This window comes from Ranitomeya imitator, chromosome 5 (genome assembly GCF_032444005.1).
Source record: "Ranitomeya imitator isolate aRanImi1 chromosome 5, aRanImi1.pri, whole genome shotgun sequence".
NCBI classification, from domain to species: domain Eukaryota; kingdom Metazoa; phylum Chordata; class Amphibia; order Anura; family Dendrobatidae; genus Ranitomeya; species Ranitomeya imitator.
The window spans coordinates 592,912,996-593,057,174 of NC_091286.1; the positions used below are offsets into that span (position 1 = coordinate 592,912,996).

Below are 144,179 nucleotides of genomic sequence, written 5' to 3' on the forward strand. Positions count from 1 at the left end.
CTCTGCCTGGAACCAGCAGACGTTACTTGAACCCAGGGGGACATATTCAACATTGACTTCCAAAGTACCAACTAATGGTACTGGAACTCAGATAGGCAGCAGAAGGTACACATAAAAAAAAAAGAGTTGCAAGGCCGCGTGCCGGCTGGAGTTACCGAAACCCACAGTCCTACAGGGGGAGCTTGTTCTATTGGCACAACAGAACCAGCCTTCATTGCCAGATCCCACAGTCCACATAGGAAGCACCTAAATAGCAGGCACCATAGAGTCGGCTAACCCGACGGCAATCTACCAGGACAACTTGTTGGATGCAAAGTGACATTGACACTACCTGGAAACAGCTGACGTGCTGGAACCAGGCTGGGCAGGAGGGAGTACCCATGCCAAAAACATTGCCGAGAACCAGCTGACGGTACTGGAGCCCGGATGGGTAGCAGAAAGTACAAGAGCCAAAGAAACTGCCAAGAACCAGCTGACGGTACTGGAACTCAAATGGGTAGCCGAAGGTACAAGAGCCAATGGAACTACTGAGGACCAGCTGACAGTACTGGAACCCGGTTACTTAGCAGGAGGTACCTGTGCCAGAAAGCACTGCCAAGGACCAGTAGACATTGACTTCCAAAGAACCAGCTAATGATACTAAAACTCAGATAGGCAGCAGAAGGTACACATGAAAAAAAAGTTACAAGACCGCGAGCTGGCCGGAGTTACCGAAACCCACAGTGCTACAGGGGGAGCTTGCCCTATTGGCACTACAGAACCAGCCTTCATTGCCAGATCCCACAGTCCACATAGGAAACACCTAAACTGCAGGCACCATAGAGTCAGCTAACCTGACCGCAACCCGACAGGTCAATGTATTGGAGGCAAAGTGAAGTTGACACTACCCGGAAACAGTTGGTGTGCTGGAACCAGGCAGAGCAGGAGGGAGTACCCGTGCCAAAGACACTTCTGAGCAGCAACTGTTGGTGTTGGTGCCCAGGGTAAATACTAGAAACACAGTGGAGGCAGAAGCGTAATTGAAGCAAGTTTAAAATCTCTAGTAGAAGTGTGAATGTGGACAGAGCAGGAGAAATTGCCGGACACGCAGCAGGGGATCAGCTGACGTTACTGAACCCCAATAACACAGGAGCAAATGTTGACTGTGCAGATGTCACTTCTGAGCAGCAACTGGCGGTGTTGGAGCCCAGGGTAAATACTAGAAAACAGAGGAGAGGCAGAGGCGTAATTGGAGCAAGTTTAAAATCTGTAGTAGAAGTGTGAATGTGGCCAGAGCAGGAGAAATTGCCGAACACACAGCTGGGGATCAGCTGATGTTACTGAACCCCAATAACACATGAGCAAGTGTTGACTTTGCAGACGGCACTTCTGAGCAGCAAGTGGTGGTGTTGGAGCCCAGGGAAAATACTTGAAACAGAGTGGAGGCAGAGGCGTAATTGGAGCAAGTTTAATACCTGTAGTAGAAGTGTGAATGTGGACGGAGCAGGAGAAATTGCCGAACACACAGCAGGGGATCAGCTGACATTACCGAACCCCTATAACACTGGAGCATGTGTCGACTGTGCAGATGGCACTTCTGAGCAGCAACTGGCGGTCTTGGAGCCCAGGGATTGCAGGAGAAACAGAGTGTAACCAGAGGCCTAATTGGAGTAAGTTTAATATCTGTAGTAGTGTGAATGTGGACGGAGCAGGAAAAATTGCCAGACACACAATAGGGGATCAGCTGACGTTACTGAACCCCAATAACACTGGAGCATGTGTTGACTGAGCAGACGGCACTTCTGAGCAGCAACTGGCGGTGTTGGAGCCCAGGGATTACAGGAGCAACAGAGTGTTGCCAGAGACCTAATTGGAGCAAGTTTAATATCTGTAGTAGTGTGAATGTGGATGGAGCAGGAGAAATAGCGGAACACACAGCATGGGATCAGCTGACGTTACTGAACCCTAATAACACTGGAGCATGTGTTGACTGTGCAGACGGCACTTCTGAGCAGCAACTGGTGGGGTTGGAGCCCAGGGATTACAGGAGAAACACAGTGTAGCCAGAGGCATAATTGGAGCAAGTTTTATATCTGTAGTAGTGTTAATGTGGACGGAGCAGGAGAAATTGCCAGACATACAGCAGGGGATCAGCTGATGTTACTGAAACCCAATAACACTGGACCATGTGTTGACTGTGCAGACTAAATATAGTTAAACTGACTGAACAGCAATCTAGTCTGAACTGAAATTCAGCGTCTTCCACTCACACACCACCTCCTCACCTCGCACTCTATCTGTCAGAGCCCCACAAGGTTCAGTTTTAGGGCCGCTGCTCTTCTCCATTTACACCATTGGCCTGGGACAGCTCATAGAATCTCATGGCTTTCAGTATCATCTCTATGCTGATGACACACAGATCTACATCTCTGGACCAGATATCATCTCCCTACTAACCAGAATCCCTCAATGGCTGTCCACTATTTCATCCTTCTTCTCGACTAGATTTTTGAAACTTAACATATTCAAAACAGAATTCATCATCTTTTCCCCATCTCACATGACCCCCCCAATGAATCTATCCACTACAGTAAATGGCTACCCACTCTCCTCAGTCCCACAAGCTCGCTGCCTCGGGGTAATCCTTGATGCTGATCTCTCCTTCAAACGTCATATCCAAGCCCTTTCCACTTCCTGCCGACTTCAACTCAAAAATATTTCACGAATCAGTTCATTCCTCAACCAAGAATCTGCAAAAACCCTAGTCCATGCCCTCATCATCTCTTGCCTTGACTACTGCAACCTCCTGCTATGTGGCCTCCCCACTAACACTCCTCTCCAATCTATTCTAAACTCTGCTGCTCGACTAATCCACATGTCCCCCCGCTATTCCCCAGCTTCACCCCTCTGTCAATCCCTTCACTGGCTCCCCATTGCCCAAGGACTCCAGAACAAAACCATAACCATGACGTACAAAGCCATCCACAACCTGTCTCCTCCATACATCTGTGACCTCGTCTCCCGGTACTTACCTACACGCAACCTTTGATACTCACAAGACCTCATTCTCTACTCCCCTCTTATCTTCTCTTCCCACAATTGTATACAAGATTTCTCTTGCGTATCACCCCTACTCTGGAACCCTCTACCACAACATATCCGACTCTCACCTACCGCAAAACCTTCAAAAAGAACCTGAAGACCTACCTCTTCCGGCAAGCCTATAACCTGCAGTAACCAATGATCGACCAAACCGCTGCATGACCAGCTCTACCCTCGCCTACTGTATTCTCACCCATCCCTTGTAGATTGTGAGCCTTCGCGGGCAGGGTCCTCTCTCCTCCTGTACCAGTTATGACTTGTATCGTTTAAAATTATTGTACTTGTTTTTATTATGTATACCCCTCTTTACATGTAAAGCGCCATGGAATAAATGGCGCTATAACAATAAATAATAATAATAATAATAACTGGTGCATAACCAAAAAAGACTTACATAGCAAATAGATCAATGGCTGCACTCAACTGTAATAAAGCAAGGAAATGTGTGATACATGAAATGTGAATAGTGTAATGGCTTGTGAAATCTATGAAAAAACACATGAGATGCTTAGCAAAGATGTGGCCAAAAAATGTGAGTCCATCCACCAAACGTCAAGGTAATCTCAGATCGGATGGGTACCCTGACCTGTCTACCTAGTGTGAACACTTACCTCTGGCTAATAACACGGTAAAGCCTGCAGGAGAAATTGCCGGACACACAGCAGGGAATCAGCTTACGTTACTGAAACCCAATAACACTGGGTCATGTGTTGACTGTGCAGACAGCACTTCTGAGCAGCAACTGGCGGGGTTCGAGCCCAGGGATTACAGTTTAGGTGGTAGAAACATGAACACAACAGGAGACCTGGATACTGTTGCCAACCAATTATTTAATCTGGAAGAAGACTGGCAAATTCCTGCGAGATCCAGGCCTTGTTCATTTTCAAAAAAGTAAGCCGGTCGACGTTATCGGAGGATAGTAGCATGCGACGGTCTGTTAGTACGCCACCTGCGGCACTAAAGACGCGTTCCGATAATACACTAGCAGCAGGGAAAGCCAGCACCTCCAATGCATACTGGCTAAGCTCTGGCCATGTATCCAGCTTAGAGACCCAAAACTTGAAGAGGGAAGAGCCGTGTGGGAGAACACTGAGAGGGCAAGACATGTAGTCTGCTACCATCAGATGGAAACGTTGCCTCCTGCTGACTGGAGCCATCTGTGATGGTGTAGACATTTGTGGTGGGGACTAGGGTTGAGCGAAACGGGTCGCCCACTTTCAGAAGTCGCCGACTTTTGGCAAAGTTGGGTTTCATGAAACCCGACCCGACCCCTGTGTGGGGTCGGCCATGAAGTCGGCGATCTTCTGAATGTGGTATCGGAATTCCGATCCCGATTTCCGATATGTTTGCAATATCGGAAATCGGTATTGGAATCCATATTTAAGTGTAAAATAAAGAATTAAAATAAAAAATATTGCTATACTTACCCTCTGACGCGCCCTGGTACTAACCGGGAACCTTCCTTCCTTCGAATCAGCGCTTCCAGGACCTTGCGGTGACGTCGCGGTGACGTCGCGGCTTGTGATTGGTCGCGCGGCCGCCCATGTGACCACTCGCGCGACCAATCACAAGCCGCGATGTCACCGCGACGTCACGCAAGGTCCTGCAAGCGCTGATTCTTAGGAAGGAAGGCTGCCGGAAAGAAGCAGGGCGCGTCCGAGGGTGAGTATATACCTAATTAGGTATATTAGGTGTTTTTTTTCACAAAAAGGCACTGGATGTGTTTTTGTAGCTATTACAATGCAGGAAGGTAACCTGAAATGCAATAAATGAGGCTCCAAAAATAGGCTAATACTAATCTGGCTGGGGCTGCAGGACACAAGCCAGCAGAAAGGCTCCTCTATCTACTCCTATATAGGGTTTTGAAGCAATCTAGCTGGATATGGATGGAACCACATGAATAGGAGAAATCAGGAAAAATGAGCGGCACTAATGCAAAAAAGGACAATGTAAGAAGCAGCGACACACGCTGAGCGGACTACAACCGGAGGTGGCTGCAGAACGCAACTACAGCGTGAGCTGCACTCACACACACAGACCTCGCAGACAGCCGTGAACAGTGCTGCAAGGCAAAAGAAAGCTTCTCAATTCTCACACAGCGGTTGATAAAGTAGCCCCGGTAAAGCACAATAAAGCAAATCGCTTGCTCAAACTGTCCCTCAGAGTCAGAACAGCAGCGTCCTGTCCCTAAGTAAATTCACAGCAGAGTGAACCCAAAATGGCGGCGGCTTTTATAGTGAATCATGACATCATTTCAGCAGCCAATCACAGCCATGCCATTAGTTAACATGCCTAACATGCATAACAGGATGTGCCCACACTTCTTAGGATTCCTCATTGGCTGAATAAATCAAACTGGCTCATTGCATTATTGCAACTTCCGATTCCGGTATTCGATATTGTAAAAGTATCGGAACTCAGTATCAGAACTCTGATACCGCAAATATCGGCCGATACCCGATATTGCAGTATTGCAATGCTCAACACTAGTGCTAAAGTGTATAGCAGACCTGTATGTGTAAGAGCTGAGTGTGTATACTCAGATAAGTGAGTTTGCGTGACAATAGTGTGTGTGACAGATTTGAGTGAGAGTGTGGCAGAGCTGAGTGAGTACATAGCAGTGTTGTGTGCGCTGTGACCTTACTCGCACATGCACAGAACCGTCCCTGGCTTCAGAGCTGGAGGTACTGCCTAGTGTGAAGAAGCAATGGATTTCAGTGCTCGCGGTGGTGAAAATATGCATCAAGGATCAGATGGGAGATGATGAGGAGCGGAAGGAACTCTAGGTTATTTTTTCGTAGAAACCACAGAACATGATACAGGACATGGAATAAATGGAGAATAACTTTGCATTTTGTCAGATCCAATTATCACCAGTTGTTAGGTATGCTTTTCTATATTTTTGCCAATATCAGGTGATCATGGTGGGAAAATAAAGGAAATTTATGTCTGTTTTTCAAACATTTACAATTTTCTTTTCTTTTCCTTAACAATTATTTTTATAAAGAAGACACATTTTTTCCAACTGGTGTGGGCCTAGTAACAGCAATTTTGACTGCAAGCAGATTAGTTCTGCTTTTGAATCAATTACATCTATTTAATTATTTTTAATTTATTTTTCATATTGTCACCCCCCACCCCTCAATAAAGTCATAACAGACCTTTATGGGGCATTTCAACATTTAAATACTTTCTTTAATTTGATTTCCTCTGTAACACAAGCTGGTATGTTAGCCCCAGTTACAGAAGAAATTAAGCCTCATGGCTTCATCACAGAACTTACTGGGTCTCCTAGGACTCAGCAGCTTCTGTCCCCTCCGTATTCCCAGTCATCATATAACTGCTGGGTTCAGAGGAGGTACTGTCTTTAGCACATTCCTAATCACATATGCAGCACCTGTTTAAAGCTGTGGATACAATGATTGGGAAGGCAAATATGGCAATAAACAGTCACTGCCTTCTTTATGAGGGGTCCGGCAGTGTCTGACAGCTGGCATCTGACTTTTGCAGATGCACAAAAGCTTCCATCTGTTGTACTATGCAGTGAGGTTTCAAAAATATAAATGATTACCATCAGTGCTGTATGAAAGTAGTTAAACATACAGATTTATGTGGGAATTGTATTGCTACATAAAATAAGCAATATGGTTATGCCATTACCCATTCTTCACATCCTTTTTTTCGATGTACTCAGGTTTTTTGATGTTGTAACTATAAAAGTTGATTAAAGTAATAAAAGTTAATGCTGTAGTAAAAAGTGTACAAGATTTGAAAAATGGTATTTGAAATAAGAATCAGAAAATTAAATATAAAAAACAAGACTAATATTTATTTAAATAAATGGAGTGATCATATTTTACCAATCAGTAATATCAGTATACCTTTTATTCAGACATACCGTAGTATTAATATAAAAAAGTGCATGCTGTTAACGTTCCTTTACTTTCATAAACATTTTTGTTTTACTTTTCTGTGTTTTTTGTTTTTTTTTCAAAGTACTTTTTATATGGCAGTCTCCCCCTCCCTAGGAGACAGTATTTCTTAAAACTCCTTCATATGTGGAAGGGCAATATTGTTTATAGAGATGTTCTACCAAGGTGTTGCTTCCAACCACCATGTATTTTCTTTCTTTATTCATAAAGTTCCAGAGATGAAGAGCATATGAATTATTAAAAGTTGGCAATTGTTTCCAAACTTCAAAGTACTTTCTCCAAGATGAATATAAAATGGGATAGAAACGTTCGGGATGAAAGTAGGAGACATTTGCACATTTAACATGATCTACAGACGTAAACTTTGGAACACCACAATGATTGTTCACAACACGCGTGAAAACTCCAGGTCCTTGGTGTCCCCATATTTCTCCTCTATAATTCTTTACAAAGTTTTCCATAAACTCCCATGATAATTTATGATATGGAGAGAGACCAAAAACACTACTGCTGGTAGTTGTGAAGGTTTCTGCAGCTAGAAAATTGTCTTCAGGAATGGGCCGAATGGAAATTACGTCAGTATCCATGTAGATGCCTCCATACTTCCACATCATGGCAAATCTGCAAGCATCTGATTTAACATGAGTCCAGTAAACTTCTCGTGTGGCGTCAATCTAAGAATGAAAAAAAAGATAGTAATAATAATAATGAAAAGAAAATAATATTGACATATATGATTTCAAATTAATAAATGAATTAAAGCACCAATTTTTTTTACGGAAGGTTCCCTTTATCTAACATTAAACTTGTTCTGTGATATAGATAAATCCATTCAGTAGTCTTTAAGAGTAATTTATCTCCATATCTCTGAGACACAAAGATATATATTTTCATCACAAAATATAATTTTATTGGTAGAAAACATAGAGTCTGGCAAGCTCAATATGAAGTGATAGTGTCAGAAGCTGTCCTAGTTAGCTCCTGAAATTCAAAATGATAGTGAAAGCAGCACAGTTGAGTTAACCTGTGTCACATTAGAAACTCTACTGTCAACTCTCCCCCCCTCATAGAATAGTTATGTATGCTATACTGCCTCTTCCTCCACACTGACTGTCCACAGATGTGCCAATTATCACAATTTTGTCTGTGGTGTTCAGGCAACTGGTACTCACTCTGTAGTGAGATCAGAGCAGGGTCTAATTACATCTCACACCAGAGTAGGCCATGACAGACTACTCCTACATGAGATGTAATGATGACAATGTAATCTCACAGCAGAGTGTTTGTAAAGGTACCGTCACATTAGGCGACGCTGCAGCGATATAGACAACGATGCTGATCGCTGCAGCGTCGCTGTTTAGTCGTTGTGTGGTCGCTGGAGAGCTGTCACACAGACAGCTCTCCAGCGACCAACGATGCCGAAGTCCCCGGGTAACCAGGGTAAACATCGGGTTACTAAGCGCAGGGCCGCGCTTAGTAACCCGATGTTTACCCTGGTTACCATTGTAAATGTATAAAAAAAAAAATACTACATACTTACATTCCGGTGTCTGTCGCGTCCCCCGGCGTCAGCTTCCCTGCACTGTGTAAGCGCCGGCCGTAAAGCAGAGCGGTGACGTCGCCACTGTGCTCTGCTTTACGGCCGGCCGGCACTGACACAATGCAGGGAAGCTGACGCCAGGGGACGTGACAGATACCAGAATGTAAGTATGTAGGGTTTTTTTTTTTTACATTTACAATGGTAACCAGGGTAAATATCGGGTTACTAAGCGCGGCCCTGCGCTTAGTAACCCGATGTTTACCTTGGTTACAAGTGAACACATCACTGGGTCGGCATCACACACGCCAATTTAGTGATGTCAGCGGGTGATCCAGTGACAAAATAAAGTTCTGGCCTTCTAGCTCCGACCAGCGATGTCACAGCAGGATCCTGATCGCTGCTGCGTGTCAAACACAACGATATCGCTATCCAGGATGCTGCAACGTCACGGATCGCTATCGTTATCGTTCTAAAGTTGCTCAGTGTGAAGGTACCTTAAGTTACATGAAAACAGAAGACATAAGGGGGCGTGGCCTGACTGCCGATGGAGTAGGTCGCACAGAGCGGGAGCTCCGCGGCCAGGAACCTTAAAGCGGCTCATATCTATCTCCTCGGCGTCCTTGTTCACCTACGCGATATCGGTACCGGTCCCCGGTTGTTGTGAATTCTGTGGCAGAGCTCCCTCCTGTGGTCACAAGTGGTACTTCGGCTGGTTCTCTCTGTGAGCTTCCGTTGGTGGAGGAAAGTGGTACTGCGGCTTCTGAGTTTCCTTCCTCAGGTGATGTGGTGAAGTCGTTAGGTGCTGCTCTATTTAACTCCACCTAGTGCTTTGATCCTGGCCTCCAGTCAATGTTCTAGTATTGGACCTGTTTCCTCCTGGATCGTTCCTGTGGCCTGCTGCTCTGCATAGCTAAGTTCCTCTTTGCTATTCGTTTGCTGTTTTTTTCTGTCCAGCTTGTCAATTTGTTTTTTACTGCTTGCTGGAAGCTCTGGGACGCAGAGGGTGTACCTCCGTGCCGTCAGTTCGGTACGGAGGGTCTTTTTGCCCCCTTTGCGTGGTTTTTGTAGGGTTTTGTGTTGACCGCAAAGTAACCTTTCCTATCCTCGCTCTGTTCAGAAGGTTGGGCCTCACTTTGCTAAATCTATTTCATCTCTACGTTTGTCTTTTCATCTTAACTCACAGTCATTATATGTGGGGGCTGCCTTTTCCTTTGGGGTATTTCTCTGAGGCAAGGTAGGCTTATTTTCTATCTTCAGGCTAGCTAGCTTCTCAGGCCGTGCCGAGTTGCATAGGGAGCGTTAGGCGCAATCCACGGCTGCCTTTAGTGTGGTTGGAGAAGATTAGGGATTGCGGTCAACAGAGTTCCCACGTCTCAGAGCTCGTTCTTGTTTTTTGGGTTATTGCCAGGTCACTGTATGTGCGCTGACCTCTATGTCCATTGTGGTACTGAATTACCTTTCATAACAGTACTGGAGGCCCAAAGTACTAATGATTCCCAATAGAGGGAAAAAAGAAGTTCTGAGACCATTTTTTTTTCTTTGCACTGTGTTTTGCCTTTTTTTTCCCCTAGACATTTGGGTTGTTCAGGACACAGGTGTAGCAATGGACATTAAATGTCTGTCTTCATGTGTGGATCAGCTCACGGCAAGAGTACAAAGTATTCAAGACTTTGTGGTTCAGAATTCTATGTTAGAACCGAGAATTCCTATTCCTGATTTGTTTTTTGGAGATAGAACTAAATTTCTGAGTTTCAAAAATAATTGTAAACTATTTCTGGCTTTGAAACCTCGCTCCTCTGGTGACCCAGTTCAACAAGTTAGGATCGTTATTTCTTTTTTGCGTGGCGACCCTCAGGACTGGGCATTTTCTCTTGCGTCAGGAGATCCTGCATTAAGTAATATCGATGCATTTTTCCTGGCGCTCGGATTGCTGTACGATGAGCCTAATTCTGTGGATCAGGCAGAGAAGAATTTGCTGGCTCTGTGTCAGGGTCGGGATGAAATAGAGGTATATTGTCAGAAATTTAGAAAGTGGTCCGTACTCACTCAGTGGAATGAAGGTGCGCTCGCAGCTATTTTCAGAAAAGGTCTCTCTGAAGCCCTTAAGGATGTCATGGTGGGATTTCCTATGGCTGCTGGTCTGAATGAGTCTATGTCCTTGGCCATTCAGATCGGTCGACGCTTGCGTGAGCGTAAATCTGTGCACCATTTGGCGGTATTACCTGAGCTTAAACCTGAGCCTATGCAGTGCGATAGGACTTTGACCAGAGTAGAACGGCAAGAACACAGACGTCTGAATGGGCTGTGTTTCTACTGTGGTGATTCCACTCATGCTATCTCTGATTGTCCTAAGCGCACTAAGCGGTTCGCTAGGTCTGCCACCATTGGTACGGTACAGTCAAAATTTCTTCTGTCTGTTACCTTGTCATGTTGTTACCTTGTCTGTTGCTCTTTGTCATCGTATTCTGTCATGGCATTTGTGGACTCAGGCGCTGCTCTGAATTTGATGGACTTGGAGTATGCTAGGCGTTGTGGGTTTTTCTTGGAGCCCTTGCAGTGTCCTATTCCATTGAGAGGAATTGATGCTACGCCTTTGGCCAAGAATAAGCCTCAGTACTGGACCCAGCTGACCATGTGCATGGCTCCTGCACATCAGGAGGTTATTCGCTTTCTGGTGTTGCATAATCTGCATGATGTGGTCGTGTTGGGGTTGCCATGGCTACAAGTCCATAATCCAGTATTAGATTGGAAATCCATGTCTGTGTCCAGCTGGGGTTGTCAGGGGGTACATGGTGATGTCCCATTTCTGACTATTTCGTCATCCACCCCTTCTGAGGTTCATGAGTTCTTGTCTGATTACCGGGATTTATTTGATGAGCCCAAGTCCGATACCCTACCTCCGCATAGGGATTGTGATTGTGCTATCGATTTGATTCCTGGTAGTAAATTCCCAAAAGGTCGACTGTTTAATTTATCTGTGCCTGAGCACGCCGCTATGCGGAGTTATGTGAAGGAGTCTTTGGAGAAGGGGCATATTCGCCCGTCATCGTCGCCATTAGGAGCAGGGTTCTTTTTTGTAGCCAAGAAGGATGGTTCACTGAGACCTTGTATAGATTACCGCCTTCTAAATAAGATCACGGTTAAATTTCAGTACCCCTTGCCATTGTTATCTGATTTGTTTGCTCGGATTAAGGGGGCTAGTTGGTTCACCAAGATAGATCTTCGTGGTGCGTATAATCTTGTGCATATTAAGCGAGGCGATGAGTGGAAAACTGCATTTAATACGCCCGAGGGCCATTTTGAGTATCTAGTAATGCCATTCAGACTTGCCAATGCTCCATCAGTGTTTCAGTCCTTTATGCATGACATCTTCCGAGAGTACCTGGATGAATTCCTGATTGTGTACTTAGATGACATTTTGATCTTCTCGGATGACTGGGAGTCCCATGTGAAGCAGGTCAGAACGGTGTTTCAGGTCCTGCGTGCTAATTCTTTGTTTGTGAAGGGATCAAAGTGTCTCTTTGGTGTTCAGAAGGTTTCATTTTTGGGGTTCATCTTTTCCCCTTCTACTATCGAGATGGACCCTGTTAAGGTCCAAGCCATCCATAATTGGACTCAGCCGACATCTCTGAAAAGTCTGCAAAAGTTCCTGGGCTTTGTTAATTTTTATCGTCGCTTCATCTGCAATTTTTCTAGTATTGCTAAACCATTGACCGATTTGACCAAGAAAGGTGCTGATTTGGTCAATTGGTCTTCTGCTGCGGTGGAAGCTTTTCAAGAGTTGAAGCGTCGTTTTTCTTCTGCCCCTGTGTTGTGTCAACCAGATGTTTCGCTTCCGTTCCAGGTCGAGGTTGATGATTCTGAGATTGGAGCAGGGGCTGTTTTGTCGCAGAGAAGTTCTGATTGCTCGGTGATGAAACCATGCGCCTTCTTTTCCAGGAAGTTTTCGCCTGCTGAGCGAAATTATGATGTGGGCAATCGAGAGTTGCTGGCCATGAAGTGGGCATTCGAGGAGTGGCGTCATTGGCTTGAAGGAGCTAAGCATCGCGTGGTGGTCTTGACTGACCATAAGAACTTGACTTATCTCGAGTCCGCCAAGCGGTTGAATCCTAGACATGATCGTTGGTCGTTGTTTTTTGCCCGTTTTGACTTTGTGATTTCATACCTTCCGGGCTCTAAAAATGTGAAGGCGGATGCTCTGTCTAGGAGTTTTGTGCCCGACTCTCCGGGTGTATCTGAGCCGGCGGGTATCCTCAAAGAGGGAGTAATTGTGTCTGCCATCTCCCCTGATTTGCGGCGGGTGCTGAAAAAATTTCAGGCTAATAAACCTGATCGTTGCCCAGCGGAGAAACTGTTTGTCCCTGATAGGTGGACGAATAAAGTTGTCTCTGAGGTTCATTGTTCGGTGTTGGCTGGTCATCCTGGAATCTTTGGTACCAGAGAGTTAGTGGCTAGATCCTTTTGGTGGCCATCTCTGTCGCGGGATGTGCGTACTTTTGTGCAGTCCTGTGGGATTTGTGCTCGGGCTAAGCCCTGCTGTTCTCGTGCCAGTGGGTTGCTTTTGCCCTTGCCGGTCCCGAAGAGGCCTTGGACACATATCTCTATGGATTTTATTTCAGATCTTCCCGTCTCTCAAAAGATGTCAGTCATTTGGGTGGTCTGTGATCGCTTCTCTAAGATGGTCCATTTGGTACCCTTGTCTAAATTGCCTTCCTCCTCTGATTTGATGCCATTGTTTTTCCAGCATGTGGTTCGTTTACATGGCATTCCAGAGAATATCATTTCTGACAGAGGTTCCCAGTTTGTTTCGAGGTTTTGGCGAGCCTTTTGTGGTAGGATGGGCTTGACTTGTCTTTTTCCTCGGCTTTCCATCCTCAGACTAATGGACAGACCGAACGAACCAATCAGACCTTGGAAACATATCTGAGATGCTTTGTTTCTGCTGATCAGGATGACTGGGTGTCCTTTTTGCCTTTGGCTGAGTTCGCCCTTAATAATCGGGTCAGCTCGGCTACCTTGGTTTCACCGTTTTTCTGCAACTCTGGGTTCCATCCTCGTTTCTCTTCAGGGCAGGTTGAGTCTTCGGACTGTCCTGGTGTGGATACTGTGGTGGACAGGTTGCAGCAGATTTGGACTCATGTAGTGGACAATTTGACTTTGTCCCAGGAGAAGGCTCAACGTTTCGCTAATCGCAGACACTGTGTGGGTCCCCGACTTCGGGTTGGGGACTTGGTTTGGTTATCTTCTCGTCATATTCCTATAAAGGTTTCCTCTCCTAAGTTTAAACCTCGTTTTATTGGTCCGTATAGGATTTCTGAGGTTCTTAATCCTGTGTCTTTTCGTCTGACCCTTCCAGATTCTTTTTCCATACATAACGTATTCCATAAGTCATTGTTGCGGAGATACGTGGCACCTATGGTTCCATCTGTTGATCCTCCTGCCCCGGTTTTGGTGGAGGGGGAGTTGGAGTATATTGTGGAGAAGATTTTGGATTCTCGTGTTTCAAGGCGGAAACTCCAGTATCTGGTTAAGTGGAAGGGTTATGCTCAGGAAGATAATTCCTGGGTCTTTGCCTCTGATGTCCATGCTCCCGATCTTGTTCGTGCCTTTCATATGGCTCATCCTGGTCGTCCTGGGAGCTCTGGTGAGGGTTCGGTGACCCCTCCTCAAGGGGGGGGTACTGTTGTGAATTCTGTGGCAGAGCTCCCTCCTGTGGTCACAAGTGGTACTTCGGCTGGTTCTCTCTGTGAGCTTCCGTTGGTGGAGGAAAGTGGTACTGCGGCTTCTGAGTTTCCTTCCTCAGGTGATGTGGTGAAGTCGTTAGGTGCTGCTCTATTTAACTCACCTAGTGCTTTGATCCTGGCCTCCAGTCAATGTTCTAGTATTGGACCTGTTTCCTCCTGGATCGTTCCTGTGGCCTGCTGCTCTGCATAGCTAAGTTCCTCTTTGCTATTCGTTTGCTGTTTTTTTCTGTCCAGCTTGTCAATTTGTTTTTTACTGCTTGCTGGAAGCTCTGGGACGCAGAGGGTGTACCTCCGTGCCGTTAGTTCGGTACGGAGGGTCTTTTTGCCCCCTTTGCGTGGTTTTTGTAGGGTTTTGTGTTGACCGCAAAGTTACCTTTCCTATCCTCGCTCTGTTCAGAAGGTTGGGCCTCACTTTGCTAAATCTATTTCATCTCTACGTTTGTCTTTTCATCTTAACTCACAGTCATTATATGTGGGGGCTGCCTTTTCCTTTGGGGTATTTCTCTGAGGCAAGGTAAGCTTATTTTCTATCTTCAGGCTAGCTAGTTTCTCAGGCCATGCCGAGTTGCATAGGGAGCGTTAGGCGCAATCCACGGCTGCCTTTAGTGTGGTTGGAGAGGATTAGGGATTGTGGTCAACAGAGTTCCCACGTCTCAGAGCTCGTTCTTGTTTTTTGGGTTATTGCCAGGCCACTGTATGTGCGCTGACCTCTATGTCCATTGTGGTACTGAATTACCTTTCATAACACCGGTGCGGTGGTGAGTGTATGGGGAAATCTAAAGCTGGCGCCCGTGATCCCTCCAGGAGAATTCCTGATTTCTTTGCGGCCACCCCACAGCCACCGCCGAAATCCAAGATGGCGCCGTCCTCCCCCAGGCCTTCCCGCTCTTCACAACGCAACGCTTAAGCGTCGCAATCAGGTGGTGCAGCGTTGCATTCAGGCGGAGCAGCGTTGCATTCAGGCGGAACAGCGTCGCATTCAGGCGCTACAGCATCGGATTCGGCTGACGGTCCGGTGACTGCTGCTCTCCTCAAGGGCTTACTTGGTGACCTCAGAATCTCCATTCAAGAGGATATGCACACTATGCTGGCTGAATTAAGAGGGGAGGTGGCGGAGCTGGGTAATCGCACTGACCGCTTGGAACGCAAGATGGCGGAGCTGGTCTCCTCTCATAACGAACTCTGGGACGCCCATGAGACCCTTCAAACCCTGGCCACTAAAACCCACTCTAAAGCCCTGGACCTGGAAGATAGGTCCAGGAGAAATAACCTTAAACTCAGAGGCATTGAGGAATCTGTCCTGGCTGGGGATTTGAAGCTATTTTTGCAGGATTTTATGGCTGCAGCTCTCCCTCAGTTTGCTCCAAAGGATATTATAATTGACCGTGTGCACAGGATCCCTAAACCGTCTGGCCTGGGGCCCTCCGTCCCAAGAGACGTGCTGGCATGCATACACTTCTACGAAATGAAGGAAGATTTTCTCCAGGCTCTAAGGAAGAATCCAGCTCTCCCTGAAAGATTTGCACGCATCTCTGTTTTTCCAGATCTCTCCCCAGGTACTTTGGCCCTTCGGAGGGCCTTTGCCCCCTATACTACTATCCTCAGAGAGAAAGGCATCCTGTACCGCTGGGGGTTTCCTACCAAGCTCCTCATCCGTAAAGATGGATCGATCACCACCTGCCTGACTCCGTCCCACGCAGCTACCGCTCTCTCCAAATGGGGATTCTCAACTCCTGACTCCCCGGTCTCTGTGACCCTTTCTAGGCCTGGAGGTGGCGGAGGCCTCAGGGCCCGCATTACACCGGACTGGGAGGTGGCCTCAGCCCACTGCATTTACGGTTCCTGGCTATTTTCCCGCACGGATTTACTTTGTTTTCCTTTTTTTCTTTTTTAAGCTGCGCTGGCCCCTCTTTCGAGAGTATCCGCAGCATTTGTTTTCCCCATAGGTGAACTGTTTTTCTGATTCTCACCTTTAGGACTCAGGGTATCCCTGAATGGACCTCGGTCCACTCGTTTATTTGTTGTGTGTCTTGTTCGTTCCCTCCCTTTTTTTTCCTTCCCTTCTTCCGGTCTCCCCCTACTTATGCTCTAGTTTACTGGCCACATGTCTTCTATTCTTATACACAGGTTATCGGTGTCCAGAAGATTGTAAAGCTGTTTACATGCCCTCATTATGAGTATTTCGTTGTATTCAATTAATGTTAATGTTCTCAACTCTCCGGGCAAGAGGTCTGTTGTATGGCGTCAGTTGGGCAAATCCCGACATGACATTTTGTGTCTCCAGGAAACACACTTGCTGGAATGTGATAATCCCAGAATGCACTCAGGTTTATACCCGCACCAATTTTTTGCCAATGGTCCGTCAAAAAAGGCGGGAGTAGCCATTTTCTTTAGCAGGGCCAACTTCTTCCAGCTGGTTCGCTCTATAGCGGATCCGCTGGGTAGGTTCATTGTGGTTCTATGCCTTATTAATAATGCCCCCTACACCATTGCCTCGATCTATGCCCCTAATGTAGGGCAGCCTAAATTTCTGGAGGGGGTTTTCAAAATTCTACACGACATCCAACACGGTCACAAACTGATTGCTGGTGATTTCAATGCTCCAATGTCTAGAGATCTGGACTGTTCTGCCTCCTCCCTGTCAAGATGCGAAGTAGGTCCCCTAACTAATTCTTTCAACCTACATGATATCTGGAGATATCTGCATTGCGGCGAGAGAGATTACACGTTCTTGTCTCCCAGGCACGGTTCCTACAGCAGGATTGATTTTGTGCTGGTGAATGACGTGGCTCTTTCTCACTGCATCTCAGCAGATATAGGCAGTATCACCTGGTCGGATCATGCCCCGGTGTCCCTTACTCTAAAAGACCCCTTGGCCATCAGGCCCCCCGCGCACTGGCATCTCAACGTCCATCTCCTTGCTGACCAATCCAACTCCCAGTGTGTAGAGGAGGCCTTGCGGGAATTTTTCGCCTCCAATGATACTCCTGACATACGTGACGACACCCTTTGGTTTGCCCACAAGGCGGTAATTAGGGGTTGTTTCATTAAGCTGGCGGCAACGGCAAAAAGGAAGTATAATGCAGCTCTCCAATCTGCCCTAGATGAATTAACTCATCTCGAGTCTGCTTACAAACTATCCCCTACTCCAGCGCTTCTCTCTGATCTTTCTAAAGCTCGCATGCATGTCCGCAACTTACTCCTCCATAAAGCTGAGAAGGCCCTGAGGAAAACTAGAGCTAAATTTTATACAATGGGGGATCGAGCGGGTGCTGTTCTGGCTAGACGTGTTAGGAAGAGAGAGGCTCAATCCAAGATCCCATTCTTGCTCAGGCCTGACGGTTCCCAGGTGTGCAACCCTATTCATATTGCTGAGGAGTTTGCATCTTATTATTCCTCTCTCTATGACCTCGGGTCTGACCCAGGGATTCCCCAGCCTTCGCGGGAGTCAATTTTGGCATTCTTGGAGAGGGCTAATCTCCCCTCGGTCACCCCGGAGCAGCTCTCTTTTCTAAACTCCCCCATTGTCGAGTCTGAACTCTCGCAGATTGTCAGAGAAGCCAATACGGGTTCCTCCCCTGGGGCAGATGGCTTTTCTTTTCTTTACTATGCCCAGTTCTTTTCTGTCCTCTCCCCTTATCTTCTGCGCCTTTTTAATAATTGGTTGTCGACAGGCAGTATTAGGGCTGAGGGGTTGGAGGCTTCCATAGCGACTCTCCCCAAACAAGGGAAACCCCCAACATCTCCGGGGAACTTCCGCCCGATAGCACTCTTAAACTGTGACGTTAAGATTTATGCAAAAATCTGGGCCAACAGATTATTCTCGGTTCTCCCTAGCCTCATTCACCCTGACCAAGTTGGGTTTGTTCCTGGCAGACAGACCAGGGATGGCACAGGCGCCTGATAGACCTTTTAGATGTGGTGGAGAGGGGAGGCCTCCCCAGTGTATTTCTGTCGCTTGATGCCGAAAAAGCCTTCGACAGGGTGCACTGGGGATATATTGAACTCACACTGGAGAAATTTGGGCTTACCGGGCAAATTGGTAAAGCGGTTATGGCATTATATTCCAACCCCTGTGCATCGGTTCGATCGGCGGGATTTGGGTCTCGGACATTTCCCATTCGGAACAGTACGCGTCAGGGCTGCCCCCTCTCCCCTATCATCTTTGCTCTGGTCATGGAGCCTTTGGCTGCCATGGTCAGGCAGAGTGTGGACATAAGGGGAATTGGGGTGGGGGGAATTGAACACAAAATTGGTCTCTATGCCGACGATGTGGTCCTGACCTGCACCTCACCTTTAACCTCGTTGAACTCGATCACCTCCATTTTAACTGAGTTCTCGGCAGTTTCATACTACAAACTTAATTTGACCAAATCCACAATTTTTCCCCTTTTTCTCCCAGCCCCCCTTCAAATCCAAATTCAATCTCAATACGCGTTCATTTGGGCTCCCCTGGGCTTCAGGTACCTAGGTATCAGGATAACTAGGTTAGACAATATAGTTCGTGCGAATTGTGAGGAAACCCTTGCGGAGGTCAGGAAGGGCATGGATCACTTATCGAATGCGTCGCTCTCATGGATGGCCCGCATACAAACTACTAAAACGCTATTCCTACCCAAAATTATGTATCTTTTCCATTGCCTCCCCCTTTTTATCCCCTCGAAGTTTATTTCAGCTTTTCAATCGCTTATAGATCGGTTTATTTGGAACAAGAAGCCTCACAGGGTCAGGCGTCGGATTATGTCCCTACCGTATTCTGTGGGTGGGCTCGGCGCTCCTGCGGTGCGGTCTTACTATAGGGCGGCGATCCTTGAGCCCCTTAAATTATGGTGGGAGGGGAACTCATGCTTGCCCTGGTTCCTTATTGAATCTCACTTTGCCCCCAAAAACTCGCTTAAATTACTCTTAGAACTTCAGCTGCTTCGGGTTCCTCTTGTGGGCCCTTGTCTCCGCTCTATCAGGAATGCTTCTAAACTCTGGGCGCTGCTTAGCTCCTCCCATCTGGTGTTTATGTATGATTATGTCTCTTTGCAGGCTTTGGAGTATGCTATTGGGCACATTTCTCTTTCCTCCTGGAGAAGTTGCGGGGTGCTCCGGGTGGCGGACCTATTCGGCTCAGATGGCCTTCTGTCGTTTGAGGACCTCTCAGGGAGATTCTCCCTAACTATTACTGACTTTTTCCAATACCTTCAGCTCCGTAGCTTTCTCAGGTCACGTCGGTTGTTTGGAGCACCCCCGCCTTTGACAGAAGACCCGGCTCATAGGTTCTTCAGACCGGCCACTATATTGCCCCATGGCATCTCCATTATCTACAAAGCCCTCATATCCTATGGTATTACTGACAAGTTTCCTTTTATGGCTTCCTGGGAGTCCTCGCTGGGCTTTGAGGCCTCCCTGGAGGATTGGCAGTTTGCAATGATACATCCCTCTAAATTCTCCTCATGTCTTGGCCACTTGGAACAGGTGAAAAAGATTCAGTTGCATTGGTACATTACCCCTGTCCGCTTGGCGAGGTTTTCCCCGTCTTCCTCTCCTCTTTGTTGGAAGGGGTGTGGCACCTTGGGGTCCTCCTCCCATGTCTGGTGGTTGTGCCCACAGATTCAGACTTTCTGGCGCGAGGTGGAGGCATTGATTGCCGATCTGACTCGTCTCCCCCTGGCGATGAGTGGTCAGCTCGCTGTCCTAGGCATCTCCCTCATTGATCTCCACTCCCCTCTCCAGCCCATAGTCTCTAATATCCTACTTGCCGCCAGACAATGTATTGCGAAGCATTGGAAGTCCTCGGATCTCCCTTCCAGAACCGAACTGATCTCCAAGATCGACTTACACTTCTGCTATGAGGTTATTATGGCTCAGGGTTTGTCGAGGAAAACTAAGGTCCTCTCATGGTGGGACCCCTGGGTGTCCTCCGCATTCATCTCTCAGTCTGCTCTTACCCTCATTTAAAACGTATGTTTCTTTAATTTTCTTTGCTGTATTTGACACCGTAATTGTGTATTTTGTACTGATTATGTTGTGGTCTTCATGTATTATGCACTGGATTTTTCCCCTCATCCCCCTTCCCTCCCCTCATCCCCCTTCCCTCCTCTTCCTGAAGTTTACTGATGTGTTGTTTAACACGCAATATCTCAATAAAAATGTATTGGTTAAAAAAAAAAAAACAGAAGACATAAGTGTGATTACATGCAGTCTTGCACTGGCCCACAGGAGAACAGGAGAATCATCCAGTGGGCCGCTGTGCAAGAGTGGGCCACTACCTTCCTATATGAGAAGTACTTTCACGTCCATCAAGATGCTTCCTCAGGGCATTATATATACAGTTGTGGCCAAAAGTATTGACACCCCTGCAATTCTGTCAGATAATACTCAGTTTCTTCCTGAAAATGATTGCAATCACAAATTCTTTGGTATTATTATCTTCATTTAATTTGTCTTAAATGAAAAGTCACAAAAATAATTGTCCTAAAGCCAAATTGGATATAATTCCACACCAAACATAAAAAAGGGGGTGAACAAAAGTATTTGCACTGTTCGAAAAATCATGTGATGCTTCTCTAATTTGTGTAATTAACAGCACCTGTAACTTACCTGTGGCACCTAACAGGTGTTGGCAATAACTAAATCACACTTGCAGCCAGTTGACATGGATTAAAGTTGACTCAACCTCTGTCCTGTGTCCTTGTGTGTACCACATTGAGCATGGAGAAAAGAAAGAAGACCAAAGAACTGTCTGAGGACTTGAGAAACCAAATTATGAGGAAGCATGAGCAATCTCAAGGCTACAAGTCCATCTCCAAAGACCTGAATGTTCCTGTGTCTACCGTGCGCAGTGTCATCAATAAGTTTAAAGCCCATGGCCCTGTGGCTAACCTCCCTAGATGTGGACAGAAAAGAAAAATTGACAAGAGATTTCAATGCAAGATTGTGTGGATGTTGGATAAAGAACCTAGACTAACATCCAAACAAGTTCAAGCTGCCCTGCAGTCCGAGGGTACAACAGTGTCAACCCGAATTATCCATCGGCGTCTGAATGAAAAGGGACTGTATGGTAGGAGACCGAGGAAGACCCCACTTCTTACCCCGAGACATTAAAAAGCCAGGCTGGAGTTTGCCAAAACTTACCTGAAAAAGCCTAAAAGTTTTGGAAGAATCTTCTCTGGTCAGATGAGACAAAAGTAGAGCTTTTTGGGCAAAGGCATCAACATAGAGTTTACAGGAGAAAAAAAGAGGCATTCAAAGAAAAAACACGGTCCCTACGGTCAAACATGTCGGAGGTTCCCTGATGTTTTGGGGTTGCTTTGCTGCCTCTGGCACTGGACTGCTTGACCGTGTGCATGGCATTATGAAGTCTGAAGACTACCAACAAATTTTGCAGCATAATGTAGGGCCCAGTGTGAGAATGCTGGGTCTCCCTCAGAGGTCATGGGTCTTCCAGCAGGACAATGACCCAAAACACACTTCAAAAAGCATAAATCATAAATACCAAACCAAAAACACCCTCACTAAGAGATCAGTAAAGTGGTGCCAGGATATAAACGATAAAGTTCAGTGCATACATATAGGAAAACCAAAAAGAAAAAAGAAAAAAAAGCACCAAGGGAACCGAAAACTATAAAAGTAACAATTTTATTGCAGCAAAGATAAAAATGACAACAAAAACCACAGGGAAACAACAGGGAACACACCAGAAAAGGTGGCAAAGTGGTAACCAACAGGCAAACAGTCATACATAGAGTAAATGGACAGCACAAATGAACTTATGTCTCTTGCCAAGAAAAAGCAAACATGCACATATGTATATGTGCACAGGTCACTACACAGTGTATAAGGCATTATAAGGCACCATACAAGCTTTAAGTAAAAGTGTCCATAGAGAATGTGAAAAGGTGCTAGCGCATTACCAGTTGAAATATAAAAGGGTTTACCTGTGGGACCACGATGCCACCCACCCACACTTCAAAAAGCACAAGAAAATGGTTTGAGAGAAAGCACTGGAGACTTCTAAGGTGGCCAGCATTGAGTCCAGACCTGAATCCCATAGAACACCTGTGGAGAGATCTAAAAATGGCAGTTTGGAGAAGGCACCATTCAAATATCAGGGACCTGGAGCAGTTTTTCAAAGAAGAATGGTCTAAAATTCCAGCAGAGCATTGTAAGAAACTCATTGATGGTTACCGGAAGCGGTTGGTCGCAGTTGTTTTGGCTAAAGGTTGTGCAACCAAGTATTAGGCTGAGGGTGCCAATACTTTTGTCTGGCCCATTTTTGGAGTTTTGTGTGAAATGATCAATGTTTTGCTTTTTGCTTAATTCTTTTTTGTGTTTTTTTTCATTTAAGACAAATTAAATGAAAAAAACTGCATGTGCCAGGAGAGTACTAAAAGCCCCTCCCAAGATGTGATAGGCCAAACACCTGCTCGGAAGCAAAGTAAATGAAAGACAAGAGCAGTTTCCACAGTTGGACAGAGATAAAACAGGCTGTGGTCCAACAGAGTGGGAAACCAACCACAAAACAAGAGGTCACCAGATCATGCACGGAGTTGAGCAATAAAAGACAAACTGTGCTTGCCTGACCATGTCAAGATACTTTATCTCCTGGCCACTTTTACACAGGTTCTGACTAGGGGAAGAAGCAGAAGTGAATATATTATACCAGGACTGGGCAAACTGCGGCTCACGGGCCATATCCAGCCTTTTAACCATTCCAGTCCAGCTGGGGTTGAAACAGTGGCCCACGGGCTGCATCATGTCCTCGCTTACCGCCCATGCAGATGGTGAATGCAATGATGAATGAGGGCATGAGCTCCCGACTCCTCCTTCCACCAATCAGCATGTGTGATTAAGCCAGCTGATGTGATGCAGTCACTTCATCGTGTCAGCTTTACGGAGACTCAGTGCACCAGAGTCCACAGCACAGTGCCAGCAGGTGACTTTTTTTTTTCATGTGTATACGTTGTTGAATGCATATAGGAAGCTATGTGATAGCTCATACTGTATATGGGAGGTTATGTGGAAGCTCATACTGTAAATAGGAAGCTATGTGGGGGTTCATATTGCATACAGAAAGATTATGTGGGGCTCATGCCGTATATAAAGAGTCTATGTTGGGCTCACACTGTATATAGAGAAGCTATGTGGGGATAATTCTGTATAAAGGGGCTATGTGGGGGCTCATACAGTATATAAGGGCTGTGTGCAAGCTCATGCGGTATATGGGGGATCTCAGCATACATAATTCTGCTCTATATTTAGTGATACAATTATTGTTTTTAGAAAATATTCTAATATGTTAATATTAATTTTGAGCAGAATTAATTGCAGCCTATTAGTCAAGCCCTCCACAAAAGTCACAGTCTCTCATGTGGCACCACAAGAAAAATAATTGCCCACCGCTGTACACTGGCAATCTTGCCGTGTGCAGGCGTGTACTATGGAGGACAGAGAATGAACTTCAATCCAATATTGCGGCCAGCATGCAGCCAGCGGGTAAGGAAAGGGTGAATCAAACACCTGAAAACTCTGCCCATATGACCAAAAACCGGTCCCGCCAAATTCAGGTGACAGGTTCCCTTTAAAAATCCATAGTAGGTAATCTATAAGTAGGATCAATCCCCCTTAGTTATCTATATTGGCATGCAGGTTACAGGAAATTAAATAAAATGATATCTTGATATCTGTGATCCGATGCCTTATTCCAGAGAAATCCATGTTTTTCTTTTATGTAAATTAACTGTTAGGACTTATGGGAAATACACAGATTTGCATGAGAATCTGCCTACAGAACTTATTTTTAATAAAAGGGGTGTTACAAGTGTGAAACGCAGAACAGTAGAGCTGAACTTTGTCTTCTTACAAACAAATTTGCGGTAGCTCTCACAGCTCTGCTGTATTACTACAATATTAGAACACTCGTTACATTGACATTATCCTGCAGATGTATCAGTTATATTACACACAGCTCTGCTGGGAGATCAAGAGACCAGCCATCACATATCACACTGGTAATGCTGCCTTTTATATCAAATAAGCTCTATAGGCAGATTCTCATGCAGATCAGAGTCCAGCAAATAGATCCTATAGAAAACATAAAGAAAAGTAGTACTCAGCTAACTGCTCAGCTGTACCGCTATCCACTTATAGTAGCTTCCCATACAATCCTTCACAATACTTCTGATATAGAAGGGTTAATAGTTTGCCTTTAAGTGCCTTTTGCCTTTAATTGCTAGAATTACTAGAATCTGTTGATGCAGTAGTCTGATGGTCTCCACTTCAAGGAGACTACACTTCTTATCATGTATGTTCTCAATAGTCAGCCACAACATGCTCTGGGTACATGAGAGAATAAAGGTCAGTATGACCCTGGGTGATGGTGGGGGCTACATGAATTACATTGAAAGTTACATTTGTTGTAAATGGTATAAAATATTGCCTTTTGCTGCATTACATCAGATAAAAGTGACTTGCTCACAGAATATGTTTGAGGTGTCCTTTGTCTCCAAGTGCGCTTGTAAAATGACGGGCGTAACCTCCTGATTTGGCCTCACTGGTGATCTGTCAAGTCTGACATTGGGTCAGAACGAACACACCTACGACACTTCTTTTCTCATTTCTCCATAAAGCTTGTCCTCTTTGGACTTTTCACATCACGTCAGAGCTTGTGGCTTGACTAGGCTTCATATGTCTTTTTGCACAGTCCATCACTCAGGTGTCTCACTTCAGAACATTGTGACATGCGCTATGACGGCACGGTGTGCAATAATGTCAGCTTTGGTCAAGCCTTAAATCATAACCTTGACTGAAGTGGCTGAAAAGGATTCACCCGATGGGATAAAGAGAAAACAAGATTCACATGGGTGATGGGACAAGTGAATGGTGATGTATTATTATTATTATTTTTTTTTTTTTGAAGGGGGGGCTTTTTTTGCCTGACCTTTTACAGCATTTTTGTAAATTCACTTGAATAAATTCGCTCACCACTAGTTGAGACCCAAATTATCATAAAGTGATTGCATAGATATGCTATTGTCTAAAGCTATTTCCTTATTTGTGCAGTACACTTGCTGTAACAAAAGCCACAATGCTCTACTAGGTCCATCTGCTATATGAGACCACCACACTATATGAATCCAATCAATACCTTCACAAAGGGGTCTGCCATAATTCATTTTCAGCTTTTCAAACTGAAAAAAATCACTCAAAAATGTTCTTCCTTTGAATTCAGTTCACAGAGAACCTAACCCAAATGCAAACTTATTTTAATGATTGTAATAAATGTAGAAACTTTGTAAAGATTTGTTTTCACTGTCTTCCAAATCTGGTGTATAATAAAATAAAAAAAATAAAACTAAGTTCTGCGTACTTGAATATTTTTTATAAATAATGAGCAAAATGTATCTAAATGCACGCAAGTCAAAAGAGAAAAATAAAAGTAAGAAATGTCACTGGAATATATAAGCATTTTTTTTTTACTTTTCCCATTTAAGGATTTTGTTAAACCTCTTCTTTCATTTTTAATATAAAAGTTCTTACCTTCTCATACCAAGCCAGGAATGGTGTCTCAGCAAATAATTTTTCTAACCTTAATGGGAAAATATAGATATTCTTATAAATAGAGAGGGTTGGGTAGTGTTTCTGAGCTTTCTCCTCATCATCTCCAGTGACTATGTCTTCAAGTCCTTTCATGAAGAAAACCACCGGTCTGTCCGGATACACTCGAGCTGCTGATTCAATAGAACACAAAACCAAGGATGGCTCATCCATTCTGTCTGTGGTTTCCACAAATAAGATACCATTTCCTTGCTGAAGAACATCCCTTGCTTGACTTATATTACAGCTAGTTGTATTCTCAGTTCTTGAAGAATAAAATGTCAAACCTTTGTGAATTAAAGAGTCTATGATAAACATTCCTTTTTGTTTGATGGTATTTCTGGTAAAAAAGCTGACAGTTGCTATAAAAAGCAAAAAAGTAAAAATTCTTAGTAGTTTCAACATAGCTGTGATGTCCTATGATATCTGTATGGGAAGAAAAAGTGACATAATTAGACACAATTGTAGTGGTCCAACAGTTTATAAAATTAACATTGACAACCAGGTTCTGAGATAATTATGTTCCGTAAAGGCCCACGAAAACCAACCCAAGTAGAGGTGACTTAGGAGCCCATAAGAGGGTCCATTTCTTGTTAATTCACAAATAACCTATTATGTGTCTCATGTATTCAAAGATACCAACTAAGAAACATTCTCAGAATCCGACCTTTTCTCACCTTTGAAACTGCTAAAACTCTTACTGTCGCCCTTATTCATCCTCGTTTGGACTATTGCAACTTTCTTCTAAACGCTCTCCCTCTAACCAAACTTTCTCCTCTCCAATCTGTCCTGATTGCCGCAGCCAGGGTCACATTTCTGTCCAGCCTTGTGCCAGTCATTACACTGGTTGCCTGCTACAGAATACAAAAACCTCATCTCTCTCAACTGCAAAACCTCATCTCTGTCTATTGCCCTATACGTGCCACCCATTTTGAAACTGACCTAAGACTAGCATCCTCCATAGTCCAAACTTTGTACATCACTTGCTGCGCCAGCCTGTGCTTTAAAAAACTTCTCTAACCCCTTTACCTGGAAGCCTGTTTTCACCTTCTGACCAGGCCAATTTTTTCAATTCTGACCACTGTCATTTTATGAGGTCATAACTCTGGAACGCTCCAATCGATCTCACTGATTCTGAGATTTATTTATTTTTTTGCATTTCAGGATAGTGGTAAAATTTCTTGGATATGACTTATGCTTATTTGTGAAAAAAAAAGAAATTTGGTGACATTTTTTAAAATGTTGCAATTTTCCAAATTTGTATTTTTATGCCCTTATATAAGTAGCTGCTGGTCGTGACACGGAGAGTTCAAGGGAGGCGGGCATGACACTGGCAGGGAGGAAGTGACAGATGGGTGGAATTGGGAAGAAAACGGAGGGGAGTGGAATGGGGGAGGTGGATGAGGGAGAGAGAGTTGAATAAGAAAAAGGATGCTGCGAGGGAGATTGCCTTATTTGAACAAAGGACGTCCGGACAGCAAGTCACTGCAGCCCCGCACGCTCCCTACTGGACAGCCCCCATCAGACTCCCCTTCACCCTCCCTTCTTACCCGCATAGACGTCTTCATCATCAGACTGCAGACAGCAGCCAGTGCCCCCCCTCCAGGATGGCTGCAGAACGAGTTAGAAGGTATCCTGGGGTGGCGGTGGTAGTCCAGGCGCGAGCCCTTCAGCCATTGCAGGGAGGTAAGGGTCCCCGAAGAGATGGGATGCAAGGTCCCATGGGAAGTGGTTGGAGGTATCCCTCTCGGGGAGTGGTGCCTTGCAGGGCTGGTGGCCTTCGGGCAGGCATCAGCTGGCAGATGCAGCATGCTCTGCCGCACAGCAGGTGGGGATGTCCCCCACAGGGGGTGGTGCCTAAAAAGGGCTGGGGGCCCTCGGGTGAGCGGCCGCTGGCAGATCCTGCATGCTCCGCCACACAATGATCAACCATCAGCGATGTGTGCATTTCTTGCCCAATGGCCAGAAGCAGTAGTTAAATGCCGCTGTCAGCATTTGACAGCGCCATTTAACTAGTTAACAGCAGTGGGTGGATCGCGATTCCACCCAACATTATTGCGGGCACATGTCAGTTGTACAAAACAGCTGACATGTTGCAGCTTTGATGTGGGCTCAGCACCGGAGCCCACATCAAAGGGGGAGACACGACATGCACCGTATTAGTACGACGCATGTTGTGATGGGGGTAAAAAGGAGAATGGACCAGATAGAGGGGCACGGGCCAGCACACTTATCAGCCTGAGTGGCTTCAGAGATGGTTTTCTTATCCCCTCCCCAGCGTTCCAAAGACCACTTAAATTAAAAAATCTAAGTTCGGCCTATCAGCACTCCGGAGTTGTAAAAGAGAAACTAAGAAAAAAGTGCTGATGGGTTGGATGGCGGGTCTATTTAAGCCCCCACCCATCCCATATTAGGTGGTTTCTCCTTTGGGTATCATTCCGAAGAAGGACCAAATAAGTACCGAATGATTCATCACTTGTCCTACAAACGAGGCAAGTCCGCCAATGACGACATTTTTCCCGGTTTATGTTCGGTCTTATACGCTTCATTAGATGAGGCAGTGAAGTGTGTGAGAAAATACGGGAGGGGGCGCTGATGGCAAAAACTGACATGGAATCAGCGTTTCGGTTATTGACGGTGCATTCGGTTAGTCAGCGTTTGCTTGGTTGCTATTGGGAAGGAGAGTATTTTGTTGATAGGTGCTTACCTTTGGGATGCTCCTTGTCGTGTTCATTGTTTGAGGACTTTAGCACCTTTTTGGAGTGGGTAGTAAAAGACATCACAGGGCTGGCGTCATTGATCAAACTACTTAGATGATTTTTGGTGTGCAGGCCCCCCCAATCGCATGTTGTGATACCATTTTAAAAAGATTGGAGTGGGTCGCAAAGGAGTTTGGGGTTCCATTAGCTCCTGAAAAAAACTGCCAGACCAACATCATGTATTTCCTTTCTGGGTATTGTGATCGATACAGTTCAATGGGATTGTCGGCTTCCGGAGGATTATTTGGCAGTACTAAAAGCAGAAATAGGCAGGACGTTGAGGCTTAAAAAACTGAGGCTGTGGGAGGTTCAGTCTTTGCTAGGCAGCTTAAAGTTTGCATGCCGGGTCAAGCCTATGGGCAGAGTTTTCTCAAGCAGGTTAGCGGGGCAATGGCGGGTGTGAAGTCACCTCATCATTATGTGTGGTTATCAATGGAAAATAAAGCGGACCTGGCGGTTTGGTATACATTCTTGGAAAAGTACAGTATAATGGGCGAGCCTTCATGATGGAGGGAGTGTATTGTAATTCAGACATTGACTTATACACAGATGCAGCTGGCAGTTCTGGTTTTGGAGACTTACTTTCAAGGACAATAGTGCTTGGCCAAATGGACAAATGAATGGGTGCAGTCGGGACTGCTCAATAACAAAGCATTACTGGAGATGTCCCCCATCTTAGTAGCATTGACACTATGGAAGGGATGGCTAAAAAAACAAAAAGGTTCAGTTCAAATGTGAATAATATCATTGCATCCTCCCCGTCAGTAGTTGAAGTGTTGCGTCAGTTGGTATTAGAATGCTAGTTCACTAATGTTAATTTTACCGCATCTCATTTCCCGAGCGAATTTAACTCAATAGTTGATGCACTTTTTCGTTTCCAGTGGGAGCGGTTTTGGGTGTTGGCCCCGGAGGCAGAAGAAGAGGGCTGACCCTGCCCTTGCGGACTCAAGAGTGTGGCATCAAGGCTGCCGAGCCACTGATCAAATCATCTTTAGCAAGTAGCTCTTGGGCAGCTTATCTACGAGCATGTGAGCTGTGGGAACAATGGTTACGACAGAGGAAAGAGCACTTGACAGAGGAACCATCAGTGTAAATATATATAATTGTAAATAAGCTCCTGCACTTTGTATCTCCTCCACCTCATTGTAGATTGTAAGCTCTCATGAGTAGGGTCATCTTATTGTACTTTAATTATTGTATTGTTAACGTTGTTACTTACTGTATGACTTATGTTTGAAACTGTTAAACTGTAAAGCGCTACAGAATATGTTGGTGCCATATAAATAAAGAGGATTACTATTATTATCATTATTAATGGAAGAGCAGATAAGGGTGTTACTGATGGGAATTAGGCAAGCTGCCGATGGTAAGTGGTCGATAGCGAAGATAAATTAACTAATTTCAGGGTTAGTGTTCAGGTTTAAATTTAGGAACAAACCTGATTTGACAAAGAATTTTTTAGTAAGACAGGCCCTTAAGGGTTTGCTGAGAGGGGAAAGCCGGAGGGATAACAGGCGGCCTGTGTGATTCGGGTTACTGGAGAACTTAGGATTACAATTAGAAGCGGTTTGCAGGTCACATTTCGAGATGAGTTTGTTTAGGTTGGCTTTCTCATTGGCATTTTTCGGAGAATAGGGGAATTGGTAGCGCCAGGCAGAGCTAAGGTTGGGGGCATTTTAGCTGGAGACATCATGGCTACTCAGAAGGGGGTAGAATTTTTGATCAGAAAGTCGAAAACAGATCAGGTGGGGAAAGGAAAAAGGGTACTATTGGAAAGAGTGAAAGATTCTATCATGAACCCTTTGAGATGTTTTGAAGGATTCATGGCCTCCAGGCCTCAGCAGAGTGGCCCGTTGTTATGTCATGAGGATGGGTCGCTCTTGTTTAGGTATAAGTTCATTGGAGTGTTCCAGAAGTGCTTAGGGAGGGCAGGCGTTGAACTGGCTAATTATGCTGGCTATTCCTTCCGCATTGGAGCTGTGACTGAGGCAGCGGTGGGAGGGCTGAGCTTGGAAATTGTTTGGAGGATTGGCCGGTGGGAGTCACAATGATGCAGGTCCTACATACAACCTCATGGATATGAGGGAGCTAATCCTTCTAGCGAATAGGATTTCTCACTAACTTATGTTGGTTTTGTTGCAGGACAAGTTCAAATCATAATCTGGATCTTAGGACATTCCTATGTTCACTAGGGAGCACGGCGGGCAGATAGACGGACAGATGGGAGACAGGTTACGCAAGTGAAGTGGCATTAATTAGATGGCTTGCATTGCAGGGATCCCCTTCATTGGATGGTTATGTGTGGTGGTGGTCTGATGATGGCGATGCCCGGTGATGGAGTGTTGGGGTCACACCATTATGAGATGTGGGGGCACCAGACGATGGAAGTCGGGTGCATGTATTGGTGTTTTGGGTATGTGACGATTTAAGTCGGATACACATTAATGTTTTGGGGTGTCCGACAATGGAAGTCGAGTGCACGTTAATGGTGGAGGCAACCACTTCCCTTGGTTCACGGTGCTTCCGAATCTGGGAAAAATGCGGCTGGAAGTAAGGCTGGGAGGGTAGGGACAATGCCAAAGATAAAATCACCAGACCATGGTAGCTTCGGGGACTCCACCAAGTGTCATTAATTATTAATAAAATTGGCTGCTATGGCCATTCTTAGCCAAAGACTAATGGTTGTGGCTTGTCCTCTTGTCCTTTATTCGGGAGATGGGGAGACCGCTGGGAGAAGGGGGAGGTGTGTTAGGGGGAGGAAGTCACGGGAAGTTGACCTTTCCAATGTCAAGAGAGTTATATTGCACAAAATAATTAATAAATAACATTTCCACATTTCCCACATGTCTACTTTACATCAGCACAATTTTTGAAACTTATTTTTTAGGAAAATATAAGTATTAAAATTTGACCAGCGATTTCTCACTTTTACAACAAAATTTATAATGTCATTTGAAGTGACTTTGCGGGGCCTTTAAGACAGAAAATACTGAAAAGTGACACCATTCCAAAAACTTCACCCCCTCAAGGTATTCAAAACCACATTCAAGAACTTTATTAACTATATTTTGGAAGGAAAAAATAAACATTTAACTTTTTTTCACCAAAATGTTTTTTAGACCCAATTTTTTTATTTTCAGAAGGGTAAATGGAGAAATTGTACCATACAGTTTGTTGTGAAATTTCTCTTGAGCATTCCCCCATATGTGGGGGAAAACCACTGTTTAGGTGCATGGCAAGGGAAGGAGTGTCACTTTTTGAATATAAAATTTGCTGGCATAATTATTGGACACCATGTCACGTTTGGAAAGCCCCTGATGTTCCTAAACAGTGGAAACCCCCACAAGTAACAACATTTTAGAAACTAGACCATTCAGGGACTTACTAAGATGGGTATTGAGCACCTTGAAACCCCAAGTTCTTCAGATAAGTTTATAACATTGATATTACTGCTACGGCCAGCTGTGCTGCCGCTCCTTGGTCCTCCTGTGCTGGTGGTATGGGACCATGCCAGGTGTTCAATAGGCTTGGGTACCTCCCGTGGCATCCGTGATCCGTGCCTATGCCATGTGTCTCCTTAGGCTGTGTGGGCGCGCTTGCTGGTTTCCTTTGTTCTGTTTCCAGGTGTCCTGACCCAGAAGTGCCCTCCTCCCTCTATGTGTCTGGCGTCAGTGTTTCTTGCGCTCTCTCCCTCACATCGGGCCTGGTGATTCACTCTGGTGCATGCTCTGTACAGGTGTGTCTCAGATCTCGCGCTCTCCATAGAGTGCATACTCTGCTTTGTCCCGGTCTCCCGCACACTACCCAGTGCGCTCCCTGCTTAGCCCCAGTCTCCTGCTCACTACCCGGTGTGCTCTGCTCTACCCTGGTCTCCTGCACACTACCCGGTGCGCGCTCTGCTTCTCTCTGGACCCCTGTGCATTTCCCAGAATGCAGTCTGCACCTCCTTGGTTTCTTTGCCTCCTATGAGCTGGTCCCTGGTACTAGACATTGCGGGATACCTTACCCCCGGGCCTGCTCCTAACGCTCCATGAATAGGGGTAGTTTCATATGGTCTGCTCACCCGGGATCGGTCAGCCCCATGATCCAGTGGTTCCACTCTAGGAACTTTGCCAGTTGAGCAGTGAAAATAAAATAAAAAAATATTTTTTAGCCCCAAATTCTGTATTTCCACAAGGGTGACAGAAGAAAATGGAATCCAAAATTTGTTGTGCAATTCCTCCTCAAATCATCGATACACCATCTGTGGTCGAAAACTACTTTTGAGGCACAGTGCATAGCTCAGAATGGAAGTAGCACCATATTACAGGGTAAATTTTGCTGCACTGGTTTGAAGATGCCATGTCACATTGGCCGAGCCTCTGTGTTGCCAAAACAGCAGAACCCCCATAAGTGACCCTATTTAACAAAGCTCCCTGGCTCGAGATCATAAGAGGGCGCCCTCTGCTGGTTGTCCTCATATGAACTCGAGCCAGGGAGCTTTCTAGGAAAGTTCCCACGATCTAGGAACAGCCAGCAGAGGGCGCCTCACCGCAAATGCAGGTAAATATAGGTCAATGACCTACTTTACCTTCATTCCCTGGGGTTTTGCAGCCATGAGCATCAATGCATTAGCACAGCTCGTGGCTGCAAAATATTTTAACCCCTTCAGATGGATTTACATCGTTGGACGTTACAGATCTGCGGAAGGTAAGGATATTGTTGTTTTTTGTTTTTTTTTTTGATACAGAACGAGGGTCTTCAGTGATTGGAATGGGCGTTCAATAAAATATTACAACAACCTTTGTTTTTATTTCATTAAAATAATTTTTAATAATGTATTTGTGTATTTTTTTAACCCTTTCGTAGTATTGGATTAATAATGGATAGGTGTCATAATTGACGCCTCTCCATTATTAATTTGGCTTAAAGTCACCTTACAATAGCAAGGTGGCATTAACCCTTCATTACCCCATATCCCACCGCTACACGGGAATGGGAAGAGAGTGGCCAAGTGCCAGTATAGGCGCATCTTCCAGATGTGCCTTTTCTGGGGTGGCTGGGGGCAGGTGTTTTCAGCCGGGGGGGGGGGGGGGCAATAACCGTGGACGCTCTCCAGGCTATTAATATCTGCCCTCAGTCACTGGCTTTACTACTCTGGCGGAGAAAATTTTTTCCGCCATTTAACCCTTTAATTTAGTAGATAGAACTGCCAAATTTTGCACATACACACTACTAACATTAGTAGTGTGGAATATGCAAAAAAAATGGGGATATGAGATGGTTTACTGTATGTAAACCATGTCTCAAATCATGTCGGGTTTAGGAAGGAGAAAGCAAAAGCCTGTAATTGAATTACCGGCTTTCTGCTATATCGCGCTGGATGAAATATTAATATATATACATATATGTGTCTACTGACATATATATATATATATATATATATATATATATATGTAGACAGTATATATATATATATATATACATATATATATATATTTTTTTTTTTAACACATGGATCCCTTGTATAGCCGTATGTCGGTTTTGCAAGCCTGCGATAAAAACACGCAGTACGGATGACATACGGATTACATACGGAGGATGCCATGCGCAAAAAATGCTGAAACACCCTGCCTACGGAGGAGCTACGGACTACTATTTTCGGGACTTTTCAGCGTATTACGGCCGTAATATACGGACCGTATTTTCATATGCTGTGTGTGACGCCGGCCTAAGTGTGAGCAAAGCCTTTCTGTGATCTTTGAGAGGCAAAATCAAAAAATCAACAGCAGGTGAAGAATTGGTTTTATTTATTTTTTACGCCTCCTCCTGCGGTACAAGTGATTAGGTGACTTTATTCTTCGATACGGTGCGGTTACAGCAATACCAGATTTATACCACATTTTTATGTTTGGCTGATATCACACACTAAAAGACTCGTTTTATTGCAAAAACTAATTTCAGCTGACAGTCATATGATGGCTCATTTTTTGCAGTACTAGTTGACATTTTTATTGGTACCATTTTTGGGCACATGACATTTTTTAACTGCTTTCTCACGATTTTTGGGAGGTAGAATGAATAAAAACTTCAGGATTATTTTTATACAGCTCTGCTTGCGGTAAAATTGATAAGACAACTTTATTCTTCAGGTCATTGTGATTACAGCAATACCCCATTTATATTTTCTTTTTATGTCTTGGGCTTTTACACAATAAAAACTATTTTAGAGAAAACAATAATTAATTTCTATCGCTTTATTCTGAGAGCTATTACTTTTTTATTTTTCTGCTGATGGAACTGTATGATTGTTTTTTGCGGGACAAAATGACATTTCAGCTCTACTATTTTTAGTTACATTTGTCTTTTTGATCAGGTTTTATTGCACTTTTTGTTTGGTGGTATGATGATAAAGCATTGTTTTTAGGCTCGCTTTTTTTTCCTCTTTTTACAGTATTCACGGAAGGGATTAACTAGTTGGACAGTTTAATAGAGTGGGTCGTTACGGATGCCGATACCAAGAGCCTGCACTTTATTGGTTTATTTTTCCTATACATACGAGTACATACCATGTATACACGAGTATAAACCGAGATTTTCAGCACATTTTTTTTAGGCTGAAAGTGCCCCTCTTGGCTTATACTCAAGTCACTCCTACCTGTCTGTCTCTCATTACCCCCACCGATCTGTCTCCCCTTGGTCTGTCTCTCTGTCCCATCATACTCACCTGCTCCCGGCACGGTCCCTGCTTCTCCGATTGTCTCCAGGCGCCGGCAGCTCTTCCTGTGTTCAGCGGTCACTGGTACCGCTCATTAAAGTAATGAGTATGGACGCAACTCGACTGACCACTGAACACAGGAACATACTGCCGGTGCCAGAAAGACCATCGCATTGGAGAAGCTGCTAGGGACCGCGCCGGGAGGGTGAGTGTGACGAGGGAGGTAAACATTGCAATATTCACCTGTCCCCGTTCCACCGTCTCGCACCACTCTGTCTTCCACGTTCTCTGGCTGTGACGTTAAGTCAGGCAGTGGAATGGGAACAGGTGAATATTGCAAGTGCCGGTGTCCCCGCCAGCTCAGGACAAGAGGTGAGTATGTCATTTTTTTTAATCGCAGCATATGGGGCAAATGCTTCTATGGAGCATCTTATGGGGCCATAATCAACCTTTATGAAGCATTGTAAGTGGCAAATATTTCTATGGAGCATCTTATGGGGCCATAATCATCCTTTATGCAGCATTGTATGGAGCAAATGTTTCTATGGAGCATCTTATGGGGCCATAATCAAACTTTGTGCAGCATTATATAGGGCATATTTTTGTATGGAGCATCTTATGGGGACTATCATAGACTTTATGGAGCATTATATGGGGCATATTTTGTCTGGAGCATCTTATGGAGCTCCTCATTCCATACAGATATTCAAAAACACTTAACCTACTAATGTCTCAATTAATTTTACTTTTATTGGTATCTATTTTTATTTTTGAAATATACCAGTAGCTGCTGCATTTCCCACCCTAGGCTTATTCTCGAGTAGTGTTGAGCATTCCGATACCGCAAGTATCGGGTATCGGCCGATATTTGCGGTATCGGAATTCCGATACTGAATTCCGATACTTCCCGCGTATCGGATACCGGAATCGGAAGTTCCCAGAATTCAAATTGAACGCAGCAGCCAATGAGGAATGAATGAAAGTGTGGGCACATCGTGTTTAGCATGGTGGGCATGTAAGTACTGGCAAGGCTGGGATTGGCTGCTGAAATGATGTCACTCTGCACTATAATAAAGCGCTGCCGCCATTTTGCGCTCACTCTGCTGTGATTTCAGTTAGGGACAGGACGCTGTGTTCTAACTGAGGGCCAGTTGAGCTAGCTAATTGCTTTATTTTCCTTTCCAAAGGCTAATTTAGCAAAACGCTGTGTGTTCTTCACTGTTCACCTTGCTCTTGCCTTGCAGCGCTGTTTTAACAGCGTTCTGCAAGGTCTCTGTGTGTGTGTGTGTGTGCAGCTCACTCTGTAGTCTGTGTGCAGCCATATACCCGGTTGTATTCAGCTCAGGGGGGGTTCACACTGCCTCACACAGTTGTTCTTTTTTGCTCTTAGTGCAGCCTGCTGCACATTTTTTCTCAAATTTCCTATTAGTGTTTTTCCACCAGTCTCCAGCTCTATTGTGGAGAAACACTACATAGGATAACCTAGAGGGGGGTTTTTGGGCCTTGCAGCGCCGTTTATGGCTGTCTGCACGGTCTCCGTGTGAGCCCAGCTCGCCCTGTAGTTTGTGTGCAGCCATAGCCGGTTGGATTCAGCTCAGGGTTCGTTACTGGCTCATACCTTGAGAAAAATTTTCCTTTTTTTCAAATAGTGCAGCCTGTTTAAAATTTGAAAAAAAAAATTCCTATTAGTGTCTTTCCACTCGTATCCAGCTAAATAGTGGAAAAACACTATATAGGATAACCTAGAGGAGGGTTTTTTGGCCTTGCAGCGCCGTTTACGGCTGTCTGCACGGTCTCCGTGTGAGCCCAGCTCGCCCTGTAGTCTGTGTGCAGCCATAGCCGGTTGGATTCAGCTCAGGGTTCGTTACTGGCTCATACCTTGAGAAAAATTTTCCTTTTTTTGAAATAGTGCAGCCTGTTTAAAATTTGAAAAAAAAAAAATTCCTATTAGTGTCTTTCCACCAGTCTCCAGCTCAATTGTGGAAAAACACTACATAGGATAACCTAGAGGGTTTTTTTGGGGCCTTGCAGCGCCGTTTACGGCTGTCTGCACGGTCTCTGTGTGAGCGCAGCTCGCCCTGTAGTCTGTGTGCAGCCATAGCCGGTTGGATTCAGCTCAGGGTGCGTTACTGCCTCATACCTTGAAAAACAATTTCCTTTTTTTCAAATAGTGCAGCCAGTTTAAAATTTGAAAAAAAAAATTCCTATTAGTGTCTTTCCACTTGTATCCAGCTAAATAGTGGAAAAACACTATATAGGATAACCTAGAGGAGGGTTTTTTGGCCTTGCAGCGCCGTTTACGGCTGTCTGCACGGTCTCCGTGTGATTTAAACTAGCTCTGTAGCCCGATCTGCACCAAAAAAAAAGTTAAGTTCACCAAACACAACTTAACACTTGTGTAGGCCACATTTGAAAAATAATAAAGTTTAGTCCACAATTTACAACATTATTGTTTCTTACACCTGTTAGGAGGAGCATTACAGGAATAAGCACACTAAGGCCTTAGTACTTTTCTGCTTATCTTTATCTGTCAACCAAGATGAAGAGGGCAGGGAGTAAGGCACGTGGGCGTGGGCGCGGAGCAGGGAGAGGAGCAGGGAGAGGACGTGGTGATTCTGTGCCTGCTGCGGGCGCCGGTGACTCGTCGTCACTCAGTTTCAGCAGGGAACAGTCCTTCATGCGCAGCTTTGTCGGAGAGCGCCGTGCACCGCTGCTGCGTGAAGACCAAATTGAAGCCGTTGTCGGGTGGATGGCAGCTAACGCCTCGCCATCGACTTCAGTTAGTGCCACATCCTCTCAGGCACAGAGCACTGGAGAGCAGCCATCTGTCTCTTCACCACCTGCCAAATTGGCCAGGCAGTCAGAGAGCCCAGGACAGGAGCCGTCTCTACTTCTGTTCTCTGAATCTCTTGGCTTGGAAACAGGGGGCCAGCCAAGCAGTATTGGAGAAATGGAAGAAGAGGCAGTGTGCAGTGATGCCCAACACCTTTTTCTCTCTGACTCTGAAGAGGCAGGTGGGCCAGTGCCTCCGGTGACCACAGCGCAGTACGCATCTGATGATGAAACTCAGGTGCCGCTTTCTCGTGCGTACTGTGCTGCTGAGACTACCCAGGAGGAGCAGTTGGTGGCAGAGGGTAGTGGAGATGATGAGGTCCTTGACCCATCGTGGCGTGAGGAACAGGAAGGTGGTGGGAGCAGCTCAGAGGAAGAGCTTCCTCTTACGGGCCAAAGAGGGAGAGGGAGGGGGAAGACTGCGGAGCCTGTAGCCTCCACTTTGGCACCCGTTAGGAGCCTGTCTCTTTCCAAAGCCAAAAAGGGCGCTCCCAAGACTTGCAGTGCCTGGTCCTTTTTTGACACAGTTGCAGATGACATTTGTTTTGTCAAATGCAAGCTGTGTCATCATAAAGTAAAAAGAGGGAAAAATGTCAGCAACCTCAATACCACAAATATGTGGAAACATGTGCGGACCAGGCACGCGGTGGAGTTACAGAAACACACTGAAGATGTAGGCCAACCAACAGCGGCAGCTACCACCTCTTCAGCTCGTGTTGCCTCTTCCTCCAGCTCACGCACAGCTGGTTTGGCTTCCTCCCAGAGACCTTGTGTAATTCCACCCACAGCACCACCTTCCCAGTCATCCTCACACTCCCAGTCTACTCTACAGCCATCGGTAGTACAGGCATGGGAGAAAAGGCGGGCATTCTCGGCCAACCACCCCCGAGCACAGGCTCTGAATGCAGGCATTGCCAAACTGTTGTCCCTGGAAATGCTCTCGTTCAGGCTGGTGGAGACTGACAGCTTCCGTGACTTGATGGCATTGGCAGTCCCACAGTACAAGGTGCCCAGCCGCTTTTACTTCAGCAGGCAGGCTGTCCCTGCCCTGCACAGGCATGTTGAGGCAAACATAAAACATGCGCTACTGAACGCCGTCAGTAGCAAGGTCCACCTCACCACCGATGCGTGGACCAGTCAGCATGGACAGGGGCGATATGTTTCCCTCACTGCCCATTGGGTTAATGTTGTTGAGCCAGGTACAGATCGTGCGAGTGGCGCAGGACGTGTCCTGCCCACTCCAAGGATTGCAGGAATCCAGTCTGTACGCATCGACTCCTCCTCTTACACCAGTTCCTCTGATTCCTCTCTGCAGGATCCGTCACAGTCCACCCCCACATGGACCCGTGAACGTTTACCTATGACCGACATGAGCACAGCCGTGGCCAAACGTCAGCAGGCCGTCTTGAAACTAGTTTCATTGGGGCATCGAAGCCACACAGCGCAGGAGCTCTGGAATGCCATAAAGCAGGAGAGCGATGTGTGGTTACTGCCAGCGAATCTCCAGCCAGGCATGGTAGTGTGTGACAATGGCCGAAATCTGGTGGCAGCTTTGGCCCTTGGCAACCTCACTCACATCCCATGTCTGGCACATGTGCTCAATTTGGTTGTGCAGAGTTTTCTGAGGGACTATCCGGATCCTGATGCCCTGCTGCACAAGGTCCGCCTAGAGTGTGCTCACTTGCGGCGTTCCAGCTTGGCCAGATCCCGCATTGCTGCTCTGCAGCGCCGATTCCGCCTTCCGGAACACCGCATCATATGTGACCTACCTACCCGGTGGAATTCCACGTTACATATGTTGGAGCGGTTGCGTGAGCAGCAGCAAGCAGTTATGGAGTACCAGCTGCATCAGGCGCAAAGAAGTCGCAGTCAGCGCCGATCAGACTTCACAACCACAGAGTGGGCCACTATGAAGGACGTCTGCCAGGTTTTGCGTCCTTTTGATTATTCCACGCGGATGGCAAGTGCAGATGATGCACTAGTCAGCATGACTGTCCCCCTTATCTGCCTGCTTCAGCAAACTTTGCAAGGGTTAAGGGATGATGTGGTGGAAGAGGTGGAGGATGAGGAGTCACCTTTTCCATCAGCTTCTGGAGAGTCAGCGCCACGTGGTTCCTCACAAAGGGGTACGCAGGGGCCAATTTGTGAGGAGGATGAGGAGGAGTCAATGGAGGAGGAAGAGCTCCGTCCAGAGGAGGGAGCGACACAATTGTCCAGTGGTCAGTGTGTACAGCGAGGGTGGGGTGATGACGAGCGGGCAGAGATCATGTCTCAAGCAGGGGACAGCGTTTCTGGGCCAGTTGGCACTCTGCAGCACATGGTGGATTTCATGCTGCAGTGCCTGAGAAACGACCGCCGCATCGACCACATTCTCAACATGCCTGATTATTGGGTGTTCACCCTCCTCGATCCTCGCTACCGGGACAACGTCCAAAACCTCATCCCTGCGTTGACCCGGGAGCGTAAATTGCGGGAGTACCACGACACACTGGTGAATTCCATCATCTTCTCCTGTCCAACTGAGAGGAGTGCTGCTAGTGCTTTACAAAGCAGCTCAGTGCGTCGAGGCAGTGGGGGAGGCTCTGCCCAAAGAGGGAGCAGAAGCAGTGACTCTGCCCAAGGCAAGCCCAGTATGGCACAACTCTGGCACACTTTTGTGTGCCCGCCCCAAATGTCTACACCATCACCGGCGGCTCCAGTCAGCAGGAGGCAACGGTTCCGTCAGATGGTGACAGACTACATGGCTTGCCCTCTTACTGTACTCCCAGACGGCTCTTCCCCGTTCAAGTTTTGGGTCTCTAAGCTGGATACATGGCCAGAGCTAAGCCAGTATGCATTGGAGGTGCTGGCTTGCCCTGCGGCTAGTGTCTTATCGGAACGTGTCTTTAGTGCCGCAGGTGGTGTACTAACAGACCGTCGCATGCGACTATCCTCCGATAACGTTGACCGGCTTACTTTCCTGAAAATGAACCAGGCCTGGATCTCGCAGGAATTTGCCACTCCTCTGCCTGATTAAGTAATTGGGTGTCATCCAGGTCTCCTGCTGTGTTCATCTTTCTACCACCTGAACTGCTATTCCTGGGCTCCAACACTGCCAGTTGCGGCTCAGAAGTGCAGGCTGCACAGTAAAAACATACGACCCAGTGTTATTGGGTTTCAGTAACGTCAGCTGATCCCCAGCTGTGTAGCCGGCAATGTGTCCTGCGACCGCCACGCTGGCACAACAACCTAAATGTAAGTGAACCCGCCCCCCCCCCCCCCCCCGTCGTTTGTTGCTGAAAGAGCCATCTTGTGCAGCAGTAATGCTGCACAAGGAAAAGGTAGCTCTTTCTTTTTAGCTCTTTGCACACGCAGAACTTAACACTTATAAAATGTGTTCACTGATACCGTTATACCGTCCCGGAGCTGGGACTTTCCTTCGTAATGTGACGCAGCACAGCCGTCATTCCTACCCCCTTGGTGCCATGCGCTGCCTCCTCAGCGTTGTTTTAAGCTGTCACGGAGCCTCCGCTGTTCTGTTATCCCTTGGGCATGCCCTATTTGCGCTGCCTGTCTTCTGACATAATTTGGTGTCAGGCTGGCTGCGCCTGTGCGGCCGCGGTGCCCGAAATCCCGCCTCGCAGTGTCTTCTGATTGAGTCACACTGCGGGCCTGGGATCCATGGGCATGCGCAGTGCATATCTTCCCCTCGGGCTCTCGCTCATTTCCCTCCGCCTTCTTTAGACTGTGCGCCGTCAGCTGATCCCTAGCATGCCACGGCCGTGACACCGCACAGTCTGAAGAAGAGGGAAGGAGGGGAGTGAGAGTCGAGGTTATGCACTGTGCATGCCCATGGTTCCAAGGCCCGCAGTGGGATTACGTTAGATGAGACTGCGAGGTGGGATCTGGAGCAGCGTGGACGCACAGGCACTGACAGCCTGACACCAAATTATGTCAGAAGACAGGCAGCGCTAATTGGGCATGGCCAAGGGCTAACAGAACAGCGCAGGCTCCGTGACAGCTTAAAACAACGCTGAGGAGGCAGCGCACGGCATCAAGGGGATAGGAATGACAGCTGTGCTGTGTCCCATTACGAAGGAAATTCGCACCTCCGGAACGGTTTAACGGTATAAAGGGACACATTTTTAGTGTTTACTTCGGTGTTTGCAAGGAGCATAATTAAAAGAGCAACCTTTTCCTTTTGCATCCTTAGTGCTGCACAAGATGGCTCTTTCAGCTACAAACGTCTTGGGGGGGGGGGTTAAAGGTTTCCTTTCAACTTGCTCCAATCAGGCTTCGGCCTACACTCTGTTCCTCTGCTCCTCCTGCTGTCCCTGGGCTCTAACACCGCCAGTTGGTGCCTGGAAGTGCTGTGTGCACAGTCAACAGTCGCTCCTCTGTTATTGGGGTTCAGTAACGTCAGCTGATCCCCAGCTGTGTGTGCGGCAATACCTCCAATCTGCTCCTCCTGCTGTCCCTGGGCTCTAACACCGCCAGTTGGTGCCTGGAAGTGTTGTGTGCACAGTCAACAGTCGCTCCTCTGTTATTGGGGTTCAGTAACGTCAGCTGATCCCCAGCTGTGTGTGCGGCAATACCTCCAATCTGCTCCTCCTGCTGTCCCTGGGCTCTAACACCGCCAGTTGGTGCCTGGAAGTGCTGTGTGCACAGTCAACAGTCGCTCCTCTGTTATTGGGGTTCAGTAACGTCAGCTGATCCCCAGCTGTGTGTGCGGCAATACCTCCAATCTGCTCCTCCTGCTGTCCCTGGGCTCTAACACCGCCAGTTGGTGCCTGGAAGTGCTGTGTGCACAGTCAACAGTCGCTCCTCTGTTATTGGGGTTCAGTAACGTCAGCTGATCCCCAGCTGTGTGTGTGGCAATACCTCCAATCTGCTCCTCCTGCTGTCCCTGGGCTCTAACACCGCCAGTTGGTGCCTGGAAGTGCTGTGTGCACAGTCAACAGTCGCTCCTCTGTTATTGGGGTTCAGTAACGTCAGCTGATCCCCAGCTGTGTATCCGGCAATGTGTCATGCGACCGCCACGCTGGCACAACTAAAATGTAAGGGGACCTGTCCCCCCCCCCCTAGGCGTTTGTTACTGAAAGAGCCACCATGTGCAGCACTAATACTGCACAAGGGAAAGGTCGCTCTTGAAATTATGCTCCTTGCAAACGCTGAACTACACACTCATGTAATGTGTCCCCTCACACCGTCCAACCGTCCCGGAGGTGGGACTTTCCTTTGTAATGTGACGCAGCACAGCCGTCATTGCTACCCCCTTGGCACCGTGCGCTGCCTCCTTAGCGTTGTTTGATTCCGTCATGGACCCTGCGCTGTTATGTTATCCCTTGGCCATGCACAGTTTGCGCTGCCCGTCCTTTGACATCATTTGTTGTCGTCCTGGCTGCGCCTGTGCGTCCACGCTGCCCGAAATCACACCTCGCAGTGTCGTCTAATGTGATCCCACAGTGGGCCTGGTATCCATGGCCATGCGCAGTGCATATACTAGCCTCTCACTCCCCTTCTTCACGCTTCTTCAGACTAGGCGGCGTCAGCTGATCCCTAATAGCATGCCACGGCCGTGACGCCGCACAGTCTGAAGAAGCAGGAAGGAGGTGAGTGAGAGGCGATGATATGCACTGCGCATGCCCATGGATCCCTGGCCCGCAGTGGGACTACATTAGATGACACTGCAAGGTTGGATCTCGGGCAGCTTGGACGCACAGGCACTGCCAGCCTGACACCTACATGATGTCAGAAGACGGGCACCGCTAACTGTGCATGGCCACGGGATAACATTACAGCGCGGGCTCCGTGACAGAACCAAACAACGTTGAGGAGGTGGCGCCCGGCACCAAGGGGGTTGGAATGACGGCTGTGCTGTGTCACATTACAAAGGAAAGTCCCACTTCCGGGATGGTTTGACGGTGTGAGGGGACACATTATATGAGTGTGTACTTCAGCGTTTGCAAGGAGCATAATTTTCGGAGCCACCATTTTCCATGTGCAGTATTACTGCTGTACAAGATGGCTCTTTCAGCAACAAATGCCTGGGGGGGGGGGTTAAAGGTTCCCTTTCAATTTGCTCCACTGCAGGCTTCGGCCTACACTCTGCTCCTCTTTGATTCCCTGGGTTTCAACACTGTCAGTTGCCACCTGGAAGTGTTGTCTACACAGAAAAAACACTAGGTGATGTGTCAGTGGGGTTCAGCACCGCCAGCTGTTCCCCTGCTGTGTAGTCGGCAACGTGTCCAGCACAAGCCACGCTGGCACAACAGAACAAAAGCTGCCACCAGTGCAGGCTTCGGCCTACACTCTGCTCCTCTCCTCCTCCTGCTGACCCTGGGCTCAAACACCGCTAGTTTTTGCCCGGAAGTGCTAGCTGCACAGAGAAAAACACCAGCCAATGTGTTAGTGGGGTTCAGCAACGCCAGCTGTTCCCCTGCTGTGTAGCCGGCAACGTGACCTGCAAACGCCATGCAGGCACAGGAACTGAAATTAAAGGGAACCTGGCCCCACCCCCCCAGGTGTTTCTATGTATAACAGCCACCTAGTACAGCAGTACTGCTGCATTTGTACAAGGTGGCTGACTTTTTCTCCTTGCCCACGTGGAACTCAACACGTACAAAATGTGTCTCATTGAGACCATTCCACTGTCCCTGAGGTGTGACTTTCCTTTCTAATGATACGCAGCACCCCCATTGTTAGCGCTGCCCGTCTTCTGACATCATTGGTTGGCTGCCTGTGCATCCGCCCTGCTAGAAACAACGCCCCTCGTTGTCATATTTATTTTGTCAGCGAGGGTGTGGTTTATGGGCACGAGCAGTGCATATGTTCGCCTGTCTTAACTCATCTCCTTCCGCCTTCTTCAGACTGTGCGGCCTCCTGGCCGTGGTAGGCGATAAGGGATCAGCTGAGGCCGCCCAGTCTGGAGCAGGTGTAAGGACATGTGTAACCGGCAAACCTATTTACTGCACAAGGCCACGAATCCCAGCCACGCAGTGTGATTTTTTGAAAACACACTGTGGGTCTGGGATTCATGTCCATCGCTAACCGCAACGGCCGACATGAAATGAGGTCAGAAGACAGGAAGCGCTCACAGCGCATGGCCAAGGGATCACAATAGCGCAGACTCCTGTACAGCAAATAACAACGCTCAGGAATCTGCGCCCAGTACCTAGGTGCAAATTTTGACACCTGTGCTGCGTCTCCTTAAAAAGACAAGTCACGCCTCCACAACTGTTTGACAGTATAATGGGCTAAATAGTGTACGTGTTTTAGTCAGCGTGTGCAAGGAGCAAAACAAATAGAGCAACCTTTTACTTGTGCAGCATTAATGCTGCACAAGGTGTGGCTCTTGTACCTTGCAACACCTGAGGGGGGTTAAAGGTAACCTTTGAAATTGGTTCAACTAGGCTTCAGCCTACACTCTGCTCCTCTCCTGCTGACCCTGGGCTCAAACACCGCCAGTTTCTGCCCGGACATGCTAGCTGCACAGAGAGAAACACCAGCCAATGTGTTAGTGGGGTTCAGCACCACCAGCTGTTCCCCTGCTGTGTAGTCGGCATCATGTCCAGCACAAGCCACGCTGGCACAACTGACCAAAAGCTGCCACCAGTGCAGGCTTCGGCCTACACTTTGCTCCTCTCCTCCTCCTGCTGACCCTGGGCTCAAACAACGCCAGTTTCTGCCCGGACATGCTAGCTGCACAGAGAAAAACACCAGCCAATGTGTTAGTGGGGTTCAGCACCGCCAGCTGTTCCCCTGCTGTGTAGCTGGCAACGTGTCCTGCAAACGCCACGCAGGCACATGAACTGAAATTGAAGGGAGCCTGCCCCTCACCCCCCCAGGTGTTTCTATGTATAACAGCCACCTTGTACAGCAGTACTGCTGTATTTGTACAAGGTGGCTGACTTTTTCTCCTTGCACACGTGGAACTCAACAAGTACAAAATGTGTCTCATTACAGACCATTACAATGTCCCTGAGGTGTGACTTTCCTTTTTAATGACACGCAGCACCCCCATTGTTAGCGCTGCCCGTCTCCTGACATCATTGGTTGGCTGGCTGTGCCTGTGCATCCCCCCTGCCCGACACAACGCCCCCCGTTGTCTCATATATTTTGACTGCGAGGGTGTGATTGATGGGCACGAGCAGTGCATATGTTCCCCTGTCTTCACTCCCCTCCTTCCGCCTTCTTCTGACTGTGCGGCCTCATGGCCGCGGCATGCGATAAGGGATCAGCTGAGGCCGCCCAGTCTGAAGCAGGTGTAAGGACATGTGTGAGCGGCGAACATATTTACTGCACAAGGCCACGAATCCCAGCACCGCAGTGTGACTTTAGGAAAAGCCACTGTGGGTCTGGGATTTATGGCCATCGTTAACCGCACCGGCCAACATGAAATGAGGTCATGAGATGGCCTGCACTAACAGGGTATTGCCAAGGGATAACACAAGAGCGCAGTTTCCTGTACTGCAAATAACAACGGTAAGGAATCTGCGCACAGCACCTAGGTGTAAATTTGTACACCTGTGCTGCGTCACCTTAAAAAGACTAGTAGTCACGCCTCCACTACTGTTTGACAGTATAATGGGCTAAATAGTGTACGTGTTTAATTCAGCGTGTGCAAGGAGCAAAATTAAATAGAGCAACCTTTGACTTGTGCATCATTAATGCTGTTCAAGGTGTGGCTCTTGTACCTTGCAACACCTGAGGGGGGGGTTAAAGGTAACCTTTGAAATTGGTTCAACTAGGCTTCGGCCTACACTCTGCTCCTCTACTCCTCCTGCTGACCCTGGGCTCAAACACCGCTAGTTTTTGCCCGGAAATGCTAGCTGCACAGAGAAAAACACCAGCCAATGTGTTAGTGGGGTTCAGCACCGCCAGCTGTTCCCCCGCTGTGTAGCCGGCATCGTGTCCAGCACAAGCCACGCTGGCACAACCGACCAAAAGCTGCCACCAGTGCAGGCTTCGGCCTACACTTTGCTCCTCTCCTCCTCCTCCTGCTGACCCTGGGCTCTAACACCGCTAGTTTTTGCCCGGACATGCAATCTGCACAGAGAAAAACACCAGTCAATGTGTCAGTGGGGTTCAGCAACGCCAGCTGTTCCCCTGCTGTGTAGCTTGCAACGTGACCTGCAAACGCCACGCAGGCACATGAACTGAAATTGAAGGGAGCCTGCCCCCCACCCCCAGGTGTTTCTATGTATAACAGCCACCTTGTACAGCAGTACTGCTGCATTTGTACAAGGTGGCTGATGTTTTCTCCTTGCCCACGTGGAACTCAACACGTACAAAATGTGTCTCATTAGAGACCAATGCTAATGTCCCTGAGGTGTGACTTTCCTTTTTAATGACACGCAGCACCCCCATTGTTAGCGCTGCCCGTCTTCTGACATCATTGGTTGGCTGCCTGTGCTTGTGCGTCCGCCCTGCCCGACACAACGCCCCTCGTTGTCTCATATTTTGGATGCGAGGGTGTTATTGATGGGCATGTGCAGTGCATATGTTCGCCTGTTTTAAGTCACCTCCTTCTGCCTTCTTCAGACTGGGTGTCCTCATGGCTGCGGCATGCGATAAGGGATCAGATGAGGCCGCCCAGTCTGAAGCAGGTGTAAGGACATGTGTGAGCGGCAAACATATTTAGTGCACCAGGGCACGAATCCCAGCACCGCAGTGTGATTTTTTAAAAACACACTGTGGGTCTGGGATTCATGTCCATCGCTAACCGCAACGGCCGACATGAAATGAGGTCAGAAGACAGGAAGCGCTCACAGCGCATGGCCAAGGGATCACAATAGCGCAGACTCCTGTACAGCAAATAACAACGCTCAGGAATCTGCGCCCAGTACCTAGGTGCAAATTTTGACACCTGTGCTGCGTCTCCTTAAAAAGACAAGTCACGCCTCCACAACTGTTTGACAGTATAATGGGCTAAATAGTGTACGTGTTTTAGTCAGCGTGTGCAAGGAGCAAAACAAATAGAGCAACCTTTTACTTGTGCAGCATTAATGCTGCACAAGGTGTGGCTCTTGTACCATGCAACACCTGAGGGGGGTTAAAGGTAACCTTTGAAATTGGTTCAACTAGGCTTCGGCCTACACTCTGCTCCTCTCCTGCTGACCCTGGGCTCAAACACCGCCAGTTTCTGCCCGGACATGCTAGCTGCACAGAGAGAAACACCAGCCAATGTGTTAGTGGGGTTCAGCACCACCAGCTGTTCCCCTGCTGTGTAGTCGGCATCATGTCCAGCACAAGCCACGCTGGCACAACTGACCAAAAGCTGCCACCAGTGCAGGCTTCGGCCTACACTTTGCTCCTCTCCTCCTCCTGCTGACCCTGGGCTCAAACAACGCCAGTTTCTGCCCGGACATGCTAGCTGCACAGAGAAAAACACCAGCCAATGTGTTAGTGGGGTTCAGCACCGCCAGCTGTTCCCCTGCTGTGTAGCTGGCAACGTGTCCTGCAAACGCCACGCAGGCACATGAACTGAAATTGAAGGGAGCCTGCCCCCCACCCCCCAGGTGTTTCTATGTATAACAGCCACCTTGTACAGCAGTACTGCTGTATTTGTACAAGGTGGCTGACTTTTTCTCCTTGCACACGTGGAACTCAACAAGTACAAAATGTGTCTCATTACAGACCATTACAATGTCCCTGAGGTGTGACTTTCCTTTTTAATGACACGCAGCACCCCCATTGTTAGCGCTGCCTGTCTCCTGACATCATTGGTTGGCTGGCTGTGCCTGTGCATCCCCCCTGCCCGACACAACGCCCCCCGTTGTCTCATATATTTTGACTGCGAGGGTGTGATTTATGGGCACGAGCAGTGCATATGTTCCCCTGTCTTCACTCCCCTCCTTCCGCCTTCTTCTGACTGTGCGGCCTCATGGCCGCGACATGCGATAAGGGATCAGCTGAGGCCGCCCAGTCTGAAGCAGGTGCAAGGACATGTGTGAGCGGCGAACATATTTACTGCACAAGGCCACGAATCCCAGCACCGCAGTGTGACTTTAGGAAAAGCCACTGTGGGTCTGGGATTTATGGCCATCGTTAACCACACCGGCCAACATGAAATGAGGTCATGAGACGGCCTGCACTAACAGGGTATTGCCAAGGGATAACACAAGAGCGCAGTTTCCTGTACTGCAAATAACAACGGTAAGGAATCTGCGCACAGCACCTAGGTGTAAATTTGTACACCTGTGCTGCGTCACCTTAAAAAGACTAGTAGTCACGCCTCCACTACTGTTTGACAGTATAATGGGCTAAATAGTGTACGTGTTTAATTCAGCGTGTGCAAGGAGCAAAATTAAATAGAGCAACCTTTGACTTGTGCATCATTAATGCTGTTCAAGGTGTGGCTCTTGTACCTTGCAACACCTGAGGGGGGGGTTAAAGGTAACCTTTGAAATTGGTTCAACTAGGCTTCGGCCTACACTCTGCTCCTCTACTCCTCCTGCTGACCCTGGGCTCAAACACCGCTAGTTTTTGCCCGGAAATGCTAGCTGCACAGAGAAAAACACCAGCCAATGTGTTAGTGGGGTTCAGCACCGCCAGCTGTTCCCCCGCTGTGTAGCCGGCATCGTGTCCAGCACAAGCCACGCTGGCACAACCGACCAAAAGCTGCCACCAGTGCAGGCTTCGGCCTACACTTTGCTCCTCTCCTCCTCCTCCTGCTGACCCTGGGCTCTAACACCGCTAGTTTTTGCCCGGACATGCAATCTGCACAGAGAAAAACACCAGTCAATGTGTCAGTGGGGTTCAGCAACGCCAGCTGTTCCCCTGCTTTGTAGCTTGCAACGTGACCTGCAAACGCCACGCAGGCACATGAACTGAAATTGAAGGGAGCCTGCCCCCCACCCCCAGGTGTTTCTATGTATAACAGCCACCTTGTACAGCAGTACTGCTGCATTTGTACAAGGTGGCTGATGTTTTCTCCTTGCCCACGTGGAACTCAACACGTACAAAATGTGTCTCATTAGAGACCAATGCTAATGTCCCTGAGGTGTGACTTTCCTTTTTAATGACACGCAGCACCCCCATTGTTAGCGCTGCCCGTCTTCTGACATCATTGGTTGGCTGCCTGTGCCTGTGCGTCCGCCCTGCCCGACACAACGCCCCTCGTTGTCTCATATTTTGGATGCGAGGGTGTTATTGATGGGCATGTGCAGTGCATATGTTCGCCTGTTTTAAGTCACCTCCTTCCGCCTTCTTCAGACTGGGTGTCCTCATGGCTGCGGCATGCGATAAGGGATCAGATGAGGCCGCCCAGTCTGAAGCAGGTGTAAGGACATGTGTGAGCGGCAAACATATTTAGTGCACCAGGGCACGAATCCCAGCACCGCAGTGTGATTTTTTAAAAACACACTGTGGGTCTGGGATTCATGTCCATCGCTAACCGCAACGGCCGACATGAAATGAGGTCAGAAGACAGGAAGCGCTCACAGCGCATGGCCAAGGGATCACAATAGCGCAGACTCCTGTACAGCAAATAACAACGCTCAGGAATCTGCGCCCAGTACCTAGGTGCAAATTTTGACACCTGTGCTGCGTCTCCTTAAAAAGACAAGTCACGCCTCCACAACTGTTTGACAGTATAATGGGCTAAATAGTGTACGTGTTTTAGTCAGCGTGTGCAAGGAGCAAAACAAATAGAGCAACCTTTTACTTGTGCAGCATTAATGCTGCACAAGGTGTGGCTCTTGTACCTTGCAACACCTGAGGGGGGTTAAAGGTAACCTTTGAAATTGGTTCAACTAGGCTTCGGCCTACACTCTGCTCCTCTCCTGCTGACCCTGGGCTCAAACACCGCCAGTTTCTGCCCGGACATGCTAGCTGCACAGAGAGAAACACCAGCCAATGTGTTAGTGGGGTTCAGCACCACCAGCTGTTCCCCTGCTGTGTAGTCGGCATCATGTCCAGCACAAGCCACGCTGGCACAACTGACCAAAAGCTGCCACCAGTGCAGGCTTCGGCCTACACTTTGCTCCTCTCCTCCTCCTGCTGACCCTGGGCTCAAACAACGCCAGTTTCTGCCCGGACATGCTAGCTGCACAGAGAAAAACACCAGCCAATGTGTTAGTGGGGTTCAGCACCGCCAGCTGTTCCCCTGCTGTGTAGCTGGCAACGTGTCCTGCAAACACCACGCAGGCACATGAACTGAAATTGAAGGGAGCCTGCCCCCCACCCCCCCAGGTGTTTCTATGTATAACAGCCACCTTGTACAGCAGTACTGCTGTATTTGTACAAGGTGGCTGACTTTTTCTCCTTGCACACGTGGAACTCAACAAGTACAAAATGTGTCTCATTACAGACCATTACAATGTCCCTGAGGTGTGACTTTCCTTTTTAATGACACGCAGCACCCCCATTGTTAGCGCTGCCCGTCTCCTGACATCATTGGTTGGCTGGCTGTGCCTGTGCATCCCCCCTGCCCGACACAACGCCCCCCGTTGTCTCATATATTTTGACTGCGAGGGTGTGATTGATGGGCACGAGCAGTGCATATGTTCCCCTGTCTTCACTCCCCTCCTTCCGCCTTCTTCTGACTGTGCGGCCTCATGGCCGCGGCATGCGATAAGGGATCAGCTGAGGCCGCCCAGTCTGAAGCAGGTGTAAGGACAGGTGTGAGCGGCGAACATATTTACTGCACAAGGCCACGAATCCCAGCACCGCAGTGTGACTTTAGGAAAAGCCACTGTGGGTCTGGGATTTATGGCCATCGTTAACCGCACCGGCCAACATGAAATGAGGTCATGAGACGGCCTGCACTAACAGGGTATTGCCAAGGGATAACACAAGAGCGCAGTTTCCTGTACTGCAAATAACAACGGTAAGGAATCTGCGCACAGCACCTAGGTGTAAATTTGTACACCTGTGCTGCGTCACCTTAAAAAGACTAGTAGTCACGCCTCCACTACTGTTTGACAGTATAATGGGCTAAATAGTGTACGTGTTTAATTCAGTGTGTGCAAGGAGCAAAATTAAATAGAGCAACCTTTGACTTGTGCATCATTAATGCTGTTCAAGGTGTGGCTCTTGTACCTTGCAACACCTGAGGGGGGGGTTAAAGGTAACCTTTGAAATTGGTTCAACTAGGCTTCGGCCTACACTCTGCTCCTCTACTCCTCCTGCTGACCCTGGGCTCAAACACCGCTAGTTTTTGCCCGGAAATGCTAGCTGCACAGAGAAAAACACCAGCCAATGTGTTAGTGGGGTTCAGCACCGCCAGCTGTTCCCCCGCTGTGTAGCCGGCATCGTGTCCAGCACAAGCCACGCTGGCACAACCGACCAAAAGCTGCCACCAGTGCAGGCTTTGGCCTACACTTTGCTCCTCTCCTCCTCCTCCTGCTGACCCTGGGCTCTAACACCGCTAGTTTTTGCCCGGACATGCAATCTGCACAGAGAAAAACACCAGTCAATGTGTCAGTGGGGTTCAGCAACGCCAGCTGTTCCCCTGCTGTGTAGCTTGCAACGTGACCTGCAAACGCCACGCAGGCACATGAACTGAAATTGAAGGGAGCCTGCCCCCCACCCACAGGTGTTTCTATGTATAACAGCCACCTTGTACAGCAGTACTGCTGCATTTGTACAAGGTGGCTGACTTTTTCTCCTTGCCCACGTGGAACTCAGCACGTACAAAATGTGTCTCATTAGAGACCATTACAATGTCCCTGAGGTGTGACTTTCCTTTGTAATGACACGCAGCACCACCCTTGTTAGCGCTGCCCGTCTTTTGACATCATTGGTTAGCTGGCTGCGCCTGTGCATCTCCCCTGCTCGAAACAACGCCCCTCGGTGTCTTATTTTTTTGGACAGCGAGGGTGTGATTGATGGGCATGTGCAGTGCATATGTTTGCCTGTGTTCACTCATCTCCTTCCGCCTTCTTCAGACTGGGTGTCCTCATGGCCGCGGCAGGCGATAAGGGATCAGATGAGGCCGCCCAGTCTGAAGCAGGTGTAAGGACATGTGTGAGCGTCAAAAATATTTACTGCACAAGGCCACGAATCCCAGCCACGCAGTGTGATTTTTTGAAAACACACTGTGGGTCTGGGATTCATGTCCACCGCTAACCGCAACGGCCAACATGAAATGAGGTCATAAGACAGGAAGCGCTCACAGCGCATGGCCAAAGGATCACAAGAGCGCAGACTCCTGTACAGCAACTAACAACGCTCAGGAAGCTGCGCCCATGCAAAAAGGTGTTGTTTTCGACACCTGTGCTGCTTTTCTTTAAAAAGACAAGTCACGCCTCCACTACTGTTTAACAGTATAATGGGCTAAATAGTGTACGTGTTGCATTCAGCTTGTGCAAGTAGACAAATTAATAGAGCAACCTTTTACTTGTGCAGCATTAATGCTGCAGAAGGAGTGGCTCTTGTACTTTGTAACACCTGAGGGGGGGTTAAAGGTAACCTTTGAAATTGGTTCAACTAGGCTTCGGCCTACACTCTGCTCCTCTCCTCCTCCTGCTGACCCTGGGCTCTAACAACGCTAGTTTTTGCCCGGAAATGCTAGCTGCACAGAGAAAAACACCAGCCAATGTGTTAGTGGGGTTCAGCACCGCCAGCTGTTCCCCCGCTGTGTAGCCGGCATCGTGTCCAGCACAAGCCACGCTGGCACAACCGACCAAAAGCTGCCACCAGTGCAGGCTTCGGCCTACACTTTGCTCCTCTCCTCCTCCTCCTGCTGACCCTGGGCTCAAACACCGCTAGTTTTTGCCCGGAAATGCTAGCTGCACAGAGAAAAACACCAGCCAATGTGTTAGTGGGGTTCAGCACCGCCAGCTGTTCCCCCGCTGTGTAGCCGGCATCGTGTCCAGCACAAGCCACGCTGGCACAACCGACCAAAAGCTGCCACCAGTGCAGGCTTCGGCCTACACTTTGCTCCTCTCCTCCTCCTGCTGACCCTGGGCTCAAACACCGCCAGTTTTTGCCCGGACATGCGATCTGCACAGAGAAAAACACCAGCCAATGTGTTAGTGGGGTTCAGCAACGCCAGCTGTTCCCCTGCTGTGCAGCTTGCAACGTGACCTGCAAACGCCACGCAGGCACATGAACTGAAATTGAAGGGAGCCTGGCCCCCACTCCCAGGTGTTTCTATGTATAACAGCCACCTTGTACAGCAGTACTGCTGCATTTGTACAAGGTGGCTGATGTTTTCTCCTTGCCCACGTGGAACTCAACACGTACAAAATGTGTCTCTTTGAGACCATTCCACTGTCCCTGAGGTGTGACTTTCCTTTCTAATGATACGCAGCACCCCCCTTGGTAGCGCTTCCCGTCTTCTGACATCATTGGTTGGCTACTTGCGCCTGTTCGTCCGCCCTGCCTGAATAAAATGCTCCTCGTTGTCTTAATTATTTTGACTGCGAGGGTGTGATTGATGGGCACGAGCAGTGCATATCTTCGCCTGTCTTAACTCATCTCCTTCCGCCTTCTTCAGACTGTGCAGCCTCATGGCCGCGGCATGCGAGAAGGGATCAGCAGAGGCCGCCCAGTCTGAAGCAGGTGTAAGGACGTGTGTGAGCGGCCAAAATAATTACTGCTCAAGGCCACGAATCCCAGCACCGCAGTGTGGCTTTATGAAAAGACACTGTGGGTCTGGGATTTATGGCCATCGTTAACCGCACCGGCCAACATGAAATGATGTCATAAGATGGGCAGCGCTAACAGGGCATTGCCAAGGGATAACACAAGAGCGCAGACTCCTGTACAGCAAATAACAACGCTCAGGAAGCTGCGCCAAGCACCAAGGCGTTATTTTGGACACCTGTGCTGCGTCTCATCAAAAAACCAAGTCACGCATCCACTACAGTTTGACTGTAGAATGGGGTAAATTGTGTATGTCTTTCATTCAGCGTGTGCAAGTAGACAAATTAATAGAGCAACCTTTCACTTGTGCAGCATTAATACTGCACAAGGTGTGTCTCTTGTACTTTGTAACACCTGAGGGGGGGGTTAAAGGTTTCCTTTGAAATTGGTTCAACTAGGCTTCGGCCTACACTCTGCTCCTCTCCTCCTCCTCCTGCTTCAACACGGGCTCTAACATCGCTAGTTTTTGCCCGCAAGTGCTAGCTGCACAGAGAAAAACACACGCCATTGTGTTAGTGGGGTTCAGCAACGCCAGCTGTTCCCCCAGTGTGTAGCCGGCAAAGTGTCCTGCAAACGCAACGCAGACACAAAGCTGCCTCCAGTGCAGGCTTCGGCCTACACTCATCTCCCCCTGCTTACCCTTTGCTCCAACACCGCTAGTTGGGGCTCTAGGAAGACAATCTTTAGTAGGCAAGGCAACGCATCTGGGTTCCAGCACCGCCAGCTGGTTCTCGGCAGTGTTCTTGTCACAGGTACTCCCTCGTGCCAAGCCTGGTTTCAGCACCGTCAGCTGTTTCCGGGTTGTGTCAACTTCACTGAGACGCCTATGCTTGCCCCGTCGTGGTGCGGTCGAGTTAGCCAACTCCAGGGTGCCTCCAGTTTAGGAGCTTCCTATGTGGGCTGCGTGAACTGGTAGTCAAGGCTGGTTCTGTAGTGCCAGTAGGCCCAGCTCCCCCTGTAGGACTGTTGGGGTTCGGTAACTGCGGCTGCCTTGCGGCCTAGCTGTTCTCTCCTCTCCTGTGGACCTTCGGGTCCACCACCTGGTTCCAGCACCGTCAGCTGGTTCCGGGCCGAGCCTTTGGCTTAGGTGCCTCCTCCTGGGTATCCGAGTTCCGCCAACGCCAGGCGGTCCTTGGTAGTGCTTTTAAGCGCGGGCACCTACAGCTTAGTAACCGGGTTCCAGCACCGTCAGCTGGTCCTCGGTCGTGCCATTGGCTCTTGCACACTGGGGCAACGCATCCGGGTTCCAGCACCGCCAGCTGGTTCTCGGCAGTGTTCTTGTCACAGGTACTCCCTCGTGCCAAGCCTGGTTTCAGCACCGTCAGCTGTTTCCGGGTTGTGTCAACTTCACTGAGACGCCTATGCTTGCCCCGTCGTGGTGCGGTCGAGTTAGCCAACTCCAGGGTGCCTCCAGTTTAGGAGCTTCCTATGTGGGCTGCGTGAACTGGTAGTCAAGGCTGGTTCTGTAGTGCCAGTAGGCCCAGCTCCCCCTGTAGGACTGTTGGGGTTCGGTAACTGCGGCTGCCTTGCGGCCTAGCTGTTCTCTCCTCTCCTGTGGACCTTCGGGTCCACCACCTGGTTCCAGCACCGTCAGCTGGTTCCGGGCCGAGCCTTTGGCTTAGGTGCCTCCTCCTGGGTATCCGAGTTCCGCCAACGCCAGGCGGTCCTTGGTAGTGCTTTTAAGCGCGGGCACCTACAGCTTAGTAACCGGGTTCCAGCACCGTCAGCTGGTCCTCGGTCGTGCCATTGGCTCTTGCACACTGGGGCAACGCATCCGGGTTCCAGCACCGCCAGCTGGTTCTCGGCAGTGTTCTTGTCACAGGTACTCCCTCGTGCCAAGCCTGGTTTCAGCACCGTCAGCTGTTTCCGGGTTGTGTCAACTTCACTGAGACGCCTATGCTTGCCCCGTCGTGGTGCGGTCGAGTTAGCCAACTCCAGGGTGCCTCCAGTTTAGGAGCTTCCTATGTGGGCTGCGTGAACTGGTAGTCAAGGCTGGTTCTGTAGTGCCAGTAGGCCCAGCTCCCCCTGTAGGACTGTTGGGGTTCGGTAACTGCGGCTGCCTCGCGGCCTAGCTGTTCTCTCCTCTCCTCTCCTGTGGACCTTCGGGTCCACCACCTGGTTCCAGCACCGTCAGCTGGTTCCGGGCCGAGCCTTTGGCTTAGGTGCCTCCTCCTGGGTATCCGAGTTCCGCCAACGCCAGGCGATCCTTGGTAGTGCTTTTAAGCGCGGGCACCTACAGCTTAGTAACCGGGTTCCAGCACCGTCAGCTGGTCCTCGGTCGTGCCATTGGCTCTTGCACACTGGGGCAACGCATCCGGGTTCCAGCACCGCCAGCTGGTTCTCGGCAGTGTTCTTGTCACAGGTACTCCCTCGTGCCAAGCCTGGTTTCAGCACCGTCAGCTGTTTCCGGGTTGTGTCAACTTCACTGAGACGCCTATGCTTGCCCCGTCGTGGTGCGGTCGAGTTAGCCAACTCCAGGGTGCCTCCAGTTTAGGAGCTTCCTATGTGGGCTGCGTGAACTGGTAGTCAAGGCTGGTTCTGTAGTGCCAGTAGGCCCAGCTCCCCCTGTAGGACTGTTGGGGTTCGGTAACTGCGGCTGCCTCGCGGCCTAGCTGTTCTCTCCTCTCCTGTGGGCCTTCGGGTCCACCACCTGGTTCCACCACCGTCAGCTGGTTCTAGGCAGTGTCTTTTGCTCTTGTACCTTCTGCTCCCCATCCTGATTCCAGTAACGTCAGCTGGTTCCGGGCAGAGCCTTTGGCTTAGGTGCCTCCTTCTGGGTATCCAAGTTCCACCAACGTCAGGTGGTCCTTGGTAGTGCTTTCAGGCACGGGTACCTCCTGCTTAGTAACCGGGTTCCAGTAACGTCAGCTGGTCCTCGGTAGTTCCATTGGCTCTTGGACCTTCGGCTACCCATCCGGGTTCCAGTACCGTCAGCTGGTTCTCGGCAGTGTCTTTTGCTCTTGTACCTTCTGCTCCCCATCCTGGTTCCAGTAACGTCAGCTGGTTCCGGGCAGAGCCTTTGGCTTAGGTGCCTCCTTCTGGGTATCCGAGTTCCGCCAACGTCAGGCGGTCCTTGGTAGTGCTTTTTAGCACGGGTACCTCCTGCTTAGTAACCGGGTTCCAGTAACATCAGCTGGTCCTCGGTAGTTCCATAGGCTCTTGAACCTTCGGGTAGCCATCCGAGTTCCAGTTCCATCAGCTGGTTCTTGGCATTTTCTCAGCCTTCTTGTACCTTCTGCTACATTTCCAAGTTGAAGACCCTAAAGTCGACGACCCGGAAGACCACCCCGATGACGACGACGACGACGACCCGGAAGACCACCCCGATGACGACGACGACGACGGTGGAGACGACGACGGAGACGACGACGGCGGAGACGATGACGGCGGAGATGACGACACTGAAGACGACGACCCTGGAGACGACGACATGGAAGACCGAGAAGCAGAAGAACAAGAGGCTGCAGAACAAAGAGCAGAAGAACATTAAGCATAACACTTAATATCAGAGCAAAAGATATTATCTAAATTATATGCAGAAGAAGACTAAGCAGTGTATGGGGCTGAGTCCGTTCCTCCTCGTGGTGCCCCTGGATAAAGCCTGATGCTGCAGGCCAAACTGAACGCGGACAAATGTAACTTTTGTGACTGGCAGAACGGAAGGTGTAATCTTCCAACTTTTATAGATAACAACTACGGGAATGCCTGTCACAAATGAGAATATGATGAAGAAGTAGAATAGGAAGAATAATAACAGTGGAATAAAAAGAATATGTAGAATAGGAAGAATAATAATAGTTGAAGAAAATGAATATGAAGAATGTAATAAAAAAAAAAAATAGGTAGAAGATGAAGAAGAAGATGAATAAGGTGAAGAAGTTGATGTCAAAGATGCTGATGATGATGAAGATGAAAGTGTGGGAAAAGGAAAAAAAAGAAGGGGAAGGTCGTGGAATAGTGAAACATCAATATCTGACAAAATAAAAAAAAATTTACATAGTCAATATCTTTTTCAATCCGAACGTCTTTAAAAAAAAAAAAAATCATGCTATTCTATTTGATTGGACTAATCCTCATTGCCTTTAATGTCTCCGCCACCTCCCCCATACATCCTACATTATTCTTAGTTGTTTTCCTTCATGTAAAATGAACCTACAAGGAAAGAAAGGGTTTATTTTAATTCCGATATTTTGGTCCCATTGACTTGCATTGGGATCGGGTATCGGTATCGGCGATATCCGATATTTTTTGAATATCGGCCGATCCAAACCGATACCGATACTTTCCGATATCGGAAGGTATCGCTCAACACTATTCTCGAGTCATTAAGTTTTCCCAGTTTTTTGTGGCAAAATTAGGGGTCTCGGCTTATACTCGGGTCGGTTTATACTCGAGTATATACAGTAATTGTTTTTGCATTGCTGCATTCTGAGAGCTATACCTTCTTATTTTTCCCTTGAAGAAGTTGTATGCTGGCTTGTTTTTTGCGGGACAGAGAAACAAACTGTATTTACATTCAGCAACTTTTTGTTCATGTTTTATTTCAGCTTACGTAGAATACATTTTTTTGCAAAAAAACGTATCAACTAAATACCCTGTTTTTTTTCATCTTTTGACTAGCACTTGCTTATTACTGTGATTTTTTTTTACAACAGAGTATTTTTGGCCTCGCTGTGCTCTTTTGTGTCTTCAAGTTTCTTGGTGGTGTGTGAACATATTCCGACAGACTTGTTCGATGTGCAAGTAGCCCATGTGTTTCTGGTTCCATAATTGTTCTCTTGTTTCTACAAGACTGGGGAGTCCACCACACCTTATGGGTCATTTGCACTAAAGCTGTTCCATCCAGCATGTCCACATGAATATTCCCTCTCTGATACAGGTACTAACTATACAGATGATCAGGTTTTTAAATACATCAGATAGGGATTATATACATTAGGTAGGACTGCTCTATATGGGTATACCTTGACGATTGGTGGAGCAGCTTAGTATACTTTTTTTGCAAAAAAACGTATCAACTAAGTACCCTGTTTTTTCCCATCTTTTGACTAGCACTTGCTTATTACTGTGTTTTTTTTTTACAACAGAGTATTTTTGGCCTCACAGTGCTCTTTTGTGTCTTCGAGTATATACAGTAAATTAATTTATGTGAATAATATTTTTTTATTTTTTTGCTTGGGGATTTCTTAAAAATATCTTTACACTTATTATTAACTTTTTTTATACTTTTTTACATTGTCCCAGGATGCTTCTGCACTGCAGAGTATCAGATCAGCGTCTGACAGACAGGGAAGGAGACGTCTCAGCTCCTGCTCCTACCAGGCACTGAGAAGCCACCTTCCCTGGAGAACCTTGCAGCCATCTTGCCGTGCTGTTCTGATGGGTGCACACAGAGGGGTGAACATGTCTAGGTTCTTTATTATTTAAGTGGTGAAAAAAATTCCAAAGTGTGTAGAAAAAAAAAATAGTGCCTTTTTCCAAGACCACTAGCGTCTACATTTTTGGGGATCTGGGGCCGGGTGATGGCTTATTTTTTCTGCGCCGAGCTGGTATTTGTATTGATATTATGATGTGTATATGATCTTTTGATCACCTGTTATTTAATTTTATTGCAATGTTGCAGCGACCAAAAAAAAACGTAATTCTGGCGTCTACGTTTTTTTCCCGCTACGCCGTTTACCGATTGGATTAATTCTTTTTTTATATTGATAAACTAGGTGATTCTGAATGTGACAATACCAAATATGTGTATGTTTTTTTTTTTTTATTGTTTTATTTTGAATGGGGTGAAACGGGGGTGATTTGAACTTATATGTATTTTTTTATTTTTTTAATATTTTAAAAACCTTTTTTTTACTTTTTACTTGCTTCAATAGTCCACATGTGAGACTAGAATCTGTGATCATCCGATCATTTGTGCTACATAGAGCAGGACTGCAGCCCTGCTCTATGTAGCAGATATGCTTATTTGCTATGAGCGCCGACCACTGGGTGGCACTCATAGCTATCCGGCTGTGACAACCACAGGTGTCTCCTGCTGACCCCGGGTTGTCATGCCAACCCATCGGTGACCCACGGTCATGTGACATGTGTGCCGATTGGAAAAGGTAATGACTCCCTTCCTGAGCGTTCATGTGAAATGCTGCTGTGAAAGTTTGACAACAGCATTTAACATCTTGTTAGCAGCTGCAGGTGAATAGCTATTTCACCCGTGGCTGTTACGAGCACATCGGATCAGCTGTCATGTGCCGGAAAAGGTGTGGGCTCATAACAAACAGGGGGAGGTGTCCAATGACGGATTCTGCCCATGATTGGACGTTAAGGGGTTAAACACACGGGCTGATTAGCGGATCAAGCAGCTTTATATGAAAATCCTTATTTATTATAATGATGGCTGGACCACACAATGCAAGTACGTTTCACCTATTTTGTCCCCCATTTTCCTTGTAGATTGTAAGCTTACGAGCAGGGACCTCACTTCTAATGTAACTGTTTAAGCTGTCCTACCTTGCATTGAATTGTCTGTGTGTGTCACCGCTTAATTGTGAAGTGCCGAGGAATATGATTGCAGTATATTAACCCCTTCCTGACCTTTGACGCACCGTATGCGTCATGAAAACCTGTGCCAATCCGACCTGTGACGCAGCATACGCATCATGGCCGGATTGGGCTCCTGCAGGCCGGGTGAAAGGGTTAACTGTATATTCACCCGGCCTGCTGGGACAGGAGGAGTTGTACTTTAGCCCAGGGGGGTGGCTTCACCCCCCCCCCCCCCCCCCGTGGCTACGATCGCTCTGATTGGCTGTTGAAAGTGACGTTTCACTTTCACTTTCAATCAGAGCAATAGTAATATTTCACCATTGAAAATTGGTGAAATATTACAATCCAGCCATGGCCGATGCTGAAATAGCATCAGCCATGGCTGGAGATCGTGATCTGACCCCCCCACTGCCACCGATCTGCTTCCCTCTGTCCTCTGTCCTGTCATTTCCTGTCCTGTCCTCCGCTCCCCTCCGTCCTCCTGTCCGCTCCCCGCGCTGTCCGCTCCCCCAGCTGTCTGATCCCCCCCATCATACTTAACGACCTCCTGTGTCCCTCCCGGTGTCCATCCGGCTGCTGCATGGGCGCCGCCATCTTGGAAAATGGCGGGCGCATGCGCAGTGCACCTGAGGAATCTGCCGGCTGGCACATTCGTTACAAGTACATTTTGATCGCTGTGATAGGTTTTATCACAGCGATCAAAATAAAAAAAATAATAAATAAACCCCCCTTTATCACCCCCATAGGTAGGGACAAAAATAAAATAAAGAAATTATTTTTTTTTTTCTTTGCCCCACTAGGGTTAGGGTTGGGGTTAGGGTTAGTTCACACTGCGTCTAAGCAGTCCGTTAGACGGACTATGTTACACCACGGCATAAACGCGGTGTAATGTAGTCCGTTACGGCCGCCATTGACAGCAATGTCGGACGCATCACTAGCGCACGCCCACAATGGGTGTACGCTAGGGATGTGCCGTCATTGAGTGACGGACCCGGAGACGCGGGCTGCAGCGTTTCCGGGTCCGTCACTGCTAGCGCAGATAGAGCTAGCAGATGCTCTATCTGCGCTAGCACGATGCAAACGTCAGCACTTGCGCTAGCAGCAGCCCATTAGCGTATGCGCTGAACGGGCTGCTGCTAGCGCAATGTGAACCTGGCCTTAGGGTTAGGGTTTGGGTTATGGCTAGAATTAGGGTTATAACTAGGGTTAGGGTTAGAATTAGGCTTTGTGCACACGGTGCGGATTTGGCTGCGGATCTGCAGCAGATTTGGCTGCAGATCCGCAGCGGATTGACCGCTGCGGATTCGTAGCAGTTTTCCATCAGGTTTACAATACCATGTAAACCTATGGAAAACCAAATCCGCTGTGCCCATGGTGCGGAAAATACCGTGCGGAAACGCTGTGTTGTATTTTCCGCAGCATGTCAATTCTTTGTGCGGATTCCGCAGCGTTTTACACCTGTTCCTCAATTGGAATCCACAGGTGAAATCCGCACAAAAAACACTGGAAATCCATGGTAAATATTCAGGTAAAATGCAGTGCCTTTTACCTGTGGATTTTTCAAAAATGGTGCGGAAAAATCTCACACGAATCCGCAACGTGGGTACATAGCCTTAGGGTTAGGGTTGGAATTAGGGCTAGGGTTGGAAATAGGGTTAAGATTAGGCTGTGGTTAGGGTTATGGTTAGGGTTAGGGGTGTGTTGGGGTTAGGGTTGGGATTAGGGTTAGGATTAGGGTTAGGGTTGGGATTAGGGTTAGGGGTGTGTTGGGGTTAGGGTTGTGGTTAGGGGTGTGTTGGGGTTAGGGTTGTGATTAGGGTTATGGCTAGAGTTGGGATTAGCGTTAGGGGTGTGTTGGGGTTAGTGTTGGAGTTAGAATTGAGGGGTTTCCACTGTTACGGCACATCAGGGGTCTACAAATGCAACATGGCGCCACCATTGATTCCAGTCAATCTTGCATTCAGAAAGTCAAATGGTGCTCCCTCCCTTCCGAGCCCCGACGTGCACCCAAACAGTGGTTTACCCCCACATATGGGGTACCAGCATACTCAGGACAAACTGGGCAACAATTATTGGAGTCCAATTTCTCCTGTTACCCTTATGAAAATAAAAAATTGCTTGCTAAAACATAATTTTTGAGGAAAGAAAAATGATTTTTTATTTTCACGGCTCTGCGTTGTAAACTTCTGTGAAGCACTTAGGGGTTCAAACTGCTCACCACATAACTAGATAGGTTACTTGGGGGGTCTAGTTTCCAAAATGTGGTCACTTGTGGGGGGTTTCTACTGTTTAGGCACATCAGGGGCTCTGCAAATGCAACATGACGCCCGCAGACCATTACATAAAGTCTGCATTTCAAAAGTCACTACTTCCCTTCCGAGCCCCGACGTGTGACCAAACAGTGGTTTACCCCCACATATTGGGTATCAATGTACTCAGGACAAACTTGGCAACAACTATTGGGGTCCAATTTCTCCTCTTACCCTTGTGAAAATAAAAAATTGCTTGCTAAAACATCATTTTTGAGGAAAGAAGCATGACTTTTTATTTTTACGGCTCTGCGTTGTAAACTTCTGTGAAGCACTTGGGGGTTCAAAGTGCTCACCACATATCTAGATAAGTTCCTTTTGGGGTCTAGTTTCCAAAGAGGGGTCACTTGTGGGGGGTTTCTACTGTTTAGGCACATCAGGGGCTCTGCAAACGCAACGGGACGCCCGCAGACCATTCCATCAAAGTCTGCATTTCAAAAGTCACTACTTCCCTTCCGAGCCCCGACGCGTGCCCAAACAGTGGTCCCCCCCACATATTGGGTATCAGCGTACTCAGGACAAACTGTACAACAACCTTTCGGGTCCAATTTCTCCTGTTACTCTTGTGAAAATAAAAAAATTGTGGGCTAAAAAATAATTTTTGAAGAAAGAAAAATGTTTTTTATTTTCACGGCTCTGCATTATAAACTTCTGTGAAGCACTTGAGGGTTTAAAGTGGTCACCACACATCTAAATTAGTTCCTTGGGAGGTCTAGTTTCCAAAATGGGGTCACATGTCGGGAAGTTCCAATGTTTAGGCACACAGGGGCTCTCCAAACGCAACATGGTGTCAGCTAATGATTGGAGCTAATTTTTCATTCAAAAAGTCAAATGGCACTCCTACCATTCTGAGCCCTACCATGTGCCCAAACAGTGGTTTACCCCCACATGTGAGGTATCAGTGTACTCAGGAGAAATTGGCAAATACATTTTAGGATCCATTTTATTCTGTTGCCCATGTGGAAATGAACAAATTGAGGCAAAAAAATTTTTTTGGGGAAAAAAAATACTTTTTCATTTTTCATCAATTTGTGAAGCACCTGGGGGTTCAAAGTGCTCACTATGCATCTAGATAAGTTCCTTGGGGGGTCTAGTTTCCAAAATGGGATCACATGTGGGGAAGCTCCAATATTTTGGCACACGGGGGCTCTCCAAACGCGACATGGTGTCCGCTAATGATTGGAGCTAATTTTTCATTCAAAAGTTAAATGGCGCTCCTTCCCTTCCGAGCCTTGCCGTGTGCACAAACAGTGGTTTGTGATCACATTTGAGGTATCGATGTACTCAGGAGAAATTGCCCAACACATTTTAGGATCCATTTTATCCTGTTACCCATGTGAAAATGAAAAAATTGAGGCTAAAAGAAATTTTTTGTGAAAAAAAGTACTTTTTCATTTTTACGGATCAATTTGTGAAACACCTGGGGGCTCAACATGCTCACTATGCATCTAGATAAGCTCCTTGGGGGGTCTAGTTTCCAAAATGGGGTCACTTGTGGGGGAGCTCCAATGTTTAGGCACACAGGGTCTCTCCAAACGCGACATGGTGTCCGCTAAAAATTGGAGCCAATTTTTCATTGAAAAAGTCAAATGTCGCTCCTTCCCTTCCGAGCCCTGTCGTGCGCCCAAACAGTGGTTCCCCACCCCCACATATGGGGTATCGGTGTACTCAGGACAAATTGTACAATATCTTTTGGTGTCCAGTTTCTCTTTTTACCCTTGGGAAAATAAAAAAATTGTTGCTAAAACATCATTTTTGTGACTAAAAAGTTAAATGTTCATTATTTCCTTCCATGTTGCTTTTGCTGCTGTGAAGCAACTGAAGGGTTAATAAACATCTTGAATGTGTTTTTGAGTACCTTGAGGGGTGCAGTTTTTAGAATGGTGTCACTTTTGGGTATTTTCAGCCATATAGACCTCTCAAACTGACTTCAAATGTGAGGTGGTCTCTAAAAAAAATGTGGGTAATGTTATTTATTAATTATTTTGTGTCACATAACTCTCTCGTTTAACAGAATAAAAATTCAAAATTTGAAAATTGCAAAATTTTCAAAATGTTAGCCAAATTACCACTTTTTTCACAAATAAACGCATAAATTATCGACCTAAATTTACAACTAACATGAAGCCCAATATGTCACGAAAAAACAATCTCAGAACGGCTAGGATTCGTTGAAGCGTTCCTGAGTTATTACCTCATAAAGGGACACTAGTCACAATTGCAAAAAACGGCCAGGTCTTTAAGGTCAAAATAGGCTGGGTCATGATGAAGGGGTTAATAAAATTATTATTGGAATATTCTGAAAAGTGGATGTGGGAACCGACTGATTTTCTTTATCAGTCCCAAGAAACCTGAGTCTGATACAGTGAATTGGTCAAATATTAAATCATTAACTGAAGAAGAACAAATAATTTAGATACCTACTGATCACATGTATGTCAATTCTAACTAAGACTGAGCTGATATTGTAACTTGATGAGAATGCTGAGTCTGAGTGCCAAATATAGGTGCTTCTTACAAAATTAGAATGTCATCAAAAAGATAATTTACTTCAGTTCTTCAATGCAAAAAAGTGAATCTCATATATTATATACAGTAGAGTCATTACAAACAGTGATAGATTTCAAGTGCTTATTTATGCTAATGTTGATGATTATGTCTTACAACCAATGAAAACTCAAAAGTCATTATCTCAGTTAATTAGAATACTTTATAACATCAGCTTGAAAAATGATTTAAAAATCTGAAATGTTGGCCTCCTGAAACGTATATTCAGTAAATGGGCATTGAATACTTGGTTGGGGCTCCTTTGGCATCAATAAGGGTACGTTCAGACTAGCGTTGTGCTAGTGTACGTCGGCGCCGCGTCGGGCGACGCAGCGGCGACGCACGCGTCATGCGCCCCTATGTTTAACATGGGGGACGCATGCGTTTTTGCTTGTTGCGTTTTGCGACAAATGCGTCTTTTTTGCCGCAAGCGTCAGACCAAGAAAACGCAACAAGTTGCATTTTTCTTGCGTCCGATTTTCGGCAAAAAACGACGCACGCGTCGCAAAACGCAGCGTTTTTGCATGCGTTTTGCCGCATTTTTTCGGTGCGTTGTGCGTCGCGTCGCCGACGCAGCGGCGCACAACGCTAGTCTGAACGTGCGGTTACTGCATCAATGCGGCGTAGCATGGAGGCAAACAGCCTGTGTCACTACTGAGGTGTTATGGAAGTCCATGCTGCTTCGATAGCAGCCTTCAGCTCATCTGCATTGTTGGTTCTGGTGTCTCTCATCTTCCTCTTGACAATTCCGAATCTATGGGGTTAAAGTCAGGCGAGTTTGCTGGCCAATCAATCACAGTGTTACTATTGTTTTTAAACCAGGTATTGGTACTTTTGGCAGTGTGGACAGGTGCCAAGTTCTGCTGGAGAATGAAATTTCCAACTCCAAAAAGCTTACCGGCAGAGGGAAGCATGAAGTGCTCTATAATTTTCTGGTAGACGGCTGCGCTGACTTTGGTCTTGATAAGACACAGCAGACCTACACCAGCAGATGAAATGGCTCCCCAAACCATCACTGATTGTGGAAACTTCACACCTCAATCATCTTGGATTGTGTGCCTCTCCACTATTCCTCCAGACATTGGGACCTTGATTTCCAAATTAAATGCAAAATTTGCTTTAATCTTAAAACACCTTGGACTACTGAGCAACAGTCCTGTTCTTTTTCTCCTTGGCCCAGGTAGGACACTTCTGGCATTGTCAATTGGTCATAAGGTGCTTGACACAAGCAATGCGACACTTATAGCCCATATCCTGAATACATCTGTGTGTGGTAGCTTTTGAAGCAATGACTCCAGCAGCAGTCTACTCCTTGTGAATCTCCCCATTTTTGAATGGCTTTTTCTTAACAATCCTTTCAAGGTTGCGGTTATCCTGGTTGCTCGTGCAACTTTTTCTACCACATTTTTCTTTTCACTCAACTCTCCATTAATATGCTGTTCACTCTGTGAACAGCGAAGCTTTTTTTAGCAATGACCTTTTGTGGCTTACCCTCCGTGTGGAGTGTGGCAATGACGGCCTTCAGGACATCTATCAAGTCAGCAGTCTTCTCCATGATTGTGCAGCCTTCTGAAACAGACTTAGGAAGCCTTTGCAGATGTTTTTTGTTAATTATTATAATTTACGGAGATAATGTCTTTTGGGTTTTCATTGACTGTAAGCCATAATCATCAACATTAACAGAAATAAACACTTGAAATAGATCACTCTGTTTCTAATGACTCTATATATGAGTTTCACTTTTTGAATTGAAAAACTGAAATAAATTAACATTTTGATGATATTCTAATTTTGGGAGAAGCACCTGTACCTATCTAAAACATTATAATTTTGTTTAATCTTTTGTCTTAGTCAGTACATGGTCTTTAATGTTTAAAATGATGTGTGTAAAATCTGCAGTCAGTCATGTAGCCAATGGTATAGTTCGTGACTGTTTAATTCTTATGTCTTTGATGACCAACTTAAAGAAACACTCCCATCTAAGTTTTTATCCTCTTAGTTTATTGCAATCATCATATTATACAACACAGTGTACTTACACCTACTCATTTTGCCCTTCTACCCAGTTCATTCTTTTATATTTCATTAGGAGTATGACATCACATGATTAAAAACTGAGTAACTGAATTCTTCTAAGCTCCACGTAGAAACAGGACTTTTATTCCCCGCATGACTCATGAGTCACTGCAAAAGTCCCTGACGTGAGCTGGGTCAGAAATTGAAGAGAGGAATGATTTATGCAGGAAAATTACACTTTCTAATGTTACATAGATAGTAGGGTTGATCAAATAGCTTTGGATAAAAGTAATACGGATAAACACTAGCGTTCTGCGTGCGAGTGAAACTTGAGGGTTAGATCTATATAGAGAGTCGCTGGTGGTTAAAGCAGGTTCTGTGTGTATCTGCTAAAAAACCAGTACAAACCAGTACAAACTGACTACAGAGTTCACTCCACTTCTCCAATCAGACAACTTAGAACGAACATCTACCCTGCTCAATCTGGGGCAAACTAGTAGGACACCATATCTGCTTCTAAAGGGCAGCTTTTACTCGCAGTATCTACTAATTACACCACCAACTATCCACCAATATTGATCTTCAATTGGTTACACTACCCTGTGTCACCCCAGTAAGTACAATTATAGACATATTATTATATCTTATTGCTTTGAATTAGTGCCATCATAAAAGTCTGACTAATGGTCTGGTCAGTAAAAACTCTTTTCTATATAGTGGAGAACACACTCCATCCCATCAAATCCCGAGACTATCAAATCTTTGAAACACGTACCTTTCACCAAACCCGGATTTTTGGAGCAATCATAGTAAGTTTTTCTTCATTTATATATCCCATATATCCTTGGAATTATTCCTCTACTACTATTGTCACTTTATATACCTAGAGTAGCGCGGTGTTTCATTTTGTTTCTTACTAGCTTCAGATGAGAGTCTATCCGAATAGCTATAGCGCTTCCCAAATAGCTACCTCGGTAACCTGGGTACCTGGAGCGCTCCCGATAATCAGCTGTTCAGCACCGCAGCTGCATGTGTCGCAGCTGTGTGACAGTTACAACACATGCATTGAAAGCCCAAACAATAGCCTCTCTTTTCATGTGTTGTGACTGTCACACAGCCGTGACACGTGCAGCCGCGGTGCTGAACAGATTATCAGGAGCGCTCCAGTTATCAAGGTTACCGAGGCAGCTATTTGGCAAGCGCTGTAGCTATTCGTATAAGCTCTTATCCTAAGCTATTTGATCAACACTAATGGATATACAAAAAAAGTTGCACTCTATCGTGCTAAAGCATTTCAATGGGGAATATATGAAATATGAATAGCAATACGACTTTTGAATATTAGCAAAACATGAAGGAGACGTTTTGCACAATATTTGGCCAAATAATGTCTGCCCATCAACCAACGTCAAGGTGGTCTCAAGTAACTGATGGGTCCCTAACCATTGTGAACACCTCTCTTAGGCCGGGGTCACACTTGCGAGTGCAATGCGAGAAACTCGCGTGAGTCTCTCGCATCAATATCCGGAACTGCCGCCTGTACTTGGGACCAGACCATTCAGCTGCAGAGAAATACATGGAGCTGCATGGTCTGGTCCCGAGTGCCAGCTGCAGTGCCAAGTATTGATGCGAGAAACTCGTGTGAGTTTCTTGCATTGCACTCGCAAGTGTGACCCCCGCCTCAGGCTGATGTCTGAATACCTGGGCGAATGTGGACACCTTTCCCAGTAAAGCCTGAATTTATGGGTAGGTAGGAACCTGCTGCATTTAAAATCACCACATGGTGAAGGGCGGAGTGCTCGGTCACTAAGCCAACATAGAAACAACAAAAATCTGACTGGCACATCCAAACCACTGTGGATAGGGCATACCAGGAGCAGCTACCTCCATATACAATATACAAAAAGAAGGTTGCACTCTATCATGCTAAAGCATGTCAATGTGAATTACATGAAATATGAATAGCAATACGAGTTTTGAATATTAGCAAAATATGAATGAGACGCTTTGCACAAAATTTGGCCAAATAATATCTGACAATCAACCAACATCAAGGTGGTCTCAAGTACTGATGTGTCCCTGACCAGTGTGAACATTTCTCTTAGGCTGATGTCTGAATTCCTGGGTGAATGTGGACACCTCTATCAGTAAAGCCTGCATTTATGGGTAGGTAGGAACCTGCTTTAGCATGATGGAGTGCAACCTTTTTTGTACATTGTATATGGAGGTAGCTCCTCCTAGTATGCACCTATTCACACTTGTTTGGATGTGCCAGACAACAATAATATGTAGTAATAACAAATTCACAGGGGAACTAAATGTTAAATAGGTGAAGCATAATGCTAAACCAAACAAATTGCCCCCAATGAAACCATAATTCTATTGAAATGTATACCATTATTAATCGTATGCTCCTTAATATTACACTAAAAAGAAAAGAGAGTACGGTATGTTTAAAAGCAATGTTATTGAAAAAAAATCCAAAGTTAAACTACAAAATGCATCACAATTATGTTATAAAGGTTACGAAGACAAAAGCAAAATTCAACCCAGTGCTCTGCAAAAAAAAAAAAGTAAAAAGTTACAGCATAGATAAGGGATAAGCATTCATTGAACAGAATGCACCATGACCAATCATTGCAGTGGATCCCAGGATAAATGGATTAAAAAACTATTATATTTACAGTTAATTAGTATATAAACAAAAAATGACTAATGATATAAGATTATAACCTGAATTCCATTATGAGAAAGAAGAGGCATGGCGCATAGTAGGGGTATTCAAGTAAAGGAGCAAATATAATCATTTGTCAAAATGAAGGGTTAAGGGATGTGTCATCTATGAATATAGGTAAATATAGATTCCTCACTCAAATGTCTTATGATATGTCCAATCTATAATAGCCCCATAGCAGTACTAATGGTTTTTAAGCAAAGTTCCTACCCATTTTGCTGAAAAATTGCACAGGACAGTTTGAGATCCCGACGAGCATTTCGCTGTAGCTTTTTCCAAGGGGAGTATCGATAATGCCCAAGGACGGTGATATACTGTATATCCTGTCTAATGAGATGATGCAGTTAGTGCGCATGCTTGCCATCATAAATCCCTGGGCTGAATTCTTCAATTTCGGCACTCATTAAGGCTGGTTTCACACGTCAGTGGCTCCGGTACGTGAGGTGACAGTTTCCTCACGTACCGGAGACACTGACACACGTAGACACATTAAAATCAACGTGTCTCTGCACATATCAGCGTGTTTTCACGGACCGTGTGTCCGTTTGAAAAACACGGAGACATGTCAGTGTTCGTGGGAACGCACGTATTACACGGACCCATTAAAGTCAATGGGTCCGTGTAAAACACGTACCACACACGGATGCTGTCCATGTGCAGTCCGTGTGCCATGCAGGAGACATCGTTACAGTAAGCGCTGTCCGCCCAGCGTGGTGCTGAAGCCGCCATTCATTTCTTCTCTCCAGCAGCGTTCGCTGGAGAAAAGAGATGAAAAATCTTTTTTTTTTTTTTTTTTGGTGTTTAAAAAAAAGATCCCTGTGGCCCAACAGTTTTGTATGCCTGATCATAGCACCAAGGTCCTGAAATTACTTGTATTGAAAGGTAACTTCAAATCTCAGAGAAACAGGAGAATTTGGGAGTATAAATTTATGACAACCTTTGACACACTTAGTGCAGGAATGAATGTGTCGCATGGATTTATGTATTTTACATCTATTAAGGAATTTGCACTTCAGACCATATGGGGTCATCATAACAGAACCAGACCCCAAATCAGAGGACAACAAAACCTTCACTCCTTATCTAGGAACTGTTCCAATATTTATGGACACAACTGTTTATCACTTATCACCCTCCCATAATGACAGTTCTGTGTTGTGTTGTGCATAAATATGTGATTCTTCAGATGTTGTATTAGTCTATGCCTGGTGAAGAGGCCTGAGTAGTCTCGAAAGCTTGCAATTTGTTACCATTTTTTCAGCTAGCCATTAAAAGGTATCAATCACTGAGGACTCTCAATTCTAAATATTTTTTCTATCTACTGGCTAACACTGTACCAAGATATATATCTTTCCTGTACCTTCAGTGTATGCAGCCTTTAAAATTGACATTCAAGGTCAAACTAGTTCAGGCTTACACAACTGCTAATGGAATACAGAGCAAATAAAGGTGATAAAATAAATGGATTTGTTAACAAGATTAGATTTCTTTTTTTTACTTTGGCTTTGAATGAAGTGAGTCATCTTTGACCCTTAACACTTCCTCCATACACACCTAGGCTCCTCCACACTATTTCACTTTGTTTTCTGCAGTCAGCTAATCATGATGGCGCCTCTGAAAATCAATCTTTCTTTATGTTAATGGCGATGGCCACCGCTAAATTTTATTTTAAGATTAAAAATAGTTTATGGTAAGAGATCAGGCTTTTATTATACAATGCTCCATATACTGAGAATAGAAATCCCTGATGGCAGCAAACCATTGAGGATGGCATTGGCACTGCATTTATGGGCAAATTTACAGGTTAGTTAATGTTTTACACCCATAAAAAATGGACCATTTTTGCATCAGCATGCGGGATTAGATTTCATCAATTTTCGATCAGTCTGTCAATTTTTATCATGATTGAGTCATCTGTTTTTCTCATATAAAAAAAAAACGAAGAAAACTATGGAAGTTTCTGAAGCTTGTCCTAGTAAAACATCAGTGAAAAATGGACATCACAATTATGGTATTAGTATGCTGTTCTTTTTCTCACTGGTTCAATCACTGACACAGGAGACAGATGTATGAATGAATATTAATTATATTAATTGAACTAAATAAGTTATGTTGATTATGCCCAGGATTGTTCAACATATTATTCAAATATAAGAAATATGCTAAACTGCAAAAATTCAATTTGAGCAGATTTCATTGCATTTGACCATGATATTTGATTTGAAACTAATTTATTCTTAGTGAATCATATGTGCATCATTATGCGAATAAATGGTACAGCCGCGTATATAATGGACCGAGCTATAAATTGATCATGCAATTAGACCATTTCCATGTAAGGCATAAAAAAGAAATAAAATATGTAATTGCTTTAATAATTGCTGATTATAGTTTATTCTATTTCATAAGAGGAATAAAAAGTGATCAAAAAGTTAGAGACACAAAAAGAAAAATTTTAAAAACAGTTAAACACTAATAAAAATTAATTTTTTTTCTACAGTTTTACCATGTAAAATATGAAATAAAAAGGACACAATTCTTATAACCACATTTACAATAACTCAAATACTAAAGTGTACAATGAAACAACAAAAAAAGCAAACTGAATAGCGGTTTTCTTTTGTTTCCATCTCACAAAGAATGGAATAAAAAAAAATCATATTTACACCAAAATGATGCACGTAAGAAAGCCAACTTACCTTGCAAAAACAAAATATAACAAGCCTATGCACAGCTTGTAAAAAGTGATGGCTTTAAAAATATAATAATGCAATCAATTCATTTTTTAAGAAGTGTTTTTATTTAGCAAAAATTAATATAAGATAGAAAATGATGATGCAAATTGAATATAGTTTTAATTCTAATGACCCGTAGAATAAACATAACGTCATTTATAGATTAAGTAACATGTAAAAATGAAACTAAAAAAATAAAAAAAAATAAAAAATTGCACCCCCCGGAATATTTATAAAATGCAATCAATAATATTCAAATATTCTAAATTAGTGATTAAAAACAAGCTTGCATATGGTTTGCTTTCACACACAAAAAAAAAAAATCTTATACCTCTTGGAGTTCGAGGTTCACAAGTGTGGAGAGGGCTTCAGCAGCTGCCGACCATAGTACCTTACGAGCTAAGCCCGCAGCTGTTAACCATTTAGTTGCCATGGCTGGCATCTTGATACTCCTGTTAAGCTTAGTCAAAGCAGAGCTCAATAGGGGACCATCATTTTTCCTAGATACTGCAATATTGTTGTGCTATAAACTGCAGTACAAGTCAAGACTAAGTTCCCACGATGAGCTTTTGGTGAGTTTTTGACAGTGCAGAATTTCTGCACCTGTTATTTAAATTATGTTAATTGCGGCTTTCAGTGCATTTTTTAACATGAAATTTTATCGTACTTTAGAGGATGCAGTTTTTGTCTCTTTTTGATGTGTAATGCTTTGACTAAAGCAGCTTTTTTGATACTTCCTGACATTTGAGTTTGCCGATTTTATTGGTATACTTAGGTGCCTATCACATGCGATTTTGAGGCAGTTCTGCCTCAAAACCGCACTAAAAACACATGTGCGTTTTTGAGGATTTTCTGCATCTTAAGAAAGTCTATGGGGAAAATCTGCACAGAAAAGTCACCGGGGGAGAAAAGCGTTCACCTTGTTTTGTTGCAACTAAGCAACATGTGAAATGCATGGATCAGCAGCTGCAGGACACAGGTCCAAAGACCGAGGAGAATGATGAAACCGGGCGTATGCATCCAAATCTGCGCTGCTGATAAATATGGATGGCATACGATATTCTTCAAAGCTTTATTTCAAAACATGTTAATAGTCATCACATTTCGAGGTCATGCAGGACCTCTTCCTCAGGACAAAACCTTACAAGTGGATTGTCAGATGTGCGTGTTCTTATATGCAGTCTCATTTTATTTATTTTTTAACCCCTTACTGATATCGGACGGTATAGTGCGTCCGATGTCAGTATCCCCCGCTTTCATTATAGCTCCGGCGCTGAGCCCACATCAAAGTCGGGACATGTAAGCTGTTCTAAATAGCTGACATGTGCCTGCAATAGGTGCAGGTGGAATCGCGATCCCCCAGCACTTAGTACAGTAACTAGTTAAATTCCACTGTCAAACTCTGCCAAACCGGGCGCATGACAACTCAATGTTCATGATTCAAAAACACGCAAAACAATGATTAAATACAATACAAATAAACAGACCATGTATGTTATGAATTTACGAATATTTGGACACATACTCTGTTTCACCATGCTGTAGATTTGAAACTCCCCACAGGTCACTTTACCATGAGTAAAGCAAAAGCACGAGATTTCTATAAATCGCATCCACTTTGCTGAAACATTAATATGCTTTGTTTTTTTGGTGCAGTAAAAATACTCAGCTTCAAAAACACACCAAAATATAATGGTGGAAACTTAGCCTAAGGGGAATAAAAAATAAATATAAATGAATGAACCCACCTTTTTAACCATTAGGCCGGCGTCACACTTGCAGTACTTGGTCAGTATTTTACATCAGTATTTGTAAGCCAAAACCAGGAGTGGGTGATAAATACAGAAGTGGTGACATATGTTTCTATTATACTTTACCTCTGATTATTCCATTCCTGGTTTTGGCTTACAAATACTGAGGTAAAATACTGACCAAATACTGCTAATGTGACGGCAGCCTTAAAAATAAAGAAAGGAGAAAATGGACACGTTTGAAATTGCCGCATCCTGATTTATCAAAGTCTAAAATTAATTATCCTGTATAATAAACTGCGAAGAGAAAAAAAAAAAAAACATTCCAGAATTTCTTTTGTCACCTTTTAAAAAAAGCAATTAAAATGTTGCACGTATGCCTAATTGGTATTAATAAGGACACAGGGGCGCCACACACACAAAAAAATCCTCACTCACCTCCATCAACAGAAAAATAAAAATGTTTTAAAGCAAAGCAAATTTTTTTATAAAAATTCTGATTTTATTCCTTCACTTAAATAGTAACTGCACATTGTTTTTTTTTTTTGTCTTTTTTGCTATTGCAGTAATCACACTGACAAACATGTTCCACTTCATTATCTCAATGAACGCCATTAAAAAAAAAAAAGCCCAAAAACAACACTAGAATTTCATTTGTTTTAACCTTTTCGTCACAGTTGGAAATATTTTTCTGCTTTTCAATAAATTGTCTGGTGAAAAATAATGGTGTCATTCAAATCTACAACTTGTCTCACAAAATCAAGCTCTCATATGTCTATGTCGACAGAAACAATAAAAAGTTATGGCTCTCGGCAGAAGGGTGGGAAAAACAGCACAAACAAGGAGAAATTCCCTGGTCATTGAATGATTAAAGGGTTTTACAGTTTAAGAAATGTGAAACCTAGATGATTGCTCAGAAAATTCATGGGGGGTAGAAGAGAGCGTGCGAGAGGACCCCACTGACCATAACAGCTTACACTTTACAGGTGGGAGAAACTTACCCACCGACTCTGGAGATGGAAAAAGACTCTGTGATGTCCCAGCTACTGAGGACCACTGTATAAGGTGTAGTGATCTGCAATATGTCACAGCCACAGGTTTTATGGTGAAGCCCTGACAGCAGCATAAAAAGACTTCAGCCCGCTGACCAGGATTGACAACTTGATATTTTTTTTTTTTTCTTGAGAGCTTATAAAAAAATCACAATCAATATTGCTTTATGTACCCACTATAAAATCGTAATAAATCCTTATGATTATAAAGTGATCAATGTCTCCAGCCCCTAATTTTGATATGAAGACATCAGATGCATTAACTGTGACTTGTATAGTGATGATTATTATAGTCCAAATAACATTTTGCTCAGCTTAAAAAGTTTAAGGACGCCTTCAATTGTTTTTATGGATAGAACAAAAAAGTGCCTTAGTTTTACAGATTGTCTTGGAAGTTCTGGGTGGTTGGCAACACTGCCGCTGACTGATGCTTAGACAATGCAGCAAATGGTGCTGGGCAATTTTTCGAATTTGGGTGAAACACATATTTTAGTTCACACTTGATCCTCCATGAATCCATCTGCTCATCTCTAGTTATCTACTCTAAGGCCGGGAGTGTCCAGTTCTTACAGCATAGTGGAGGGGATTTTATGAAATCCCGTCACCACAATGTGCGCATGGCCACATCTGGCAGACCTGCGTATCCGGACATGGGGCACGTCTTTATAGACCACAGCATGTCTATTTATCTTGTGGAGATGCTCCGTCTCCACAAGATAAATACCACTGTCATATGTATAGGATGCGGTTGTGGCACCCTGAGGTCCTGGTCGTCACAGTAGCATTGCTTTCCTCACGGGGAGAGTAATGTTACGTTTGGAAGCGATGAAGGATATCTCTTATCAGGTAACCACCATACACACATGTTCACACTACAGGCCACAAGGAGGAGCTTTTGATCCTATTTACTAGGTGACTCCTCTATATATATATATTGTGGTTTGGTGGGAAAGATAGTTCAGTTTCAGTCAAATGTCAGACAGAAAAGAGCAGACCGACCTAGCGGGACAGAAGAGAGCAGACCGACCTAGCGGGTCAGAAGGTCTGATGGGGCCATGTGGTCTGAAATACCACAGCTCCTGGAAAGAGACATACAGAAAGCCAAACATTGTTCAGTGAGCTTGCAGGAGAGAGAAGCACAGGAGAGTAACATCAGGGGAGACCAGCTAAGAGCAGGCTGCCTTCCTCTGAGGCACAGATAACCGGTAGCCGGACCACTGAGGTTGTAAGGACTCTACGACTTACATCAGAGACCAGCAGGACAGCTGAACTGCAAGTTACCTGTCCGCCTTAATACCCAGGATGCACGGTGACACCTATAGATCCTGGGGCATGTTAGAGTGTCTGTAAAAAGGTTCAAGTCACCAGTCATACAGGTTATGTCCTATCCTATATGGAGGACAGAGAGAAGACCTGTGAGGACCTTATGTGAAGCCATAGGCATTAAGGGACTACAACACCACCGCGCTAGAGGAAGGCATTTAACTTCACCTGGTAAAGGGGACTCTGGATTCGCTTCCAAACCGGCTGGAGCCTGCCTGCCCTGTGATCTGGTACCCTGGACTGTGGCTGCCTGAAGTTTTCAGTAAACCAGGTAAAGAGACTGCAAACCTGTGTCCTCGTTCTTTACTGCGCCATTCACCATCTTCCATCTACACACCGTAAGCCCTGGGCATACACTTCACCTGTGAGAAGTTATACCATCTAGCTGCCATAACATCACGCCAGAGGACCACTTAAAGCAGCGTCGGTCCCCACTGACCGAATACCACAGGTGGCGTCACGAGCATAAACTTTATCCATTAAATCCCTTTAAAGACTTTCCCCTTTTACATGGGCGCCCAGGGCCACAGACTGGGTCGCTATCGTGACATGCCCTTGTGAACACCGGACCCCGTACCCCACGGCCCTGGAGGGCGACTCACGGTGATTCCGCCTGTGTTCAATGAACTCGGGCAGAATCACCGTGTGTACAAAAGGGGGCAGGGCTTTGGGAAAAGCGAGGTAACCCCTGTGTCCAAAGCGCAGCCATTTCGGCATGTGGAAACATACCCTTAAGGTGCAGTAAGACTGCTTTATTAGCAGCGCAAGGATTACTTTCCAATCCTCCGACTGGCTGTCGGCTCACCAGACCTGAATGTGTCAGTCTGTATTTTTATACAGATGTCTTGCTTAGTTTAGAAGAGTCGAGGGCCAGTCTGAAGATTGTGATGTGATACTCTCATGAATAATATGGCCATATGACTGCACCCTTATGATGGCACAAGCACCCAAGCTCAGTGATCAGCTGCTCATGTAAACACAAGTGCCATATATGGGTAAAAATACCACAGTAGACGTTCACAGATATTGAGCTAAAGTGCCCACGATGAAAACTGTGCAGATTAAAAAAAAACCAAAAGGATCTAATCCGAAACCTAATCCACTTACAATATATAGTACATTAGGCCCACACTTGGGTACTGCCCATGTTAGGGCATGAGTCTTTACTTGAGGCACAGCAGGGGATATTAGGGTTGCTTTTTTATTTCTTTTCCTCCAGCAACTTCATCATTGGACTACACTGACTACTAAGGTTACGGGCAAGATTCTTCCTTTTTTTTTTATCTGTGCTGTTTTCGTTGTGGGCATATTTGGCACTTTAGCCCAGTATTTGTGTACCTTTGCTGTGATCTTTTTACCCTTTAGATAACATGTGTTACATGAGCTTATACATATGTATATAATTCTGTACACTAGCAGAAAATTGCTTTTTTATTTTACATTAATAGGATCACTTGGAGTCTACTTTTTGAAAAGTGGAAAACCAATTACGATGCAATATTTTGGGGTCCTTAAAGGAGTAAAAGGAGAATTCACTTCAGAGACATTTATGGCATCTTCACCAGATGAAAGTAGTTCCAACATGTCGGATATGTAACATGGGTCCTCCAAACTCATGTCCCTGTTGGCATGGTGGGTACTGGTCATTTAAGTAGAGAATTAATGAAGATGTGGCTACACAAGTGAGTAACTCATTCCATTTATTCCTATGGGAGATGTGGAAGTAGATGCACATGATTAGCCATAAATGTCCATGCTGGCAATAGTCCTTAGTTGTATACAGTAAATACTGTAAATTCTGTATTTCTATCTCCCAATCCAACTAATAAAAGCACAGATTAAGCAGATTAAGCATGGGTTATAAATCCGTGAAAGCTAATGTTAAAGGAAAGGTAAAAGAAAAAATATCCTTTACCTGTCACAGTTTCCAGGACTCTGACCTGCAGTGCCTGGTGTATGACAGATAACAGCAAGCAATGTGTTATTAGACCTTGCTCCTCCCTGTATAATGTCAGTCTTCCTCATTTACTAATCTCTGATTATAAGGAAGTGATCTGCTACATGAAGACTGCTCACTGTGACTGTTGGCTGTACACGCTGCTTCCACTATCAGCTGACTGATCATCTTCTCCTGTAACTATTTGGATAAATACCCTACATCTTTATTTTGTAGAGATTTATATGGCTGGTTATATGCAGAATAATATAATTCATGGTAATAAACATTTGCCTCAACTCAGCAAAGCTTCATCACCTTCCCCTATTTCTCCTACCCTCTGCTGTGCTCCACACCAGATTTTATAATTGGCCCGGCTTGCTCCCATGTCATAATTTGCTTAGGCCTATATAAGACCCACCAAGTCTTGGAATTAGGACTCTTGGTTCTGTTTGGTTCACTGAGCATTACTACCTACTCCATGCCTGCTTTCCTGTGCTCTGCCTGCCTGCAGCCTCCAGTGCTTCAAGTCCCTACTCCATACCTGTCGTCTTGCTCATGCATCAACGCCTGCAATCCATGTGCCCATCTTGACCTGGACATAGAGGATCTGAGCAAGCATGCTTGCCACTACTCAGTACTCACCCGAGTATCATGGTACTTGGTGTACTCGGTGAGCAAAGAGCATTTCTGGGATTATTCGGCTGGAGCTCGGGTCTCCGCCCTGGAATTCTGGCGCTCTTTAGTGCGCCAATGACAATGCAGGGATTGTCAGCCATGCAGCCATCTTTGTTGTGGTATTACAGTAATTAGCGGTGTACTCGGTACGGGTCCGGTCTTAAAGGGGAAGTCAAGCTGTCTGCGACCTGGTCTGTGGCCCTTGGCGCACAATAAAGGGAACGGTCTTTTAAGGGAAAAGTGTTTGTAAGTCGGTCGTGATGCCACCTGTGGAGTTCGGTCAATAGTGGGACCGACGCTGCGTTAAAGGAGTGTTGTGAATTCTGCTCTTGGGCTCCCTCCGGTGGTTGTTGATGGTAATGCAGTTATTCCTGAGCAGCAGTCTTGGACAGGTGTTTCTGCTAATAGCAATTCGGACTGCGGTATTTAGCTGTGCAGGACTCATTAGTCCTTGCCAGTAGTCAATGTTCCTTTGGAAGTGTTGGTCCTCTGCCTGGCCCCTCCAGCTTGCTGCCAATTCAGCTAAGATAAGTGTTTTCTTCATTTTGTTAGACACACTGCTGTGTGTTTATTTTCTGTGCTTATCTTGATTCTATTTTGTTCCTGCTAGACTGTGCCTGATGGTTTTTCTCAGTCTAGTTGGACTCGCTGGAGTCGCAGATATACTCTCCACACCTTTAGTTAGGTGGTGGAATTTTTGTATTTTTCTGCTGTGGATATTTTGTAGTGTTTTATGCTGACCGCATAGTATCCTGTACTATCCTCTCCTATCTAGGTAGAAGTGCCTCCTTTGCTTATCCCTGTTTTCTGTCTGCGTGTGTCTTTTCCTCTCCTACTCACAGTCATTATTTGTGGGGGCTACCTATCCTTTGGGGGTCTACTCTGAGGCAAGAGAGTTTTTCCTATTTCCATCTTTAGGGTTTTTTAGTCCTTAGGCTGTGTCGAGGTGTCTAGGTCTGGTTAGGCACACCCCACGGCTACTTCTAGTTGCGATGATAGGATCAGGGTTTGCGGTCAGTAAAGTTACCACTGCTCCAGCAAAGGTCATTTCATGCTGCTCCAAGGCCACCTGATCATAACAAAGGAGTCCTCTGGGGAATGTTAATACAACACTGATGGTACACTTCCCACAGGTGAAATGGGGTCCCCTGGCATCCTAAGGTGTATGGTGGTGATGACAGTTGCTGGTAAAGGACACAAGTTGTAAGTCTTAACCTTGTTTACTGTAGTTGGCAGGCCACAGTCCAGGGCACCAGCAACAGGTACATAGGAGTCCAGGCAGCCCGGAAACAAGTGGAATCCCCCTTGGCGAGTCAGGTTAGGAGCCTTCCAATCTGCACTTGCTAAAGTCCCTTGCTGCCTGAAGTGTTCCAACCAAGGTCCTAATTCTTTCAGTTCTTCCATCTCCTGTCCTGAGACGGGTACCTGTATAGCAGGCAGTTTGAGCCTTACTTTCTGGGGTCTCTACATGGCTGCTCCAGGCTCCAGAATGCTGCTGTACCACAGGTGTAATTTGGGCAAATGTCTGTATGCTCTTATGCCCTCCGGTTCTGCTGAGCATCTTGTAGTTCCATTTTAGCCTTGGGCTCCCAGTACCTGGTCTCTGTGCACTGACTCCTCGGAAGCCTATTCTTAGCCTCCTTGAGTCCTGAATCTCTCCTCTGCTCCTTTCCTGTCTGTCCTCACTCACAGACTGGCTGTACAAACTGAACTCACTCCTCCTCCAAACCAGGATCTTTATCCAGGGAAGCTGCCCTAAAACAGGGTTTTGAGCTCCCCCTCCTGGCCTGGATTTGGAAGCTGTTGTGTGTGTGTGTGTGTGTGTGTGTGTGATAACCTGCCAAAGGGAATCTCACTTGTCTCCAGGCATAGCACTACCCTCCCCGAGAGGAAGGCAGCACTATTGTGGTACCCGAACTGCTGGGGTGCCAGAACAGTATCATCAGGCCTATAAGAGACCTGATGCCACCCTGCTGGGTCCTTTCTGCTCCGGACTCAGCTAGTGTAGGGAGAGCTGCTGCGGAGATAGGGTCAGATTAGTTCTTTTATCAGTTAGTTTGGGTCAACCATCACAGAATCCACAAATCCTGATAAACCCTTTTTAGGGATTATATTGATTGCAGTGCTAGGTAGGCAGGGTAGTCTATCTGCACATATCCACATCAGTGCAAGGCATGCAGGCACTGTATGTGAGTATATAGATCTCTCTGCATACATCAAAAGGGTCCAATACTGTCTGCTGCAGCCTATTTTATATACACCTAGCTGCTGGTATCTGTGGCTAGGAATAATTTTTTTTGGCACCTGAATCCTGCTAATATTATTACAAAGCAATCCAGAGCACCTGACTACAGCCAGGTCATTTTAATACAACAGCGTGAAAATCTAGCAATTTAAAACTGCTTTTTTGTCCTAGGCATCACATCTGAGTGCGCAGAAAATTGTGCCCTTTTTTTGTACTGTAGTATTTTTTGGAGTGTCTTACAACATTTTTGGACACCATTTTGCTGACCAAAAAATCTTTATCTGGCCATAAAATATTTAGCTACAGTTCCTATATTTATCACAGTGTTTTGTCCGCCACACGCATCGCATATCATTGCGCTAAATAGTTTACAATTTTAGTACTCCAACATTTTTTTTTTAGTGTCACAGCCTACTTATTGACAAAATTTTGGTGGGCCCAAAAAAATCCAGGCCACATGTATGTGTTCTTTCTCCGTCAGACTCTGTGTCTTTCTGTGCTCTCCAAATAGTTGCTTTTCAGACCTACATTTCACATTTTGGCTGTCTGCTACTCTAGGTCTAGACACTATATTGTGGTAAAAAAAAACAAAAAAACAAGCCCCATATATTAGAGTGGTATATCCGTGACAAGCCTCATCTATCTGTGGGCTTCAAAGTGTGCTTTTGAGGCTTCCATTCACCTTTCTTTGCTGTGTGTTACCCTAGCTCTAAAAGCTATTTTTGGGTAAAAAATTTTAAAATACAGGCCACAAATATTACAGTGTGATATTTCCGACATGCCTCATCTATCTGTGGGCTACAAAGTGTGCTTTGAGGCTTCCATTCACCTTTTTTTTTTTACTGTGTGTTACCCTAGCTCCAAACACTATTTTGGGGTAAAAAATAAAAATACAGGCCATGTATTAAACAGTCTGGTATCTCTGTGACACACCTCATCTATCTGTGGCTTACAAATTGTGTCATTAGATTTTTATTAAAATTGGCAAGGCGCGTGGCAAGGGACATAGAAGTGGACGTGATGTTGCATGCAGAGGTCGAGGCCGTGGCCAAGCTAAAAGTGTGCCACAACAAACACCCACATCTTCTCACAACAGATTCCTGTCAGAATTCATAGGGCACGGCAGAACAGCATTCTTGACACCAGAGCAGCCTGAAAAGGTAGTTGGATGAATGGCGTATAATGCTTCCAGTCGCTTTGCCACCACCACTAGCACCCTGTCTTTTACACGGTCTAGTCTGAGTAGCCGTGACTCTGGATTGCATATTCCTCACTCTGATCCTCCTTGCTCTCACCAGGCTGAGTGCCCTGAGACACCTGATCCAACACTTGGACACTCTGAAGAGTTGTTTACTTTTCCATTTAGCAATTCAGGCCTCTCTCCCGATCCACTTGATGTGAGGCAAAGTAGATTCCATGTAGCGATTCCCAAATATTGGAGAAGCCACAATCAAACGAAGGTGACGGTGTTAACTTGTCACAAGAGATGGACGATAATGAGACAAAATTGCCAGAAAATAAGGAGGAGAACCAGGGTGCCGAAGTGGAAGAAGAGTTGGTGGATGGTATAGTAACTGACCCAACCTGGCAGAAGGAAATGCATGGTGACGACAGCAGCACACAGGGGGATGAAGGCGCAGCACCCCAACAGGCAGGAAGATGCAGTGTTGTGTCCGCAAACAGAAGGAGAGCAACCATTCCACGCAACACCAACATGACGGAAGTTGCCAGTCCAACTGTAAGGACTCTTCACAAGTCTTGTTGTTTTTTAAAGACTCTGCCGATAATGCCAAACAGGCCATTTGCACCACCTGCAAAAAACCAAGTCCCGCATCCTTAAATGCAAGGGACTAAGAAGAGATCCCACATAATATTTTTAAAAACAATATATTTTATTAAGCCACAATTTGACAATAAAAGACAACAATAATAAAAAAGAAAAATGCCGTCTGGGGATGCCAGATATACTTAAATAGGAAAAAATTCCCCACATGTACTAATAATCAATTACACAAAATCAATTGTAAATCATTATAATAATTTACAGCCAATCATAATACTTCCAGATAGCCACCAATATTAAATGTGCCACAACATATCTCAGCTCCTTTTTTTTAAGGGCAATATGTAAGGATTAGCAATTATATCTTATGTTCAAATTAACATTCAGGCAAATAAAGAATCCATGCCCGTAATCACTCTTCAATCTCACTGGAGATATATGCTCCTACTTTCTCCCTTGTCATATAGTGATGGTTAAAACAATGTGGCATGAAAAGTATATGATGAAAATAAAACTTAAAAGGATAGATTATTACTTACAAAGCAAATAGTCCTGGTGTCACCTCACTCCGACGCGCGTTTTGCCGCCAGCTTCTTCGGGGGGCGTGTCAAGGTGAGGGGTAGCCGTGTATTTATGTGAGCGTGAGCCTATCAGCAGTGTCCAGGACCGATCTGATGATTCGGCGCACAGCGTGTCTCCCCGCCTCCTATGTCCTCCTTTCCGGCGGCGCTCAATGACCCACATGCTTGTTTGCGTGTCAGGGACAGTGTAAGAGCACAACCCGGAAGTGACGGAGCCTGGGGTCGTGCATGTGCACTACCGATCGGCATCTGAAGCACCGCTGTTAAACAGAATACATGTACATATACAAATCAATGTGGATGGATGGTGACGCAGTGGAACTAATTGTATGAAATAGATATATATAAAATGTATAAAGATGAATGCTGCTAGTGACCAAAAAAGGCATACAGTACCGGTGTGAGTTTTGTTAAGGGTGAAAAACAAAAATATTATATATACCTCATAGCAAAATCGATAATAAAAAAATAAAATATGTAAAATATGTAACTTCTTAGAATGCTATATCATTGAATAAATTGAATAAAACTTATAAAGTGATAAGTGCATCATTTTAATACTTTATCTCCCTTTATATATTGTGTGATATACGAGGAATATAGTGATTAAAGTGCTTTATATCAAAACTGTGTGGTACTGACAGAACCTATCACCAAGAAAGTCTCAAATGATTCTAAAATCAAGGTGACAATGGGCACTGTGCTAAAATACTAATCAAATTAATCAAAAATATATTGAACCATCATAATACATTTTCTCTCAAAAAATTTATATAAAGTGACCACGTGCTCTCAAATGATTTACAGTATCTTTACATTATCACAATACCACAATATATATTATAAAAAGCTCTTAAAGTGCAGAGGTGCAAATAAATGCATGCATAGTACATACATAAAACTCATAATACCTAGGTATATTGGAATACCCAACTATAAACCATGATATAAAATGCAAAACCTAATTATACATTCTGCAACGATAGTAGGAAGAACGCGGCAACACTCACCGGACCTGTGATCAAGTCTTGTCTTTATTCGAATGCATGTAAAAACATCTTCACGGCACCGGGGAGTGAGGAGGTGAGCAGGGAGAGGACGATGGCCGTTTCACACCAAACCGGCGCTACTACGGGCGTGGACCCGTAGGAGCGCCGGTTTGGTGTGAAACGGCCGTCGTCCTCTCCCTGCTCACCTCCTCTGCCTCCTCACTCCCCCGTGCCGTGAAGATGTTTTTACATTCATTCCAATAAAGACAAGACTTGATCACAGGTCCGGTGAGTGTTGCCGCGTTCTTGCTACTATCGTTGCACGATGTGTTTCTATTTTTTCTATGCGAGCACCTCCCGAGACTGGCGGGTTTCCATTATTGAGGACTGAGTGTGCACCTGATCTCATTTTTAGGCTGTACTGCTGCATTTTGCTTTCTTTTTGTGGACTAATTATACATTCAGCGACCAGGGCATGAAGAAAACTTCCAAGATTACATCCATTACATACATTTTGCTTTATACATCCAGGATTGCACACCCCCCCCCCCCCCCCCTTCCACCACCCATGTTCTTCATTCAACCTATCCTTCTTTTTAGGAAGGCTGATGTAACCGTCATATACGAATCCCAGACCTCACCAATAAATCCACATTAGAGATAGAATAGCTCACATAAATGTAACTAAAAGGAATAGAAAGGAAAAAATGCTAAAACCAGAATACAAGACATCACATTATCCTTTAAATATTGCAGATAATAACCCCCACCCTTAGTTAAAATGGATGCCTATCATAAAAAAGCAGAAAAGCCCATGTTTTCATTTAGTCCAGCCGGACTTAAGGTGCCCAAGCGATAGATCCAGCGGCATACTAATTTAGCAAGAGATTTTCCAACGTCTCCTCCCCTAACCCCCAAATCCACCTGATCAATGGCTTTTATGCGTAGACCGCAAGGGTTGCATTTATGATGTATTTTAAAATGTCTTGGAAGTGTCTTTAATAAGGTATCATCTTCCACTGTAACAGCCTTTTCAATGTTCAAGACATGTTCCCTTACACTAATTTTTAGTTCCCTTGTGGTCAGACCCACGTATACTTTCCCACATGGATTCTCAGCATGGTAAACTATCCCCTTAGAGGTGCACGTAAGATGCTTGCGGATATCATATTGGCGAGATCCGTTAAAATTGCAAAACTTTTTGGATTTATCCAAATTCCAACAAGCCTTACAGAGGCCACAGGGAAAAAAACCGAGACCAAGATCTAGCACTCGATTTACCTTTTGTATCATAATGGCTATGTACCAAAAGGTCTTTGAAATTTGTTGAGCATCTAGCCACACATTGGGGAGATGCTGGTAGAATCTTTTTCAAAGTGGGGTCTGTGAGTAGAATAGTCCAATGTTTTTGGATCACCCCCTGCAGATTACGCCACTGACCATTAAATGTAGAAATAAACTGTGTCTGTCTATTTTCCTCCTTCTTAGGCTGATTTTCATATAATAGATCATTGTGTGACACCAATTCGGCTCTTTTTTGTCCTCTACTTATCATTCTTCGGCTATAGCCTCGATCTTCATTTGCACCACATGCCAATTCTGCATCAGCAGGGGTAGCAAAACTACCACCCTGACCACCACCAGCATGATCAGGCACATGGCAGCAAAGCACCCAACTTTGTGGGCCAAATCACAGGCACCAGGAACAGTGGCTGAGGGTAACAACACTTCCTTCCACTGTTGTGCGTGAAAGCCAATCCCCTGTCCACGGTGCATGTGAAGATGCCTCCTGCCCTGCACCTGCCATAACCCAGACTCAATTAGCACCATCATCGATCACATCCTTGTCCCAGCGCAGCCTTCAGTTGTCCATACCACAGTCATTGGAATGCAAGCATAAGTCCGCCTCCAACGCCCCACAGGCCACAGGAATAAATTCACAAATTTCTCGTCTGCTTGTGCTGGAAATTTTGCCTTTTAGGCTCGTGGAGACAGAAGCTTTCCACAACCTGATGACAGCGGCTGTGTCAAGGTATTCGAACCCCAGCTGCCACTATTTCTCCCAGTGTGCAGTCCCAGCATTACACAACCACGGGTCCCACATTAGGCTTGCCCTCAACAATGCTGTTACTGGGAAAGTCCACCTAACCACGGACCCGTGGACAAGTGCTTGTGGGCAGGGACGGTACTTCTCACTGATGGCACACTTGGTTAACATAGTGAAAGCCTGGACCCAGTCGGACCTTGGGATGATGAACGTCCTCCCAACCCCAAGGATTGCTGGCCCCACGTCAATCTGGGCTGCCCCCAGTCTACAGCTCCTGCACCTCCTCATCTGCCTAATCTTCAGCTTCCATCCCTGAAAGTAGCACATCAGTCACAAGCTGGAAGCACTGCAGCACTGCCTCAGCCAAGCAGCAATAGGCTGTGCTGAAGCCGCTCTGCTTAGGTGACAAACTGCACAATGCTGGAGTTGTGGACAGCTCTGAAAGAGCAGTCAGATCTGTTGCTGACACCGCTGAACCTGCAGCCAGGCATGGTCATTTGTGACAATGGCCGGAACCTGGTGGCGGCTCTGAGGCGAGGCGAACTGACACACGTACCATGCCTGGCACATGTGCTTAACCTCATTGTTCAACGGTTTCTAAAAAGCTACCAGTAGCTGCTGGATCTGCTTGTTAAAGTACGTCACCTGTGTGCCCATTTTTAAAAAGTCAGCTACAGCTTCAGCCGCCCTTGCTGTGCTTCAGCAGTGATTGCAGCTTCCGGCTAACCGACTGGTGTGTGATGTCCCCACACATTGGATCGCTACACTGTAGATGTTTTAAAGGATTTTTGAGCAGAAGAGGGCAGTTGTTGAAAACCAGCATCAACAAGGTCATCGCTATTCAGGTCAGATTCCACACATAAGACCTCAGAAGTAGACATAGATATCAGACATATTTAACATCCTCCAAAACTTTGAGGAGTCCATGTAGATGGTGAGCAGTGATGACACCATAATTAACATCACCATCCCGCTACTCCGCATTCTCTGTTGCCGCTTGGATTTGGTAGTGCTGTAGTACTTCCAGCTTGGGACTGATGTGCTCATTTCAGGGATGGAGGCTGAAGAGGAGGAGGAGGTGCAGGAGCTGCAGACACTGGGGGCAACCGATTGATGTAGGGCCGGCAATCCTTGGTGTCGGAAAGATGTGTTCCATCCCAAGGTTTGACTGGGTCCCAGCTTCCACTATGTTAACCCAATGTGCTGTCAACGAGATGTACCGTCCCTGGCCACAAGCACTTGTCCACGTGTCCGTGGTTAGGTGTACTTTTCCAGTAACTGCATTGTTGAGGGCAAAGGTAATGGACACATGCTTGTGTAAAGCTGGGACGGCACAGTGGGAAAAATAGTGGCTGGGGACTGAGTGCCTTGGGATTGCCGCCGCCATCATGTTGCGGAAAGATTCCGTCTCAAATAGCAAAAAGGCAACATTTCCAGTGCAAGTAGTGTGGCCTGTGGTGCGTTGGCTGCATATTTCTTCCTACATTCCAATAACTGGGGTATGGACAATGGAAGACTGCACTGGGACAAGCATGTGGATGTGCTGATGATGGTGCTATTTGAGTGTGGGCAATGGCAGGTGCAGGGCAGGAGGCATCTTCGCATACACCGTGGACTGGGGATTGGCTTGCATGCACAACAATGGAAGAAGCAGTGGTGTCACCCACAGACACTGTCCCTGGAGCCTGGTATTGTGCCCACTAAGTCGGGTGCTTTGCTATGTGCCTGAGCATGCTGGTGGTGGTGAAGCTGGTAGTTTTTCTAGCCCGCTGATTCTGGCATGAATGGTGTTACAAATGGCCTGTTTGGGGTCTTTAAAAAATAACCAGACTTGTGAAGACCTAACAGTTGGACTGGCAACTTCCATCATGTTTTTGTTATGGGGAACGGTTGCCCACTTTCTGTCTGCAGCCACCACACTGCTTCTTTCTGCTTGAAGAGTTGCTATGCCTCCCTCCCCCTGTGTGCTGCTGTCCTCGCTCTGAATGTCCTATTGCCAAGTTGGGTCAGTTACTATTCCATCCACCATCTCATCTTCCACTTACGCACCCTGGTCCTTCTCCTGACTTTCTGGCAATTGTGTCTCATCATCGCCCACCTCTTGTGACCGTAGCTGCTCAATCTTCGGTCATCACTACATGGAATCTCATCTTGGCCCTCTTCAAGTGGACCAGGCTAGAGGGCCAAATCTATAAATGGAAAAGTGAACAGCTCTTCGGAGTGTTCAAGTGTGGGATCAGTTGTCTCCCGGTACTCGGCATGGTGGGAGGAAGGAGGATCAGGGTGAGGCCCTGACCACCACCAGCATGATCAAGCACATGGCAGCAAAGCACCCGACTTTGTGGGCCAAACCCCAGGCTTCAGGAACAGTGTCTGCGGGTGACACCACTACTTCTTCCACTGTTGTGCTTGCAAGCCAAATTCGAAATTTTGCCTTTTAGGCTCATGGAGATGGAACCTTTCTGCAAATTTATGGCTGTGGCAGTCCTAAGGTACTCGGTGCCCAGCCGCCACTATTTCTCTCGGTGTGCCATCCAGGCATTACAAAACCACATGGCTGGCAAGTTTATCCGTGCCCTTGACAATGCTATTACCGGGAAAGTCCACCTAACCACGGACATGTGGACAAGTGCTTTGTGGGCAGGGATGGTACTTCTCACTGACAGCATACTTGGTAAACATAGTGGAAGACGGAACCCATTTGGACCTTGGGATAGAACACATTCTCCCGACACCAAGGATTGTGGGCCCTACATCAATCAGGGTTGCCCCCACATTCTACAGCTCCTGCACCTCATCCCCTCCTCATCTTCAGCCTACATCTCTGCAATGAGCACATCAATCACAAGCTGGAAGCACTGCAGCACTGCCTCAGCCAAGCGGCAACAGGCTATGCTGAAGCTAATATGCTTAAGTGACAAACCACACAATGTTGAAGAGTTGTGGACATCTCTGAAAGAGCAGGCAGATCTGTGGCTGAACCACTGAACCTACAGCTAGGCATGATTGACAATGGCCAGAAGCTGGTGGCGGTTTTGAGGCGAGGCTAGCTCACACACTTACCATGCCTGGACCATGTGCTTAACCTCGTTGTTTAACAGTTTCTCAAAAGCTATCCAAGGCTGCCAGATCTGCTTGTGAAAGTACGCCACCTGTGTACCCATTTTAGAAAGTCGGTTACAGCTTCCACCGCCCTTCATTTGCTTCAGCAGTGTTTGCAACTTCCATCACACCGACTGTTGTGTGATGTCCCCGCGCATTGGAACCCTACACTGCAGATGTTGGCTTGGATTTGTTAGCAGAAGAGGGCATTTGTTGACTGTCATCATCAACAAGGCTGTCAGTATTCAGATCAGACTCCACACACAAGACCTCAGGAGTGGACAAGGATATCAGACATGTATACCATCCTTCAAAACTTTGAGGATTCCACAAACATGGTGAGCGGCAATTACGCCATAATTAGCATCACCATCCCGATTCTCTGTGTTCTGAAACTCTCTGTGCTCACAATCAAAGAGGATGCATTGCAGGCAGAGCATGATGAGATGGAGCAAGGAACCATACAGGGTGATTACACACAGCCCAGCCTCATCTCATCCCAATATGGTGTGGGTGACAATGAAGAAGAGGAGTAGGAAGAACAGGAGCTAGTTTCATACACTATAGACAGTACTACAACCACAACTGTCATACCGTCTGTTCAGCGTAAATGGCCTGAGGATAGGGATGAAGAGGAGAGGATGGTCAGTCGTCCTGTTGGTGAGGACATGGAAGTCTTGCCTGATAGCAGTCTGGCACGCATGGCTGAGTTTGTTACTTTGCCTTTCCCTTGACCCTCGCATTCTCCAAATTTTGGGTAACAGTCATTACTTGTTGGTGACACTTCTAGACGCACGCTAAAATGAGAACTTTGTATCTCTTATTCCAGAGGCAGACAGGTGTACAAAAATGCTGCAGCACCAGAGGGTTTTTGTTGAGGAACTATTGCAAAAATCCCCATCTGAAAATGCTGGCAGTAGAGGTCACAGTTTGTTGGAAAGTATAGGCGAGAGAGACACAACTCCAATTCAGCTGAGGCAGGGGAACACTGGAAAAATTCTGGGAGACTTTTCTCAGACCCTCCCATCACACAGGCCCTGAGGTGCAGGGTACTCTCACAAGGAGTGTAAAGTTTTGGAAGATGCTGAGGGAGTACCTTGTTGACCGCACCAACATCCTCCGTGACTCCTCTGTGCCTTTTAATTATTGGGTATCCAAGCTGGATATGTTGCATGAACTGGCTCTCTATGCTTTGGAGGTCCTGGCCTGCCCTGCCTCAAGCGTTTTTTCAGAGCGGGTATTTAGTGCCGCTGGTGGAATTATACCTGGTAAGTGCATCCGACTATCAACTGAAAATGCTTACAGGCTGTCTCTTATAAAAATGAACAAGGGCTGGATTATTCCAGACTTCTCAAAACCACCAAATAATAGCAACATAACAGAAACTCAAATCCAATATTTTTTGGTAGGAGGTCTATTCCCATGCACCTCTTCACACCCACACATGGATATACGCTTCCTGATTTGGCTTATTTGCTGTTGTCCTTTTCCTTCTCCTCATCCTCTTCATCCATCACCACCAGATCACCAGGGTGACCGTAGTCTGTTATGCAACAGTCACATAATTTTTTTAAAGGTGCACCAAAAAACACAAAAATGAAACCAAAATGAATTTTGCTGGGAAATATGTTAAGGTACATCCTTTCCAGGGTAATGACTTGTATATAAGGCAAAATAATTAACCCCAGACGAAAATGTTCCTCCACCACTTGGGCTATGTTCACACAAAGCGTTTTTTTATGCGTTTTTCAGATTGCTTTCAACCAATACAAATGCATTCACTGGGAAATGTCATTGTAACATTTAACAACCCTAGCTGGCCATGTGGTCTGTGACACATAAGGAGACACATCTTGTTTCATTTATGAAAGAGGGACCCTTAAAGTCACAAAGCATATTTTTAGAGGAGCATAAGGCGGCATTAATATTCTTAAAGGGCCATTATTAAACAGTGGGTCTCCTATGCTGTTATTACCTATGCAGTGAGTGGCTGGGCTGCCAACAATTACAACGTACCCCAATACCCCTTTCAGGAGAGGTACAGGAGGGCTTCCAGAAAAAATATTGCATTGAATGCAAGGCCTGCCCTGCTTTCAAGTCATTTGCACCGCAATAAGCCTTTGAACCTAAGTAGTGGATGGTCACAGGAGAACCCACTTCACATTCTTCAGTTAGTCCTGCCTGTCACGATACTGTATGAAATGTGATATGCTTTTGTAGCTTGCCTGTTAGACCCATGCTGCAGGCTAACCTCCCCCCTTCTTTCTCTGGCTCTCTTTGTTTCAATGTATGAGTGGAGCTTGCCTTCTCAATGCTCTGCCCATCTCCCAAGGCAGAAAGGTCTAGTGCACTGGTAGCGGCACAATTCTCTCTCCAGCTAGAGCCAGTCTGATAGTTTTCTCAAAGCCATGCGGCTCTTTGTTCTGTTATTGCAAGATATTGGGCCAACGATTTAGGCTAGGAAAATAAAAAAGAACATATTGTTAACGTCCATCGGCAGATCTATCTGCCACGGTAAACGCTGGCTTCTAGTTCAACAGGTAAAAAGGTATGGATTTCTCTGGAACTGTGTGTCCCACTAGCCCGAATTTAGTATCTATAGAGAGCAGATCTTAATACACGATGGATGAAGGGTGTGTTATGACTCTGCCAGATTCTCCAGCGAAAAGATGACAATCATAAGAATGGTTGGAGAAAACTTACAGCTGAGGAAAGGGGAGGGCGATCTTAACTCAACCCCTTTAGTGATGTCACGAGCCAGGGGGTTTAAAAGTCTCTACCCTTATCCCAGCCTGAGTCTGAGTTTTTTTGCCTGTCTAAAACGTACCCTAAGTCTTTTGAAGGAAATTACGCTACTGTTTTGGGTTCGCTTCAGACCCGTTTCATCGAAGTTGGTGGCAGCATACCATGTGCTGTGCCTTTGGGAGTCGTTGTAGCGACTGCGGCGTTGATAATTATTGTTCCTGTCTGAGCAGAAGTAGTTAAATCGCCTCACTGCAGCGTGCCCATTAGCCAGTACTGTTGTGAATTCTGCTCTTGGGCTCCCTCCGGTGGTTATGAGTGGTAGTGCTGCTGTCTTTGGATCGCAGCATTTATCAGGTGTGTCCACTTATTGCAATTTGGACTGGGCTATTTAGTCTTGCTTGATCCTTTAGTCCGTGCCAGTTGTCCATTGTTTTTGGAGGATTCACATCCCTGACTGGTCTCTCCTGTTTGCTGTTCTTTTCAACAAGATAAGTTCTGGCTTGTTTTTGCTGTCCACATGCTGTGGGCATTATAGTTCTGTGCATTTTCATGTTTTGTCTTGTCCAGCTTTGTCTGTGTAAGGATTTTTTGCAGCCAAGCTGTATCTCTGGAGATGCAGATATGCCCTCCATGTCTTTAGTCAGATGTGGAGACTTGTATTTTCTGTGGTGGATATTTTCTAGTGTTTTAATACTGACCGCATAGTACTCTGTCCTATTCTTTCTTTTTAGCTAGAAAGGCCTCCTTTGCTAAATCCTGATTTCAGTCTGCGTATGTCATTTCCCTCTCCTCTCACAGTCAATATTTGTGGGAGGCTGTCTATCCTTTGGGGATTTTCTCTGAGGCAAGATAGTTTTCCCGTTTCTATCTTTAGGGCAAGTTAGTCCTTAGGCTGTGTCGAGGTGTCTAGGGAGTGTTAGGTACATCCCACGGCCACTTCTAGTTGCGGTGCTAAGTTCAGGGTCTGCAGTCAGTACAGGTACCACCTTCTCCAGGGTACGTCACATGCTGCTCCTAGGCCACTAGATCATAACACATTACATAGCAGGCAGCCTTTCCGGCGACTAATTACCATAGATGCAGTACCTAGTCTGACCTGAGGGTGGCGCCAGAGAGCTGCAAGTTTCAAGTTGAACTGTAAAGCGGGATATACATAAATCCATGCAGTTTGTGGTATATTGAAGAGCAGTGGGGTACCTAAAATAAGCCCCTGCTGTAATACAAGAGGTCAATAGCCTTGTGTGTTTTTTCATCACATTGTAGCCGTGGAGGGATAACCAAGATAAGCCCCCCTGCACATGTGATAGCCGTCTGTTGGCCTAAAGTCACCCCGATCCGTGACGTGGGGGTGACGGCCACGGTGTGAATCATGACATATTGGTGGCAGCGGTGTGGATTTGTGACATATTGGTGGCAGCAGTGAGATATCTTAGAGCATTAGTGATTTGGTTTGAGTGATTATTCCTCTCACTAAAAACTTGCAAAGTTCTTGCGAGGACTCTGCGCAAATAAGTTTGGAGAACGAACTCAGTGTTTATTAGTCCTGAGATAATTGTGTGTACTGGTAATTATCCCTTCCCCTTTTTCTTTGTTTTTCTGTCCTATCTTTTATTTGGCAACCATGGTTGTGCTGGGAGAAACCTTTTATGAGCAGCAGACCAGAGACACCCTTATTGCCTTATGCAAGTCACAGCACATTGACTTTGCAGGCAAAAACAAAGCCCAACTGGTCGCAGATCTGGTGCAATGGAAAGCTGCTCTAGACCAAGCCAGGCCACAGAGCCCAGTGGCCGCAGAAGCCAGCACAAGCGAACATGGTGCTGCTGCAGCAAAGGTCCAACCACTGAATGCCGGCCCTATTAGCAATCAGGGCGAATTGGACCCCCACCTGCTGGCAGTCTTGGAACTACTCCCCGCCGATGACCGTGATGGACGTCAGCAGCTGATCCAGCAACACCAGGAGAGAGCAGAGCGAGAGGCACAGAGAGAGGCTGAGAGAGCAGAGCACCAAGCCCAGTGAGTCCATGAACTGGAGATAATCCAGCAGGGGGGATATCCTCCACCGCCTGTAGCCGTGAGCCCAGCAGCTCTCAGATACTGAAGCCCCAGCCCGATCACTTTCCTGTTATGGAAAAGGATGGAGACTTGGACACTTTTCTGCGGGCCTTTCAGAAAACCTGCAGACAGTACCAGCTGCCTGCAGATTAATGGGCACGATATCTTACCCCAGGGCTGAGAGGCAAAGCTCTGGAGGAGTTTTCTGCCCTCCCTCAAGAACAAGATGGTGACTATGGGGCATTCAAGCAGGCACTGATAGCAAAGTACCAGCTTACACCCAAGGTTTACCGTAGAAAGTTCCGGAACCTCCAACGTGGCCCACACGACAGTTACAGTGATGTGGCACATGGACTGGGGACCCACTTTGACCAGTGGACCCAAGGACGGTCAGTGACCACCTTTGCACAGCTGCGAGACCTGATGATCAAATGCCAGTTCTTACATCTTTGCCCAGCTGAGGTGCGACAGTTCGTGATGGACAGAGAACCCAAAGACATGACAAAAGCAGTGCAGATTGCCGATGCCTATGAGGCCAACCGTAGATCGGAAGTGCAGAAGCCAGTCCCCACCAGCTGGAGAGGGGGTAAGCCTGCATCCAACGCCAGTACCCCTGCCAGCCAAAAGACCAGAGGTCCTGTCCCCGTGGCCAACAGCACCAGACCTACCAGCGAACCTCGCCAGTGTTTCTTCTGCAAGTGGACTGGCCATACCAGTCCCTACTGTTCAGACAAGCCGAAGAACCCCCCCATCCAAGGCCCCAGGGCCTAATGCAGCAGTTATTTTGGTGGGTGGTGTGGCTGGGAGGGTGTGTGACAACGTACAGCACGTGACCGTGGGAGGCCATGTTGCTACAGGCCTCAAGGACACCGGGGCTGAATGAACCCTCATCTGACCCGAACTGGCGGCCCCTGAAGAAATCATTCCGGGGAAAACCCTAACTTCACTGGGATTGGGGGCATCAGCTGTCCCTTACCAATGGCCCCGGTTTATATTGATTGGGGTGCCGGGAGCGGGGTGAAGGAAGTGGGGCTGTCTGATAATTTGCCCACTGATGTTTTGTTGGGGACTGATTTGGGGAGGATGGTTGCATATTACGTTCCTGACACCCCTCCCCAATCTGATAATAAGGGTGACGTTAAACCTGATGATGATGATGATGATGATGATGGGAAATCACATGTGTTACCTGACCATGCTTTATCTTGTAATGATGCATCTGATAACCATTTTTTCCCTAGGATTGATGGTGAAAATGTTGTACCTGTGCCAACTGAACCTGATAATGACTTTTCTGTGAAGGTTAATGTGTCCCTAGGTACAGGCGTGCTCAGCCATGTCGCTCTGTGGAGTGAGACGGCTGAAGAACCCCTAGCAGGGGCAAGTGTCGGTGCTACAGGAAATGGGGAGATGCATGGGAACTGTGAGGAAGGTGAAGCCATGCAATTGACCAGTGCCAACGAGGAAGGTAACTGGCCCATAAGTCGAAATGCTCCTGAGGTAATGGGGGTGGATGGGGAGGTAGAGCCCATAGCAGCGCCGGCTAATGGGTCTGTAGAAATCCCCGGGGAGACAGCCTACGTAGCTGCTGTCACCCGCAGTCAGAGTGCCCGGAACACAGATAACTGTCTGCCTTCCAGACCCTCCTCAGTCATCGTTGTGACTGAACCAGAGGTGGACCCAAAGCAGGTCCAAGAGGGTACCCTTGGGGAAGGGACCCTGACATCGCTTCTGGCTTCCCCTAGCCAGGAGTATCAGGCTGCTCTGCACGCAGATGTGAGCGTAGAGAGTTTGAGACAACTCGCCGAGATGCCCACCTCCGTGACTGATAAGGAGAGGGTGTTCTGGGAAGTAGGAAGGTTGTATCGGGAGACCATACCCAGAGAATCGCAAAAGGAGTGGTTGAGGGAAAGACAGCTGGTCGTCCCGCAACAATTTCGGGGTGAGTTGTTACGGATTGCCCATGAGATCCTGCTTGCTGGACACTTGGGGATCAGCAAAACTAAGGCCCGGCTGTCTCAACACTTCTATTGGCCTAAGATGGGGACAGATGTGTCAAAGAGTGGGGAAGGCGGGGCCTGCTCTTAAGGCTCCCCTGATCCCTCTGCCAGTGATAGAGGAGCCATTCCAGAGGATCACAGTGGACATTGTGGGCCCACTGGCCGTCCCCAGCAGCTCTGGAAAGCAATATATCTTTACTGTGGTAGACCACGCTACCCGGTACCCAGAGGCAGTAGCTCTGTCATCAACTAGGGCAGATAAGGTGGCGGATGCCCTGTTGGCTATCTTTTCACATGTAGGATTTCCCAGGGAGATGCTTACTGATCAAGGGACCCAATTCATGTCTCACCTAATGGAGGCTCTCTGTAAGAGAATGCAGGTGAAGCAACTGGTATCGAGTGCGTATCACCCACAGACCAATGGCTTGTGTGAATGCTTCAATTGTACCCTCAAACAGATGCTACGCATGCTGGTTGAGACCCAAGGGTGCGACTCCCACACCTGATATTCGCTTATCGAGAGGTTCCGCAGGCCTCGACGGGGTTCTCCCCCTTCGAGCTCCTGTATGGCAGGCGAGCCCGGGGACCCCTTGGATTGGTCAGAGAATCCTGGGAAGAGGAGCCGAACCCTTCCGAAGTGTCCATAGTAGAGTATGTCATGCGCTTCCGTGACAAGATGCAGACCTTGACACAGTTGGTGCATGACAACCTGACGCAGGCTCAGGCTGACCAAAAGCACTGGTACGACCAGAACGCCTGGGAGCGGACCTACCACGTGGGTCAAAAGGTGTGGGTGCTGGTCCCCGTGCCAACGGATATGCTTCAGGCAGCCTGGGAGGGCCCGTACGTCGTCCACCAACAGCTTAACCAGGTCACTTACATCACGGGTCACACTTGACCACGCTCGGGGTAGGCGAAAGGCCTTTCACGTCAACATGATGAAGGCTCATCATGAACGTGAACCTTTCGTCCTACCGGTCTGCAGCTTGCCCGAAGATGAGGAGGAAGACACCCTCCTGAACATGCTGGCCCAAGCCAAGGCCGGTGGGTCCATTGAGAATGTGGAGGTAAGCGTCTCACTAACCGAACCCCAGCGATTACAGTTGCGGACCAAGCTAGAACCCTTCCGCGCTGTTTTCTCCAACTGACCTGGAAGGACTGAGTTAGCAGTAAACGAGGTGGACACCGGGAATCATGCCCCACTACAGTGAACACGCTATCGAATCTCCGACCAGGTGCAGCAGGTTATGCGCCAGGAGATCGATGAGATGTTACAGCTGGGGGTGATTCGACGGTCAAAGAGTGCGTGGGCCTCACCTGTAGTTCTCGTGCAAAAGAAGGACCGGACCAACCGGTTCTGTGTGGACTACAGGGGGCTCAATGCCATCACAGCCCCTGACGCGCACCCAATGCCGTGCATCGAAGAGCTGCTTGAGAGGTTAACTGGTGCAAAATACCTGACAATAATGGATCTGAGTCGAGGATACTGGCAGATTCCCCTGAGCCCCGAGGCGCAGGAGAAGTCCACCTTTATCACACCCTTTGGACTGTATGAGTCCACGGTCATGCCCTTCGGCATGAAGAATGCCCCTGCCACTTTCCAGCGGATGGCCAACCTCCTGCTTCAGGGACTGGAGGAGTACGCAGTGGCGTACTTGGATGACATTGCCATCTTCAGTTCCTCCTGGGATGAACACCTGCAGCATCTCGAGGAGGTACTCAGGCGAATTCACCAAGCAGGACTGACTATCAAGCTGGGAAAGTGCCAGATGGGCATGAGAGAGGTCCACTACCTGGGGCACCGGGTAGGCGGAGGCACCCTAAAGCCTGAGCTTGAGAAAGTGGGAGCGATTGTGAACTGGCCCACTCCCAGGACCAAGAAACAGGTGATGTCCTTCCTGGGCACTGCAGGGTACTATAGGCGCTTTGTACAGCACTATAGTAGCCTATCAAAACCCTTGACGGACCTCACCAGGAAGAAGCTACCCCACATCGTCAATTGGACCGATGGCTGTGAGGGGGCCTTCCAGGCGTTGAAAACAGCACTGTGCAATGCCCCTGTGTTGAAAGCAGTCGACAGCAGTCGACCATTCTTGGTACCGACTGACAACAGCCCACTTAGAAAAAACGCAGTCATAAGTCCAAATAGATATAAATTACAAAAAATCTTTTACACATGATACACAAAAATCTGATACACATAAAGATAATTATGTATATAGTGCATATATGAAGAATATAATAATTATATATATATATATTGAAATATATTTTGATAGGAGTACCGGTATCATGTTGACTTCAACCCCACCATGGAGTCCAAGTGTTTGCGGTATGGCCTCCTGTACCAGCATGAAGATATCATTGGGAAGGCGCAGGTGTTTGATGGAACATGTTGTTTTTACCAAAAAGACTGAATAAGGTCACCGAGGTGTTCAGCCAGGGGCGGATTATCAGAGGGTCAATATGGGCGGTAGCCCAGGGCCCAGTGGTATGGGGGGGCCCTGGGCTACTGCACAGATTGACCCTCTGCTAATCGTCTGTGAGTGCCCGCCGGACAGTAGCATAAAAAGAGCATTAAAAGAGCACGCCGATATAGGTAATCTCCACTGTAGTGCAGAGAGACATGATTGATCTCCCTGCACTACAGCTGTCTGTTCTATAGACCGGGACGCTGAATGCTGGCCCGGAACTGTACCTCTGCTGCAGGGGTCCAACTGCAGACACGCCCACATTGCATGCTGTGTCTGCAGGAGAGACCTCACAGCGCAGGGCACCGGCTTCTTCCTGCTGAGAGGAGCAGGAGAAAGTCAGGACGCTGATTCTTCCCTCCCTGAGCCCTGCATACAGGAGCACGACAGGAGATAGGACGACGTAGGAGCTCAGGCTGCAGGGGGCTGGAGGTGACTGCACTGTGCAGTGAGGAGGAGACAGGACATTGTTCCCCTCCTGACAAGTCCCTGAGGGTTCTTGCATCCGTTTTGCTCTGTCTCTATCAGTCTCTTTCAATCTCCCTCGCTCTCTGACTCAATCTCGCTCTCTGTCTGGTTCGCTCTGTCTGTCTCGCTTACTCTCTGTCTCTCTGTCTCGCTCTGTCTGTCTCGCTTACTCTCTGTCTCGCGCTCTCTCGCGCTCTCTTGCTCTCGCGCTCTGTCTCGCTCTCGCGCTCTGTCTCGCTCTCGCGCTCTGTCTCGCTCTCGCGCTCTGTCTCGCTCTCGCGCTCTGTCTCGCTCTCGCGCTCTGTCTCGCTCTCGTGCTCTGTCTCGCTCTCGCGCTCTGTCTCGCTCTCGCGCTCTGTCTCGCTCTGTGTCTCGCTCTGTGTCTCGCTCTGTGTCTCGCTCTGTGTCTCGCGCTCTCTCGCTCTCTCTCGCTCTGTCTCACTCTGTCTCGCTCTCTGTGTCGCTCTCTGTGTCGCTCTCTGTGTCGCTCTCTGTGTCGCTCTCTGTGTCGCTCTCTGTGTCGCTCTCTGTCTCGCTCTCTGTCTCGCTCTCGCTCTGTCTCGATCTCGCTCTCTGTCTCGCTCTCGCTCTCTGTCTCGCAATGTCTCGCTCTCGCGCTCTCTCGCTCTCGCGCTCTGTCTCACTCTCGCGCTCTTGTCTCGCTCTCGCTCTCTGTCTCGCTCTCTGTCTCGCTCTCGCGCTCTGTCTCGCTCTCGCGCTCTGTCTCGCTCTCTCTTTCTCGCTCTCTGTCTCGCTCTCTGTCTCGCTCTCTGTCTCGCTCTCTGTCTCGCTCTCGCGCTCTGTCTCGCTCTCGCGCTCTGTCTCGCTCTCGCGCTCTGTCTCGCTCTCGCGCTCTGTCTCGCTCTCGCGCTCTGTCTCGCTCTCGCGCTCTGTCTCGCTCTGTCTCGCTCTCGCGCTCTGTCTCGCTCTCGCGCGCTGTATCGCTCTCGTGCTGTCTCGCTCTCGTGCTGTCTCGCTCTCGTGCTGTCTCGCTCTCGTGCTGTCTCGCTCTCGTGCTGTCTCGCTCTCGTGCTGTCTCGCTCTCGTGCTCTGTCTCGCTCTCGCGCTCTGTCTCGCTCTCACTCTCTGTCTCGCTCTCTGTCTCGCTCTCACGCTCGCTCTGTCTCGCTCTGTCTCGCTCTCACGCTCGCGCTCGCGCTCGCTCTGTCTCGCTCTCGCTCTGTCTCGCTCTCTGTCTCGCTCTGTCTCGCTCTCTGTCTCGCTCTGTCTCGCTCTCGCTCTCGCTCTGTCTCGCTCTCGCTCTGTCTCGCTCTCGCTCTGTCTCGCTCTCGCTCTGTCTCGCTCTCGCGCTCTGTCTCGCTCTCGCGCTCTGTCTCGCTCTCGCGCTCTGTCTCGCTCTCGCGCTCTGTCTCGCTCTCGCGCTCTGTCTCGCTCTCGCGCTCTGTCTCGCTCTCGCGCTCTGTCTCGCTCTCGCACTCTGTCTCACTCTCTTTCTTGCTGGAGGACACACTGGGGCAGATTGCTGGAGACACTGGGGCAATGCTGGAGACACTGGGGCAGATTGCTGGACACTGGGGCAATGCTGGAGGACACACTGGGGCAATGCTGGAGGACACACTGGGGCAGATTGCTGGAGACACTGGGGCAGATTGCTGGAGACACTGGGGCAATGCTGGAGACACTGGGGCAGATTGCTGGACACACTGGGGCAATCCTGGAGACACTGGGGCAATGCTGAAGACACTTGGGCAGATTGCTGGACACACTGAGGCAATGCTGGACACACTGGGGCAGATTGCTGGAGACACTGGAGCAATGCTGGAGACACTGGGGCAGATTGCTGGACACACTGGTGGTAATATGCTGGACATACTGTCTGGGGGCAATGCTGGACACACTGGGGAAGATTGCTGGACACACTGGGGCAGATTGGACACACTGGGGCAATGCTGGAGGACACACTGGGGCAATGCTGGAGGACACACTGGGGCAGATTGCTGGAGACACTGGGGCAATGCTGGAGACACTGGAGCAATGCTGGAGACACTGGGGCAGATTGCTGGACACACTTGGGGCAATATGCTGGACACACTGGGGCAATATGCTGGACACACTGGGGCAATATGCTGGACACACTGGGGCAGATTGCTGGACACACTGGGGGCAATATGCTGGAGTGAGACACTGGGGCAGATTGCTGGAGACACTGTCTGGGGGCAATGCTGGACACACTGGGGCAGATTGCTGGACACTGGGGCAATATGCTGGACATACTGGGGCAGATTGCTGGACACACTGGGGGTAATATGCTGGACACACTTGGGGGTAATATGCTGGACACACTGGGGAAGATTGCTGGACACACTGGGGGCAGGACTGGAGGCATGGGCAGAAGGTAGATACGGGCCATGATTGGAGACACGGGGCAGAATGAAAGACATGGGGCAGGATTGGATCATGGGGCAGGATGGATACGATGGAGACAGATGGGGCAGGATGGGGAGATCATATGGTGTAGAATGTATAATCATGAGTGCAGGATGGGAGAACATATGGCTGGAGCCAGGAATGAGACACACGGGGCCAGGGTGGGGAATATTATTACCATAGGGGCTAATTAAGGGATATTATTACTGCAGTGATGTATTTATTTTATTTTTTGAGTATACTGTTTTAAATGGGGGGGCGGTCCTGTTACTGTGCAGAGTGACACTATATCGCCTTTTTTTCTTCATGTGGTGTAATGTAGAAGTTGTGAAAAATTAAGTAATGTGTTCTGTAAGTGGAGCTCGAGATAACTGTGTTATTTCCTGCAGAAACGAGTCCTGGCTGGAAGAAATGATGGCGGTCTGTGCTGGATGAAAGATGAAGGACTTCACCTAGAGACGCCACTGGTGAGTCAGTGTTACCTATACATTGACACTATACACTGTATACTGTATACAGAGGTCCTGTGTACAATGTCACCAGTGATCACTGTATTACCTATACATTATATACAGAGCTCCTGTGTATAAAACCACCAGTGATCTCTGTATTACCTCTCCACAGACACTGCATACTAAGTACAGATCTCCTGTGAATACTGGCACTTATGGTGATAGTATTGTGTTTTTCTTTTTGTTTTTTTTTATTACTGATCAGTATTGTAGTATTCAGTCACTATGTGGTGGTAATATGTGGTCTGGAAATGGTGTTGTGGTATTTGTCCCTTGTATGTGCTATTTGGTCACCAAGTGGTGGTAATATGTGGTCTTGACATGGTGTTGCGGTATTTGTTCCTTGTATGTGATATTATTCGATCACTGTGGTTGTAATTTGTGGTCTGGTCATGGTGCGGTGGTATTTGCTCCTTGTATGTGATATTATTGGTCAAAATATACCTAAACTGTATTGCAAATTTTAACAAATATTTAATAGGTTACAGTAGCGTAGGGCCCGGCCATTTTTCTGGAATAATCTGGTTCGGGTATATCATGACCCCCGTTACATGACCGGGGGGGCCCACAGTGTCTGAACAGTCCGGGGCCCTGGCTAAACTTAATCCACCCCTGTGTTCAGCCAAATTTGAAATGGGGAGAATGTGAGGATAACAATCACCCTGACCAACGAGCTCTCACTGACCTCGCCCACCTGCTTCCATTTCTATAACATCATTTGCCGAAGACTCCTGAAGATAATGGATATGAAGTAGATAGGACACAACTATTACAACCCAAGCAATGCCGCCAAATTCAGAGCAAACCGACTCGCCATCTGCCCAGAGTTTTCCACCTCCATCCTCCAGTACGAGTCAAGCATCATGTTGTGCATTGATGTCAGCCATAAATTCCTCAGGAACAAATCTGTGAACGACCTCATGAGCAGCCTCTACTCCTTATGTGGCCCACAGAGGTTCCAGGACGCCTGCTGCAAGGAGCTGAATGGACAGATCGTCCTCACCAAGACCAACACTTCATGAAAGACCTGGCCGTTCACACCCGCTTAACACCCAAAGAGAAAGAGCGGCAGGTTGGGAAGTTCATGAACTACATACACAAGGATGAGAGCGTTCAGAAAGAGCTACCTGACTAGGGGCTGAATTTTGATACTGAACTGCTACAGTTCGAAGGGAGAATCGCACCTACAGAAATAAATCATGCAAAAAGACAAATTTGCTGAATATAATCCACAGTTTTCTGATTGGTTGTGAGTAGGGTTGAGCGACTTTTCTTTTTATAGGATCGGGTCGGGATTCACGAAACCCGACTTTTTCAAAAGTTGGGTCAAGTGAAATCGGCCGATCCTATAGAAAAGTCGGGGTCGGCCGAAACACGAAACCCAATGCAGTGCATTGGGTTTCTAATGGTTCCCAGGGTCTGAAGGAGAGGAAACTCTCTTTCAGGCCCTGGGATCCATATTTAAGTGTAAAATAAAGAATCAAAATAAAAAATATTGATATACTTACCCTCGGACACGCCCTGGTTCTCACCGGCAGCCTTCCTTCCTAAGAATGAGCGCCTGAAGGACCTTCGATGACGTCGCGGCTTGTGATTGGTCGTGTGAGCGGTCACATGGGCGTCACGCGACCAATCACAAGCCTCGACGTCATCTAAGGTCCTTCAGGCGCTGATTCTTAGGAAGGAAGGCTGCGGGTTAGAACCAGGGCGCGTCCGAGGGTGAGTATATACCTATTAGGAATATACTCGCCCTCGGACGCTTCCTTCCTAATAATTAGCGCCTGAAGGACCTTAGATGACGTCGCGGCTTGTGATTGGTCGCGTGACGCCCATGTGACCGCTCACACGACCAATCACAAGCCGCGACATCATCGAAGGCCCTTCAGGCGCTCATTCTTAGGAAGGAAGGCTGCCGGTGAGAACCAGGGCGCATCCGAGGGTGAGTATATCAATATTTTTTTATTTTTATTCTTTATTTTACACTTAAATATGAATTCCGATACCGATTCCCGATATCTTAAACATATCGGAACTCGGTAACGGAATTCCGATTCCAGATCAGAAGATCGCCGACCTCATGGCCGACCCCACACAGGGGTCGGGTTTCATGAAACCCGACTTTGCCAAAAGTCGGCGACTTCTGAATCTGGCCGACCCGTTTCGCTCAACCCTAGTTGTGAGAGCAGAGGGGTCCCATCCTGATCAGCTTCGAGATATGAATAATTGGCTGCTCTTTTACACCCAGAGAAATTGGGGCACGGCAAACGCTCTTCTGCAGAGCCTGTTCAAGATCACACAGTAAAGGCACATCAAGATGAACTGGGCGGTGTTGGTTGAAGTCGAGGACTTTTTTTTGGGTGTGGGGGGTTTGGTGAATTTTTGAAAAAAAGAGTAGAACAAGGCTAGCAGACAAAACTATGCAACTTATGCCTGCAAAGCTACAAGTTTTCCACCACAGATACACCAGGCCTTAGCCTGACATAACAAACTGTATACATTTTCTTTTTTTTTGTCTTTTTTTTTTGTAAACCAATAAACACTGAGTACTCCAAGGCTAGCAGAGAGAACAATGCAACATATGCCTTCAAACAGAAGATTTTTACACCACAGATACATGTGACAGAGATAACAGACTGTGTAATTTTTTTTTAATTTTTAAAACAATAAATGCTGAATAGACCAAAGGTAGAAGACAGAAAAATACAATGTATGCCTGCAAAGTACGGATTTTGACACCACTGATACACCAGGCGTCAGCCAGAGATAACAGACTGATCAAAATGTGGCCTTTTTTTGGCACACCAAATTTGTGTCAAAAAGTTGGCTATGACACCCAAAAATAAAATTGTAGTACTAAAATTTTAAGATATTTAGCACAATGATATGCAATGCGTGTGGCATACAACACACAGTGATAAATATAACAACTGTAGCTAATTTTTTGGGGGGGGGGCAGTTAAAGTTTTTTGGGGCAGCAAAATGGTGTCCAAAAATGTTATTAGACACTACAAAATATTAGATAGTACCCGAATAAAAGGACAGATTGTTAGGCCCACTCACATCTGATGTCTGGGCCTCTCAAAAAATAGGTAAAAAATTACATTTTCAAGCTTTTGTCTTGCAATGACCTGGCTGTAGTCTGCAGAGTGACCAAGCAAATAAATGTTGAAAAAAGGGGGCTATGGATTGCTTTAGAAGAAAATTGGCAGGTATAATCTTAAAAATCATTTAAAAAAATTTCCACAAATAACTGCAGCTAGGTATATATTGATAGGTTATTCAGGGATGCTCACAGTTTTATCTACACATATATGTATCTTTATATGACTTATTTTGCACCTCTCTTGCTGAATCACTGTATTCTTCCAGAAACTATGTATGTGACTGAAACTATTGCCAAATACTATATTGCCTAGAGGAATAGTTAATAACGGTGTTAGTGGTGGGAGTTATCAGATAGTTGTAATAGTATGCAGGAACTGAGTATGTCACCACGGAACAGACAGACCAACAGTTGAGGGGTTTAATAACAGGAATCAGGTTCTCCTCGCAGAGAGGAAGCAATGGAAAATAACTAGCAATACAACAGTGCAAAAATATGGAAGTCAAACAGTGTAACAGAAGTAAGCAAGATTTCTTGAGAAAAGAACACTTATCAGTCTGAGTCTGATCAGTCCAATGCAACGTAGGCGCCGAGTAACAGCGGCACTTGTCGTCCCTCTGTTGTCCGTGGGCTGGGTAGTCTCTAGGTGCCCGCTGCCTGGGGTTTCGGGAGTTAATGTGATATGCACAGGCTCTGAGTCTTTAGCTTTTACAGCACAGCCTATCCCGGGAAAATGATGGTCAGTCTATTATTAAGTCTCTCACCAGGAATCAGGGGCTCTGCACTGATACCGTGGGTACCAGGGGTCACAGTCTCTGTACTGATACCGTGGGTACAAGGTGGTCGCAGTCTCTACACGGGCCAATGTCTCTACACGGGTCTCAAAGCGCCCCTCTCCAGTCACAGCAGAGTCTGCTTTCATGTACTCAAAAGATGCAGTCTTTCTGGGCAATCTCCCTGCATTTGTACTCTGATCGGGAGCTCTCTCTCCCTGAGCGCAGCTGCTCCCTGCTCTGACTGCTGATCTGTTCCTTGCGTGCGTGCCTTTCCCGCTCTCTGCCCGGCTTCCTTCCTGTCCCAGTCTCTATGTCTGCATCCTGGGGAACCTGTAGCACAGCTCAATGGTTCCAGGCACAGAGCTGAGAAGGTAACCGCCCCCAGACTCTTCTTGTGCTTTACCTCCTTACATCCCCCATGTTTCTGCTCGCCATTCCACGGGCGAGATTTTCAGGAGTTCCTGTTGGCAATCTTCCAGTCCTTGTACAATCTGCTGCCCGATGAACTCGTCCTGGTTGTAGCGAACAGGGGTGTTACGCTTAGGGACCAGGAAAGCGAGATAAGTGGACCCACTGGACCGAAACAGCGAACCTCCCCAGGACGAGTGGACCAGGTGGACCGCCCCCTATACAGGGAGCGTTAGGAGCAGGCCCAGGGGAGACTACTGAACGGCAGCCGGTACCAAAGTACAGGGAAAGGAAAAGGTCAGGGCAGGGACGAAGGAAAAGAAAACGAAGAAGGAGAAGAGGAACGGGCACCGGGAAACTGACAAGACAGACAGAGAATGGAAGGACAAACCGGAAGACAGGATGGAGACACGAGACCACGGAAGCGCAGAAGACGATGGCGGAAGGACTAGGCAGAGGATCTGGAACACCGGGAAGAAACGAAGGTACAGGAGAACTGGAGCTGCAAGGGAAGCACGGAGACAGTTAATGAAAATACACAGAAACGAAAAGTCAGAGACAAGCAGCAGGGAGAACGTAAGGTACGCTAGGAAGCGAGAGAGCCAGAGGCATTTGCCAGAAAACAAATGACAGACAGGCACAGCCAAAAGGAATAGGCGGCCTTAAATGCAGAGTGGCAGCGTACCTTCCGGGTCATGGACCTTCAGGACCACAGAGAGCAGGGGAAAGAGCGTCCAAAGGAAAAAGGCAGAGTGCGCATTCATGTGCTCCCAGTAGAAGGCGCTGTGGATGCGCAGGAGCGCTGCTTGTAACGTCAGCGCTGCCAGCGTGAGACACGGGGCTGACCGGAGCGCGCGCCCGACAGGAAGCAGGAGCCGGGAGAGCGAGCAGAGAAGGCGGCGCTGGAGAAGGAACAGGAGCGCGCCGGGACGCCGAGGAGCGGTAAGTAAGAGCGGACAGCAGGGGCCGCGGCGGTGATAACAGCGACCTGACAAGGGGGTACATCAGCCATTGAATGTTCAGAGCATCTCAAATCAGCAGGGGCAGTGGTGTCAACTGCTGTGGGAGGAGTCGAGGTTTCCTCCAATACGTTGGTAGTTTCAGGCACCAGCCCTGTTTCTGGGTTCCCTGGGAGAGATTGGGAGTCTTCCTCGTCTTCCACATCTACATTGATCACTGGCACAGCCGGTGGGGGCTCTGTAGCCAATTGGACTGATTCAGGATCGCGAGGCAAACAGGGACGCAACATATTCCTGAGCAGTGTGCAGGTGGGAGTCCCCTCTTCCATTTTGAGCTGGACCTCATAAACGGGACCCCTGTTGCCAAGCAGCCACTTCACTCGGTATGGCCTTTTCTCCCACCGGTACTCTAGTTTGTTGTGTGGGCGCTTTTCCCTCACTAAAACTCGGTCTCCAGGCCGCAGGGCTGTCCCCTTTTGAGGAGCTACCTGGGGATGCTCAATTTCTTGCAGCCGGTTCTGCACTAGATGTTGAATTGTCCACAGCCGACGACGATGTTCTTGAACCTTGGAGTACACCCCCATCCATGGGTAGTCCTCCTCGGATTCCAGTTCCAGCTCTGCCAGCCCCTTCTCGGGTCATCCAAATTACAAAGAGTTGGGGTGAATCCGGTGGTGCTGTGCTTCCGATTGTTATACGCCCACACCAATTCAGGGGCTGACTCAGTCCACTTCGCTTTCTGGTCCTCTTCCAGGGTCCTAAGCATTTGAATCCGAGTGCGGTTAAATCTTTCACAAGCACCATTCCCCTGTGGATGATAAGGGGTGATCCGGGACTTATCGATTTTGTACAGCTGGTGCAGCTCCTCCATCACTCCTTGGAAGCAGAATGGCTGCGGTTAGGACACCCATACACCTGTATGAAGTGTTGGCAAATTGCCATTCGGGCTACCCAATGTTGTTCTAGGGCCCCTAATTTGGCATTCTCGAGATGGGCCGATGGATTGTTATCGGTGCGTACATGAACTTCTGAGCCAGCCAGATACTCCGCGACCTTCTCAGTCATTGCCCACACCAGCGCCAACAACTCCAGCTTAAACGAACTGTAGTTTTCTGGATTATTTTCTGAGTCATGCAAAGACCGACTGGTGTATGCGATGATGCGCTCTTTCCCATCCTGCATCTGTGATAATACGGCCCCGAGGCCCTGCAGGCTCCCATCAGTGTGCAAGATGAACGGTTGTATGAAGTCAGCGTAGGCCAGCACAGTGGCCTCCGTCAAAGCCTTCTTCAAAGCCAAGAATGCCTCCTCCTGACGCTTCCCCCACTGTATGTTCCTGTTTTTGGCGCAAGAGGGCACTCCCCTCAACAACTCCTGGAGTGGATTAGCAAGGCGGGTAAAGTCTTTTACGAAGCGTCTGAAGTATCCTGTGAGTCACAGGAACGCACGCACATCTTTCACAGTTTTTGCAGTTGGCCACTCTTGTACCACATCTTCTCTTAAGAAGGCCTCATCCCCTCAGTGGAGATAACGTGTCCCAAGTATTCAATCTCAGTACGGAAGAGGTGACATTTCTGGGGTTTCACTTTCAAGCCATACTTCTGTAGACGACTCAGAACTTGCTCGAGTTTCTGCAGATGCTCCTCAAAGGTGGGGGCGAAGATGATGATATCATCGAAGTAAATCAAAGTGGCTTCAAAGTTCAGGTCTCCCAGACATCTCTCCATGAGTCGCTGAAATGTTCCTGGGGTGTTTGGTAGGCCGAAGGGCATCCGGTCGAACTCATACAGTCCCATCGAAGGATGAAAGCCATCTTGGCTCGGTCTTGCTCTGACATGGGCACGTGCCAGTAGCTGCTGGACAAGTCTAACATAGATAAATATCTGCATTCCCTAGTGAAGTCAATGACTCCTCTATCCTGGGCAGTGGGGATGAGTCCCGCACTGTGCAATCGTTGAGCCGGCGATAGTCCACACAGAACCGCAAGGACCCTTCTTTCTTTCTCACCAAGACTATAGGTGCAGCCCACGGGCTCTGACTCTCGCGTGTTACTCCCTTCTTCAGCATGTGTGACAGCATTCCCTTCACCTCCTGGTACATCTGTGGGGGTATTTGGTGGTACCGTTCCCGGATTGGTGCTGCATCCCCGGTGGATATCTCGTGGGTGATGGCCGTGGTACGTCCAAAATCATCTTCATCTTTGGCGAACGCCTCCTAAAATTTCCCCAATACGGCTTCCACCTCAAGTACCTGCTGCGGAGTATATTCTGAGAGCTCCGCCCTCATGCGTTTCAGTATCTGGCGCCCTTCTTGCAGTAATCTGGGGTCCGGAGCTGCCTCCGCTTTGACGGTCACCAGAAACAGATCTTCTGGCCTTGCGGTCAGCTGTACCGCCTCAGTTGGGACCTACTCCTCTGGGAGGCCCAGGACTTGGGTGACTTTGCTTCTAGGGGGCAAAATTGTATCTGTCTCCCCCAAATTTATGCAGCGCACAAGGACAGTTCCATCCTGCACGGTAGCCAGTGACCGTGCGACCAATATTCCTGACGGAAGCTGGTCGGCTCTGCTGGGCTCAATTTGGACTTTGACCCCTTCCAGTGGGATGCCGGCTCGTATAGGCAGGGGAAGCACCGTCTTCCCAGGGGGCAACACTCGATTGACTGAGGTGGGGTCGACGACTTTGCCGAGTTCCTTTCCGTCGCTGTATGCTTCCTGGACATGGGCATTCCGTATCAGTTGTTGAAAGACCCTTCTCTGGGGGGTTTGGTCACTACATTGTTGCAGGAACTGTTCCGGGGACTCGTTGAAAACCAGGCTTCTGAGGTCTTTTACCATATTCATGCCCAGAGTCACGGTATGGTCTTTGGCTACCTCTCCATCCACCAGTACCACTCCTCTTCTCCCGAGGTCTTTTCCACAGACCTCTATATTCATGCATACCACCCCTGGCACTGGGATGGGCAAGTGATTGGCCACCATAAATTTGATCATCCGGCCCCATTCGGGCCGTAGCGCCTCTGTGAAGTGACGGCAGAAATATCTCACATGCATGGTGGTCACTTGTGAGCCATTGTCTATCAAGCACCGCACTGCTCTTCCATTGATTTCTGCCCAGACCAGAGGGCACGTGGTAACAAGGCTATGGGAACTTTTACTACTCCTCCTCTGTTCTTCATGCTCCGAGCGGTGCCCCTCGAGCTCAGAGCCACCAAGTTTAAAGGAGGGTGCAGGGATGGCCGGCTCCGCCGGGGACAACATCGAGCAATGTGGCCAGATTTTCCACAAGTGTAGCATGTAAGAGGGCTTTTCCTCCTGGTAGTTTTACCCTCCCTTCAGGGGCACCTTCTCTGTCTTGCACCAGAGGGCTGGGCCCTTCTGCCAGAGTTCTTCTGGAGGCCTCCATTTCTTCACGGACCTGTCTAATCTCTTTTCTCAGGTCCTCCACCCACTGGGGGATATTGTCTGCGATGGTGGTTACCTCCCCGCTCTGCACACTTCCCACCAGCTCCGTCACTCCCTGTTCTTGTTTTCGCACATGCGCCTCACTGCCAACCTCAGAGAACGTCATGTCTGGCTTTACTCACATGCGCTCTCGCAGTGCCTGTTTCATCATTGCGTCATGCAGTCCCGTCACCAGCTGATCTGAGCACCACATCAACTGACCCAACCCCTACACCGTCCTTTCGTCTGATAGCAGTGTGAAGCTCTTGTAGGGCATTCATGAATTGGGCCATGGTCTCCCCCTCCCGTTGTGCTGGGTGAAACAGTCACATGCAAAGTCCCCCTACGTCAGTGGGGTCCCCATGCGTCTCCACAAGTATGCACTTTTTCCAGGGTATCTCTCTCCCGGGGGGACCTATGCATAACAGAATCCCACGCCTCCCCCTCCAAGGCCATCAATGCAATTTCTGCCTCCAGGGCTGGTGTCATGGGATGCATCTGCATCATTCCCTGGATACGCTCCGTCCAACTCCACAGCATTACATTGTTTCCAGTGAACCTTGGCAAATTATTCAACATGGCTCCCAGGGAAATGCTAGACCTGGGAACTTCCCCCAGCTGCTTGGTCTGCCCCGTCCACGCTACCGTGTGACATCCTGCCGACTAAGTCAAATAAAATAGTATGCAGGTACTGAGTATGTCACCATGGAACAGACAGACCAACAGTTGAGGGGTTTAATAACAGGAATTAGGTTCTCCTCGCAGGGAGAAAGCAATGGTAAATAACTAGCAATAAAACAGTGCAAAAACATGGGAGTCAAACAGTGTAACAGAAGTAAGCAAGATTTGTTGAGAAAAGAACACTTATCAGTCTGATGAGGACTTACTTGAAGGGTCGTCTTCTCCAACATAGGCACCGAGAAACAGCGGCACTTGTCGTCCTTCTGTTGTCCGTGGGCTGAGTAGTCTCTAGGAGCCCGCTGCCTGGGGTTTCGGGAGTTAATGTGATATGCACAGGCTCTGAGTCCTTAGCTTTTACAGCACAGCCTATCCCGGGAAAATGATGGTCAGTCTATTATTAAGTCTCTCACCAGGAATCAGGGGCTCTGCACTGATACCGTGGGTACCAGGGGGTCACAATCTCTACACGTGCCCATGTCTCTACACAGGTCTCAAAGTGCTCCTCTCCAGTCACAGCAGAGTCTGCTTTCATGCACTCTCAAGATGCAGACTTTCTGGGCAATCTCCCTGTATTTGTCCTCTGACCGGGAGCTCTCTCTCCCGGAGCGCAGCTGCACCCTGCTCTGACCACTGCTCTGTTCTTTGTGCACGTGCCTTTCCCGCTCTCTGCCCGGTTTCCTTCCTGTCCCAGTCTCTAAGTCTGCCCCCTGGGAAACCAGTAGGACAGCTCAATGGTTCCAGGCACAGAGCGGAGAAGGTAACTGCCACCCGACTCTTTTTGTGCTTCACCTCCTTACATTGTAATAATAATTAATTAGCGTTGTCCACACTAATTATATTAATTATGTACTTTTTCACATGATAACATGTTTTAGACAATCAATAGTTTGCACAAAGCACTAATGTGAACGCCCTAATCTGAAAGGGTATATACAGTAATATTAGCTGTTGAATAAATTGGTTATGGTTCTTATGCAGATACAATCTGTCTCTGTGTGAATCCATCTCGCTCGAGCGATCATAATATTTGGCAACTATTCAATATACTCTATGGTCTGTTTGAGACCACCCTAACAATATAAAATACACACAGCAGAAGACAGTAATGGAGCTTTTTGATGTATGCAGTGAGATCTATAGACTCTCATACAGTGCCTGCAAGCCGTGCAGTTATTTGGATATGTGCACATAGACTCCTCTGCCCAACTAGCACAATTAAAAACTAGGCCCAAGGAAAAGGAGCTGGTCTACTAGGCTTGTAACGCCCATGAATGAAGTGCATGGGCTGATAAATATTTCCCCTTGGGGGTACCTTTTAAAAAAATCTTTTATAGACATCATAGACAGGCTTGGCAAAAATTGAACTGCCTGTAGCAACAGAGAACACATTAAGCGTGGCAAATGGTGATCTAGTGGTGGAGAATGAGGAGACATTGCTGTAGGCCTCATTAAAAACTAGGCACAATGTAAAGGAGTGTCTCCTACACTTGTAATGCTCATACATGCAGTGCTTAGGCTGACAAACATTTCCTCAAGGGGGATATGGATCGCCCCAGACACAGAGCCGCGGGTTACTTGGTAGCGGTCCTCTGCTAGCTCAGTTCTGGGGATGTCACGTGGCTGGGCCCGGTCCATGACCCTGCTAAGGGGCGTCCAATAAGGGGGTGATGGTGCGTAGTGCGAGGAATAACGAGGACACAGGGTTCAGTTTCTTTACCTTTTACCTCAATCCAGGGCACTGTCAATGGGACTGTCTGAGACCGGCTGGTCCGAAGGCACATCCGGAGTTCCCTTTGCAGGTGGAAATCAGTGTCTACCCACTAGCGCCTGTGTGTTGTAGTGCTTCCCTGCTGAGCATTCAGGATAGTCCTCACAACTTCGGTTCTCGTTCTCTCTAGATCTTTCCTTTCTCCGTCCCCCAGGTATGTTATGGCTAGGACGCACCTTTATGACAGGTAGGCCTGGAGTTATTCTGGAACCCTAGTGTCGCCCCTCTCCCACGATTGCCTCCTGTGTCCTTCTTAGGTGTTGTATGGTAGACAGCCAACCTGTAAATAACTGTCCTGCCACTGTTTGAAGTAATGCGTGGAGACTAGTGTTGAGCGATACCGTCCGATACTTGAAAGTATCGGTATCTGATAGTATCGACCGATACCCGAAAAGTATCGGATATCGCCGATACCGATACCAAATACCAATACAAGTCAATGGGACACCAAGTATCGGAAGGTATCCTGATGGTTCCCAGCGTCTGAAGGAGAGGAAACTCTCCTTCAGGCCCTGGGATCCATATTAATGTGTAAAATAAAGAAATAAAATAAAAAATATTAATATAATTGCCTCTCCGGAGGCCCCTGGACATCACCGCTGGTAACCGGCAGCCTTCTTTGCTTAAAATGAGCCCGTTTAGGACCTGAGAATGATGTCGCGGCTTCTGATTGGTCGCGTGCCACTCATGTGACCGCCACGCGACCAATCAGAAGCCGCGACGTCATTCTCAGGTCCTAAATTCCTAGAATGAGGAGTTTAGGACCTGAGAATGACGTCGCGGTTTCTGATTGGTCGCGTGGCGGTCACATGAGCAGCACGCAACCAGTCAGAAGCCGTGACATCATGGAAGTCCCTAAACGCGCTCATTTTAAACAAAGAAGGCTGCCGGTTACCAGCGGTGATGTCCAGGGGCCTCCGGAGAGGTGAGCATATCAATATTTTTTATTTTAATCCTTCATTTTACACATTAATATGGATCCGATCCCGATTCCCGATACCACAAAAGTATCGGAACTCGGTATCGGAATTCCGATACCGCAAGTATTGGCCGATACCCGATACTTGCGGTATCGGAATGCTCAACACTAGTGGAGACTGTTACTTCCTCGGTGCTCCGGCCACCGCTATGCGCCTCAGTAGAATGTTGCCGTTCTCGGGGCACGACTCCTACTGGATCTCCTTTGTGCTGATCTCGTTTCTCACTGTTCCACAATATCCTTCGCTTCGTGTCTCTTTCTTAGGATACCGCCGCAAGGTAGTGCAGGCGCGGTTCCGTAACGTTCTGTTCTATTCGCTAGGTACCTGCCAGATTTCCCAGTTCTGACAGGTCCTCCCTGGAGCTCTCCCAGGCTTCGTTCTGTCTAACTTCCTGTCCAACCCCTAGTTTTACCAATGTGAGGAGTGGCCCATTAAATAAGCCTTTTACTCCCCCTAGTGGCCGGAGTGTGAAGTGTAATGTGTGCTGGTGATACCTGGTCAAAGAACTCCTTTAGTGCAGTAAGACATACCATCACTCCCCTTAGTGGCAGAGCGACGTTACTGCAACGACCAGATCTCTGGGGCGCTGCACTCCCCCCCGGTTAAATCCAGTACTCCCGGACTGGGAAAAGAAGAACAACAATACATGTACATGGTAATAGAAAACACACAAAAATTCTTAGATATACTCTAACAAATGAATATAACAGTGCTTTCCGTTATGGAAGGTAAGGACGCTTGAACGTTGCAAAAGATTGGTCATGCACAGTCCATGACTCCCAGTTCTGTAGGTGCAACCATAGAATAGCAGGGACCCCGGGTAAACAAAGGGGCCCCTGTGAAAGTTTTGGAGTGATTCACTGTCCATCACGCCATTGTCCATTTTTAACCTAGTCTCCAAAGACTCCTTAATATAGCTCCGCATGGCGGCATGTTCTGGCACAGACAGGTTGAAAAGTCGGCCCTTAGGGAACTTACAACCTGGAATCAAGTTAATAGCACAATCACAGTCCCTATGCGGTGGAAGGGAACTGGATTTGGGCTCATCGAATACATTTACAATAGCTGCAACCATGGAAAACCCAGCACAATATCATCATGCAAATTATGCAACACCAGAAAATGACAATCTTCCTGATGGGCTGGCGCCATGCGCATGGTCAGCTGTGTCCAAAACTGAGGTTTATTTTTAGCCAATGGTGTAGCATCAATGCCCCTCATAGGAATAGGGTTCTGCAAAGGCTGCAATGGGAAACCACAACGTCTGGCAAATTCTAAGTCCATTAAGTGCAGAGCGGCGCCTGAATCCACAAATGCCATGACAGAAAATGATGATAATGAGCAGATCAAGGTCACAGATAACAGAAATTTAGGTTGTATAGTACTGATGGTAACAGAACTAGTGATTCTCTTTGTACGCTTAGGGCAATCAGAAATAACATGAGCAGAATCGCCGCAATAAAAACACAACCTATTCTGACGCCTGAATCTTTGACGTTCAGCTCCAGACAAAATCCTATCACACTGCATAGGCTCAGGGCTCCGCTCAGAGGACAACGCCACGGTGTGCACAACTCTGCGCTCGCGCAAGCGCCGATCAATCTGGATGGCCAGAGACATAGAATCACTCAGACCAGCAGGCAAGGGGAACCCCACCATAACATCTTTAACGGATTCAGAAAGACCCTTTCTGAAAATTGCCGCCAAGCCATCCTCATTCCATTTAGTCAGTACAGACCATTTTCTAAATTTCTGGCAATACGATTCTGCCGCTTCTTGACCTTGACACAGGGCCAATAAGATTTTCTCAGCCTGATCCACAGAATTAGGCTCATCATACAACAACCTCAATGCTTGAAAGAAAGAATCAACATTAAGCAAAGCAGGATTGCCAGTTTCCAGGGAAAATGCTGATGATTTTAACCTGCTGAATAGGATCACCAGAAGACCGGGGTCTTAATGCAAAAAACAGTTTACAGTTATTTTTGAAACTCAAAAATTTGGATCTGTCACCAAAGAATAAATCAGGAGTGGGAATCTTAGGTTCTAAGGCAGGAGTCTGAACAATATAATCTGAAATACCCTGTACCCTAGCAGCAAGCTGATCCACCCGAGAAATTAACTCCTGAACATTCATGTTAATACTAGATTCCGTAGCCACCCAGAGGTTAAGAGGGAGGATAACACAAAACAGGCTAAGGAAAAAAAAATGGCTCAAAAGCTTCCCTCCCTTCTTCTGAGATGCAATTAACTCATTGTTGGCCAGTTGTACTGTTATGACTTGGTGGCCTAGGAGCAGCATGAGACGGACTCTGGAGAAGGTGGTTCCTGTACTGACCGCAAACCCTGAACCTAGCAGTGCAACTAGAAGTAGCCGTGGGGGGTATCTAACACTCCCTAGACCCCTTGGCACAGCCTCAGAACTAACTTCCCCTAAAGACAGAAACAGGAAACCTATCTTGCCTCAGAGAAAATCCCCAAAGGATAGATAGCCCCCCACAAATATTGACGGTGAGAGGAGAGGGAAATAACATACGCAGGCATGAAATCAGAATTTAGCATAGGAGGCCATACTAGCTAAAAAGAAAGAATAGAACAGAGTACTATGCAGTCAGTAAAAAACACTAGAAAATATCCACCACAGAAAATACAAGTCACCACATCTGACTAAAAACATGGAGGGTATATCTGCATCTCCAGAGATACAGCTTGGCTGCAAAAAAAAAAACCTTCACAGACAAAGCTGGACAAGACAAAAACCTGAATAAGCACAGAACTATAAGGTCCACAGCAGGTGGACAGCAAAAACAAAAGCCAGGACTTATCTTTGTAGAAAAGCAAAGCAAATTGGAGAGACCAGCAGGGAAGTGAATCCTCTGAAAACAATGGACAACTGGCAGGGAATAAAGAGTCCTGCAAGGCTATATACCCAAGTCAGTTTTGCAATTAGTAGACACACCTGTCCAATCCTGCAGTCCAGGCACAACTGCATTATGCTCTACAACCACCGGAGAGAGCCCAAAAGCTGAATTCACAACACTTCTGGACCTGAGACAACACCGCTCCCAGCCCCACGTTGCTGGCGTCCGTATACAATACAAACGGTTGGTCGTATTCCGGGTAGGCTAGTACTTCCTCTCCCGTCAGTGCCGATTTCAAGCAAGTGAACGATCCTTCCAGTCCGTCATTCCAATCCAACGGGGCTTTCTTACCCTTGGGTTTCTTGGGCTGGCCCACCAACAGGTCTTGCAACGGCGCGGCCTTCTTGGTGAAGTCCTTGATAAACCTCCGGTAGTAACCCACCAACCCGAGGAACTGCCGGACCTCATGAAGGTTACTGGGCTGCGGCCAGTCCTTGATCACCGTGACCTTGTCGGGGTCTGGGGCCACTCCTTCAGCAGTCACCACATGGCCCAGGTACTGTACCTTGGGTTTGAGCAGATGGCATTTGGACGGTTTCACCTTTAAGCCAAAGTTGGACCGCGCTTCAAATACCTCGGCCAGGTGCTTCAGATGGTCTTCATAGGTCTTAGAGAAGACAATGACATCGTCCAGATACAGGAGCACGGTCTCAAAGTTCTTGTGTCCCAAACAGCACTCCATCATCCTCTGGAACATCCCCGGGGTGTTACGCAATCCGAAGGGCATGTAGTTGAACTCGCAGAGACCCATCAGCGTCGTGAAGGCTGTCTTTTCTTTGTCCGCCTCTGCCACGGGAACCTGCCAATACCTACTGGTGAGATCTAAAGTAGAGACGTAATTAGCAGACTTTAACGTGGCCAAAGACTCCTCTACCCTAGGCAGGGGGTATGCGTCCTTATGTGTAATACGGTTTAATTGCCTGTAATCCACACACATCCTCATGGTGCCATCTTTCTTCCTAACGAGGACTAACGGAGCTGCCCAGGGGCTACAGCTGTCTCTCACTACCCCAGCCTCCTTCATCTCTTGTAACATGTCCTTGGCACACTGATAATGAGCTGGGGGTACAGGACGGTATCTTTCTTTTATGGGTGGGTGATCTCCAGTGGGGATGTGATGTTGAATCCCTTTTACCCGCCCGAAATCAAGGGGGTGTTTGCTGAATACCCGCTCATACTCGTGAACCACCCTGTAGGCCCCCTGTATCTGGTGAGATGGAGTAGCATCAGTGCCCACATGTAATTCCTGACATCAATCTTTTGATTGCTCTGCAAAGCAGTTGTCCTCCGCCGACTTGGACGGAGCCAAGGGCCCGGGTGCGTGTATCACACTATTATTAACAGTAAAACAGCTTGGCAAGTGTGACATATTTGGTTAGGTGGACTTCCTCCTCCCCGCAGTTAAGAACATGCACCGGCACCCTCCCCTTGCAGACGTCAACCACCCCTCTGGCTGTCAGGAGGGTAGGCCTATTCTCTGAATATACAGGTTCTACCAGAGCCTGATAGTCCTTACCCCCGAGGCCTATGGCTGCCCGACACCATATTAACATTTCACTCCTGGGGGGTATTGCAATGGGATTCGAATCACTCACTGTGACCCGGCCAATTTCACCACCGGTCAGCTCCACTTGCTGTCTCCGCATTAGGGCTCTGATTTCTTTCTGCAAAGCACGCTGCTCACTGTGACCAGCTGTCTCTGCTACTTGCTGCAACAAGACAATAACTTCTGCAAGACAATTTTCTATGACATTAGTACCGATGGTCATCATGGGGTAATGTTCACGTCGGTCAATATCAACAATGACAATTCCTTGGGCCTCCAATTCTACCCGCCCCACATTAATAGTGACCTCTTTATATCCCACTTGTGGCAGTGGCTGACCATTGCTAGCTATTATGATGAAATCATCATCAGGGGCACGGGTAATGTCAGTGTCCTCCCAATAACGCCTATAAAGAATGTAGGGCATAGTTGTCACCTGGGAACCGGTGTCAAGCAAAGCGTTCATGCGGATACCGTCTTTCACGATGGGGAGAACAGGACGCCCCCCGACGTATTTGGCTCTCCAATTTTGCGGGCCTGGGTGTTCTACTCCTGGGGGTTGGCCCTTGGCCCCAGGGGTTGCTCGTTTAACTGACAGTACCTTGCAAGATGGCCCACCTGGTGGCAGCGGCGGCAGATAGGTCGTCCATCCTGATGAAAACGATCATCGTCTCTGCCTCTGGTCGAAGGAACCCTCCATTGTCATTGCCAGGGGACATTCTCCGGTCTGGAAGACAGCTGGATCTTCTCCTTGGGGGCCTCTTGTAGGGACTGGACGGTCCGGGCTAGGGCAGCAACGCTCCTGGTCAGTTCCTGTATCTGGAGGCGCAGTCCTGCAGGGGAGTCATCTTCCAGGATCTGGGCATCGGCCTCGGCGGAGACAGGTGCGTCCGGCGCCACCTCCTGGTGGTATGTGAGGGCTTGCCACCTGGGAAGTGTGGCATGGCTGAGCTGCCGCTCTGGTAGCGCCTGGATAGCTTTATCTTTGAATTGCGCGAAAGTCAGATCTGGATTCTGCATGGCCAGGAAGTGTAGCTGGGCCCTTTGGTTACTGCACAGGAGCCCTTCGACGAACCGCTCTTTCAGGAGTTTATCTTCATCTTGCATGCTGCTTGGGTCACTTTGCTTGATGGCCCGCAGCGCCTCCTGCAGATTAAGGGCATAGTCCCGTAAGCTATCCTGCGGCCGCTGCTTGCACCCATAGAACGTCAATTTAATTTCCGTAGCGGTGCGGGTGTCAAAGGTGGCTTTAAGCTTGGCAAATACTTGTTGCGCAGTTTTCTTGTCCGCAGCGGGCCAGGACTTTACTTCCCTCAATGGTGCTCCAAAGAGTTGGCCGATTATCATATGAACCTTCTGAGGCTCCGTCAAGGGATAAAACTTGAGCAGGCTACAAATCCCTTCTTTAAAGTCAGGGGGCCCCTGGTAGGTACGGCATAGAGAAGGGCATTATGGCTGCTGTAGCGGCGGCAGTATCCGGCTGGTTGGTGGGAGCGGTAAGCCCCGCGACCTCCAGCGGTGATACCGGGTTTGTGGCTGTGCTTACCGTGGAATCCGGAAGCGCTCCCGAGTCTGCAACTGTGGCCACCGCCTCCGCTCCTCCGGAATCCGACATGGCCGTTCCTTCCCCTTGCTAATCTGTCGGGGTTCTCCTTCTGGGGTCGGCACCTCACTGCGTCTTCCGCTCCGCGCGCTTTTCCAGCCGGCTCCACCCACGAAGCTATGGCTCCTCCCTTCGCGCCCCACACGGCATGGCAATGGTGGATTTTTGGCAGCAAATAGCAATGCACAGTCTTTGCAATAAGTCACAGTTCAATCACAGTTCCAAGGCACACATGACCTGATTCTTCAGGCTTAAGTACAATCCTGTTTGTGACGCCAGGTTGGATCGCCCCCAGATGCAGGGCCGCTGGTTACTCAGTACCGGTCCTCTTCTAGCTCAGTTCTGGAGATGTCACGGTGGCTGGGCCCGGTCAGTGATCCTGCTAAGGGGCGTCCAATAAGGGGGTGATGGTGCGTAGTGCGAGGAATAACAAGGACAGGGTTCAGTTTCTTTACCTTTTACTGAAGGTTTCAGGATCCTCAATCCAGGGTACTGTCAACGGGACTGTCTGAGACCGGCCGGTCCGAAGGCACATCCAGAGTTCCCTTTGCAGGTGGAAATCAGTGTCTACCCACTAGCGCCTGTGTGTTGTAGTGCTTCCCTGCTGAGCATTCAGGATAGTCCTCACAACTACTGTTCTCGTTCTCTCTAGATCTCTCCTTTCTCCGTCCCCCAGGTATGTTATGGCTAGGACGCACCTTTATGACAGGTAGGCCTGGAGTTATTCTGGAACCCTAGTGTCGCCCCTCTCCCACGATTGCCTCCTATGTCCTTCTTAGGTGTTGTATGGTAGACAGCCAACCTGTAATTAACTGTCCTGCCGCTGTTTGAAGTAATGCGTGGAGACTGTTACTTCCTCGGTGCTCCGGCCACCGCTATGCACCTCAGTAGAATGTTGCCGTTCTCGGGGCACAACTCCTACTGGATCTCCTTTGTGCTGATCTCGTTTCTCACTGTTCCACAATATCCTCCGCTTCGTGTCTCTTTCTTAGGATACCGCCGCAAGGTAGTGCAGGCGCGGTTCCGTAACGTTCTGTTCTATTCGCTAGGTACCTGCCAGATTTCCCAGTTCTGACAGGTCCTCCCTGGAGCTCTCCCAGGCTTCGTTCTGTCTAACTTCCTGTCCAACCCCTAGTTTTACCAATGTGAGGAGTGGCCCAATAAATAAGCCTTTTACTCCCCCTAGTGGCCGGAGTGTGAAGTGTAATGTGTGCTGGTGATACCTGGTCAAAGAACTCCTTTAGTGCAGTCAGACGTACCATCACTCCCCTTAGTGGCAGAGCGACGTTGTTGCAATGACCAGATCTCTGGGGCGCTGCAGATACATTTTTTTTAAATATAGTATGGCCATCATAGACACCCTTGCCAATTGGACTGCCTGTAGCGGCACAGAAGAGGTTAAGCCTGGTGATCTAGCGGTGGAGAATGAGGAGACAAAGATAAATCATACTGAAATAAAAAAAAATAAAGTATGTGAATCCACCAATGAAAGTAAATAAGAAAAGGGAGGGGAAAACACAGGTTCATATATATGATGCCAGATTGTGTCCAATGAGATATGTTTGTCCACAGCAACAGCTCAGAGACAGGGATATAAAAAAATCTATAAATAATAGTATTTCAATATTTTCATATTGTAGAGGCATACACTGGGTCATGAAAGGACGGTGCAGAGATTTTAAAACTGGAATAATTAAGAATAAATGGGAAAAATATATGTACATCTAATTTTGATGACAGTTCCCCTTGCGGGAAGTTTACTTTTGTTTCTAATTAGTAACGGGCATCAGAAAAACACCCTTGCACAAAAATTGCATCACGGAATACGTTCACCCTGGTGTTCTATTGGTTGTGGATGAAGAGGATAAGGAGGAGAACACCAAACAGAAAAAATTAGGAAGCGGATAGCCATGTGTGGTTGGGGAGAGGTGCATGACAATACACCTCCACAAAAAAGACACTGTATTATCGGTTATATTTCACGGTTTTCACTTGGTAGTGTATATAAATCTTGCCCAATCCAGCCCTTGTTCATTTTTATAAGAGTCAGCCTGTCAGCATTTTCAGTTGACAGGCAGATGCGCTTATCTGTTATAATTCCACCAACAGCACTAAAAACCCGCTCTAACAGAACGCTAGCAGCAGGGCAGGCCAGGACCTCCAAGGCGTTGAGAGCCAGTTCATGCCACGTGTCCAGCTTGGATACCCAATAATTAAAAGGCACAGAGGAATCACGGAGGATGTTTGTACGATCTGCAAGTTACTCCCTCAGCATCTTCCTAAACATTGCACTCCTTGTGACAGCACCCCTTGCTTCTGTGCCGGCACGATGGGAGGGTCTGAGAAAACTGTCCCAAAACTTTGCCATTGTTCCCCTGCCTGAGTTGGATTGTGCTTCTTTCTCTCTTGCTTGGACTCCTTGGTTGTACAACAAACTCTGACGTCTGCTGCCAGCGTTCTCACATGGGAATTTTCTAAGTAATTCCGCTACAAGTGCCCTCTGGTACTGCAACATTTTAGCATACCACTCTGCCTCTGGCAGCAGAGATTGAAAGTTCTCCTTGTAGCATGGGTCTAGAAGTTTCACCAACTAGTAATGAGTGTCACCCAAAAATTTTATAATGCGAGGGTCACGTGAAACGCAGCGCAACATAGTCAGTCATGTGTGCCAGACTGCTAACAGGCAAGACTTTCGTGTCCTCACCAACAGGAAGACTGACCATGCTGTCCTCCTCCTCATCCTCCTCCTCCCTGTCCTCAGGCCATCCCCGCTGAACAGACGGTAAGACAGCTGTGCTTGTAGTACCATCTATAGTGCATAAAAGTAGCTCCTGTACTTCCTCCTCCTCCTCCCATTGCCTACCAATCCACATTGGGAAGACATGAGGCAGGGTTGAGTGTAATCCCCCTGCATGGTTCCTTATTCCATGTCCTCGTGCTCTGCCTGCAGTGCATCCTCTTTAATTGGGAGCAGAGACGTTTTCAGAATGCTGAGAAGCGGAATGGTGATGCTAATTATGGCGTCATTGCCGCTCACCATTTTGTTACAGTCCTCAAAGTTTTATCGGATAGTACACATGTCTGACATCCATGTCCTCTCCTGAGGTCTTATGTGTGGAGTCTGAACTTAATATCGACAGCCATGTTGATGTTGGTAGTCAACAACTGCCCTATTCTGCTCACAAATGCTTTCCAACATATGCAGCGTAGAGTTCCAATGTGTGGGAATATCACAAACCAGTGGATGAAGCATGGCAAGGCGGGCGGCTGAAGCTGTAGCTGACTTTCTAAAATGGGCAGACAGATGGTGTACTTTCACTAGCAGATCCAGAAGCACCGGGTAGCTTTTCAGAAAATGTTGATCCACGAGGTTAAGCACATGGGTCAGGCAAGGTACATGTGTGAGCTCACCTTGACACAGAGCCGCCACCAGGTTTCGGCCATTGTCACACATGACCATGCCTGGCTGTAGGTTCAGCGGTGTCATCCACATATCTGACTGCTCTTTCAGCGCTGACCAATACTCTTCTGCATTGTGCGGTTTGTCACCTAAGCAGATTAGCTTCAGCACAACCTGTTGCCGCTTGGCTGAGGCAGTGCTGCAGTGCTTCCAGCATCTGACTGATGTGCTCATTTCAGAGATGGAGGCTAAAGAGGAGGAGGTGCAGGAGCTGTAGACTGTGGGAGCAACCCTGATTGACGTAGGGCCCACAATCCTCGGTGTGGGGAGGATGTGTTCCATCCCAAGGTCCGACTGGGTTCCGACTTCCACTATGTTAACCTGTTAACCCAGTGTGCTGTCAGTGAGATGTACTGTCCCTGCCTACAAGCACTTGTTCACGTATCCGTGGTTAGGTGGAATTTCCCAGTAACAGCATTGTTGAGGGCACCTGTAATGCTGTGGGACACATGCTGGTGTAATGCCGGTATGGCACACCGGGAGAAATAGTGGCGACTGGGAACAGAGTACCTTGGGACGGTCGACACCATGAAGTTACAGAAAGCTTTCGTCTCAACAAGCCTAAAAGGCAACATTTTGAGCGCAAGCAGAAGAGAAATGTTAGAATTTAGTACTGTGGCCTTTGGGGCGTTGGCTGGGTAATTCCGCTTGCGTTCCAATATCTTGGGTATAGAAAACTGAAGGCTGTGCTGGGACAAGGATGTGGATGGGCTTGATGATGGTGCTGCTTGCCTGTGGGCAACAGGTGCAGGGCTACAGGCATTTTCACATGCACGGTGGACTGGGAATTGGCTTCTACACAAAACAGTGGAAGAAGCAGTGCTGTCACTTGCAGACAGTGTTCCCGAAGCCTGGGGTTCAGCCCACAAAGTCAGGTGCTTTGCTGCCATATGCCTGATCATGCTGGTGGTGGTCAGGCTGGTAGTTTTGCTACCCCTGCGATGCAGGCATGGCAGGGGCTGCAAATGACCTGTTTGGAGTTATCGGCAGAGTCTTTAGAAAATAACGAGACTCGGGAAGATCTGACAGCTGAAATGTCAACTTCCCTCATGTTGGTGTTACGGGGAATGGATGCATGCCTTCTGTCTGTGGCCACCACACTGCTTTTTCCTGCCTGTTGGGGTGATATGCCTCCATCCCCATGTGTGCTGCTGTCCTTGCTCTACATGTCCTCCTGCCAGGTTGGGTCAGCCACTATGTCATCCACCACCTCATCTTCCACATCGGCATCCTGCTCCTCCTTCTGACTTTCTGGTAATTGTATCTCATCTTCGTCCACCTTTTGTGACAATTTCCTACCATCGCCTACGAGTGACTGTAGCTGGTCAAAGCTTTGGGCATCGCTACATGTGAACTCATCTGGCCCCACTTCAAGTTGACCGGTTGAGAGTGGGAAATCTTGAAAGGGAAAACTGAACAACTCTTTAGAGTGTCCAAGTGTGGGATCAGTTGTCTCAGGGCACATGGCATGGTTGGAGGAAGGAGGATCAGGGTGAGCAATATCCAGTCCATACTCACGGCTACTCAGACTTGACTGTATGGAAGGCATGGTGGTGGTGGTGGCTAAGTGACTGGAAGCATTATCCGCTTTCCAATCAACAAGTGTTTCACACTGCTCTGGCTTTAAAGTTGGTGTGCTGCGATACCCCAGGAAACTAGGACAGGAAGGTCGAGCGAGAAGATGTGGGTCATTGTTGTGGCCCACTTTCAGCTTGGACACATCCTTGTCCTCTGCATGCACCACTAGCATCACTTCCACATCCCCATCCCTTGCCCCTTGCCTTGCCCATTTTAAATAGACAACTCAACTGTTTCAAAAGCTCAACACAAATGTATTTATTTGGAGCAAAATTGTATCTGAACAGTATGAATTGAAAGCTACGATTTTTCCATCACGGATGCAATAGGCTGCAGCCACAGATAACAGATGGCATAACTATTTTTTCTATTGTATGTGAAATTTTTGCACGTTCTTTGATTACAATAACCTGACTGTATTAGACAGCGTGACCAAGCAAATATATGTTGAAATAAGGGGGCTATGGACTGCTTTAGAATAAAAGGAGCAGGTATAAGGTGAAGAAAAAAGCCACAGAAAACTGCAGCTAGGTATATATTACATAAGCAGTAGCAGCAGCAGCAGACAGTAATAGAGCCTTTATATGTATGCAGTGCTATGTACTCACATACAGTGCCTGCAGGCTTTGCACTGATGTGGATATGCGCACATAGACTCCCCTGCCTACCTAGTGCTGCAATCTCTAGACCCCCGAGTTAGGCCTAAAAAGAACTGTTGGTTTCTCAGGAGTTGTGGACTGAACAGTTGCAGACCTACACTAACTATTAAAAGAACGATTCTGACTAGTGTTGAGCATTCCGATACCGCAAGTATCGGGTATCGGCCGATATTTGCGGTATCGGAATTCCGATACCGAATTCCGATACTTCCCGCGTATCGGATACCGGAATCGGAAGTTCCCAGAATTCAAATTGAACGCAGCAGCCAATGAGGAATGAATGAAAGTGTGGGCACATCCTGTTTAGCATGGTGGGCATGTAAGTACTGGCAAGGCTGGGATTGGCTGCTGAAATGATGTCACTCTGCACTATAAAAAAGCGCTGCCGCCATTTTGCGCTCACTCTGCTGTGATTTCAGTTAGGGACAGGACGCTGTGTTCTAACTGAGGGCCAGTTGAGCTTGCTAATTGCTTTATTTTCCTTTCCAAAGGCTAATTTAGCAAAACGCTGTGTGTTCTTCACTGTTCACCTTGCTCTTGCCTTGCAGCGCTGTTTTAACAGCGTTCTGCAAGGTCTCTGTGTGTGTGTGTGTGTGTGCAGCTCACTCTGTAGTCTGTGTGCAGCCATATACCCGGTTGTATTCAGCTCGGGGGGTTCACACTGCCTCACACAGTTGTTCTTTTTTGCTCTTAGTGCAGCCTGCTGCACATTTTTTCTCAAATTTCCTATTAGTGTCTTTCCACCAGTCTCCAGCTCAATTGTGGAAAAACACTACATAGGATAACCTAGAGGGGTTTTTTTGGGCCTTGCAGCGCCGTTTACGGCTGTCTGCACGGTCTCTGTGTGAGCGCAGCTCGCCCTGTAGTCTGTGTGCAGCCATAGCCGGTTGGATTCAGCTCAGGGTGCGTTACTGCCTCATACCTTGAAAAACAATTTCCTTTTTTTCAAATAGTGCAGCCAGTTTAAAATTTGAAAAAAAAAATTCCTATTAGTGTCTTTCCACTTGTATCCAGCTAAATAGTGGAAAAACACTATATAGGATAACCTAGAGGAGGGTTTTTTGGCCTTGCAGCGCCGTTTACGGCTGTCTGCACGGTCTCCGTGTGATTTAAACTAGCTCTGTAGCCCGATCTGCACCAAAAAAAAAGTTAAGTTCACCAAACACAACTTAACACTTGTGTAGGCCACATTTGAAAAATAATAAAGTTTAGTCCACAATTTACAACATTAGTGTTTCTTACACCTGTTAGGAGGAGCATTACAGGAATAAGCACACTAAGGCCTTAGTACTTTTCTGCTTATCTTTATCTGTCAACCAAGATGAAGAGGGCAGGGAGTAAGGCACGTGGGCGTGGGCGCGGAGCAGGGAGAGGAGCAGGGAGAGGACGTGGTGATTCTGTGCCTGCTGCGGGCGCCGGTGACTCGTCGTCACTCAGTTTCAGCAGGGAACAGTCCTTCATGCGCAGCTTTGTCGGAGAGCGCCGTGCACCGCTGCTGCGTGAAGACCAAATTGAAGCCGTTGTCGGGTGGATGGCAGCTAACGCCTCGGCATCGACTTCAGTTAGTGCCACATCCTCTCAGGCACAGAGCACTGGAGAGCAGCCATCTGTCTCTTCACCACCTGCCAAATTGGCCAGGCAGTCAGAGAGCCCAGGACAGGAGCCGTCTCTACTTCTGTTCTCTGAATCTCTTGGCTTGGAAACAGGGGGCCAGCCAAGCAGCATTGGAGAAATGGAAGAAGAGGCAGTGTGCAGTGATGCCCAACACCTTTTTCTCTCTGACTCTGAAGAGGCAGGTGGGCCAGTGCCTCCGGTGACCACAGCGCAGTACGCATCTGATGATGAAACTCAGGTGCCGCTTTCTCGTGCGTACTGTGCTGCTGAGACTACCCAGGAGGAGCAGTTGGTGGCAGAGGGTAGTGGAGATGAGGTCCTTGACCCATCGTGGCGTGAGGAACAGGAAGGTGGTGGGAGCAGCTCAGAGGAAGAGCTTCCTCTTACGGGCCAAAGAGGGAGAGGGAGGGGGAAGACTGCGGAGCCTGTAGCCTCCACTTTGGCACCCGTTAGGAGCCTGTCTCTTTCCAAAGCCAAAAAGGGCGCTCCCAAGACTTGCAGTGCCTGGTCCTTTTTTGACACAGTTGCAGATGACATTTGTTTTGTCAAATGCAAGCTGTGTCATCATAAAGTAAAAAGAGGGAAAAATGTCAGCAACCTCAATACCACAAATATGTGGAAACATGTGCGGACCAGGCACGCGGTGGAGTTACAGAAACACACTGAAGATGTAGGCCAACCAACAGCGGCAGCTACCACCTCTTCAGCTCGTGTTGCCTCTTCCTCCAGCTCACGCACAGCTGGTTTGGCTTCCTCCCAGAGACCTTGTGTAATTCCACCCACAGCACCACCTTCCCAGTCATCCTCACACTCCCAGTCTACTCTACAGCCATCGGTAGTACAGGCATGGGAGAAAAGGCGGGCATTCTCGGCCAACCACCCCCGAGCACAGGCTCTGAATGCAGGCATTGCCAAACTGTTGTCACTGGAAATGCTCTCGTTCAGGCTGGTGGAGACTGACAGCTTCCGTGACTTGATGGCATAGGCAGTCCCACAGTACAAGGTGCCCAGCCGCTTTTACTTCAGCAGGCAGGCTGTCCCTGCCCTGCACAGGCATGTTGAGGCAAACATAAAACATGCGCTACTGAACGCCGTCAGTAGCAAGGTCCACCTCACCACCGATGCGTGGACCAGTCAGCATGGACAGGGGCGATATGTTTCCCTCACTGCCCATTGGGTTAATGTTGTTGAGCCAGGTACAGATCGTGCGAGTGGCGCAGGACGTGTCCTGCCCACTCCAAGGATTGCAGGAATCCAGTCTGTACGCATCGACTCCTCCTCTTACACCAGTTCCTCTGATTCCTCTCTGCAGGATCCGTCACAGTCCACCCCCACATGGACCCGTGAACGTTTACCTATGACCGACATGAGCACAGCCGTGGCCAAACGTCAGCAGGCCGTCTTGAAACTAGTTTCATTGGGGCATCGAAGCCACACAGCGCAGGAGCTCTGGAATGCCATCAAGCAGGAGAGCGATGTGTGGTTACTGCCAGCGAATCTCCAGCCAGGCATGGTAGTGTGTGACAATGGCCGAAATCTGGTGGCAGCTTTGGCCCTTGGCAACCTCACTCACATCCCATGTCTGGCACATGTGCTCAATTTGGTTGTGCAGAGTTTTCTGAGGGACTATCCGGATCTTGATGCCCTGCTGCACAAGGTCCGCCTAGAGTGTGCTCACTTGCGGCGTTCCAGCTTGGCCAGATCCCGCATTGCTGCTCTGCAGCGCAGATTCCGCCTTCCGGAACACCGCATCATATGTGACCTACCTACCCGGTGGAATTCCACGTTACATATGTTGGAGCGGTTGTGTGAGCAGCAGCAAGCAGTTATGGAGTACCAGCTGCATCAGGCGCAAAGAAGTCGCAGTCAGCGCCGATCAGACTTCACAACCACAGAGTGGGCCACTCTGAAGGACGTCTGCCAGGTTTTGCGTCCTTTTGATTATTCCACGCGGATGGCAAGTGCAGATGATGCACTAGTCAGCATGACTGTCCCCCTTATCTGCCTGCTTCAGCAAACTTTGCAAGGGTTAAGGGATGATGTGGTGGAAGAGGTGGAGGATGAGGAGTCACCTTTTCCATCAGCTTCTGGAGAGTCAGCGCCACGTGGTTCCTCACAAAGGGGTACGCAGGGGCCAATTTGTGAGGAGGATGAGGAGGAGTCAATGGACGAGGAAGAGCTCCGTCCAGAGGAGGGAGCGACACAATTGTCCAGTGGTCAGTGTGTACAGCGAGGGTGGGGTGATGACGAGCGGGCAGAGATCATGTCTCATGCAGGGGACAGCGTTTCTGGGCCGGTTGGCACTCTGCAGCACATGGTGGATTTTATGCTGCAGTGCCTGAGAAATGACCGCCGCATCGACCACATTCTCAACATGCCTGATTATTGGGTGTTCACCCTCCTCGATCCTCGCTACCGGGACAACGTCCAAAACCTCATCCCTGCGTTGACCCGGGAGCGTAAATTGCGGGAGTACCACGACACACTGGTGAATTCCATCATCTTCTCCTGTCCAACTGAGAGGAGTGCTGCTAGTGGTTTACAAAGCAGCTCAGTGCGTCGAGGCAGTGGGGGAGGCTCTGCCCAAAGAGGGAGCAGAAGCAGTGCCTCTGCCCAAGGCAAGCCGAGTATGGCACAACTCTGGCACACTTTTGTGTGCCCGCCCCAAATGTCTACACCATCACCGGCGGCTCCAGTCAGCAGGAGGCAACGGTTCCGTCAGATGGTGACAGACTACATGGCTTGCCCTCTTACTGTACTCCCCGACGGCTCTTCCCCGTTCAAGTTTTGGGTCTCTAAGCTGGATACATGGCCAGAGCTATGTCAGTATGCATTGGAGGTGCTGGCTTGCCCTGCGGCTAGTGTCTTATCGGAACGTGTCTTTAGTGCCGCAGGTGGTGTACTAACAGACCGTCGCATGCGACTATCCTCCGATAACGTTGACCGGCTTACTTTCCTGAAAATGAACCAGGCATGGATCTCGCAGGAATTTGCCACTCCTCTGCCTGATTAATTAATTGGGTGTCATCCAGGTCTTCTGCTGTGTTCATCTTTCTACCACCTGAAATGCTATTCCTGGGCTCCAACACCGCCAGTTGCGGCTCAGAAGTGCAGGCTGCACAGTCAAAACATACGACCCAGTGTTATTGGGTTTCAGTAACGTCAGCTGATCCCCAGCTGTGTAGCCGGCAATGTGTCCTGCGACCGCTACGCTGGCACAACAACCTGAATGTAAGGGAACCTGCCCCTCCCCCCCGTCGTTTGTTACTGAAAGAGCCATCTTGTGCAGCAGTAATGCTGCACAAGGAAAAGGTAGCTATTTTTTTGGGGCTCCTTGCACACGCAGAACTTAACACTTATAAAATGTGTTCACTGATACCGTTATACCGTCCCAGAGCTGGGACTTTCCTTCGTAATGTGACGCAGCACAGCCGTCATTCCTACCCCCTTGGTGCCATGCGCTGCCTCCTCAGCGTTGTTTTAAGCTGTCACGGAGCCTGCGCTGTTCTGTTATCCCTTGGCCATGCCCTATTTGCGCTGCCTGTCTTCTGACATAATTTGGTGTCAGGCTGGCTGCGCCTGTGCGGCCGCGCTGCCATAGATCCCGCCTCGCAGTGTCTTCTGATTGAGTCACACTGCGGGCCTGGGATCCATGGGCATGCGCAGTGCATATCTTCCCCTCGGGCTCTCGCTCATTTCCCTCCGCCTTCTTTAGACTGTGCGCCGTCAGCTGATCCCTAATAGCATGCCACGGCCGTGACAACGCACAGTCTGAAGAAGAGGGAAGGAGGGGAGTGAGAGTCGAGGATATGCACTGTGCATGCCCATGGATCCAAGGCCCGCAGTGGGATTACGTTAGACGAGACTGCGAGGTGGGATCTGGAGCAGCGTGGACGCACAGGCACTGACAGCCTGACACCAAATTATGTCAGAAGACAGGCAGCGCTAATTGGGCATGGCCAAGGGATAACAGAACAGCACAGGCTCCGTAACAGTTTAAAACAACGCTGAGGAGGCAGCACATGGCACCAAGGGGATAGGAATGACGGCTGTGCTGTGTCCCATTACGAAGGAAATTCGCACCTCCGTGATGGTTTAACGGTATAAGGGGACACATTTTTAGTGTTTACTTCTGTGTTTGCAAGGAGCATAATTAAAAGAGCAACCTTTTCCTTTTGCATCCTTAGCGCTGCACAAGATGGCTCTTTCAGCTACAAACGTCTTGGGGGGGGGGGTTAAAGGTTCCCTTTCAACTTGCTCCAATCAGGCTTCGGCCTACACTCTGTTCCTCTGCTCCTCCTGCTGTCCCTGGGCTCTAACACCGCCAGTTGGTGCCTGGAAGTGCTGTGTGCACAGTCAACAGTCGCTCCTCTGTTATTGGGGTTCAGTAACGTCAGCTGATCCCCAGCTGTGTGTGCGGTAATACCTCCAATCTGCTCCTCCTGCTGTCCCTGGGCTCTAACACCGCCAGTTGGTGCCTGGAAGTGGTGTGTGCACAGTCAACAGTCGCTCCTCTGTTATTGGGGTTCAGTAACGTCAGCTGATCCCCAGCTGTGTATCCGGCAACGTGTCATGCGACCGCCACGCTGGCACAACTAAAATGTAAGGGGACCTGTCCCCCCCCCCCCCCCCCCTAGGCGTTTGTTACTGAAAGAGCCACCATGTGCAGCACTAATACTGCACAAGGGAAAGGTCGCTCTTGAAATTATGCTCCTTGGAAACGCTGAACTACACACTCATGTAATGTGTCCCCTCACACCGTCCAACCGTCCCAGAGGTGGGACTTTCCTTTGTAATGACACGCAGCACCACCCTTGTTAGCGCTGCCCGTCTTTTGACATCATTGGTTAGCTGGCTGCGCCTGTGCATCTCCCCTGCTCGAAACAACGCCCCTCGGTGTCTTATTTTTTTGGACAGCGAGGGTGTGATTGATGGGCATGTGCAGTGCATATGTTTGCCTGTGTTCACTCATCTCCTTCCGCCTTCTTCAGACTGGGTGTCCTCATGGCCGCGGCAGGCGATAAGGGATCAGATGAGGCCGCCCAGTCTGAAGCAGGTGTAAGGACATGTGTGAGCGTCAAACATATTTACTGCACAAGGCCACGAATCCCAGCCACGCAGTGTGATTTTTTGAAAACACACTGTGGGTCTGGGATTCATGTCCACCGCTAACCGCAACGGCCAACATGAAATGAGGTCATAAGACAGGAAGCGCTCACAGCGCATAGCCAAGGGATCACAAGAGCGCAGACTCCTGTACAGCAACTAACAACGCTCAGGAAGCTGCGCCCATGCAAAAAGGTGTTGTTTTCGACACCTGTGCTGCTTTTCTTTAAAAAGACAAGTCACGCCTCCACTACTGTTTAACAGTATAATGGGCTAAATAGTGTATGTGATGCATTCAGCGTGTGCAAGTAGACAAATTAATAGAGCAACCTTTTACTTGTGCAGCATTAATGCTGCAGAAGGAGTGGCTCTTGTACTTTGTAACACCTGAGGGGGGGTTAAAGGTAACCTTTGAAATTGGTTCAACTAGGCTTCGGCCTACACTCTGCTCCTCTCCTCCTCCTGCTGACCCTGGGCTCTAACAACGCTAGTTTTTGCCCGGAAATGCTAGCTGCACAGAGAAAAACACCAGTCAATGTGTCAGTGGGGTTCAGCACCGCCAGCTGTTCCCCCGCTGTGTAGCCGGCATCGTGTCCAGCAAAAGCCACGCTGGCACAACCGACCAAAAGCTGCCACCAGTGCAGGCTTCGGCCTACACTTTGCTCCTCTCCTCCTCCTGCTGACCCTGGGCTCAAACACCGCTAGTTTTTGCCCGGAAATGCTAGCTGCACAGAGAAAAACACCAGTCAATGTGTCAGTGGGGTTCAGCAACGCCAGCTGTTCCCCTGCTGTGTAGCTTGCAACGTGACCTGCAAACGCCACGCAGGCACATGAACTGAAATTGAAGGGAGCCTGGCCCCCACCCCCAGGTGTTTCTATGTATAACAGCCACCTTGTACAGCAGTACTGCTGCATTTGTACAAGGTGGCTGATGTTTTCTCCTTGCCCACGTGGAACTCAACACGTACAAAATGTGTCTCTTTGAGACCATTCCACTGTCCCTGAGGTGTGACTTTCCTTTCTAATGATACGCAGCACCCCCCTTGGTAGCGCTTCCCGTCTTCTGACATCATTGGTTGGCTACTTGCGCCTGTTCGTCCGCCCTGCCTGAATAAAATGCTCCTCGTTGTCTTACTTATTTTGACTGCGAGGGTGTGATTGATGGGCATGAGCAGTGCATATCTTCGCCTGTCTTAACTCATCTCCTTCCGCCTTCTTCAGACTGTGCAGCCTCATGGCCGCGGCATGCGAGAAGGGATCAGCAGAGGCCGCCCAGTCTGAAGCAGGTGTAAGGACGTGTGTGAGCGGCCAAAATATTTACTGCTCAAGGCCACGAATCCCAGCACCGCAGTGTGGCTTTATGAAAAGACACTGTGGGTCTTGGATTTATGGCCATAGTTAACCGCACCGGCCAACATGAAATGATGTCATAAGATGGGCAGCGCTAACAGGGCATTGCCAAGGGATAACACAAGAGCGCAGACTCCTGTACAGCAAATAACAACGCTCAGGAAGCTGCGCCAAGCACCAAGGCGTTATTTTGGACACCTGTGCTGCGTCTCATCAAAAAACCAAGTCACGCATCCACTACAGTTTGACTGTAGAATGGGGTAAATTGTGTATGTCTTTCATTCAGCGTGTGCAAGTAGACAAATTAATAGAGCAACCTTTCACTTGTGCAGCATTAATACTGCACAAGGTGTGTCTCTTGTACTTTGTAACACCTGAGGGGGGGGTTAAAGGTTTCCTTTGAAATTGGTTCAACTAGGCTTCGGCCTACACTCTGCTCCTCTCCTCCTCCTCCTCCTGCTTCAACACGGGCTCTAACATCGCTAGTTTTTGCCCGCAAGTGCTAGCTGCACAGAGAAAAACACACGCCATTGTGTTAGTGGGGTTCAGCAACGCCAGCTGTTCCCCCAGTGTGTAGCCGGCAAAGTGTCCTGCAAACGCAACGCAGACACAAAGCTGCCTCCAGTGCAGGCTTCGGCCTACACTCATCTCCCCCTGCTTACCCTTTGCTCCAACACCGCTAGTTGGGGCTCTAGGAAGACAATCTTTAATAGGCAAGGCAACGCATCTGGGTTCCAGCACCGCCAGCTGGTTCTCGGCAGTGTTCTTGTCACAGGTACTCCCTCGTGCCAAGCCTGGTTTCAGCACCGTCAGCTGTTTCCGGGTTGTGTCAAGTTCACTGAGACGCCTATGCTTGCCCCGTCGTGGTGCGGTCGGGTTAGCCAACTCCAGGGTGCCTCCAGTTTAGGAGCTTCCTATGTGGGCTGCGTGAACTGGTAGTCAAGGCTGGTTCTGTAGTGCCAGTAGGCCCAGCTCCCCCTGTAGGACTGTTGGGGTTCGGTAACTGCGGCTGCCTCGCGGCCTAGCTGTTCTCTCCTCTCCTGTGGACCTTCGGGTCCACCACCTGGTTCCAGCACCGTCAGCTGGTTCTGGGCCGAGCCTTTGGCTTAGGTGCCTCCTCCTGGGTATCCGAGTTCCGCCAACGCCAGGCGGTCCTTGGTAGTGCTTTTAAGCGCGGGCACCTACAGCTTAGTAACCGGGTTCCAGCACCGTCAGCTGGTCTTCGGTCGTGCCATTGGCTCTTGCACACTGGGGCAACGCATCTGGGTTCCAGCACCGCCAGCTGGTTCTCGGCAGTGTTCTTGTCACAGGTACTCCCTCGTGCCAAGCCTGGTTTCAGCACCGTCAGCTGTTTCCGGGTTGTGTCAAGCTCACTGAGACGCCTATGCTTGCCCCGTCGTGGTGCGGTCGAGTTAGCCAACTCCAGCGTGCCTCCAGTTTAGGAGCTTCCTATGTGGGCTGCGTGAACTGGTAGTCAAGGCTGGTTCTGTAGTGCCAGTAGGCCCAGCTCCCCCTGTAGGACTGTTGGGGTTCGGTAACTGCGGCTGCCTCGCGGCCTAGCTGTTCTCTCCTCTCCTGTGGGCCTTCGGGTCCACCACCTGGTTCCAGCACCGTCAGCTGGTTCTAGGCAGTGTCTTTTGCTCTTGTACCTTCTGCTCCCCATCCTGGTTCCAGTAACGTCAGCTGGTTCCGGGCAGAGCCTTTGGCTTAGGTGCCTCCTTCTGGGTATCCGAGTTCCGCCAACGTCAGGCGGTCCTTGGTAGTGCTTTTTAGCACGGGTACCTCCTGCTTAGTAACCGGGTTCCAGTAACGTCAGCTGGTCCTCGGTAGTTCCATAGGCTCTTGAACCTTCGGGTAGCCATCCGAGTTCCAGTTCCATCAGCTGGTTCTTGGCATTTTCTCAGCCTTCTTGTACCTTCTGCTACATTTCCAAGTTGAAGACCCTAAAGTCAACGACCCGGAAGACCACCCCGATGACGACGGCGGAGACGACGGCGGAGACGACGACGGCGGAGACGACGACGGCGGAGACGACGACGGCGGAGATGACGACACTGAAGACGACGACCCTGGAGACGACGACATGGAAGACCGAGAAGCAGAAGAACAAGAGGCTGCAGAACAAAGAGCAGAAGAACATTAAGCATAAGACTTAATATCAGAGCAAAAGATATTATCTAAATTATATGCAGAAGAAGACTAAGCAGTGTATGGGGGTGAGTCCGTTCCTCCTCGTGGTGCCCCTGGATAAAGCCTGATGCTGCAGGCCAAACTGAACGCGGACAAATGTAACTTTTGTGACTGGCAGAACGGAAGGTGTAATCTTCCAACTTTTATAGATAACAACTACGGGAATGCCTGTCACAAATGAGAATATGATGAAGAAGTAGAATAGGAAGAATAATAACAGTGGAATAAAAAGAATATGTAGAATAGGAAGAATAATAATAGTTGAAGAAAATGAATATGAAGAATGTAATAAAAAAAAAAAATAGGTAGAAGATGAAGAAGAAGATGAATAAGGTGAAGAAGTTGATGTCAAAGATGCTGATGATGATGAAGATGAAAGTGTGGGAAAAGGAAAAAAAAGAAGGGGAAGGTCGTGGAATAGTGAAACATCAATATCTGACAAAATAAAAAAAAATTTACATAGTCAATATCTTTTTCAATCCGAACGTCTTTAAAAAAAAAAAAATCATGCTATTCTATTTGATTGGGCTAATCCTCATTGCCTTTAATGTCTCTGCCACCTCCCCCAATACATCCTACATTATTCTTAGTTGTTTTCCTTCATGTAGAATGAACCTACAAGGAAAGAAAGGGTTTATTTTAATTCCGATATTTTGGTCCCATTGACTTGCATTGGGATCGGGTATCGGTATCGGCGATATCCCATATTTTTTGAATATCGGCCGATCCAAACCGATACCGATACTTTCCGATATCGGAAGGTATCGCTCAACACTAATTCTGACCCTTTCTCAGCAGCAGCATTCGCTAAGTCCGGAGCAGAATGCGGCAAGAGGTCTCTTATAGACCTGATGACTAGTGTTGAGCATTCCGATACCGCAAGTATCGGGTATCGGACAATACTTGCGGTATCGGAATTCCGATACCAAGTTCCGATACTTTTGTGGAATCGGTATCGGATCCATATTAATGTGTAAAATAAAGAATTAAAATAAAAAATATTGATATAATTACCTCTCCGGAGGCCCCTGGACATCACCGCTGGTAACCGGCAGCCTTCTTTGCTTAAAATGAGCCCGTTTAGAGCCTTCCATGATGTCACGGCTTCTGATTGGTCGCGTGCCGCTCATGTGACCGCCACGCGACCAATCACAAGCCGCGACGTCATTCTCAGGCCCTAAACTCCTCATTCTAGGAATTTAGGACTTGAGAATGACGTCGCGGCTTGTGATTGGTCGCGTGGCGGTCACATTAGCGGCACGTGACCAATCAGAAGCCGTGACATCATGGAAGGCCCTAAACGCGCTCATTTTAAGCAAAGAAGTCTGCCGGTTACCAGCGGTGATGTCCAGGGGCCTCCGGAGAGGTAAGTATATCAATATTTTTTATTTTAATTCTTAATTTTACACATTAATATGGATCCCAGGGCCTGAAGAAGAGTTTCCTCTCCTTCAGACCCAGGGAACCATCAGGATACCTTCCGATACTTGGTGTCCCATTGACTTGTATTGGTATCGGGTAACGGTATCGGTGATATCCGATACTTTTTGGGTATCGCCCAATACTATCCGATACCGATACTTTCAAGCATCGGACGGTATCGCTCAACACTACTGATGACGCTGTGCGGCCAGCCAATCACTGTAATACCACAACAAAGATGTCTGCGGCATTACAGTGCACGGCTGACAATTCTTGCATTGTCAGAACTGCAGGGCGGAGACCCGAGCTCCGGCTGAATAATCCCGGAAATACTTGGTGCTCGCCAAGTACACCAATCACAGTGATACTTGAGCGAGTACCGAGTAGTGGTGAGCATGTTTCCTCATCAGTAGTGTTTATGATGTCCGTAACAACATTTTTTTTATACAGTACATTGATGTATACCCCCAAGGGGAAAATGTTTGTCAGCCCATACACATATAATGGGCATTACAAGTATACAAGACCCGCTCCACAGTAATGGGAAGGAAAAGATGTTTATGAGGCCCCCCTCCACGTCTCTTCCAAGGGGTACTGGGGTGCATTCAAATTTGGGGCAGGCCTTGCATTTAATGCAAAGGTAAAAAGTATGGGAGACCCATTTCCTAGTAATGGGAACTTTAGGGGTTGGTCAGCTTCAACACTGCAATTCGCCAATGCCAGGTCTTCAGCCTCAACACTGCAATTCTCTACTGCAGTTTCTTCAGTCTCAACAATGCAATTCTCAACTGCCGAGTTTTAGCCTCAACAGCAATTTGCTAATGTCAGGTCTTCAGCCTCAAAACTGCATTTCTCCACTGCTGGCTCTTCAGCCTCAACACTGCAATTCTCCACTGCAGATTCTTCAGCCTTAACACTGCAATTCACTGCATAGGCAAACAGTATGGGAGTACCAAATTACTAATAGTGGGAATTTTGGTTTCATGTGGCCATCCTGTACGTGTGTTCAAAGGGTTATTGAGGTGCATGTAACTTTGAGGCTGGGCAGGCCTTGCATTCAATGCATAGGCAAACAATATGGGAATACCAAATTGCTGACAATGGGACCTTTGGTTGCATGTGGCCATCCTGTACGTCTCGTCAAAGGGTTATTGCGGTGCGTCCAAATTTTCAGCAGCCCTTCGACTCACTGCATACACAATAACATTACTATAAGAACAGTGATTGCTGACTGCTGGCACATTCAGAATAGTAAAGGCCACTTGATGGCCCCATAAAAATAGACTTTGTGACTTTTAGAGTCCCTTCTTCATAAATGAAACAGGATGAGTCAGATGTAATGATGAGTGAGTGTACTCGTTCCTCGGGTTTTCCCGAGCACGCTCGGGTGGTCTCTGAGTATTTGTTAGTGTTTGAAGATTTAGTTTTCATTGCCTCAGCTGCATGATTTACAGCTGATGGACAGCTTGAATACATTTCGAGATTCCCTAGCAACCAGGCAACCCCCACATGTACTCAGGCTGGCTAGCAGCTGTAAATCATGCAGTTGAGGCAATGAAAACTAAATCTCCGAACACTAACAAATACTCAGAAACCACCCAAGTGTGTTCGGCAAAACCCGAGCAACGAGTATACTCGCTCATCACTAGTCAGATGATGTGTCACACACCACATGGCCAGATAAGGTTGTGAAATGTTAAAATGATATTTCCCAGTGAATGCATTTGTCTTGGTTGAAAGCAATGCTAAAGTTGAAAAACAAATCAAAAAAGCTACGTGTGAACATAGCCCAAGTGGTGGAGGTACATTTATTTTGGTTTGGAGTTATTTATTTTGCCTTACATACAAATCATTACCCTGGAAAGAATGTTCCTTAACATATTTCCCAGGAAAATCCATATTGGTTTCGTTTTTGAATGTTTTATTGTGAGTCTGTAAAAGTGGTGTAACACTCTGACCACATTGTTCACAGCAGTGACCTGGGGGTTTTATTGTGAGTCTGTAAAAGTGGCGTAACACTCTGACAACATTGTTCACAGCAGTGACATGGGAGTCAGAAATGCTTCCAGGGGTCTTCCCCATGATGTTCCCATGTCATTTGAGCACTGTTGCCATCAATTTCTGCAGTTTTTAGATCCTCTAAAGACCCCCGGAGGTGGCCGTGGCAAAAATGCTCGAGTTTCCCATAGACTCCCATAGATTGGGCTCGTTGCTCAAGTCAAGCAACTGAGCATTTCAAAAAGCTCGACCCAAGCAACGAACACCCAAGCATTTCAGTGCTCGTCCATCACTAACTGTTATACATCAATATTCCAATACACGTCTTCAAATACAGTATCTAAGGTTAACAAAGTCAACGCATCTGTAAACATTATATACTTTGTAGGGATGAGCGAGCACTAAAATGCCTGGCTGCTTATTGTTCAAACTGAGCAATTCCTAATACTTGCATGCACATTAAATAACAAGTATAATCGGAGTCAATGGAAAAGCAAAGCTTTTTTCTGGCAGATCCTACAAAGAGGTCTGGGGGCAGTTAAAATGTTCAATGGATGGGAAAAGTGCTGAACGGAAGGAGAACAGCATGGCTAAGACGTCTGGAAGCATCTCGGACTCCCAGATTGCTGCTGAGAAAAATGGTGTCACCCTTTTACTCCACTTTAAGGAGTGACAATAAAACATTCCAAACCGATGTGAAATTGTATGGAAATGGTAAAAAAATACATTTTTAAAATGGATTTTTTTTAAATATATAATTTAGTTATGCCAAAACTGATTGTTTAATAAAGAAATAGGACATTTTAGTGTAATTTATGATGGAAGCAAGAACTGCCAATAATAAGGGACTCGGATACACCCTGCATTAGACATAAAGGAGGGCATCATACACATTCTGTTAAAATTGTCATGCATTTGTACTCCTGGACTTAGAAAGGCTACACAGTTTTGAGGCGTTTATATCAACAAAATGTACCCAAGAATATGTAATACCCTGTGGATGAGCAATATAATACCAATACATTTTGAACAAGTTTTTTAAGCTTTATATGCTAAGGAAATGTACTCCAAACCACGGAATAGTCTATCAATGAGCAATAAAATACTGATATATTTCTGAATAAGTTATTTGAGGGTTATATACCAACAAAATGTACCCAAGAACACATAATACTTTATGGCTGAGAAATGCAGAAACATTTTGAAACATTTTTTACGTTTTATATGTCACAAAAATGCACCCCAGAACATGGAATCATGTGTGGGTAAGAAATGTGAACACAAACAAGCAAAATTTTCAAATACTCTACTGCTATGTATCATCAAAATGTGACAGAAAGCACATAAAACTTTATAGAGAAGTAATGTAATGGAAAAACTTTTATATGCTATTTGCAAGTTTCACATACCACCATAATGCAACAATAACCGTGTTAAACGGAGAATGCAAAGAAGTGGGATGGTGACGATAATTATGGCGTCATCGCCGCTCACCATCTTGGTGGAGTCCTCAAAGTTTTGTGGCATGATACATATGTCTGACATCCATGTTCACTCCTGAGGTCTTATGTGTGGAGTCTGAACTGAATAACGATGGCCTTGTTGATGCTGGTGTAACGTCCGTGCCGACATCACCACATGGCTTTCCATCAGATACACCATCTTACTTACCCCTCCAGGCCATGCTGTGAGTTCTGCGCACTGCCTGCTCCATGCTGTGAGTTCTGCGCACTGCCTGCTCCATGCTGTGAACCTCATGTCTCCTGCCTGCTGTTTGCATACTTCCTGGCTGTGTGCTTAGAGGGGGGGCGCCGGCACTCCCTGTTTAATGTAGAGACAATGTGCACATTCCTAAGGTGTCCCCAGCCAATTACCCAGAGGCCTCAGGTACTTAAGGCATCCCCACCCATGGGGGGAATGCCTGAGCATAATACTTTCTCAGTTAGTGTCTTGCTGCTGAGTTGCCAGGTCCTGTCTCTCTGTATCTCTTGTTTCTGCCACCTAGGGGGCTTCGTACACTGTCCCGTACCTGTGTCCTGTGTCTCTTGATTCTGCCTTCCAGTGGGGCTGCATACCCTGGTCTGAATCCTTGAGCCTATACCCTATCCCGTACATGACCCTGTCTGAACTAAGTCCTATACCTGTGTTTGTTTGTATCCCTGTCTGTAGCCTTTCCTTCCCCGCTGTGTGTTTCCTTGTGTTCACTCCCTTCTCGCCAACTGCGGCTCTGCTCTTTCCTCTGCATCCTGTGGCTCTGCCCTTTGCTCTGCATCCTGCGGTTCTGCTTTTTGCTCCACATCTTGCCGCTCTGCTCTTAGCTCTGCATCCTGCGGCTCTCTCTTAGCCTCAGCGGTTTAACTCTCCGCATTCTGCGGCTCTGCTCTGCTCTCTGCTTTACTCCTTGCAGCTCTGCTCTGCTCTGCAACCTGCAGCTCTGCTCTCTGCTCTGCATCATGCAGTTCTACTTTGCTCTCCTCTCTGCAACCTGCAGTTCTGCTCTGCAACTTGCGGCTCTGCTCTCTGCTCCACAACCTGTGGCTCTGACTGCTCTCTGCTCCAAAACTTACAGCTCTGTTATGCTCTCTGCTACGCAACCTGTGGCTCTGCTATGCTCTCTTCTCTGCAACCTGTGGCTCTGCTCTTTGCTCTGAAACCTGTGGCTCTGCTCTGCTCTCTGCTCCTCAACCTGTGGCTCTGCTCTGCTCTCTGGTCCGCAACCTGTGGCTCTCCTCTGCTCCGCAACCTGTGGCTCTGCTCTCTTCTCTGCAACCTGTGGCTCAGCTCTTTGCTATGCAACCTGTGGCTCTGCTCTGCAACCTGTGGCTCTGCTCTCTGCTCCGCAACCTGTGGCTCTCCTCCGCTCCCCAAC

General features: G+C 47.4%; 1 protein-coding gene across 2 annotated transcripts; it reads right to left on the reverse strand.

The window, feature by feature from the left end:
• Nucleotides 1-6,889: 6,889 nt before the first annotated feature.
• On the reverse strand, nucleotides 6,890-79,705 carry LOC138638553 (alpha-1,4-N-acetylglucosaminyltransferase-like). Of its 2 annotated transcripts, none has more exons than XM_069727938.1 (3): nucleotides 79,663-79,705; nucleotides 25,824-26,306; nucleotides 6,890-7,687 (listed from the first exon to the last, which is right to left on the reverse strand). In XM_069727938.1, the coding sequence occupies exons 2-3, from the start codon at nucleotides 26,283-26,285 to the stop codon at nucleotides 7,106-7,108; spliced, it is 1,044 nt and encodes a 347-aa protein (XP_069584039.1). In that variant the 5' UTR covers nucleotides 26,286-26,306; nucleotides 79,663-79,705; the 3' UTR covers nucleotides 6,890-7,105. The 2 variants fall into 2 exon arrangements, with proteins under 2 accessions (XP_069584039.1, XP_069584040.1); XM_069727939.1 differs by lacking the exon at nucleotides 79,663-79,705 and adding an exon at nucleotides 76,374-76,493.
• Nucleotides 79,706-144,179: the final 64,474 nt, after the last annotated feature.

Excerpts from the sequence above, each read along its gene's own strand:
- LOC138638553 (XM_069727938.1), bottom strand. The coding sequence starts at position 26,285 with ATGTTGAAACTACTAAGAATTTTTACTTTTTTGCTTTTTATAGCAACT. Across the intron at positions 7,688-25,823 it reads TCCTGGCTTGGTATGAGAAG|ATTGACGCCACACGAGAAGT; the intron begins GTAAGAACTTTT and ends TTTCATTCTTAG.